Here is a 138229-nt window from a genome sequence, read left to right as displayed (position 1 = left end):
GTCCGACATGAGAGCAAAAAAAGTGGGGCAGCAGCAGAGCCTCCCCGGTGGACGCTGGACAGCAGCATGCGTGCACACAGGCGCAGATGGCCGGCGCCCTTTCCAGGGTTCAGTGAGCAAAGCCGCACAATGATAGCATTTATTTAGTGGAAATATTATTATTATTATTATCATTATTAATTATTAAAAAACTGAAGTTTATTATTATTATTAAACATTTGACATTACTCAGCTTATCTATTTTATTGTGTTCATTCAAAGAATTGATGAAGTGAATTGAGGAGCTTCACCACAGTCCAAAAAAAAAAAAAAGAACTTTGACAATTTCATGACCACCATTTTCCTCACAGTAACATGTAGATGTCAAATCCATTTTAAATTTCCTAAATGTCACAAGAGGTCAAATTCGACCTCCACTGCACGTAAGGGTTAAACCGTACACGGCCTGTAATTTGCAGGCATAACATTTCAGTAACGTTTGGGAGCATATGAAAGTCATGTAAACATATACGGTATGTGTGATGAGAACACGAGAAGCCTGTCATTAAAATGACGAAAGCTATATTTGAAATAAAAAGCAAGGGCTCTGTGCTGCAACATGCCGCCATCAATCATTCATCAGCCAATGTGGGCGATGAAACAGAGCTAAATTATTGATGAGAACATATTGCCTTCCATGAACCTTTTTTAACCTAATTTCAGCGAGGATTTCTGGCCGCGTGCGGAAAATACTTTTCTTCCCGCCCCGTCACACGTGCGCTCAGCTGCAGTACGGACACGAGAAGCGGCAAGACGCGATGGCGACGCCGTGTCAGGGAAGGCTCGCCGGCGGCCAGCCGGCCACGTGGTGCGGAGGGAGCATCTGCCAATGGCTTGGAGGGGCAAATCAGGAGCTCCCATGGCACCGTCGCTATGCCAGAAATCGGTGGCTTCGGTGCCAGCGGGTCAGGGGGACTTTGAACGTCATCAGATAAACGGGTCGGCGCTATCCAAACCTTCCTGAGAAGGAAGCGCATGGAAACATTTCACCATAGTTTTTGTTTTACTAAGCTATATAAAGCATTTGATATGGCCTAGCTAACAAAATATTAGTTGCTTGATGGATTAGTTTGAGGGAAAAGTGCGGGAAAGCCCTGTTTTGGATTTCGAGGTCATTTGGAGTAAGCGGCAACACGAATTCGAACACGGAACAAAGTAAAGTTTCTTCGGTTGACCTCGCCACAAAGTCGTGGTCAATTTTCGGCAATAAAAAGTCCTCTTGAAGCCACTCGACAGAAAATCCATTTAAGGGCAGAGTGCGACACCACGGTCACACTTATCCAAATTCCAGAGCAGCGCCTCCTCCCAGCTGGTTATCTACAGTGGGCTCACAGAAACCGGGAAGGGGCGGAGGGCTCCATTTGACCACAGGGGAGGCCTGTCAATGGCCCAGATAGTTCTGCTTATTTCTGCTGTGCTTTTCCATATTCAGCAGCAACTGCAGTATGGACCAGGGTTGGGGGGGGGGGGCATAGAGGCCTTCTTTGTTCTTCTTCACCGGGCCAGAGGTTCTCCCAGGGAGAGGCGCCTTGAAGTAGAGCGAGGCGTTAGGTATATTTGAAATGGGGCGTAAACAGGATTAGCCTTATCGGGCACACTTGAGAGGGAACGCGCCCGCAAACACAGTGTACGCTTTTGAAGACGCGGGATGCGCACGAGGAATCGCAAAATGAAACACAAAGAAGTCAAACAAATAGGGCGGCCGCGACGGCGGCCATATTGCAGCGCTCGGACTGCGCTGTTAATCAGCGTTTCTCTTCAAGGCGGTCGGAGGAGGGAGGTGATAAGGAGGGACGCGCTCCATGGCACTGAACACCGAGAGAGCGGGAGAGAGAGCGTGTGCTTCCCCCCGTGGCGCACTGAAGAATGACGGTGATTTTCTGAAAGTTGTTTCTCGCATGTTTCTGAATATCTGATATTGATTATTTTCAGAAGCCCAGCCCTCTTCAGCACCCCCACCCCACCCTCCTCGCAATACGGCGAATGGTGCTAATTTCAAAAAGCTCATCTCCTTCACATACAGTTCAGGAAGTTGATTTATAGACACCGCTCTCAGAGTTAATTGCAGTGCACGACTCAGTCGGGCAAGGGAGGGGAGGGGTGAGGGGGGGGGCTTGCTGAATTGACACCCGGCACAAACAAACAAACAAAAATATTCATACTTCCTGCATTTATTTATCAATGTTTTAGATTGCGCTCTGCCTCCTAAATTCAATAAGAAACAACGTCACTTTATTCCTAGGCTGCCAACAAATCGCGTCTTGGAGGAAATGGAAACGTATATATGCTGTAAGCGCCCATTATGCACACATTCGTCTTAATTATTTGGACATAAAACGCTTTGGTAATGATTTGCACAAGACGCTCGTCAAGTTTGTCAAAAAACACTCATACAGCCAGCGGCGGTGCTATCTGTGTGTGTGTGCGTGTGTGTGTCTGTGTGTTGATTGTCATGCATGCCACCATTTGCATTAGCAGCAGCTTAGTAACAATTTTTTTCTTTGTGTTGCTTACACTAACACTCGTCACCTGTCGGTAATTGTGGAGTTTGGTTGGTGCATAAGACGGATCAGAAGAACCATCACAAAATAAAGAAATAAAGAAATCGACCAGCGCCGCTGTACTCTCGCTGGGAGATAAAAAGCTCCTTTTTATTCGGGCATGAGATCATCAAAATCTTGTCTAAATGTGAGATTTTCTCAGCGGCGTGGAAACACAAGCGGTCAGATGTTTTAAAAGATTAAAACCATCAACAACAACGACAGCCATAAGCAATGACCTCAACCAGCCCCGCAGTCACAGGACACGTGGAAGTCATAAGTGGAGATTGATGACGACTTTGCCCATTTTTTTTCTCTTAATTGATACAGTTAAGAAATACTGTGAATTCCATCTGCTGTGTTGAAATTTGATTACAATTATTGTCACGGTAACGGATGATTTGCCTTTCAGCGGCCTTTTGTGCCATTTTAAAGGTTCAATTTCTGATAACATCGAAGACCAAAAAAAAAAAACAACTTAGTCGCACGTCATAGGGCGGCTGCGGCTAAGCCCGACTCGCGCCGCAGCGGGCGCCGCTCGGCCCAGCTTGCAGACGAGCTTTGAACGGGCGCAAACATGCAAGGAGTCTTGCTTTTGGCTGCCGTCCAAACTTCATCTTGCGTCTTCGGGGAGAACAAGAGGAGAAATGGAACAACTGGTTTTAATGAAACAATTACAAGACACTAATTATTATGTTAATGTTTTGCCGCTATCATCAGGCGCCGCTAACAGCCTCGTGCACCTCCAGCTTCACTGCCAACTGAGTGTGTGTATGTGTGTGTGTGTGTGTGTGCCGTCAGCAAGGTGGCGGCGATGGACGCCGCTACAGCAGGACTGCACATTGGGGGAAACGTGAAAAGAGCCACAAAGCGCTGAGTGTTGTCACAGAATGTCAGGTACATTAATTCCCATAATGCTCAGCACAAATAAATTAGCGGCGCATTGCCAGTGATTCAAAGCCGCCCGCGGCCTGTGTGCGCTCAAGCCTGCGGGCAAAAATGAACAAAGCCAAATCCGGATTCAAACAAACAACAGGTTTCAGGTGTGAAAGATTGTTTTTGTTTATCGCAGTCAAATTATGAAGCGTATAAAACGTTTGTGGTGATAATTCAGCCACGCTAATGGTTCATTTGTGACGTTTGGCAATGACGTGACATCATCTTGAGTAGATTTCCTCAAGAAATGATGAGCTCGAGGAGCGAGCTTCTCATTCCAAAGACGTTTCAACTTCCTTCTGCCTGGTTCCTCTGTCGAACTTCTCGTGTCCTCCGTGTAATTTCTGATGGAAGGTGTTAGCATGTAGCATGTTAGCAAGTAAACAGAAGAACGAGAACCCAGGAAGTTGCAAATAAAGATTTATTTCAGAGAACACTAATGTTTGTTTATTAGTTTCCAAACAACAACCTGGTCTAAAAATGTGAGGAAAATGATGACTGGGGTAAACAACCGAGTGCACGTTGAAGTCACACTTGGCTCGGCACTCAGCCATCAGGTCTCAGCCGCCAGGTTCCGACCGGCTCTCGGTGGGACTACCTGCCTGAATGACGGCTCAATGGCGGCGGGAACAAAGTGGCCGACTGGCGGCTCAAAGAGGTGATTCATAAACGCCGGTCACGAGGTCTTGGCTGGCACTCTTTGATTGAAACCTGTTTGGCGCTAACGGCTAATTTCGTGACATGGTGTCGGTGCACACTGAGCCACTCCCAAAGAAACGCTTTGAACTCTCGGGGGCCCCCAACAATGACACGAATCGGTCTCGGGGGTTGACGGGAGTATGAAGGCTTTGCAAGAGGCCAAAGGGGTTTTCATAACGCTGTCAAATATTTGGACGCATCCCACGGACGACGGGGCAGCTCCTTCCTGGGCCTTGTCGCCTTTCAACAAGGGAACAATTCACTTGAGCATCAAGTCGGCGGGCTCCCTGCAAAAGCTTTTATTAGGAGCCACGGCATGCTGTCACAGCTGTTCCGCTTGGGTTCTTCCCATGGACACCGGGGGATCGCAGGAAGCTCTTCTGAGTTATGTGCCGTCACAGGTTCTTCCGTTCTCTCTCCTCCCAAACTTGTCTCTGACTGAGCTGAGAATTCGTGATATGGAAATTTTGGGTTGATTCATTTTTTTGCAGCACACCGAACTTCTCACAATGTTTCCAATGAGTTGTCTGCGGTATGAATATTCATGCTAAATTAGCCTAGCACTTAGCAGCTAATAGCGGGTATGTCTTCAGCACGGTAATAAGCCTGAGAGGGGATGAAAGAACCCGTGAGCATTCCCTCGTCTGCGGCCTTCTCGGCAGACACAATAGACGACCAGCCGCTCAATTAGTCAGCCATCTTGGAGTGACTGTTGGACAGCTCGAGCTAATTGTTAATCCTGCTTATGAGCGCCGGTCGTGGCAATTCATCATGTAACAAAAGGGCTCTTGGTGAGGCAGCCCCTGCCACCACCGATGTGTACCGGTAACAAATATTTAATCTTCATTTGCGGCACCTTAGCGGCTGCCGCGGCTCTCCCGGATGTTAACTCGGGTGTGTGTGTGAGATCTGGCTAATGTAATGCGGCCCCGCTTGAGCGAGTTCCAGGGGTCAAGTGCCATTCATCACAAGACATGGTCATTTTCTCCTCGACATGCGCGGCAGCTGCCGAGGAGGACGGAGAAAAGGAGGTATTCTTTGAGACGGCCAGTACAATACCGGCTTCACACGGGAGGCGGCGGGGGTGGAAGAGGAACACAAGGTGCCACTGTGTCGGCATTCAAATTTCCAGGCCGAGCGCCGATGCCGTTCACCTCCGCAACCCCACCTCGAGTCATAAGACGAGCAACATTCCTGGGAACGGGAAGTGACACAAAGACCCACCGTGTTCCAGCGTTTTGTCACACTGACTCATTAGGCTACGACCCATAAGTGCTATTTTTTTTTTTTTTTCCCCCCTCGGTGTGTCCTAGCAATGATTAATATCTACGCTGGAGCTCCGTGGAGAATGACCGCGCAAGCAAACAAGCGCGTCTCTTGTTCACAGACAAGAGGAATTCAAAGCTCCCAGGCAATAGAAGCTCATAAAGGCCAAATTGGATAATTTGAGGAAAATGGACAAAGGTCACGTCTCATCTCCATCCATTTTTCGGCCTTAACGATGCTCGTGTAGGTCATTTGATTAGAAGAATGAAGAGTTGCTTCTGACTTGAGCTTCTGAAGTGATCTCCTATGTTCAGGTGTAAGTTACTTCAAGTCACTACCCTGCAGGTAGTTGAGGCAGGTTAGCAAAGGTCAACTGAGGATGGTCAACAACTCGTGTTTGAAACCAGGAGCTTGTTTCTTTGTGGATATTTGACTTTGCCTGGAGGTACTACGTGCCACTTGTGAGCAGCGGCAGACACTGGGGCCTTTTGTCTGGACAATGATGGCAACTATCGGAAATTTCCCCCATCACATGATTCAACGAGGCCTGTGTTTCAGTCCCGGGCCGGCGTTGTTCCGTTCCGCTCTATTCACAGCCTACAACAACGAAGGGGGAAACCCAGAGATGCAGGCCTGTTTTTACTCATGCGCCACGACAACAAACTCCGAAGGATTCATTTAACTCGTCATTACATGGCTTTTACTCGGACACAGCGCCGATTCAGTCTGCTCTCATATTTAAAAATTGGCCATGGTGATCCACTTAAAGTGATTTTTACGACTGTACCTCGGCAGAAGATTTCTTCCTGACAAATCTTATTACGCTCATAGCTGTCTGTGAGAGTCTTTTGTCTATTAAACTGGCTTAAGGTCAAATTGGGGGAACTCAAGAAAGAAGACCCTGAACATGAGGTCACAAGAGTTTGGAAGAAACAACAATGCAATGTGGGAATCAAAATTAAAATAAAATAGGGGAAGAAAAGAAACGTTGACATCGGACGAGTTGTACAAATGAACAAATGTTTTGTCCTCCTTAATTCATTCACTGCCAGCTCAGTTCAAATTGATCTTTGACGTCTATAGCCGTCACTACCAGGCCAGTTCAAATGGATTTTTGACGTCTATAGCCGCAAGTTAAAGGCCTCAACTCGACTTGTGACTGGGAAAATCCCAAGTCTTGTTTACAAGCACTTCTATTATGTTTCCTGTTCCAGATCACATTTTCAAATGAGTCTGATCACTTTAGAACAATTTGCATCAAATCATCAAATCTGGATTTGGTCAAGTAAGATAAAGTCCCTGTTACAAAATGATGAGTTTGCAAAGATTTCAATCTACCAGAAATTTCTTGCCATCTCAAGTATTGTTTTGTTTATAACTTTTCTCTCCGACAGAGTTCACGTCAGGCCAAACAACAACAAAAAACCCAATGTCAATTTAAACAGCAATTTCAGATTGAAAGTTTCTGTCTTTTCTGGTGTTATTTGCCCTGCTTGACTTCATGCAAATTTCCACAACTAATGTTTACAGCAAGGAAGCGCTGTCAGAGCGGATAAAGGAAGGTTACCTGGTGGCTGATAGCTTTCCACCAGCAGATTTATCCACACTGATGTTTTGATGTCACCACCGCATCCTCCGGGCGCTAGCTCCGCTCTCGTAACCAACTGCACCCCAATCAAATCTTTGAAGTAGTCATGTACGCATAAGCGCCGTCTACCTTAATGCTAATAATTAGCGAGTGAAGACGCAGCTCACTGGGATCGCTTCCTCGGGGCTAAACTTGCTTTTCCTGCTTTGATCATCACATTAATTAAAGCTGGCTGCCTTGACAGGGCGTGGCTGAAAAGCAGGTAGGTGTCAGAAGCACCTCGCCCGTCGCAGACACCGGCACCTGGTGCGTGAGCATGCCGGCTGTCAGCGGCCATGCCTTAAGAGTCAGACCACGCTGCTGCTAATTCAAACTGATGTCCCACAAGGGGAGGGGAACGACTCAATCCCAAGATACCCCGATTCGCTCTTCTGGAGGCGGGCGAGGCTTCGGCTTTGCAGCATCTTTGGCCAGAGGAGCAGAGAAGTCATGTTGTCAGACCTCAGTGGCAGCTCGCGTCATCACTCGCGCCTGGGGCAAAAATTAGAAGTGTGTTCTAAGAGATGTGTCAAAAGTGTTCTCGGTCCACATCACAGCAGGGGAAGCATGCGAGGAGGACCCCAACCAAAGTCAAATGCCACAGGGAGTCAGGGGAGAAGCTCACCTATCATTTATTTACATCAAAATGGCTGCCAAGGATGAATAATTACACAAGCGGGCATTCACGCGTCAGCCTGCCGTGTAATTATTCATGTCGGACTTGTTTCGGAGGTCAACACGAGATTGTCACGGCCTCAAAGGTAACCTTGGCCTTGGGTCAAGTCCGAGTAGAAATGGCGAACGTTAAACTCCATCTACCCCTTCGTCCGTCCGTCCATCCGTATGTCCTTCTATCCATCCATCCGTCCATCCATCCATCCATCTTTTACTGCTAATCTTGTGTAGTCTTTACAACTGCCGAAGTCGAAGCAGTTGGATTTACTTTCAGTTTTGACTGAAAGTAAATCCAACTTCGAGGGCACTTCCTGTTTCCGGGAAGGAAGCGGTAAGGTGACGTCATCCAACAGCGCGATAGTTAATGGCTGACCTAGGACGCGTCAAGTTAAAACTTAAAAAGTTAAAACAGTTTTAACAGTTACAGGCCAAAGTGGTATGTATGTTTTACTTTTGTATTTGATGTGTATGTTTTGTAAATCTAAGTTTATATACGTGTTGTCTCACCAGTTCTACGGTGTGGCTGTGATGTTAAAGAATTAAGATCAGTAAACTTCTGTAACAAAGAACTCTCGTCTCTTTAGTAAACAATCTGGCACAGTCTTGAATGAATTGGATATACCGTTTTTTTCCGTGTATAATACGCCCCCATGTATAATACGCACCCTAACAATGGCATGTTGATGCTGGAAAAAAGCCTGTACCCATGTATAATACGCACCCAATTTTTTTTTTTTTTTTTTAATTTTTTTTTTTTTTCTTTTTTTTTTAAGTCCCAATGATCGTCACACACGCAGGGAGGCAATGGGTCCCATTTTTATAGTCTTTGGTATGGTCTTAACTAGGCTGGATGTATTTTTTTTGTTGGCGTTGATTTCTCCGACTGCCCATAAAGGCACCACCGCGATCAGATGAAAAGAGAGGAAAGTGACGTGCGGACATGTGAAAAAGGCGGCTCTGTATGGGAGAGACGTTGAAGAGGAATAATAACACCCTTGGAAACCAAAACTTGCCCCTCGTCGTGACTCGGAGCCGCAACAAATGTTTCGGATTTGTGTAGGGTACATTGTGACAGCAAACGAGCAGGTGATCGAGCAAGCGTCTGATACGAGAGCATTGCGTTCGTATGGAGCGTGTTTGAAGTGAACAGCAGAGACGAAAGGAACAAGGCAAAGTGTTGTGAAATAAAATATTACCTGTAATACGCATTTTGTTATTTGCTGATTGTATTAAGCTATCACATTCATTGTCAGTCAAGAAGAGAAGAGGACTATTATCCCTTCTTTGACGAAATGACCAGAGCACAGTACAAACACACTATTGTTCTTTCGGTATTTATTCAACCCACATTCTTTCACAACATGACAAGAAGAGAACAATACATAAATCAATACTCGTACCAGTACCATGATTTTCTCAAAAAAAAAAAAAAAAAAAAAAAATTTTTTTTAAAAATTTAAAAAAAATTGTACCCATGTATAATGCGCACCCCAGATTTTAGGACAATAAATTAGTTAAATTTTGCGTATTATACACGGAAAAAAACGGTAATCCTAGCTGACTGAGAGAAACCAAATAACATTTTGTTTTATTTGCTTTTGTTTCGTTTCAATTCGTTTTGAGGAAGAAAATCAGACTACCCAGAAATTCAAATCTCAGAATTGTGACTGCGAGGTGCCACATGCTCCTGAATTCAACTTAACACTTACGAAATGACACCGTAATTATTCCAGCTCGAGGCGTCCGACAGATGTTGCGCAACTTCTTTGAATCCCCACTGGGCCTTTGAATCCTCCCTGTGGAATTTGATTCGGAAAATAAAGCAAACCATGTTCATTTCACATGAAACCTGGATTGTGTTTGTTGGACCCACTCGCATGGAAAAATGTGGCTCTGCTTCTATTTGATGAGCGTTTCCTCCACATCCTGGTCCAACACTTTGCACCGCACGGCATTCAGTAGCAATTAGCGTCTTCAATATGTTGAAATGAGCCTACATACCTGTTTAATCACACCCTCTCCGGGCATTCACTCACTCACTCACTCACTCACGCAATCGGAGTCTGAGAACACAAAAGTGTGCCGTCTCAGTAGCCGCTTTTGATCTACATCATTAACGTTTTGGAATCAGAAGTTGACACGCGGCCCGGTTTTGTTGCCGCGCTCCTGGATCCGTTTCTGTGTGGTGGAAGTTGAAGATGTTTGGAAAATTGCTCCGATTACAGCGTTCATGTGCCATTTGATAGCGAGTCCAAGAACAAGGCGCAGGCGCCAAAGCCGACTTGCATCGACAAGAGCTGGCGGAACGGGCGGTCCTTTCATGGACCACATGGTCTCTTTAGCAAGTGGACACATTTTATTGTCATGGTAATGGACTTTTTAATTTCACTCTAAACAGCCTTGCCCCACTAAGCACTTTCGGAAATACTTCAAGATTGTTTATTAGACGGAGCGCTAAGCTTGAGTCCGGTCTGGTTTTGTCTTTATCCGTCGGTTCAATAAATTCTTGGGGTAATGTGACTGGATACGTTTTAAGCTACATCGAGCACAGCGATGGGCACATTGATGACGGCGAGGGCCACAGACGTTTTATTACAAGTTCTGATTTTCTTAAATTGGATCTGAATCGTTTTCCACCTCTGATTCAGATTTTCCACCACTGACTCTGGCAGCCACCGTTCGAATCCCTCATGCCCACTGGCGGGGGAGATTCCAGATAGCGTCCCAAATGGTCTACTTTTTCTTCTTTTGTATTTATTAATTTTTTTTGGGGTCACACACATTCACACCGTCATATGCGGGAATCAAACTCACGGTGTCGGCACACAAGACAGGCAAGTGTACCCCTACACCATAGGTGTCAAAGTCAAGGCCCGGGGGCCAGATACGGGCCCGCCAAATCATTTTATGTGGCCCCTGAAGTCAAATTGTGCATCAACTTCATCTGTCAATACTAACGTTACAAATTGTCTTCACTTTAAAAAAAAATACACATTTTGCTTGCAATTTTTGTTACCGTTGATCTTTTAAAATTATTTGAACATTTTTACGAGTCTGCGGTTTCAAACTTAGTTATTCATCAGTTTGTTGACGGTCGTAATGGCCCTTCGAAGGAATCGTATGACTACGATGCGGCCCGCGACAAAAATGAGTTTGACGCCCCTACACCATCAGCGACTGCCACCAAATGGTCCACTTACTTACTCTATCAAGACCGCTCATCAAATGACACCGTACGTTTCCAAAACACGTCCTCCTTTTTAGCCCGCAGGCACCCCCAGCTGTGCCCACGGGCGGCATTTATGAAAAATCACAAGAAATCAATTTCCTCTCTGGATGGGAAGAACAAAGGCATTCCTTGTGGCAGGCCGCCCTTCCTGTCATCTGCACGCCACAAGTCTGCTAAGCTAATAATAGCAGCCTCTTCCGCCTTTTTACAACTTGATGCTCATCAGGTGACCTGCGAGCATGTCTGCGAGGACTTGAAAGAGAAAAGTCATTCCTGACCGCTCTTTGTGGGTGACGCAGATATGGCTTTTGCTCTTTGAAACTTTTGATTATAGATGTTTGGCTTGATTTTTGAGTCAAACACAAAGAGGTCATGCATGAGGTTACGTTTTTATTTTAAAACAGCCAAAATATACAGTATGGTTTTTTTTTTAATGTGGGGACGACTCAGAACCGAGGCAGATCTAACCAGCCTAAAATAGACTTTTTGCTAGCTTGCTGGGGTTTTTTTTAATCTAAATAAATCAATATAAACTCAATATGAAAATGATTACTTTGCATATCGTTACATAGTTGGAATCACGTCACATTCTCCTATTTTTCTCTCTTCAGCCCTCAGAAGAAAAAAATTAGGAAGGCCCCGGAGATGTTTTTGACCGCAGAGTCATTTGTGCGTCAAACGTTTCAAAAACAAACAGTTTCCACTTGTTCATTCTTACAGTGATAGGCGGGGGAAAAAAAAGTTCATAGAGTACAGTGGCAATATTTCCGTGTAATGGCAAACATACTGAGCCTTCCCGTGTAAACACACAACGCAGCCGTCACCCATCAGCGAGCAGGCCGTGCCATCGCGCGCTAATATCTCGGGGCATCAGCAGCAGAACTAACAAGTTAAGCCCAAACATTGGGTTTGTGCGCTGCTGCCGGCGTGGGGAGGTGAATGCGGGGGTGGGGTGAGGTGGGGGAGGGGGGGGGGGTGTCATGCATACATCAAACAGAGACCGCTGGTCAATATTGGAGTATGGAGAATCAAACATGTTTTTTTTTAAAGGGCGAGGCTTATGCACCAACATCACAGCGCCGGCCTCTGCGGTTCCTGGGGGCCGGATCGCCATTTCTTATTAGAGCCAAAGAAGGCACAAATGTAGATTTCCTGGTGTTGATGCAGTGTCTGCACACGCACAACTGCAAGTGACAACTTTTGAAGCTTGTCGTAAAACCGTAAGACAGAAGGAAGCAGTGCACGACGGGAAGGATCCTCAGTCACTAGTCAGGTTGAGAGAGGAAAACGTTCTCGTCATCTGACGGGCACACAGCAAAACAAACCATCGACAGCCCGTTTGGCTGCATCGTACTTTATTGATTACGCAATACACACTAGCAAGGCAATGTGTGCCTTATAGTCACCAAATTTCTATTCATAAAGCCCACAGAGATTGAAAAGAAAATAATAATCAAATAATGATAATATATATAAATTAGAATAATCAAATAAAATAATATAAAAAAATTAAAATAATAATCAAATAATAATAAAAACAACAAATAATAAAAATAAAAATAATTTTTAAAAAAATTAATCCATATAAAAAATTGTTAACAGGATGACAGGATGATACAGTTTTTGCCTTTGGCATAGTCTGCTCTTGTTTTGGTTTTGAATTTGGTACTGTGACTCAGTTGCTGCTTGCTAAAGGGTGGATCTGGAATTCCTGAAAAATATTGGACTTTTGCTTCATCACCTAGCTATTTAATATGAGAAACAACAACACGATGTAAAAGTAGATCTGGGTCATTGACCATGTCACCTGACATGGGTACAGGCAACATTGTGTGAATGACGACCACTCCCGGGTTTGGTCAGCCCTGATCCATCACGTTGGTCAGCTGTCAAATCTTAGCAATTGTGCTCATCAGCTGCAGGAGGAGACCCACACATAGCTCCCACTCGCGGACAAGGCGCATATCCTGTTACAATGTCAGATGACAGGAAATAGTCCACCGAAGGCGGAGATGAGGAGTATTTTTGGCGTAAGGTGTGATTTGAACCACCTCCTCTCAGTTTACCTTCTGGGAATCTCGTCTATGTCGGACATGTGAATCCCGAGCAACAAAGAACACGTCAAAGGTATCGGCTCATTTCTCCAACCCGGTTTTGAAGTCATACATAAATCATGAAGCCCATTCAGCAAAAAAGTACTTGAAAATGTGTTTCATGTTCAGTCCGTGTTAACATTCCCGCCCCGCCAGGTAAGCGAGACGAACTCTATCAAAGGCGGGTTGCTACGTTTGACACATCTGAAGCTCATACTCTGACTTTTGGTTATTTCCCCGATTTCCCGCACTTTTGTTCCGGTTTGCGAGGCATCAATGGAAGCCTTCGCCGCCTCCGCCGCCGCCGCCTCTCCTGTCACGCCAAATGGTGTTTTACAGCATCTGTTCATTATAGATGGCCAACATGATGGATATGGTCATAATATTAATGTAAGACTGACACGGCGGGGACATGAATCATGGCCGACTTTATTTCCAAGCCGGCCCCGCACTAAAAAGTGATCTATAAATGTCAGCATTATAAAGCACATTTGACAGTGCATTGGCTCTGTTATCAGCCAGCACTTATTTAGCCGTGCGTCTTGTTCCGGTGGCAGCTGGCAGCGACGCGGCCACCGGCGCTCTTCTTCAGGTACGGCGGGGCCTGTGGCAACCCAACACTTGGAAATGGAAAACCTTCCATCATGTTGAATGTTCATTTCCCCCCACACGCGCGTGATGTACGGCTTTGCGCCTTCCGCCAGGACATTTTGAAACGCATATTGGATTGCTGATCGTTTGACTTTGCGATCTGATACATTTGTTGGACGTAATAGGATGTAAACAGTTCGGGCCGTTGAATGTTTGTATTGTTATGACTGTATCATGTAGTATTACTTTCTCATTTATTTATTTATTCACTCACTTTATTGATTTGATTTTATTTTTATTACTTTTAGAATGTCTGTCTTGTCATGATTGTATCATGTAGTATTACGTTTTGCATATGAGGGAAAAATTACATTACACACAAATGAGAAATTGAGTTTATTACAAACACCAATAACTATTTTGACTACGGTTTCGAGCATTATTTTACTCCAATGTAAAAAAAATTCTGACCTTATGAGGACAGACTCATGAAGTACCACGGTGAGGAAGACGTGCACACCACTTGTGCATGGTGCTGTCATCGGTACCGATATTTTTGTTTTGCTTTAGTTTCCAGCGCTTTTGCTCGAATTTCTTTTTCTGTCCTTCGTTCCTCATTTCTTTTTTATACGTCTTTCCAATATTCTTTATTTATTTGACGGATTTGAAGTGGCCAATCACTGGCCAAGCCAGTTGATCGAAAGCCACCCGTATGGCGGTTCTTTTATTATTGTTAATTCAGAATACTCAAATATTATGAAATATAAAACCAAAAATTAAATAAAAGTAAAACCAAAATGAAATGGAGGAAGCAAAATAAACACATGGGGGGAAAAAAAGTTTTTAGTTTTCTCTATTGTGAGACAGAGACCCCCCACCCCACCCCAGGGAACTTGGGGCATAGATGGACATTGTGAACAAGTTATTATTTATGTATTTTAGGATTATTCTGCAACATAAAATTTGTGCACGTGTGATATTATTACATACCATTTGTACAGTATGCCTGGTTGCACGTATTTATGGATAATTTACAGTACGTAAGGTAATATTGAAGTTGTAGCATTTTCATTTCTTTCCTTTTGTACTGTTCAAAATAAAGTTCAATCAAATTTCAATCTTTTTTATTCTTTATGCAATCATTTTGTTGTGGCTTTTTGGTGTACGGATAGTCTCACTGGTAAGGAGCAAAACGTCTTGAGCTGGAACGCTTTTGGATTCATGCACTTATGAACCAATAATGTGTGTGTGTGTGTGTGTGTGTGTGTGTGTGTGTGTGTGTGTGTGTGTGTGTGTGTGTGTGGTGTGTTTGTGTGCGTGTGCGTGTGTGTAAAAGAGAGAGAGAGCGAGAGAGAGCGACCACTGGCCTGCAGCCGTGCTAAAACAATCATCCGATACTTTTGCAAGTGATGTAAATGACGAGTGTTTGCTGGTATGTAGTCTATAATTACACGTCACGTAACCCCCCCCCCCCCCCCAACAAGCATCCCTCCCTCCCTCCTCTCCCCTTCTCCCTCCCTCCTCCTCTTGACGGGGTGTTGCCATTCTGTTTCCAGCTCGGCCCGTTTGGAAGACGACTGCTGCTCCCTGCAGTTTGAACGCAGCCTCTCACTGCCGTGCTCACTTTTCAGCGAACAAACACAATTTATTTTTTATTTGCTCTAACAGTTTTTTTTTGTGGTTTTTTTAAATCTGTCAACAAATATGCCCTGTGACTATTCTGGCAAAATAGGAATACTGGAATCCAGCATTCATACAGTAGGTCACACTCGGCTGTAGATTTGCTTTTGTAAAATCTGAAAAAGAAAGAAATAATTAGTGTGTGCGTTCACGATCGGTATTTTCCCTTATTTGCTATTTCTAAGTTTGAAAACAAACAAACATGGCTTCGCAATACTGATAATGCAGCGTGGAACAAAATAAATACCGAATTGATTAAAGCATGAGTTGAATTTAATCAAATAAAAGTATTCCTCAGAATGGGAAGATGTTTCCTTCAAATTATTTTTGCTTCAGACTAACATTATACATTTTTTATTGAGCCTTTTATCATCTCTCCTCCACCTTTTAAAGGTGCTGTTGGCTTTTAGTGTATCAATCCAAGTGAGTATTTTTCATTTGTTGCTATTCTGCGAATGACTGGCCTTAGGCCGGTCCAGACCTGACCCCGCCTCTCACCTCAAGTCGGCTGGGATCGACTCCAATTATAGGCAACACAAATGAGAACGAGCGGTCTAGAAAATGGAAGGAAGCATTTGTTCGCATTATGTTAAATCGGAAAAAAAAAAATCTCATGTTTGTTTAGGGAGAGCACACATGAATATGAATGATTTCATCACAAGGCTGCGACATGAAAAGAAAGAGGTGGGATGATCAAAGTGTTACAGTTGATGAATTATTGCTAATTAAAGGCGGAAATTAGACACTATGGTCCTTTTGGGTCATAGTGACCTATGACCTTTGCACAAACAAGCTGTATTCTTTTATTCGAGTTTATGCAATTCGACATTTATATTAGTTTCATCGTAAATTTTACCAACTGCAATAATGACGTTTGTTCTATTTCTGTATTTAAAAAAAAAGACTTGATTCATATTTTTGCATACCTTAAATATTATAAGTCTGCTTGACTTTGTGATGCCTGCTGAGTTAATTATTCTGAAGAATTTGAATCCCGAACCATGAAATGCACCAATCTCATCTCTTGATTACCTTTTCAAGACATATTTTACGGAATTAATTAGCATTAGCATATGTCCTGAGTAAGCTAACGGCAGCGTGAGCCGGTTGACCTTTCTTCCCGTCGGGGCACCGTGCGGTCGATCCAGCTCAACTTTGTTTGCGCGATGAAAGTGAGCCACAGATGAATGTAGTACGTTGAATTCGACTTCCTCTTGCAGATGATTAGTGTTGCTGCAGGGGAGATGAGATGCTTTGACTTATCTCTGGCAGCCTGAAGTGAAGCGGCGCTCTCTAATCTGATTGGGCGCGTTCCCCCGAATCGAGGGCAATGGCAAAACAAAAGATCACCAATCAGATAGCGGGGCTCCCGCTGAAGTGGCTGGCACGCCATGAATGCTTTGCCCTGTCATGTGCGCTAGTATCTCGCAGCGAGATTCCCCGTGTCGCTTTTATGTGTTAATCGCCGGCGCTCAGTGCGGCCATTGTGTCGTCGTCATCGCCGGGGGAGCCAAAGTGCAAAAAAAAAAAAAAAAAAAAAGAAGAGTTGAATGCAAGGAGTGCCGGCACAGTTTCACACAAACCCGCCCTTCCAAGAGTGTAATGTGGAGAAGTGCTTGGAAATTTACATTGAGCACCTGTGTGACTTATGTAATAGACGAGTGAGCGGTGTCCAAACTAGGGCCCGGAAGCCATTTGCGGCCCTTTTGTTTGTAGAATCGTCGGATTTTTAAAATGCACAATTGACACTGCCTTTGTTGTTACAACGGTGTGTATTTTAGAATGGTCCTCCAAGACTGATAGGTTGGTTTCATGTTTTTAATGGATTAAAGGGGAAGAATATCAAAGTGGCCTTTAGCTCCTATCGTTTTTTTTGTATGCAGCCGCTGGATGAAAACGTTTGGAGTAAAAAGACCGTTACATAACGTTTGCAACAATAGGCGAGGGGAGGGCAAGGCAAGTTTATTTCTATCACACATTTCATACACAAGACACCTAAATGTGTCTCACACATACAAAACGACAAAAGAACAGAAAAAAAATTGAAATGCGGAGAACAAAAGTAGTTTATTAAAATGTTTTTTTTACTGTGCTTTCAAATGTCTTGAATTCAGTCCTTTTTTGGTTGTAGTTTGTTTGTTTGCTTTTAATTGTCTTCAAATGTTGTGTTTAAATGTATATGTGGCAAAGCACAATTAAATGTCTCTGAAATATAAATAAGTAAAGAAAGTCCAAATTTAACAAGGGACAATTTTGTTATTGTAATGTTAAACTTTTATTCTGGAATAGACTGCTTTATTCTATTCTACCATGAGATGGATCTTTTTTATCCCACCGTACTGGAGAAATAGATATGTAGATAACTCATTCCATGAGGGAAATTTAATTGTCCCAGCAGCAATATTCACACATACAGTATACACACGTATTACTAATATAGAAACAACCAACAAATTAAAAACAAATAGGAAACGCATTGCAAAGGACTTGGAATAAAAGATATTTAAACCTAATCAAAGAAAAAAAAAGAAGATTAAGCTGTTGCTTGTTGGAATGTGTTGAGCAATAAATGGAGTCTAATTATGCAAGAGCAATATTTGTACAATCAATGCAAAGTGGAAAGTATGCTACAAAGATGAATTATAATTTTGTACAGTATATGGATGTTGATACGCACAATTTGTTTATTGTACATAACATATAATAAGAATTATGAAGGATATAAACATGTACAGTAGCATGAGCAGTGTGTAGCATACATGCTCCTTCCATCTTATATTTCAGAACCTGGACAGCAGGTTTTATGATCTAGGCTTCATTGCCTTTTATTTTTCCAGAACATGTGCACTTGAGCTTCCGTTTTGGCAAGAAAGCAGAGACCTGGCGGAAGGACGGCGGCGTCCAGGCGTAAACAGCGGTGAGGAGAGAACATGTTGTCGCCCGTGTCTAACATCTGACCTGGCCGAAAACCCGCGGCGAGTAGCGCAGCTGAACAGGAGGCCGTCTGGGAGAGGGGGATGGCAGGCATGGCGGGCATGCCAGGCATGGCGGGCATGGCGGGCTTGGCTGCTCGCCGCGTCCCATTGGCCAGACGGCTGAACTATTGCAGTGGGAGGGAAGGGGGGGGGGGGGGGTAGAGCAGTTTGTGTGTGTCATACATGACACAATCATCAGGGGTACAGTTGACCGTTACTTAGAGTAGCCCCCTCTTTTGTCTCCTTGGCCCAGAAAACAGTTGGCAAAAAAAAAAAGTGAGATGGAACATGGGACTTATTACACTCCATATTAAGTAAATACAGTGACTCCTCATTTATTGCAAAGGATAAAACTGTTTTGATAATTTTACTCTCCCACCCGCTTTAAAAGCAGTTTAACTCATTAAAACACAGTTTTAAGTTATTCCTCAATCCTTCATTATGAAGAAATGCAAAATACATATTCAATTTAAATAAACAATTAAATTAATTTAATATCACTTTGGGGAAACAAAAAGAGCCAAATCATGCTTGTTTCAATTTATTATTTGTCACTTCTACTTTAAATTTGAGATACAGCATAAGACAAGAGATGTAAACATTGTGGCTATCTTAATGCTCACATATAATTCCAAACAAACAAAGTTTGGCTAATGACATAGTGCAAAAAAAGCCTTGAAAATGATTGCCTAAATATCCATAATGTGGTGGGGCTGCAAAAAGATGAAAATACATTCACCCCTACATGCTTTAACATGAAACTGAATTTCACGCTAGCTACAGATTTGCTGTGTTTGTGTGTCAGCAGTGGGCGGCCCCGCCCGTCCTGGTCCGGCTCCATCCAATCGGGCACTGATGTGCGGGGGCTGCCCTGACAGATGGCAGCCTGACCTGGGAGACAAGCCCCCCTGGTCAAGAAGCTTCAGCAGGCTGCAGATGACAGGTAGACGACAAAAACAAAGCCAAATGGGTTTGTTGTTTTTTTTTCTTATGACTCTTCCCAGGTGTGATTACGCTCCAGTTGAAAAAGCAAATAACTCAGACTGTCTCCAGGTGGGTTTGACAATATTTGCTTTCTTTTGATAGCAACAATATGGAATATGACATTTGTTTTTACAGGATTTGGTGCACCCATTTCATAACATGCCACTTTGTCATATTCCAGCCATGTAATCCCGCCGAGCGGGCTGGCCAAGCGTACGCGGCGCGCCGTTCAGATGTGTCCCGCCGCTCGGAGCCCAGTTGTAATCCCGCATTAAACCAGCGTGAGACCTAATTGAAATAATCCCCGCCGACCGGCGCCGGCTTCAGCCGTTGCCAGTTTGCGTGATGGGTCCAGTTTAACCCGCCGTGTGACTCTGACCTTTCCCTCACTGCTCGCTGGGACCATCTGAACTCAACCCAGCAAGGACATCTGGTCCGATAGCGGGGAGGTGGTTTGTTTCGCCCGGCTGGTCCCGGAGGTCCGCGAAAGACTGTCGCACTTGCTGGAAATGAGCAACGTTTATGTAGATGTTTTTACATATTCCTGCAAACATGTCAAACAGAAGAAGATCTCGGTGTTCTAGGGCAGAGGAGACAAAAACACTTCTTATAAAAAAACAATCCAAAAAAAAAAAAAGATGGGGCCAGTCCAGCCCGTTTACGGATGTAAATAATGGCCGCTCTTGTCTATTTCTCTATATAAACCAAACGTATTCTGCTCAAATACACAAAGTTGAGCTCGTAAACTTTCGGGCTAAAATGACTCCAATGTGTTATTTGGGCTTTTAAACACATTCAGCATGTTTATACAGCCTCACCTGAGTTATTGTCTCTCTGCATCTGCAAAGCATGCTAGCTAACGGTGCACGTGCGCGCGTTCGTTCGTTCGTTGGACTTGAGCGGTGTCCAACACGTGAGAGGTGGCGGTTACGTCAAAGCTGGAAAAAAAAGTCTTCTTCTCCTCTTCCTCTTCTCACCATTGCTTCGTGCAATTATTGATCTTATTCAAACACTTTTCAAGGTGTCTTAATTACTTGCAAAGAAGCGTCGCCTTGGCGTGCAGACAACACAAATAAGTTGATTTGCATTTCTGTGTTGTGAGTGTTTTGGCAGCGCGGCGCCGGTCCAGATTGTAACCCCCGTTTCTGCCTCCAAGAAGCTGCCTTGGAGGAGCGTCCACGGAGGGATTTGGGATTTAGTGGGAAGGTAAGTGTGACTACAAGCTTTGGCTCGCCATCTGCTCCCCAGCAGAGTGGAGGCCAACCTGTGCAGCCTGCAGCAAAGACCTGAGCGCCACGCTCGCCAACCTGGCGCCTGTGGCCGCAGTGTCCGACAGTCTGCTGATTAGCTGTAAGAAGCGCTCCATATGTAGCAAAGTTCTGCTGCTCGGTCTGCCGCTCTTCCTCTCTCACCTCCTCGCCGCATTAAATAAATATGGACGTATGGAAGTTTATCTGGAGCCCGGAGGGCATCTGGCAACATGGCGACCTGCCTGCAGCTCCTTCTCACCTCTGACTGGGTTCCCAGCCAGGCACGGAAGGCAAGATGAAGAAAGAACCCTGGCTCTTCCTCCTCTTCCTCCCTCCGATTGCCTGGCAGCGCGGCGAGACAGATGACGGGGGCTCGTGGCCGCCTGATCACCCCTGGGTGGCTCGCGTCTCATTCATCTGGTGGCAGCGGGAGGACAAGGAGGAGGAGGAAGGGGAGGCCCGTGTTCCCGAGGAGCGAGAGGAGTGTCAGAGGAGGGAAAACAAGAAACATGAAGCTTGTTATTAAAGCAGCAGCGACGTTTATTAATTATTCATGCTGAATGTGCAGCACTCAGGTGAGCGCTGACAGAGCGACTCATTTCACAGCTTAATGACGGCCAGGCGGCTTGAGCAGGCGATTAAAGCGCGGAATAAATCACTAATGGAGGCGGCGGCGGCGGCGGCGGCGGCGGCTTAAATCCGTCTTCCTTTGTGTTTACTTGTTTGCGTGTGTTTTATTGCGCTGCCTTGCTCGGAGGCAAACACCTCACCGTAACCTCGCCGCCGACGCCAAACCATCAACAGAGACTTGATCGGTGGATTCATCCCGATAATTTTCTTCAAGCGGAATCACGTCATCGCTCGGCCGCCGTCCGATTATCCCGCTCGGGCGCCGCGCGTCTATTTGTCTGCTCGCACACAAAAACACTTTGCCATAATAAGAATTGATGCACTCGCAGGAATTTGGAGAAGACCATAAACATGAAGTCAGCTCGGCGGGAAGCCGAAGGCCGCGCCGCGTTTATTTAATGCGCGCGCATAAATGTCTGTTCTCCCTTCGCCATCGCTCTCAGGCTGACAGCGCACGAGGAGCTTGTTCCTGCCCGCACATCCATATTCTCTCTGCGGGCGGCAAAAGCATGTTTGCTTGTTTCTCGTCACGCGTACGCAACCATCGATTACTTCCCGAATCGCGCACTCGACGTCCGGCCCGTTGTAACCAATCGAGAGTGATTGTTTGCCGCTAACGGCCTCTTTGAAGAAAATAATAGTAGCTGCTCCCCCAAAATTTTACAAACAATAAAAGGAACTCCTTTTCACCGCCTGTTTATCACGGAAGGAAAGTTTCCCTCTGTGGTCTTTTGTCGCCGAAGAAAGGTTTCGATGAGGTCGTCGGATATTCACACATTTGGCATGCTCTCTGGTCTCCCCGCAATTTGGGTTCTAACAAGTAAAGGTCAGCCACGTTAGCCGGCGTGCACTCCACCAATTCTAAAAAGGCTCGCCGGTCACGCCGAATGTATTCCCTGCAACATAATTAGGCCCATCAATTCCCTTTCCCACCAAGCTAGCGGGTGTCTCTAAAGCCCCACCCCTTCAACCCCCCACCACCCCCTCCCCCCGCTGCCCTCTCCGCTAAACTTCCCGCAGATGCATAAATTAGTCATCAACATTAGCATTAGCCGGTGTATGGCACCCGGTGCCAACTGCTCTCTGAACGGCCATAAAAGGTCATGTTTTGATGACTGAATGCCACGCAGGCACCTGGCTCCCCCGAGGAGAGTTCCCCAGGTGCACGTGAAAGGTTAAAAATTACCTAGCCGCCGTCGCCGCCGCCGCTTGTCTCTGGTGAAGGAAATAATTAGGGGGTTTTAGGGAAGCGCCAGAATGGCTGCCTGTTAGATGACAGCGTTACCTAATGGTCGTATCTGGGGAAGAGTCAAGCGGCCTGTCATTCTCTTGACAGGACAAATGAGCATAATGGTGGCAGGGAAATGGGCGCCTGTTTGCAGCCAGGGGGGGGAGGGGTGAAATGGCAACGCCTGAGCAGAATAACACTCGGATGTTAACCTTTTACATAAATCTCTGAACATGTGTAAGAGGGCTGTTTAAAGTGAGGCTCCACGCTCTCGAGTTCGTGATAGTCGGCGCTCGCTCGGTTTATTTACGATTTAAAGTCAATTTAAAGTCTCGTGCTAGTCGGACTTTAAGCTGCACCTGAACAATATTGTGAACATGTTTGTTATAATTGGAAAAGTATAAAACAACTACGGTCATTCTTTGTTAGCGTCATGTTAGCTTGCCATTAATTTGGATCATTTTTAGGTAAGCGTCCTGTCATATTAAAATAGGGTTGCCGACTCCAGGAAAAAAAATATCTCATCTGCAAGGAGGGCCGATTTGATTGCCTTCAACCTTCCTAAGTCTAAGTCAATAGAAGACAAAAAACTCAGACATGGGTAATCCAGGTCCAGAAAGTCAAATCCATGTCACAGTTTGGCTTTAGCTACAGGTGGGTCACATGATCAAGCTCCTTTACCTGCTTGAATAGAAACACCTGTGGCCAAAGGTCAAAGTGTCAATGTTTTTCTTTTCTGGACCTGGATTTCCCATCTCTGACATTCATCCTGTAACTTCATAACAGCTCAATGCCACATTCCCATTTTAACCTTAATGAAAATGCTAAAAAAATATATATAATTTCTGCTTCCCAATCCACTTGATATTTTTGCAACCATTTCTGCCCACCCCAAGTAGTGCTCCTGCCGGTTGCAATGCCCCTCAAAGGTAAGTCAGTTTCATCCATACCACTTTGTTGCTATCAACAGTACCTCGGCCAATCAGATGAGCCGATTCTGTATCTCAAACTTGTGTACGAATATGCTGTTAGCTCATTGGTAACAGAACAAGGGAGGATATTTTATTTTATGCAATATTTTTTACTCACATTTCAAAATACGGAACAATTCTGTTTTGCAAGGGACGGTTAGCAACCCCGTATTAAAATCACATTAGCAACATATTAGCTTCACGTTAGCCCGCTATAATTATTCCGGTTCGAAACACAACAGGGACGCTATAGTTCACAAAACTCTCCTGCTAACTTTGACTCGCTAGCGACGACTCACTTTTGTGTCCCCCAGACATAACTCTAGTGATGTAAATTGAATGTTCCTGGTATAAAGACTTGATGGGAGCTCAGGTGAATCCCAGCAGCTCTTCATAGCTCCGATTAGCCTCGGAGGGTTTCTCAATGGCTCCGAGGTGCCGTTTAACTCGACGAACCCCCCTACCCCGTCTTCTTCCTCCTCACATCCTGTTAATGACAGAGGGGTCATTAACACAACAAACTGAGCTGCCCTGTATAAATAATCCGCTCGTGCAAATGCAACGCGGCTCAGCTGACACCGTGTCTGTGGCACCTCCAACATCTGTTTATGAGCATTTTGCCTAATGATATCATCCGATATCATTAAAAGTGGCAGCGTGCGCCGCAGCAGCAGGTGCAGCTGTTTACGTCCCCCCACCCATCGCAACGCACACACTCAAAGACTTGCAATCTCTTGCTCGTTGTCCCTCCTCCCACCCCGCCACTCGCCAAACCACTAATTAGGACCATTTTGCCTTACAAAAAAAGGGTCCCCTATGATTTCAATCCGTATATCACCTGTAATTGTAGTTTTTAACCAGTGCCTGATTTCATACATTTTGCAGCCATGAAGCACACTAGCAGCTGCAGAGGTTTGTTTTCGGGGCCGGCCTTGGATGCGTCGCTTTGGCGGGTGGAGATTGGAGAACCACCGCTTTTCGTGTCTGTTTGAGTGCTGGAGAATGAGAGAAAATGATTGAAATGATGACTACTGCCAGCAATAATGGGTGCAGGTTCCATTTCTCGAACGCAAGGCTGTGCTCGTGGTCCTCCCAGGTTCTCTGGAGGCTGATTGGATGGTACGCTGCAGTAATTAGTCAGATGGTGGAATCCAGTGTTGTGCCACACAGACCGTCGTGTCGCATTAGCACCGTACCCAAAGCCCTTGCATTATTTATAGATTCAAAACAAACACCGCAAAGAAGGTGAAGCGGCCAAGTCCTGACTTTTTGTTCACGATTGATTGAGAATCTGAGAAATAGAGGCATAAAGAGTGAGTCACTTGTTGTTTACATGGTTGTTTCACACAGCAAGAGCCATTGCTACTCATTAATTGTGTGTTTGCCAAAAAAATATCTTACTAAAATTATTTATTTTATTTTATTTTATATATATATATATATATATATATATATTATTTTTTCTATTGATGACAGCAATGTGTCCAGGCCCTGAAGGAGCATAGCAACCCCAATCCACCATACCTATCAGTTTGTATGAGTTTTTGATAGTTTGCTGTGCTTCCCCCCTCCACATATAACATGGAAATGCAGACGCACACGTACAAGCCTCCTCCTTGAAGCTGTTTTTGTAATGTTGATTACACAAGACACAAACGGGGCGGGGCGGCGTGGTCGGATGAAAGCATCCTGCCTCCTACGCTATCATAGGCTGACCCGGGGTGCTCGATGACCGGCGGATCAATGGTTCAGGGTCCGGGGAGGGCTCCGGCCCCCGGGCCCTCTTGGCTCTTCTTTTCTACACGCATCTCGGCAAGTGGCGCATCGCAGGACGGCAGAGAGACAGCAGCCCAGGGACAAGTGGCGAACTTGCCGAGCGTAAATCAAAAATTAAAAGCGCCGCATGCTTGAGATGCTCGAGAGCTGCCGAGCGAAAGAAATGTAGACGGAAGCCCACTGGGCTGGGATGATCTTTATCTCATGCGATGTCTTGTTGAGAGGCGTTAAACTGCATCTCTCGTCCAGCAGCACAACAAAAGTATCCAAAAATTTGGAACTGAGTATTTCCCATGTGGACTCATCTGAGAAATCTGTCCCAGTTTTCAGATCCAAGAGGAACTTATATATACTGAGGCAAAAAAAAATAAAAGGTTCTGCCATTTCTATTACAGTCCACTTCAACTGTGAGACGGAATGTAAACCAAACCAAATGAGAAGTCTGATGTAAAAAACTCTTCTGACCTGATGTTTGAAGCAGATCTTGAGTCCCTGGTATCGGTCTTCTTTTATTAGTTGGATCCTGTTTCCAAAGATAATCGAGGTTAATTTTTCTTTTCTTTTTGCAAATTTTAAGCTTCAAAACTCAAAATCAGAGCTGTCAAACTGAAGGTCCACCATGTCATTCTATATGGCCTGTGAGATCAAATCATGTCAACTGCCATGATCTTTGCTAAAATCGGTACTATCATTTTTTTAATTTTATAATTTTATAATTATATATAATTTATATAATATTTTATAAATTAAAATTAGAATTTATAATTTTTTTAAATTTATAATTTTTCATCTGTAATAAAAATAATGTTGAGATTTTGTAATAATTATTTTGACCCTTTTTACAGTAAATTGAACAATAACTGAAAAAAATATTAGTTCTGATTTCAAAACTAGTAATCCATCTTTTTGTTGTGTATATGTATTCATACAAGACAGTTAAACATTTATTTATTTTATCTGAGGGAAGCCGTAACGTCAAAGTGGCCCTGCTCTAGATTGACTTTTGGTGATTGTGATTGTGAGATTATTGGTCTCGTCAACATCGATTGGTTGTGCGATGGGTGTTTCCTGCCACTTGCCCAAAATCAGTTGGGATAGGCTCCAGCCCACCCAATATTTGATATATTAATGATCCATCTAAACATTTTAGGCGGGTCAAGTCATCCCAACCCAATGAAGCCCTTTCAGCTATGTTGTTCTTCTTTCCCCGAGTAAATGACACGTTATGATTTGTATTAAAACACGCTGCACTTTTCCAATTGACTCACTCATTAGAGTGTAGCCTTGGGCCGCCTTTGCCATCCTAAGCCCGCTTTTTTTTTTTGTCCCCTCCTCTCGTTTTTTTCCTCAGCACAATTGTCGCTGTAATGTCAGAGCGCTTTGTTCAAAGCTGCAGCAATGATTCGGGCTCCCAGCAGGTGCCGCCCCGGCGTCTGTTCAATTATTAATGCGAGGGCCACATGGATGCATTACAGCCGCCGCAGCCATTAGATAAAAAGACGACGGCTTTTGACACGCTGCATATTTCCTCTCCGCCGTTCTCTTTTGTTTTATCCATTGCGGTACTCTGTTTTTTTTTTCTTTTGTTATGTATGAAGATATTAAAGAGCCATTTGCTCCCTCTCAATGTCACTGAGTAGTTTTGACTGGCTGTCATCAGACTTATAGGTCCGAGCCCTTCCACCACCGTCCATCCAGAAAAAAAAAAAAATGGGTTGAGAAATCAACAACAAAAGTCACATAAAATAAAGAATGGTTCCAGTTCGACGAAAAATTGTCCATCTTTAATGTTGCGCTTGTCAAACTCCGCCGCTTGACTCCTCCCCGAGTCATACATGTCATTCCTCTCATTCCAAGTGTAGTTAGTTTCAATCGAACACTAAAAGGCCACATCGGAGTGAGAGATTTGACACGAACAGCCGAACCCAAACGCTCGTCTTCCTCCTTTGATTCTCATCTGCGGTGCATGCCAACAAAACCTAATTGCGTCCTGCACACTCTCCTCCCCACTGACGCTGCTCGCTTTTGTGCCACCATTTTCTTTTTTTTTGTCTGCTAATTAGGCACGCAACCGCGGTGATTCGCTCCAGACAGGTGCTGCAGGGGTCACGCAAATGCACACGGTGAGAGACAAAGAGACGCTTGTGGCATTAAAAATAAATGGAGAGACGAGAGTAACGAGAAAGGGAAGGCACGTTAATTTTGCGCTTCCATCTGTTATTACATAAGCGCTGCCAACAACGACGTGGCTCTGGAAGGCGGGCAGAAAAAAAAAAAAAAAAAAAAGTGAAGTGCACGGATGAGAAATACCACAGGGAGACTGAGGAGGAGGAATCACACCGATGGAGTATATTACAAAAGGCATCAAAAGTTTTCTGAACATAACCTCTTTTATTTTCATCATTCACAAACTCTCAAAAAGTGGCTCTGAATCGTGACCCCCGCCGAGCTGGTCTGTTGCTTGGTGACTGCTATATGTGCAAAATATAATAAAAAACAAATTTAATCATCATAGTGACGTCATAGTGATGCAAAATCCAGACCATCAATTTCACACGACTGTTTGTATTGAAGCATTGGAAAGGATTTCCCAAATGAGACCCTTTCAAGTAAATGGCGTTCATAAAGCTTTCATACGAAACTGGCTTTTTCCTGGCTGTCTAATCGCGGGGATATTTGCTAATTATTTATCTTGAATGTTGCACCTGCACACGAATGGGTGAACTCCTGAGACCGAATTGCAATTAAGCAGCTCTGCCAATGCTCCAAAAAGCAGGACGGGAGCTCGGGTAAACACCTTTTTAACGCTCAAGGTAACTAGCGGACGGTGACAGTGAGAAACCTCGCAGGGAGCAATTTCCTATTTATTTGTCTTCTGATCTGACCTCTCTTGACAAGGGCTCATTACCGAGCAGGTCCTGCTTTGACAATCACGGCCCATTAAGGCGGGTTGGAGGCGTCGGATGTAGGTGAGGCAAAACGCAGGCGTCGTTTTAGTGCCAGCGGTGAGATTCTTGTGGTTTCGGGCCTTCAAGACAGCATCCTCCTGGACTTCACCACCTCGTCAGCTCTTTGGCTACGCCGTGACTCCGTCCGTTCTGTCGAAAGCTTTTTAATTCCTCTGCGGTCTTCCTGTACCGTGATTGGCTAGATTTTTAAGACAGTAACAGAGGCCGAGCTAACTTGGCTATCAATTGCGGAAAGTGAGAAGTGGAAATCCTTCAGCGTGCTTGATGTGTAGCACGAGCCATGTTTTGCAGCGTGTTGTGCTTGACGCTAGCTCACACACGCCGTGACGCCGGCGGTACACGTTGTCACGCTCACTGCCTCCCCATGCATTATTCACAACTGCATTCAAATACAGCAAAAGGCACAGTGGTATGTGAAGGTGCCGTCACAACAGTCCAAAGTGTCTCTCGCGGTGCTTTCCTATGGTTCCGCAGCAGTGCAGCTGCCTAAATGAGAAGGATTAAGCTCAGAGGCAGCCCGGATTAGGGCGGCGGGCATGGACACGGAGCGCATTCGAGCACGGCATCTTTTTAAGAAGAGCCACGCGGGCAGAGACAAGGCAGCGGAGCACGGAGAGTAGCTCCGAGAAACACGGGGACAAGTGGAGCCGCACCTCAAAGAGAGGAAACGACATTCACGATTGAAAATATTTGGGGGAAAAAAAAATCCAAAATATTTCTTTCACGATGCTAATCATGCTAATGTCTTCTCTGATTTTTTTTTCTGTCTGGAAGTGATGATGTTTCCAAACGATCACTTCATTGGAAATCACAATGTCCCATCATGAGCTATTTTTAGAATAGACTCAAGTGGTTTTTGGGGGCTGACATCACGTTGGTCACATTTTTCTTTAAGTAATGAGATTTGGTTCTCATGAGTCCTTCGATGACATCATTATCCTCCGATTGCTTGATCAGAGCAAAACTAGTGATTTATTTCATGTTTCTTTTGTTTTTTTTGCTGTTTTCTTACATAAATATTGATTGTGAAAGCTCCAGATGCTGTCCTGACACAGTTGTGAGCTGTTTGAATTGTACTGATGGTTTCTTTAATTGCGATGTGACAGTGCTGGTATTAAAAGATGGATTAAGTCAGCTAAGTCCTCACCCAAGTCCCACTTTCTTATAAACACGGTGGAGGGGAAAGATGTCAGCAGCTCAAGTGGACACACTGATAGTGAAAATGCGTCAATGTCAATGGATCAACCTGCGTGTTGCCGAAAATATGCCCCCCCCCACCCCTCGTGCCGCCAGAGGGCCCGCTCATGTCAGCTCGGCCACATGAGAGGAGCCGTGACACGGCTAGCCACCACCGGTGACTGACGCCTTTTTGCCCTCCTGGAGACGGAGCAGCCGCTCAATGGGCCTAATTGGACCGACAGGTGACACGCATGTGGAAAGCAAAAGATGATGGGGGAGACAAGTTGAATCATGTGACCTGTGGCTCACATTCACACCGCCTGCAGATTTCACCTTCAACAGTATTTGAATCATCAATCCCGCAAACGTTTGCCGCTTGTTTACATTATCGGATGAAGGATGCTTATACCATTCATTCTTCTCATTAGCATAAAATAACAATTCATTTTATTCATTTGTATTTCTCAAGTCTTCCTTCAAATTTATCTGCACAATGGACTATTGATAAACAACCACAAATTTTATTATATTTTCAGTGCGGAATATCCTTTTTTTTAAATTAGTATTTTTTTTTTTACTTCTCAAATGAAAACGTTCATGCTCAGCAGAGGATATCTCTAGTTTTTAAAATCAGAATTGTGTCATTCATTCACCTCTTGGGATGACAATAAGAGTGTCTGTTTTGGAAATCTAATATTATTTTGTGATACTCCTCCCTTGTCCAAAAATTAAAAAAATATGTGATCCAGTAGAAACATTATTTAAAAAAAATACTATTCTTAAGTGTTAGGTTTTGCATGAAACTATGACTCAATCACGGAAATATAAAATTATTTATATACTCTCCACGGGTTTGATTTGGTCAAATATGGCCACAATGCGATGATACAATTGGGGGGGGGAAGAAAAATCCTGACCCTTGAGAAAGATCATTTCATTTGCATAGATAATAAAATAACAAATATCAAATAAATAAATAAAAATAAATAAATCTAAATTAATAAATAAATAAATAAGAAAAGAAATAATTAAATGAAACTGTGACAGACACGAAGGGCCATTTATTTTTATTTTTTGCAGCAGTAAAAGTTCACCAGCCAATATTTGGCATGACAAACTTTTTTTCAAGCATTTGTCATCCAATCTTTTGCTAGGTGGCTCATTAGTGTAGTACACTCGCCGTCTGTCGGATCCCCTCGTCGTTTATTAGCGAGGGTCTCCTCCGAACAGAGCCGAACGGACCGGAGCCCGTGGGAGACGGGATACAGTTCTATTTGTCTTGTGTCTGATGTACTCGAGTGTTGCTTGTTTGTCTGGCGAGAAAAGCCACATAAGTAGTCGCCATGCTTTTTTCCCCTCGCTCCGCTTTTCTTTTCGCCTCGCTGCTGAATGTTGACAGGCCAGTCGACCTTGATGTCGGGCTGCCACGGCTTTCTAAGAGAGAAACCAAAGGGGTCTCTGGTGTAGCGGTTATCCGCGGAGGCCCGCTCTGCCGGCAGTTGATAGACCCCGTCGCCGCCCAACAACAAAATAGCGACTCTTCTCTTTGTAGCAGTAATGAGATGGTTGGCATCGTAGTTTTTTTCTAGACTGTGTTTGGATGCTGCACTTTGCTACATGCTAATGACGGCATAGGTTTGATTCCCCCATCTCTACAGACGGACTATTTTTTTATTTATTTTTTTAAAAGGGAAGGCAAGTGAAAGAAAGGCCCTGGGTCAACATGTGTGTGACCTCTTCTGGCAATTCAGAGCTCACCTCTTTTGATCAGCTCTTTCTTTGCTCGACACTTCCTACAGGAAGTGCAGGCGGCCCCGAGCCACCAAGGCCGTGACTAACAATTGAGGTACACTCCTGACTCGGGACAGGATCTTGTCGTCAGGATGGACGTGTATGGTCTTTCCGTGTCATGATCCTTCCGCGTCCTTCGGGTTATCGTCCTTCGTCTACAACAAAGAATTTAGCTAAAAAACTGCGTGACAAATCCTCCCTGATGTACGACACGAGAGTGAACATAAATGATAAACAAAGAAGCCACGTGAAAAACTGGAAGACAACGTGCTAATCTCAACGTTGACTAAAATGCTTTGAATGTATTTAGGAAAAAAAATTGCTATATTTGTAGATGACGTATGATGTTTGTTGATCCAATGAAGAAATGATAAAAGTCAATAAAATGACCGTTCGAAATTGCTTCTGTGAAAACAGACACACAAAAAAGAGCGTTTGTGAAAATTCTGGCGAGCTGCTAAATGTTTGTCCAATGTCCATTTGTTTAAAGTTAGTTTCAGTTTTAACCTGACTGCACTTTCATTGTTTGACAGTCTTTTCCTGCTTTTCTGCCGTGGCTGCAAAAGGTTTTTTTTTTGTTTTTTTTGAGGCATTAATACACTCTCCTGCCTACCCAGGTCACAACCTCATTACAGCTTCAAGGCAGAAAGAAAAAAAAAATCCACCGACTGGCAGCTTTTCTCCGGCTCAAATGCTCATCCAGCTGTCGTCAGGCTGTGTGGCCTTTCCGCTGATGAGCACTAGGGGGCAGCACTGTCTGTCTCAGTCTGCCCTTTCCATGTTGGTCTTTCTGTGCACGCACGCACGGTTTCTAGTATTTATCTATATTTGTAGCAGAAATGTCAATAAAAGTGTCAGATCCCTCGCATGCAGCCAACAAACAGCATTGATGAAATTCTGCAAAGATGATTTCGAGTGATGCTGAACATAAGCCTTCAAATATACACGCCGCATCTACTTGGCCAAAATATGAATTAATGGAGGAGCTAATGGACGGCGTGACAGCGTTTCAGTAAAGCTAATAAAAATTGATTTTTCCCCTCCTCAGACGTCGCCCGTGCTCCACATGTGTAATGAATCTGCCGAGCTCTCATCAAAAACAAAAATTGGAGGAGTAAATCTGCTTGTAGGTCTCGCCCTCATCTGCCTGGCTTTTGTCCTGCAGGCAGTGATCTGGCCACAGCTTGCTGCGAGATGTCTCTTCATCAACTGACCCCCACCCCCACCCCCCTCGGCTGCATTAATAAAAGTTTTGCCACAAATATTTAATCCTCAACGTGACTGACAATGTTGTCAGACCTCCGGACAGCTTTTACGCCATGATTACAAGCGCTCCTCCGTCCGTGCTACTTTGGATTATTCAAGATTATGTTGTAATCCTTTTAATCCTCACTGCATTAAGATTTCAGTCAAAATACGGAAACAGTAAAGAAGCACTCAAAAGCAATAAGGTCTTAAGCGAGCGGCGCCTTCATTTCCTCCCTGTTCCTTCTTATTTACTCGCCGCGCTGTCACTATGTCGAATAGCGGGCTCGCGCTGGGCCCGCTCACCTCTGGCACTTGCTAGAAATTAGCAACATTTTCATCTTTTGCATCTTTTGATGAAAGGTTGGCAAATGTGAAATAAATGTCCCTAAAGTTTTCACTACACGTCTTTTGAGGGCTTTCTCCCTTCAGTCTCTAAGTACAATGATAGCTAAAATGCTACACTGCTAAAATGCTGCCTTCGTGTGTTTAAGTATTGGTCGCTTGTTTCCATTAAAATAATTTTTTTTTCAATTGAAAATATCCTTTGTTGTTTACGCCAAGTGGAATATCTTAAATTGGCAAACTACTTGTGTTGGCTGTCGGGTTGCCATCGAGTGCAACAGCCGAGATTAGCGTGCGCGTCTTCGAAGAAACGAGACTAGCGCAAACAAACGATGACATTAGGGCCGCCGTGTTTCACAAACGAGCTTGTTTGGGCTGGTGAGGAATTTCCTTCTTTCTTTCTTTCTTTCTTTCTTTCTTTCTTTCTTTCTTTCTTTCTTTCTTTCTTTCTTTTCTTGATCATCTGCTTTCCCGTCACTTGTTAAAGGTTCAGTTTTGTATCAGCCGTCCAGAACATTTTATCTGAGGCTTGCCTCTGCACTTTTCCCCCCCTCATCTTATTGTTCTCGTTAAGTACTAGTTAGCGTCGTCCCTGACTTGTGTCGCTTCTGGACTTTGTTTTCAAATTGTCTTCCTCTCACTACCAGTCAGTCACTTTGCATCTTGCTCTCAAAATCTTTCTGTCCTCAGACAATCTGTTCCACTAGCAGTGGTTGATTCCGACCGGAGGGCATTTTAAATGGTTGTGCCAACGTGCTGAATGGCTCTAATTATTTCAGGGTTAGGGTTAATTATATTTATAATTATTTTTTATCATTATTATTATTTATTTTAGCGTGTGCCCGTGTCTCACTGCTGTATTTTGATGTTGGTCAAGATGGCGGTTCTTTGAGGGCCAAGTCTCGTTTTGGGCTCGTACTAGTTGCCGTTGTTTATCGGTCGTACTCGGTGTAAAGCGTTTAAGATCATGTCCGTGTTGACGGATCTCGTAGACGCTCAAGTTGACAGAGAGATTGTTATGCGGTCCTGCCTCCGTCTCCTCCTGTGATGGAGCTTTCTCAGCTTCTTAGCTGCTGAGGCAAATTTGCCTCTTTCATGTATTCTGACATGTTTTCACCGCTATGAAAGAGCTCGGAGGCTCACGAGCACAAGAACCAGATCAGGTCTGAGAGAGATTTTAACAGCATCATCTTTGATTTGCTGGCCGGCGATGTTGGGCTCCAAAGCAGGCGCAGACACGAACCGGCCGTGCCTCCTGGTGCTGCTCTGTTTTTCTGCTTGATACTTACGCGCTTTCCTTTGGGCGGCTGAAAATGCTGCGAGGTAAAAGGAGACGCGGCCGCTCGCCGTGCGGCTCAACTTCAAACCCGATAAGATCTCCAACACGCCTCAGAGTCAGACTCGAAACCAGCGGAGGGGTGATCCTGAGCTGAGAAGATTCAAAGTGCTACGGGCCGACCGGCGAGGTCGCTGGCGCTGACTACGCTTGCCTCCATTTTCAACGACATGGTCGACCGACCGGGAAGTTGCAGAATGAGCCACGGGGCACCAAGGCCAAGTTTGGATAAATTCCTCAGAAAAAAAAACACCAAAAAATCCAGACAAAACGGTTTCCCGCAAAATTGACTTTCAGAGGCGTCGACTATATAGCATTGTGATCTTCTGCAAAACTGTTATTGATGTCTACTCAATTTTTCCACTCCTCCCATTGGTTCTGGATTTGATTTGATATTTTCAGGAGACTTTAGGAGGCAGAACAAGTCCACACGGGCCGAGTTTTTGTCTGGATTTTCAATTCATGTCAGCATGTGTTTCGCCACTCTGCTGTGCCACTTGAAGTAGCTCGGTGCCTGATTGGACTTCCGAAAGACATTTCGCAACACGCCGATCAGGCTCCTGACCTCTGGAACTTGCGACTTGTTACTTGACGTCTGGAGGTTTGTCTTCTCTTGTGGCCTTTTTGCAGCATGGCAGGTTGTTTGCTTGTAAAAAGTAGGTCGCCGTTTGCTTTCAGGACATGGCGCTGGCCTCCCGACCCTGGCTCGGATCCCACCCGCGGACCCCTTTGGCGCCGACAAGCGCGTGTTCCTTCCTGCCGCCGGCGGGATGTCGCGGCCCCGCAGACACTTGCAAACAGTGACAAGTCAAAGCTCCTCCGCTCGCCGTGGCTGAGCGTGGCGTTCCCGCCGCCGCCGCTTTGCACACTTTGAGGCTGAGCAGGTCTGAGACGGTCACCGTCAAAAAAGTGACATCACTCAGGAAGAAACATGGGTGCCCCTGAAAAAGGACGTGATGTCACTGCAATATTTATTTTTGTGTTTTTTGACATTAGCGAGGCCTTTTTGGCTTCAGGCTATGACGTGTGTTTACTTGAAATGTGTGCTTTTATTTTTCAGTGTGTTTCAAACGTAGTTGGGTTTCATTTTTTTTCGTTTCTTTTAATACACGGTTGACCTGCTTTTTTTTTTGTGTCTTACGGCATCCAAGTTTGACGACTGTGTTGTGACCTCGCCTTGCTCTTTATGAAGCGCAAAAATAAAACAAAGCATTTTCATTATTATTTGTGAATCAAGCTTAGACTGACAAAGAAGCATTTTCTTTTTCACCCCAAAACTAAAGACGCCACTTGTCCGTACACTGACCTGTTGTGACGCCAAATATTTCAAGCGATTATTATTTAAAGGGGCACATTGGATCGAGATTTGTATTTGCGGGCCGCTCTGTGCGACAGATAGAAGATGGCTGAGTTGCTTCATGACTGGTAATTATTTTTTTGTTTTTCTGCTTGTTTCTTGTACACTAGTAATAATAAAAATGGAAAAATAAAAAAATGAGGCTCTTTTTTGCTAACGGAGGCGCGCAGTGCTAGAATTAGATTCTCCGAGACACAAAGTCACCATGATTGCACTGAAGAACATTAAGACTCTCTGTCCAGTTTCAATTAAACAAATTGAAATGAGAGAGCAATTTGAGAGCAAAGAGTCAATCCTGATTAATCTCTCAGGGAAAGAAAATCACTGATTGCGGTCAATGAGGTTTTAAGGCCGCAGGATGCCATCTTGAGTCAGAGATGGTCAGTGAGGGATTCTTGATGAAAACCAGATATTTCAAGCTAGAAGTAAAGCGACGCCCCAAAAAGTAACGGACATCTTCATCTTCCGTTGGTTTAAAGTGCACAAATTGAAGTTGCATATGCGTGGCATCGGCATCATCATCGTCGGCATCATCGTGGCAGCCACTCGGGGAGATTAACAACAGCACTGGCTTGCCGCTCGCCTGACAGCGCCGCAGATCCAAGCGTGATAATTGTAAATTGCCTCTTTTCATAGATCTTTAAGTCCAGACGAGGTTGTGGGGAGAGATCACGGTGGCGGCGGCAGCGGCGAGCCCTCGCGCTGAATTATTCTATCAATCAGCATCAACGCTCCCAAATAAGCAAAGATTCATTTTTAACTTGGAATTTGCTTTATAAATGTCAGAAATATGACGCTTCTATATTTGCACACGTCGGAAAGCGAGGAGTTTGGAGTTCCAGGAACAAGTCAGATTCATTCAAGACTTTTTCCTCTATACTGAAAAACATTTTATGTTGAATTGACTCCAAAACTACTTGAACGCCAGATTTTATTTTGAGTACGCATTTGATCAAATAAAATGGAATCGTTTCCAAATACTATTTGTTATGATTTGTTTTTCCACTAAGAAGTCACGTGAAAAATGGAAAAATACACATATAGGTTAACAAATTGAGAAAAAAAAATTCCTGAACGTGGCTCTTACATAAGTGCCTAAATTAAATATAATCTTTCTCTAGTTGTGTCGTCTTGGAGCATACGCACTCATTCCTGAAAAAAGCAAATGTGGAAATGTGCACTGTTAACTTAATAAAAAAAGACTAAGGTCATATTTCAAAAATTGATATAGAAGACAGAATTACCATATTTTCCGGACTATAAATCGCAGTTTTTTTTCATAGTTTGGCTGGGGCTGCGACTTATACTCTGGAGCGACTTCTGTGTGAAATTATTACCACATTATAACATCATTTCACATGTTATATTAACACTAAACCTCAAGAGGGCGCTCTAGGCCTGTGTTGATAATGTCAACATTGGCGGTAAAGAAAATCATATTTTGCAGATTACAAACTGCAAGTAGTAAAATATGCAGCCAAAAACGGTAATCGAGCAGCAGAAAGAAAGTTTGATAGATACTTGTTCAAGTTTGTTCTGCAAGTATGCGACAAGAATCGCGTGGAAATAAACTGCTGTTATGCAAGACATCTGGTAGCCTCAGCTGCTTACATGTGTCCAAAAAAAAAAAAAAGTCTCCTTGATTACAAAGGAGCGCAGCTGGAGTCGCATTCTGAAATATTCGCCACGACAGCAAGAAATATTTCCGAGAGATTTCAGCCGTGTAAACACAACGATGTGTAAACAGAGCAGAGTTGCGTCATCGGCCCGGTGTAAATAGACGCAAGGTAACAAGGATGACAATGTGGGATAGATGCTTTCAAATATTTACATTTCTTCTCGCTGGAACCAAAACACATTTCAAAGCTGGAGCAGCAAGCACTCGATAACACTGAGGGCAGGAAGGGCAGCGTGGAATCGCGTGACCTCCGGGAGGGAAATTAAATTATAGTCATGACAAACAGTGACAATCAGGGAGAATTTCAAAAAATAAAAATTTTATTTAAGAGGGAAAAAAAATGAAGGTTGAGACGTTGTTTGCAAAATGTGTTGATGAAGCAAACATCATGTTTGTTGTGATGAAGAGCACAAAATAAACACAGAACTGGTAAACAATGCGAGCGAGAACGAGCTAGGCATCTCATTGATAAACCAAACCTCCGATCATTTGTGTGATCCAGAATTGTTGTTTTTTATTTTGTTAGCAACATTAGCATTACATTACGACCACTTGATCCACTCAAATGGATGTTTGTTTTTCTTAAAAAAGCCAAATGAAAGTCAGCGTCCGTAAGATGTCCTTTTTTTTTTTTTTTTTTCTCTCTCTCTTAAGAAAGCTAAATAAAAGTCAGCGTCCGGAAGATGTCCTTTTTGTTTGTTTTTTTTGTTTTTTTAAAAGCTAAATGAAAATCAACGTTCGGAAGACCCTTTTTTTTCTTTTTTTTTTTTAAAAAAAAAAGACCTAAATGAAAGTCAACGTCCGGAAGAAGTCCTTTTTTTTTCTTTCTTTTTTTAAAAAAACTAAATGAAATTCAGCGTCCATAAGATGTCCTTTTTTTTTTTTTTTGGATCAGTTCTTGGTCCTTTCATGAGCTGCACGTTTTCAACTGGAAACGCAGCCCACGAGGAGGGTGGGGGGAAGGGGTGGGCACACGTGTGACAAACATGACCTCCCCTCGCCGGCGTGGAGGATTAGAGCCAACAAAAGTTGGTCCAATCGCCGCACCAGGGTTTAAGAGTATTGCGGTGACAGATTAGAACATCTCTCACCCTGGGGAGGAGATAAGAGAGCATCAGAGGAGCCGCCATCAGCCAACTTAGCCCTCCTCCACTTTCATACGTGTAATACTCCTGCTCTGGGTTATCAAAGGTTGTGAGAATCCTCGTGTTCTCGCCCAAACGTTCTACTCAGCTGTTTGCTTGCTTGCTTATCCTCATCATTGCAAATTGGTCAAACGTGTCACTCCATGGCGCCGGCCGGCCGGCTCTCGTGGCGTCTTGCTGGCCCCGTTGATCGCCCGCCCCTCAATTAGCTCTCGGTGCTTCAGGTTAATAGAACTTTTGATTTGAGCGGCATTGCTTTGCTATTTTCACGCATGCGGGTGCCGACCTCAAGCAAGCATGTGTTTTATTTGGGACTGAAAATGGAGATGTTTGAGTGTGTGGCAGACCAGAGATCAGTGAGTAACGTTCTTTCCATGATGGATGACCTTTGACATGTTGTCCATGACGCTCGCTTGCCCTACCCCTTGCCCCTGGCCCTGAACCCTAACCCTTGATAGTTGTTCACAGCTCGAGTGTGAAAATGTCTTTTGAAAACCCTAAACCTACTTTAAAAACTTAAATTAAAAACCTAAACCCATTTTGAAACCTAATTTTGAAACCTTAACAATGGTGTAAAATTTTACTCCGAAACCCTAACACTAGTCAAAATCCTAATTTGAAACCCTGAAACGAGTTTATTTGAAACCTGGTTGGAAATCCTAATCTGATACCCTAAAACCCCAATTTTAAAACCCTAATATAATTTTTTTTTTATCCAAGCTCGAGAAGCACTGTGACCAGGTCATGAAGTAAATGTGACTCACTCTCATGGCTGGTGCAAAAGGGCGCAAATTTGCTAGGTGGCTTATAACACAGTGCTGAGCTGCCCTCTACTGGCCAAATGCAAGATTTTCAGCAGCCAGGCACAAATACTGTCACGTGGGTCCGTGCCTGGTCGTGTGGTAGTGATGTGCATTCCAGTTCTTTTAAGTGAACTGAATCTTTGGAATCAGTTCACTCAAAAGATTTGTTCAAACGAATCGTTCCAACGAATCGCCCCCCCCCACACACACACACACTGATCCTTTTTTTTTTTTTTTTTAACTTTAATAACACACACAATTAAGCAATATACTAGACAAAAGACAATCAAGTTTAACACGGCAATGTCGACAACGGCAACGCACACATTTTTCTCGATATTACAACATCCCGTGGGAACAACATATACATCAAACAATACAACTACATTAAAAAATATATAATAATAATAATTGGCTCGGGTAATTCACATATTTTTTCTATAATACAACACCTACACGAGTGTTGGCTCGTGAGTGAACGATTTGTTCAAAAGAACGAATCGTTTCAGTGAACGAGACTTTCTAAAGTGATTCGTTCTTTTTTCAGTTCATATGACTTCAATCAGTAGGTGTCGGTAATGCCATTGAAGCTGGTGCCACCTAGCCGTAAAACAAAACGAAGAAGAAAATGACGTAACTTGCATTTCCCGTTCACCAACAAATGTGCTCTTCATTTTCACAGTCGCTGCAGTGTCCGTGGTCCTCTACGTCTTCTTTCCCCGGCAGCGGTGCTGTCTCATTCTCATCCGTGAGTGAACGAATGAGTGAGTGAGTGATTCTCATTTCCAGTTCATCGCGAGAACGGATCAGTGAGGGAACGAATCCTGACTTTCCCGTTCGCGAACGAGTCAATGGGTCAACTGCCTTCCTTCCCGTGCATCAACGGATCAGTCAGTGAACGTGTTGCGTCTCCCTCCTGGCGTGAACTATGTAAGCCAGAATGTAGATTTACGATTTGCCAAGAAAAGAAAGAACCACTCAGTGAAACACCACTTCTTTTATGCGCGTTTTCTCCAAGCTAACGACAAACTTTATTGCATGAAGGGATGCGCCGTTATGCAACAACGGGGAGATTATGCCTCTTTTTGGGTAATCTTGATTTTATAACACTTGTAGTAGTTTTTAAATAACGTGTATGCATATATACGCCTAAATATTGTTATCCAATATATCTACTGCAATTTCACATTGGATTGCTGGTTTGAAATTTACTTTTAATATTATTATTTTAATAAACATTTATGTCAAAACTTGTCTGGTGTTTTATTCCTTGTTTTTAAAAAACAGGTAAAAAAAAAAAGAATAAATAAATACGAAAGTGTAGCGAACGATTCGATGAACGATTCTTTTGAACAAACCTTTTGAGTGAACCGATTCTAAAGATTGTTCAACTGGAATGCACATCACTAGTACTAAAGAGTGCAGACGGCTGAGGGCTGCCAAGTCGAAATAGTCGACTGGTTAGTGACACGGGCTCTTAATTGGTGAGGAGTGGGTTCGAGCCCAGGTATGTGCAAAAGCATAAGTATGCGTCTAATATTATTATTTTAATAAACATTTATGTTAAAACTTGTCTGGTGTTTTATTCCTTGTTTTTAAAAATAATGGAAAAAAATTAAAAAAGAATAAATAAGAAAGTGTAGCGAACGATTCGATGAACGATTCTTTTGAACAAACCTTTTGAGTGAACCGATTCTAAAGATTCAGTTCACTTTAAACTGGAATGCACATCACTAGTACAAAAGAGTGCAGACGGCCATAGGCTGCCAGGTCGAAATAGCCGACTGGTTAGTGACACGGGCGCTTACTCGGTAAGAACTTGGTTCGATTCCAGGTGTGCGCATATACTGAACCTCGCTTAGTATGCGTTTTTTACGTTTAGCTCCTGCAGGACGTGAAAATGAACATGAAAATGAACTTTTCACACAGGTGTGTTTAACAAGGGAATCTTGGAACACATGTTGGAATGCGGCCCCGAGGACTAGAGCTTGACACCTGTGACCTTTGACCATGATATTTCCCTAATAAAGTGGCCTGTTATTAGGTACACTTGAAAATGGCGGTGTACCTAATGGAGTGTCCGTGTGATTCCCTCGTTAAGTGCACCTGCGTGAAAAGATTTTGGTCATTTTCATGTTCTGCAGGAGCTAAAACCTTTCACGCAGGTGCACTTAACGAGGGAATCACACGGACACTCCATTAGGTACACCGCCATTTTCAAGTGTACCTAATAACAGGCCACTTTATTAGGGAAATATCATGGTCAAAGGTCAAGGTGTCAAGCTCTAGTCCTCGGGGCCGCGTTCCAACATGTTTTCCAAGTGACCCTCGTTAAGCGCACCTGCGTGAAAAGTTTTAGCTCCTTTCACGTTCTGCAGGAGCTAAAACTTTTCACGCAGGTGCACTTAACGAGGGACGCACACGGACGCTCCATTAGGTACACCGCCATTTTCAAGTGTACCTAATAACAGGCCACTTTATTAGGGAAATATCATGGTCAAAGGTCACAGGTGTCAAGCTCTAGTCCTCGGGGCCGCGTTCCAACATGTTTTCCAAGTGACCCTCGTTAAGCGCACCTGCGTGAAAAGTTTTAGCTCCTTTCACGTTCTGCAGGAGCTAAAACTTTTCACGCAGGTGCACTTAACGAGGGAAGCACACGGACACTCCATTAGGTACACCGCCATTTTCAAGTGTACCTAATCACAGGCCACTTTATTAGGGAAATATCTTGGTCAAAGGTCACAGGTGTCAAGCTCCAGTCCTCGGGGCCGCGTTCCAACATGTTTTCCAAGTGACCCTCGTTAAGCGCACCTGCGTGAAAAGTTTTAGCTCTTTTCACGTTCTGCAGGAGCTAAAACTTTTCACGCAGGTGCACTTAACGAGGGAAGCACACGGACACTCCATTAGGTACACCGCCATTTTCAAGTGTACCTAATCACAGGCCACTTTATTAGGGAAATATCATGGTCAAAGGTCACAGGTGTCAAGCTCCAGTCCTCGGGGCCACGTTCCAATATGTTTTCCAAGTTACCCTCGTTAAACGCACCTGCGTGAAAAGTTTTAGCTTCTTTCACGTGCTGCAGGAGCTAAAACTTTTCACGCAGGTGCACTTAACGAGGGAAGCACACGGACACTCCATTAGGTACACCGCCATTTTCAAGTGTACCTAATCACAGGCCACTTTATTAGGGAAATATCATGGTCAAAGGTCAAGGTGTCAAGCTCTAGTCCTCGGGGCCGCGTTCCAACATGTTTTCCAAGTGACCCTCGTTAAGCGCACCTGCGTGAAAAGTTTTAGCTCCTTTCACGATCTGCAGGAGCTAAAACTTTTCACGCAGGTGCACTTAACGAGGGACGCACACGGACACTCCATTAGGTACACCGCCATTTTCAAGTGTACCTAATAACAGGCCACTTTATTAGGGAAATATCATGGTCAAAGGTCAAGGTGTCAAGCTCTAGTCCTCGGGGCCGCGTTCCAACATGTTTTCCAAGTGACCCTCGTTAAGCGCACCTGCGTGAAAAGTTTTAGCTCCTTTCACGTTCTGCAGGAGCTAAAACTTTTCACGCAGGTGCACTTAACGAGGGACGCACACGGACACTCCATTAGGTACACCGCCATTTTCAAGTGTACCTAATAACAGGCCACTTTATTAGGGAAATATCATGGTCAAAGGTCACAGGTGTCAAGCTCCAGTCCTCGGGGCCACGTTCCAATATGTTTTCCAAGTGACCCTCGTTAAGCGCACCTGCGTGAAAAGTTTTAGCTCCTTTCACGTTCTGCAGGAGCTAAAACTTTTCACGCAGGTGCACTTAACAAGGGACGCACACGGACACTCCATTAGGTACACCGCCATTTTCAAGTGTACCTAATAACAGGCCACTTTATTAGGGAAATATCATGGTCAAAGGTCACAGGTGTCAAGCTCTAGTCCTCGGGGCCGCGTTCCAACATGTTTTCCAAGTGACCCTCGTTAAGCGCACCTGCGTGAAAAGTTTTAGCTCCTTTCACGTTCTGCAGGAGCTAAAACTTTTCACGCAGGTGCACTTAACGAGGGAAGCACACGGACACTCCATTAGGTACACCGCCATTTTCAAGTGTACCTAATCACAGGCCACTTTATTAGGGAAATATCATGGTCAAAGGTCACAGGTGTCAAGCTCCAGTCCTCGGGGCCGCGTTCCAACATGTTTTCCAAGTGACCCTCGTTAAGCGCACCTGCGTGAAAAGTTTTAGCTCTTTTCACGTTCTGCAGGAGCTAAAACTTTTCACGCAGGTGCACTTAACGAGGGAAGCACACGGACACTCCATTAAGTACACCGCCATTTTCAAGTGTACCTAATCACAGGCCACTTTATTAGGGAAATATCATGGTCAAAGGTCAAGGTGTCAAGCTCTAGTCCTCGGGGCCGCGTTCCAACATGTTTTCCAAGTGACCCTCGTTAAACGCACCTGCGTGAAAAGTTTTAGCTTCTTTCACGTGCTGCAGGAGCTAAAACTTTTCACGCAGGTGCACTTAACGAGGGACGCACACGGACACTCCATTAGGTACACCGCCATTTTCAAGTGTACCTAATAACAGGCCACTTTATTAGGGAAATATCATGGTCAAAGGTCACAGGTGTCAAGCTCTAGTCCTCGGGGCCGCGTTCCAATATGTTTTCCAAGATACCCTCGTTAAGCACACCTGCGTGAAAAGTTCATTTTCACGTCCCGCAGAAGCTAAACGTAAAACACACATACTAAGTGAGGTTCCAAGTCTAAAAGCACATTTCAGTACATGTACACACCTGGAATTGAACCAAGGTCTTACCGAGTATGAGCCCGTGTCACTAACCAGTCGGCTATTTCAACCTGGGAGCCCATGGCCGTCTGTACTCGTGATGTGCATTCCAGTTTCAAGTGAACTGAGTTTAGAATCGGTTCACTCAAAAGGTTTGTTCAAAAGAATCGTTCACCGAATCGTTCGCTACACTTTATTTATTTATTCTTTTTTTATTTATTTCCATTTTTTTTAAAAACAAGGAATAAAACACCAGACAAGTTTTAACATAAATGGTTATTAAAATAATAATATTAAATGCACGCTTATGTATTTTTACATACCAGGGATCGAACCAAGTCCTCACCAAGTAAGAGCCCATGTCACTAACCAGTCGGCTATTTCGACCTGGCAACCCTCAGCCGTCTGCACTCTTTTGTACTAGTGATGTGCATTCCAGTTTAAAGTGAACTGAGTCTTTAGAATCGGTTCACTCAAAAGGTTTGTTCAAAAGAATCGTTCACCGAATCGTTCGCTACACTTATTTATTTATTCTTTTTTTTTCACCTTTTTTTTTAAAACAATGAATAAAACACCAGACAAGTTTTAACATAAATGTTTATTAAAATAATAATAATATTAAAAGTAAATTTCAAACCAGCAATCCACTGACTGTTCCGTTGATGCACGGGAAGGAAGGCAGTTCACCCATTGACTCGTTCGCGAACGGGAAAGTCAGGATTCGTTCCCTCACTGATCCGTTCTCGCGATGAACTGGAAATGCAAATCACTGACTCGTTCACTCACAGATCCGTTCCGTTGGGGAACGGGAGATGCAATACGATTCGTTCGTGATCAGGAAGGTACGTCATTTTCTTCTTCGTTTTGTTTTACGACGAGGTGGCACCAGCTTCAATGCGCATTACCGACACTTACTGGTTGAAGTCATTTGAACTGAAAAAAGAACGAATCACTTTAGGAAGTGATTCGTTCACTCTCGTTCACTCAAAAGATTCGTTCTCTTGAACGAATCAGTCACTCACGAGGTAACACTAACGTGTGGAGCTGGATATGGACCCAGAAGCAGACATGACAGGAAAGGACTAGGCACTCAGGAAAAGTCGACATTTTACCTGGAAGAAAGCTTGACGCATTGACAACCTCTCTGAGGAAGACATCCGGGGACAAAATAATTCCCATTTTAAAACTAGGGTCAGGGTTTGAAAGTAAGGTTTGAAACTAGGATTTGGGTTTCAAACTAGGGTTAGGGTTTCAAACTAGCGTTTAAAACTAGGGTTAGGGTTTTAAAACTAGGGTTAGGGTTTCAAACTAGGGTTTCAAACTAGGGTTAGGGTTTCAAACAAGGTTTTATAACTAGGGTTAGGGTTTCAAACTAGGGTTTCAAACTCGGGTTAGGGTTTCAAACTATGGTTAAAAACTAGGGTTAGGATTTCATACTAGGTTTTAAAACTAGAGTTAGGGTTTCCAACTAGGGTTTTAAACTAGGGTTAAGGTTTCAAACTAGGGTTTGAATTATTCTCGCTCACAGACACTGCCATGACAATTGAGGGCACCTTCCTGCAGCTCTTCATTTTAAATATGGACATCTATCAAGCAAAGTTTTTAAAATAAAGTATTAACAAGAAAACCAGTTTTTTTTTAGGGTTTTTATTTGACTTGCTGATCAAACAGGCTGCTTGTTGGCGGCTCACTGGCAGTTGGAGCCTACAGCCGCTGCTAAATTTTCGATGAAGCGATGGACGTCACTGAAGGAGTTGTAGAGTGGCACCGGGGCGATGCGCAACACACTTGGATGACGCATGTCACACTGGGGGAAGGAGGGGGGGGGGGGTGTCAGCCATTTGTGCGTTCAATAAAATACATTAAACAAATTAATTCAATCAAACGTGAAACGCTAAATGAATATACAAAAAAACTATATATTATATTAATTACATTATATTATATTATCCCCAATTGTTGGTGGGCGAGTGAAGACGACTTACAACCACGCCCCTCTTCTCCAGTTCCCGGAAGACTGTATCAATGGGCACAGAAAAGCAGAGAGACAGCTGGCAGCCTCTCTGCTGCGGGTCCGAAGGCGTGATGATGTGCACGTGAGGTCTGCCGGGGTCCTCGTTGTAGTAGTGGCCAATTAGGTACTCCAAGTAGCCTGTTAGTAGCATGGACTTCTTGCGCAGCATCTGCATGCTGGTCATGTTAAACACCTACAAGACAATGTGGTCACCATTAGTCTTGTTTGTGTTGTATCGTATACAACTTCCAATGAAAAATGTTTGATGAGAAAAAAAAATCCATCCGTGCATCCAGCCTTCATTTACAAGCTCAAAAAATAAAACTTTGTGCCCTCATCGCGGCAGTACCTCCAAACTGGCTTGCAGGGGGCACACGAGGAAAACAGATTGGTTGGATAGTCTGAAGCCTTTCACTCCAGGCTGCAGCTCCAACTCTGCACACACACACGCACACACACACACACACACACGCACACACACACACACACACACACAAACACACGCTCATACATGGTAAAATGGTGGGTGTACAATTTGTGGCGGGATTCTTCACCTTTAGTGGAGTTGTTAAAATATGTTTTTATGCGCATTTCACAATTGAAAAAAAGTCTAAGTTTTAATTTTTGGGGCATGTAGTTCCCATAGACACCACAAGGTGGCAGTATTGAGATCTGGGACGAAACGTTTACGAATTGATTTCATGACTTTTAAAACAAATACTCCTTGTCTTTTTTACGTGTAGTTTCCACGCTCACCACAAGGTGGCAGCATTGCAATTGGGGACAAACGTTTACCGTTGTTCATGTCGAAACGAGTTTTTAAGTCATGACCCCACCATCCCGTCAGCCTGCAAGCACAAAACAGATCATTCCACACCAGTCATCATCACTGTGTGGTTATCAGAAAATAATTTGTCTGGGGGTCGGGGGGGGGGGACATCCAAGTGGACTTACGTAGGTTTGATGGTGTGTTGATGTTTCTCATGGACGAACGCTCCAGCAATCCCACCGCAACCTGAATTCAAATACTGAACAAACACGGACACGAACATACAATCTAGTTTCTCGTCATACGCAGCTCGTGTGGATGTGCGGTGACCTTGTAAGAGCACCAACAAGCAAAGTCCACTCCCCAGTCGTGCAGCTTCAGCTCGGCGTTTCCTGCTGCGTGCGCTAGGTCGAAGCCCACCAAGCAGCCCTGGACAACAAACGTTTTGTTTATCTCCAGTGTGTGCACGTGAACCAAATGCAAATTATTCCAACTCACCTGCTTCTGGGCAGCCTTGGTGATGGCGGCCATGTTGAACAGCTGACCGGTGTAGTACTGAACCCCGCTGAGCATCACTAAAGCCACTGAGGAGCCCTCCTTCTCGATCAGGTCCAAGATGTCCTCCGTTCGGAGAGTCTCCTCGTCCTGGAAATCGAGATTTACCTCTATTTTCCACAAGTTCAGATTTAAATGCCAAGATGCCCCGCGCAAAGATTCTTTTCTTATGTTTGTCAACAACAGGTTCTGCTCTGTCTTCTCGTCAACGGGACATACCGGCCTGTGCTTCAGCAGCAACATGCTCTCCTCCGGGTCAAATCCTCGTAGTCGGATCTGAGACTCAACGGCGTACTGTCAAGAGACGGACGGCTTCGTGACATCACGTCAGGCTGGCGCGACTTGGACGTCGTTCTGAGCCAACGCGCAACCATAAAAGTCACTCAACGTGATCCGAAGGGAAGGCTTTATCTTCCAGGACGATCTTGTGCCGTGCGGCCGTTGGTCGGTAGAAGGAAAGCTGCCAAAGCAAAGTCAGTAAAGTCAGATGTTAGTGAAGAAAGCCTTCTCTATTTTTTTTTTTTTTACAACAACAAATTTGTTCGGTTTTGCACCATCAGCAAGTGTAAGTTGACCGTCAAGCCGTTCATCAGCGCCACCTCTTCGGGTCGGGCTCCTAAAAAAATAAATATATAATGGTGTAGCATAATTGTTGAAATGCAGCAAGCAGCCCTTAAACGCCTCTTTCAGAAAATCATAATTGTCTAAAAATAAAATAAAATAAAAACGAGCACCGCTCCTGCTTTACCAATCTCAATCACCACTTCAATGAAATTGCTCAGTGTTACCGACAACTCTTGCCATGAGCGCCTCCAGGTCGTTCTCAGCCCAGGCCCAAGGTCGCGACCCCTCCATATGGCCGTGCACGCCCCTGACAAACACACGCTTCATCAAATCAAGTTTGAATGTTTAACATCACAGTGGCAGAGATGAGTGGCCGCCCACATTTTGGCCCACTTGTCCAGCTCCTCGTCCAAGTACTTCTTGACCATTTTGGGCTGCAGGCCCAGCGAGTTGCCAACCAGGTAGATGCTGTCTTGGGTGCCGTCAACTAGCGACAGATCCGCTGCGGATCAAAGAAAGAACCACAGTTGCTGTCTTGTACTGCTTCCCTGTCTACTAGAATTCTTTTCATGTTGTCAATTTGTATTGGGTCTTTTTTTCGTACAATAAAAATAGAAAAACATTGTCCACTCACAGGTAGGTAAATCTGCAATTTTGGGCACAAAAAAGTTCTCCCTGAGGTGTCTTAACTCGTCGTGTTGGTCTAAGAACGCGGCCACCCGCTCCGAGGTGGGATGGCATCCCAGCAGAGCTGCCACGCGCTCCACAGTTTCTCTGGCGCTCAAGCCACTCAGCTGCTCCATCGCTGCTCTTCACTAAGCCTGAGATAAGAATCAGCTTGAAATAAGGGAATGTCATCTGACTCTCACCTTAAATAACCATTACAGAAACTGTGTGGGTGGATGGTTGAAATATACATTCATGTTCAATATTCGATATTTAAATGTTTCCTGTTTGCCGAAGAGCTGCTTTCATGTAAAACTTTTCTGTTTATATTTGCGGATCCCGTGATGGCATTTGCAACTCAGAATGATGTCATCATGATGGCAAACTGCTCAATGACCACACCCAGAAGTCAAACGAGACTGCCTGTCGCTTTTTAAAGAGTACTGTTACTTTAAAACAGTGCGTCTCAATTATTTTCTGTGATGCCCCACCTAGGGAGAAGAAAACATGTTGCGCCCCCATGTTTGTACCCCTAATAACATTAAAGAAAAACAAAAAAGAAATAAAAAAAGAAAGATCTGTACTGTGTGTGCATAGTATGTTCTATAGAGCAAATACTCCCTGCGCACTCTTACAATGATACCGCCACTGCCACCTACTGTCGTGGATGTCTAATTACCCTTTAAGTTGTACAGCCAAAAAAAGCATGTTCCCCGGGGTCATTTGAGAAGGACTGCTTTAGAGTAATATTACTCAAGAATAAGTACAAACTACTCCTTCTAATAATTACTTGATAGGTGTAGCTATGGTGCTGCTCCCTTTGAATGTTTACAAGTGCAGTGGCAGATAACGTAAACGGTGTCGGTTGCAAAGATAAGCTACACCCCTTTCCCATGACCCACATTCTGTTACCTACAAAGTAACCGAGCAATGACTAAAAACACGAGACAATTGGCGACCATAAAGTTGTAACTTACAGTTAAGTTGCAGGTGTTGCTGTACTGTCGGCAGCTAGTCATCCGAACCAAAGGCGCTCTTTCACCTTTGACTCTTTCCTTGCAGTTAATTATTGTCATGACCTCCAACATGCTTCTTGGTAACCTTACCTTGTTGACTGCAGTGCTTCTCGTCAATCAAGGTCTTCGCGGATATTTTAAACAAATCTATTCCAGTGATGACGAAAATACAAACGTCATATTCAAGTCAGCTACAATTAGCATGCTTATCCAAATAAGCAAAAACAAAATTCCTATATAGTCAAATCGGCGACCTCCTCTCTCCCGTGTAAGCAATTTTATCATTTAAGAATTCTCAAATGTCCACACGATGGCAGCAAAACATCTCATATAGTGACGCTTCAAGGTCACGTTCACAACCAAAGTGTTTAATTATACGTAGCTATTAATTTAACCCCTCAAGTAATAGTACAAGCTGAAATGTACTTAAATACAAAAATAAAACTTGTTTTTACTGTCAATTATAAACAATAGCTGTTTTTTTACGTTATACCTAACGCATTATTACGCTCAAAGGCGACATTTCTGTCCAAACGACATGTTTTGAAACAAGACCAGATGTCACCATAGCCGTGAAAAAATGTGAAAGTCTCACGTTTGCAGTTTGACTGGAGCCGGGGGAACACCTGCTTCTCTTCTCAGCTCTGTGATTTTTATTTTTTTTTCTTTCTCCGCGCGGCACCTAATGTTTAGCTCCGTATCAGCGGTGGGAAGTAACGATCCAGGAGCCAGAATAAACTTTTAAGCAAGTCGTCAAGTTTGACAGATTCCGAAGAAAGTTCCTATACTTTACTGAATGAAATATGTTGAGCGTTGTGCAAACTATGGTTGTCCCATTTCTTTGCACGAATCATCCAACCTTTCTCCTCGTTGAAGGATCTGCTGAAGACTGTTTTGTGACGGGGGTCCTCCTCCACGCTCCTGGTTGCCTCCTCCCCTCTCGCCCACTCCTCGCACATGAGGCAAAGCGCCGCAGTCTGCGAAAAATTCTGCGCAACCTTCTGGCTCCTGATCGCTTTGAGCAACTTTTGCGCAAAAACCTCCGATGGAACCGCGCGCCTGAATGACGCCTATTGTTTAATTTCCCCACGCACGCAGCCATGAAGAGTCCAGGAAACAGTTTGAGATGTCATTTGTTCATGCTGTTTCTTGCAGCGCAGGCATTTGCGGAACAAGGTGAGTGGATCCTCAATTCTATCACGGGTGACCTTTGATAAAAGACGGACTATGCTAACCTTCACACAAGTGAACCCACACTGTTTACACTGAGGTCAGGCGAGTGTAATCACTGTACCAATTTAGTTGTGTGACTCTTGTGCGTGGTTCACAAACTACAATCCGGGGACAACCTGGGGTTCCCTATGCCATAACTTGGAGGTGAGGTAAAATAATTTGCAATCAAATTTCTCGCATGTCAAATGAATTTTACTCAGTGGAATGACTTCATATATTGTACACTTTCTGTAAATCCTATAAACTTAATATCACTTCTCAAATTTATCACTGTATAGAGAACAATTATATTTATTATTATTATATTATAATTAATTATATTTGATTATATTATAATTATATATTTATTATATATTTATTATGAGAAGAATCCCTTAGCTCACTACTAACATTTTTAAGGTCCCATTTTGTTTTTGAAGTAGGGACATATCTTGCATGCTGTTTTTAGGGAATGGCATATATGCGGCAGGCAGCTAAAAAGCAGTTGGCAGGCCATAAACAACCTCCGGCCATATTTTGGACATCCCTTCTTTAGACGCACGAGAAACTGCATCATTCTTGTTTTCTTTTCTTCTTTTATCTGCTCTGTTGTTTATGACCACCATCGGGAGTCGCATAGCCAGCCATCTCGCTCATAGTCTTTTTCTCCTGTGAGACATCAAAGCTTGCAGTCGTAAAGTTTACCGTCAGTCAGGCCCTGTAAAGTTAGTTGAACGTTTCTAGACCATCTTAAACCGTCTAAGTGTTCCCGGCCCGTGTCTGAGTGCTGAGTGATGGCCCCTCTGGGAGGGAAAAACTACAATTGTGCTATGAGGCCACGCTCCCCCGATAATCTCCTTGTGGTCTAAGTAACGTAAAGAGCACATCTGGGCAGCCGGGCCCCCCAAACTCGCACTCCCTGCCCTCCTCTACTCCACAGGGTGCCCCCCCCGCCACTGAGACTCTGTAAACTCATTAAGCCCCCAATTGAAGCAGTTTAGTCGGGAGCCAAGTCTCAAGCATTGTCTCCCATTTGAGATGTCTGTTTGTATGACCTTTGACCTCCCAGCAAGTCAATGGTGAGGCAAACATCAGCTTTTAAGAGGCTGTTTAGGTTAGCAATAAATAACATAAATAGCCCCCAGTCAATCCCCTCAAATCCCCCAGTGCTTGTTTTGCTCCAACAGGGAAGGTAACGAGTTTTTTTTTCCCAAGACAGGGGAAAGAACATCCTGTTCTTTTTGTTTAGATTGCAAAGCCGACTGGCTTCTGACTCGCACAGGTGGTGGCGGACAGGAATGGAGCGTTCTACAAAAGACTCCCATGCAGAAAGATGAACACACAAAAAAAGTGTTCCCGCCTTCAACTGTCCATTTTTGTGAGAAAAAAAAATCTCAGTATCTCACCTATAATGTTTAGAGCTGAGAATTTTTCGTTTCTGACATCAGCACACTTTGAGGAATTAATAGTGAGCATCATGGTGACTTTTATGATCTGAGACTTTCTCACCTGTAGGAAAAGATCAGTGGCGGCAGTCAAATCAAGACAAAAATGAACTAAGAATAATTTCCTGTATATATCCTCAGCGCCTGAGTGTTTCTCAGGGGGCCATCGTACATTGCGGAACCCTTACCGGAGCGTCGACTTTGACTCCACCGAGATCCAGAACACGGCCATCCAGGACCTGGTCTGTGACCAATCGCTGGCACCGGGCTGGTACCGATTCAAGATCAACAACAAGCCGGCCGAGATGCCGACCAGCTGCGTGGAGGCATGTCTGAGTTGCTAAGTCTCCTGTTGAGTAAAAGACACAAGTCCCAACGCCATTGTTACTTTTTGCTCTTTTGTGCAGATGAATCATTGCGGGACGCAGGCGCCTGTGTGGCTGTCGCTGAAGGGCAAGTCCCTGCCGGCGCCCGACGAAGTCCTCCACTTGTCCGCCTGTGCCACCTGGCAGTTCTTCCGCGGTAGCACCAAGGACTGCTGCCTCTTCCGTATCCCCATTACCATCCGCAACTGTGGCGACTTCCTGCTCTACTACCTGCAGCCCACTCAAGGATGCATGGGGTACTGCGCCCAAGGTGTGGGCCTCTGCTTCGTAGTCCCGTCGGGGCACTTCGGCCACGCGTGCGTAACCCCAAACTCTCTGCTGTCCAGTCGCTTCTACTTTGGCGCCCGGATTCTGCCCGTCGGGTGAGGTGGAGGTCAACGGTCGGTGCAAAGGTGAGCTATGGTGACCCGTTGCGTTGTCAGACACACGTGCGGCCGCTCTAATCGTCGGCTTGCCGACAGCTGCATTGCCGACAGCTGCATTGCCGACAGCCACGTCACCGTCGTTGATGTCTCGGCCCCTCATCGACTCGGAGCTCATTGGCCACGGCGTCTACTTGAGGTGCTCCTTCGTCCCGCCGCCTTCCAGTCACTCGCTCGGCTTCCACGTGGTCTGGGCACGGCATATCGGCCACAGCATGAAGGCCGAAATCCACCGGGAGTCCACATTGAAGACCTTCTCGCTGGTGGAGATGGACGGTGCTCACTTCAGACTAGGAGAGACGGTAATACTTGCCAGATGTTGACGGATGACACTGACCCCTCACAGCCAGGGTTGAACCTTCGCACTAGGGAGGTTATAGCAGATGCTGCAGCTTAGCTATGCTCTCCTCACTCAATTTGAGTGCCACACAGGACAGCAAGTCACACCCAAAATCTGGACCAAAAAAGTAACGTATTTTCCGGACTATAAATCAATTGCGACTTATAGTCCGGAAAATACGGTAATTCTCAGAGAAGCTGTGATGGAGCCGTTTTTCAAGGTAACTACGGCCGATGTATAAATACTCGCTTGATAAATGAAGACTGTCAAGTGGGTTCCGCAGTAAACATTAAAGTATTGCCACACTTGCTACGCGCAAGGTGGTAATCTTCTTGTCAGTCTACGGAAAACGAGCAGCGACACGTTTTGCTGGTGTCACCGTTGCTTCCCTGGAGGAGCAGGAAACATCTCTTAGCATTACGCGCACTGTTGATAACCACATGATCATGTGTTTATCGCTTCATTTCCTGGAGCGATTACTCGTCACCAGCAAATATGAAGACGTGACACAGAAGTGAGTTCGTCCCCGCAGCTGTGGACCGCCGGCTCGCCATGTTTGGGCTCTGGGGTGGGTGGGATTAGTCGTGTCTGGAACATGCTCCGGTGGGCCTTGATTGGGGAACAGGGTCCAAGGTCAGTTTAATCTTGTTACTTGGCTGCAGGGAAACTGTCTTGATGAATGACAAACACATTGTCAGGTCCCAGGGAGGGAAAAAAGTGCATGCGAGACCTCACAAGTCTAAAATTGTTGACGTTTGTCTTGCAGTTCTTGTGCAGCGTGTCCACATTCCGAGTCAACGTCAACCACAGTCGATCCTCTCCCAGGGAGAGTGAGGCTTTCTACGCCGGGCTGAAGGTGATCAGGCCATCTGGTTAGAATTGACGGCAGAAAGGTAGCAAAGCTCAGTCCGCTTCTTCTCTCAAGTTTTCTGTGGAGTCGCTTCACATAGCGGAGAACGGCGAGGAGCACGAGGTCAGAGTCCACAGCACTGTGCCGCTCCCCTGTTACGACCTCGACCAGTGCGGAGTCCCCCTGATGCTGGGTGTGCACGACCCAGGTGAGATTACAGTCCTGGCTAAAAGTTGGAAAATGAAAATTTCGAACAGCCATTTAATTCCAGTATAGCAGCCAGACTGACGCAGTAACATTGAAGTTAAAAGGTAAATACAACTGAACTGAGTGATTCTTTCACAAACCAACAGCGGGAGCCCACATACCACATATTGAAGATTATTCATTTAGATCATAGGTGTCAAGGCCCGGGGGCCAGATACGGCCCGTCACATCATTTTATGTGGCCCGCGAAGACAAATTGTGCATCGACTTGTATCAATATTAAAATTGCAAATTGTCTGCAACTTTAAAAACTACAGAAATTGCCAGCAATTTTTATTACCATTCATCTTTTAACTCTGCATTCCGGATAAAACTGAAGTCACAGACGAGATTTTGGATACAGATTTATCGTTTCTTTTACTACACCAGTGTCAGAATTATGATGGAATAAAAGCAAGCTATTATAGAGACATCAGACTTGTATATCATGCTAATTATGTGCTAAAATGCTAAAAGTGACCCTCCCCCCTCATCCCCGGAACAACCTCACCCTCTTCGTGCTTGCGTCCGCAGATGGCCTCGGACACGAGGTGTCCAATGTGGCGCTGTCCGCCTGCCAGGTGCAGCTCCGGCCGACCGCCTGCAGGGAGGGAAGCTGCGGCCAGGCATCGTTCTTCATCACCGCCGTCACTGACTTCACGCGCGATGGAAACCGGATCAGTTTGATCAGCTCCCTGCCCCAAAACAGCACCTGGCCACTATGGAAGCGCTACATTCCAGCAGCGCTCAAAGTGAGTTATTATGCAAGTTTGGTACGTGAAATATTGAATTCTGGTCACCCTGGACAGGTGTGGAGACGCTTCAGGGTTTTTGAAGGGCCTCCAAAATACTTTTCAAAGTGAGGAGGTCCTTGAGAAATGCTTTGGGATCACTGAAGATCACAAAGGCGACTCAATTTCATGTGTAATTAGAGTCCAAGTAAATTAAACAGCAGTATTCTTTGTTTACATAGACACAAGCTATAAAGTGCTTCATGAGACTTTTCCAGAGCTAAAGTCTGGTACGATCTTCTTACATAATCATTAGGTTTGGATTTGGCATCCCGTTGCTCTTGAGACAACTTCTCCATCTGTCTTTCATAAAAAATAACATCAAAGCCAGGGGTCAAGATGTCATGGGGCAAACCCCCTCTGTCTTTGTTCTCCTTCTCCTGCTTCTCCAGGTCACAGTTCAGGATGTTCCCACCTCCATCTGCTACTCACTGACAGACCCACATGTCATCACGCTGGATGGCAGGTATTTGTAGGACACAGAGACGTTATCAAAAGATCCATTCAGCAGCTTTTTCTCACAGGCACTACGACAACCACCAGACCGGCACCTTTGTGCTGTACCGCAGCCTGGCCAGGGATTTTGAGGTCCACGCTCGGCAGTGGAATTGCGGGAGCCTGCATCATGCCGCGGCCTGTGGCTGTGGCGTGGCAGCACGGGAGGGGAATGACGTCGCCGTCGTTGACATGTGCAATGGCCAAAGACAGGAAACGAGGCCAAAGGTCACCGTGAAAGTCCCTGGTGGGGAGCGCAGCGATGGCCGCCGTGTCCGCGTGTTGGAATCTCATCAGGGGAAGAAAGTCACTGTAGGTATCTTTGGTTTCATGGTCTTAATTGAGGTCGTCACCCGCGTTGTCCTATAATGAGTCACGTTGGCTTCTCCCACTTCCGTTGCAGATTATCTTCCCCTCCGGAGCCTTTATTCGAGCCGACGTTGACGACTGGGGGATGAGCTTGTCCGTCCGGGCGCCGAGTGTTGACTACGGCAACACGCAAGGGCTCTGCGGCACCTTTGACGGCAATATCAACAATGACATCCATGATGACTTGCATTCGTTCATAGAGCACTGGAGGTGAGTCACATGATTATTTACCGTCGCTGTGTTTTGGGGGTTTGACTCACACGGGGTACATGTTTGGCTTAGGATAGCTCCCGGTGAGAGTTTATTTGACAAAACGCCCCCAGATTCGAGGCAAGAAGAAAGGAGACCTTTCTGTGGGTGCCAGAAAGAGTACCGCTCTGAAAAAAAGCATACATCTTCTCAAACCCCTCCGTCTGACTGTCACGCAGAGGACAATGTGGATTATACATCTGTGTTTCCCTCACTGGACACCACGATGGAATATGTCAAGCGTCTTGAAAGAGAGCAAATCAGCCCCAACGTCTCATTCGGTCATTCCTCGAAGGGGCGGGCCCATCATTTCAACGTCCGCAACGAGTTCAGAGATGACCGTTTGCTATCTAACGACAGCAGACAGACAATGTCGGCATCTCAAAGCATCAGCCAGGCTGACCTACAGCATCTCGCCTACTTTTTCCCAGAGGATCACCTTGTAAAAGCTCCGCTACAAGTCCAACTCAGGTGGCCTACGTCGAGCGGCCTGACCTCCAGCAAAGCACTGGAGCTGTGCCACGTAACTTTGTCCAACTCTTGGGTCGGCACCGTCTGCCGTGGGCTGCTGGGCCGTCGCCTTGAAGAAGCTGTGAATCTCTGCATCCTGGACCTACAATTAAAGGATAACCGAGGCTGGGACGAGGCAATGCTACCCTACCTGAGCAACGAGTGCGAGCGGCTGTTGCTGGAGAACCGGGCCCAGAGAGACAACGAGGCGCTGGGTCACCCAGATGAGATTCTGACAGCGCTGCGCTGCCCCAATTTCTGCTATGGCAACGGAGAGTGCACAGAATTTGGCTGCCAGTGTCACCCAAGCTTCAGTTCTTACGACTGCAGCAAAACCGTCGGTGAGTGTCTTCCATCACCATACTTGGAATTGAATGTCCTTTATTGACAGAAATTCCTGTCTCTGCTTCTCATTGGAGAAGAGCAGCCAGTAGAGCTACTTAACCTGGAAAACGGTGGCCTCTGCGACCTCAGAACATTTGACTGTCAGAAAGTACGGGTCTTTGGTCTGGGCTTTATCGAATCACCTAACCTGAGCTGCCACGCCACCAGATTGAAGGTGAGTGACCTTCAGGTTCCACAGCTTAATGGAGTTCACTGCTGCTACAGCTATCATCGTGAACTCAAATTGATGGAAACACATCGGATCAGGGTTTACTGTTCCGGGCTGCGGCACTGTCAAAACATGGAAATCATATTCATATCTTGTCTCTCCAGTATGTGACTGGCGCTTGGCTTCCAGGGGAAAAACAGAGAACGAAAGCCACTTTCCTTAGCTCCAAAGCTTTGGACTGTGGCATCCCCTCGTTGAGCAATGCAGACTTTATGATGGATGACAAATCGTACGCACGTTGGGAGATCAGGGTAAGACTGCTTTATATCCATAGTTTGTCCTCTATGCCGTGTTAACCGTTCCCCATCTCTTCTCCTCAGGTGACCAACGATGGCTCCCAATACAGCCTAGCCAAAGTGCTGACGATCTACGACGGGATCTGTCAGGTGTGCGCAGGATCTCGCTCTGGGATGTGTCGATTAAAGGTAATTTACATGAAGAATGGAAAGCCATATCTCTCAGTCTCGTGAATTGCCGTGGCGGACGATGACCAGGGGTCCACTGATACCAAAAAAGACATCGTTTGCCCTTTCCCAACACGTAGCAGCTCCCAGAGAGTGCAGGCCAGGCAGGCAGGCAAACGGGCAGTCATGGATTCATCCAGGTGCAGGCCAGGCAGGTAGTCATGGCTTCATCCAGGTGCAGGCCAGGCAGGCAGTCATGGCTTCATCCAGGCGCAGCCAAGGCAGACAGTCGTGGATTCATCCAGGCGCAGCTATGGCAGGCAGGCAGGTAGGCAGGCAGTAATGGCTTTAGTCAGGCGCAGACCAGGCCAGTGGTTCTTAAACTTGTTGGAGGTACCCAACCACAACAGTTTCATACGCACATTCACCGAACGCCTCTAGTGAATTTTTTTTTTTCAAATTCTAGACATGAATGATTTTTATTGGTGCACAGAATGAGCTGTGCATGAACATCATCTTGTTCAAAGATCAAAACTAACAAAATTATGTAGGTAGTTGTCCCTGGAGGTTTTACAGAACAAAAGGTCGCCCCTACCCAAGCTCGCCGCAAGCTGCAAAACAAAAATGTAGCTTTTGATGGACTTTTTTTATGTGAATGTCTTTGGCAGGAGCGGACGTGTAATATTGACGGAATGTGCTTTGCAGAAGGAGACTCCAATCCAGGAAGTCCGTGCCTTCTCTGTGACCCGGACACCTCAAAATTTACCTGGTCAATCAACCAAGGTACAGTGTTCAACAATTTAGACTGTTGGTATTTTAACAAGAAACATTGAATTGACACACAATGGTTTTGCGGGCCACGTACAATGATGCGGCGGGCCAGATCTGGCCCCCGGGCCTTGAGTTTGACACCTGTGTGCTAGAGTCACTCGCTGCTTCCGCTGCTTAAAGACAGACAACAGGAGATCTTACTGTGAGGTCAGCCCCACTGGGAGCCTCAATTAGAAGATGAAAGAGGCCCAGGTTTAGCTTTCCAGGCGTGCACCTGTTGTTTGACCACCACAGGACGTAAACGACATGCTTGATCATGCTAACACTTACCAACACTGACAGAGTCTGAAAAAAAAAAATGGATAGAACTCTTAGATATTCTTTTTTCCCAGTCAACCGGCCGCCCACCTTCCATCGACCTCAGGGTGAGCTACGTACATTCGCCGGAGAGAACTTTGTCTTCCAGTTGGCTGCATCAGACCCTGAAGGCTCAGCCCTGCTCTTTGAGCTGGTCAGCGGACCAAACGGTGCCATCCTCTCACCAGCTGGGCTCCTTATTTGGAGGGTCCCATCAACATTCAAAGAGGAGTTGACTCAGTCAACCTTTCACTTCACACTATCAGATGAGTGCAATGCCCAAAGCACCTTGGCGGTTCAGGTCCATGTGGTGCCGTGCGGATGTCAGAACGGAGGCACGTGTGCAACTGATTTCAGCTTCCCCGCTGGCAGTGGAAAGTATCTTTGCGTATGTCCTGATGGGAAACAGGGCGACCTCTGCCACGAAGATGTCGATAAATGTTTATCGGCACCTTGCGCCGAAGGAACGTGCACTGGCACCGATGGTGGCTACAAATGCAGTTGTCCCGAAGGGCTGACAGGTACCAGTTCCATTCTGGGGTCAGTGTGGTGTGGTTTACTTGAACTTGCATCTTTCTGCAGGTGAAACGTGCCGGGAAGATATCGACGAGTGTGAGCGGACGCCTTGTTTTCCTGGAGTCCACTGCCTTAACAGTTATGGTTCCTACAACTGTGGCCCTTGTCCCCAAGGCATGCAGGGAAATGGTACACAATGCACTGGTAAGAATGTTTAGAATCTCACAAGCTTTATACCCATAAGTTGTTCAAAACATAATCAGTTTCATTCATAAAGCAGACATGAGGCCACCCACCATCACGCCCACATTGGCGCCAAGAACTGTTATCCACGAGGTTAAAGAAGTCCTGATGCAGAAGCTAACTTCACCTCGCCCGAGCGTCCTGTTTGCCAAGATGGTGCCGCGAGCAGAAGCTTTTGGGCTGCCACAGGCTCAACCCACAACCCGGAGGAGACCTTCGGGAATCAGCCCAAATTCTGGCTTGGAAATTGATACAGCCGGTGGGGGAATCGCACGTGACCCTGTCGAGGTTGGGCCGCCGAAGAAAAGCAGTTTGATGCATAACTCGGGAAAGCTAGCTTCAGGTGAGGAACAAGGGGTTTGATTTGCTGGCCTCTGGTAAAGGTTTTAACGCATGTGTGTCAAACAGAAGGCCCGGGGGCTCTTAAGGGAGCTTTGGTCTCTCGCTCTTTTGTTTTCTCTACCCGTCACAGCAACGTGCAGCAGCAGGCCTTGCTTCCCCGGGGTCCAATGCATCAATCGACGACCACCGCACGTCGGCTACGTTTGTGGCCGATGCCCGCCCGGCCTTCACGGCAACGGACGAATCTGCATGAAGAGCGCCGAGGCGGGTAAGGAAGAAGAACACAGTTGGATCCCGGAGGACTCAATGCTATCATCTGTGCTTCCTCAGCGTTCAATCACCTTTCACATCAGCAGCAGACAGCAGGCCAAAGAACCCGATCCAGCCTCCACTTAAGCGCCTTGCCTTCCAGAGATAGCCTCAAACGCTTGTCTGTCGCTAGCGATGCCAAACTACGTCAGGCTTTGCTTGTAGGAAGAGAAGGTGGTACCGGAAGGAGGGAGGTGGACACTGTCGACGTCAGAGCAACAAGTGCTTTTTCTAACGCTGCCACCCACAGAAGCAACGTCACACCCTCCAAGGGCTTTGGGGTCACAGGCCCAAAAGTGAGTCTCATCTGGATGAAAGCTTCACATTATTCCTCCACTCAACTATCTTCTGTTTCTGCTCATGTCGTAGCTGTCCCAACAAGCAACTCCACCATCTCCTCGCCAAATCACTCAGTCTGGCCTGGCGACAAAACCCAGACAGACAGCGTCTACCCGGACCAAGCCCTGGACGAGACCTGCGTGGCCTCTCAAGACAACACTTGGATCGTTGCCTGAGTTCATGGCACCGTGCCCTGAGCAGCCATGTTTTCCCGGTGTCCGCTGCAGTACAACATCGGACGGCGGTTCCCGCTGTGGCCGCTGTCCCGTCGGTTTCACCGGGGATGGCAAGATGTGTCGAGGTGGCTTTGAGCTTATTAATTATTATTGAATTGATTAGCCCTTCTGTTTCAATTGTCCTCTGCTCATGTGTTCCAAGCTGTTTGCAAGCACACGTGCGGACGGAACATGGAGTGCGCGGCTCCCGACACATGTCGCTGCAAGGCTGGTTACGCTGGTTCGGACTGTCAAACCGGTAAATGACTAGTTGCCTTTGAATATTCCTTATATTCAAATTGTCACATTTGAGGCAACCAAACCAAAGCACGTGTTCAGCAAATTGAAACTCACTCACAGCAGAAAAATGAAATGTTCTGTAATATTGGTGAACCAAAAGATTAATATTTAAAACTGATTTTTTTTCTTAGCAATTTGTGAACCACAGTGCACGAATGGAGGGACATGCGTGGCTCCGGGGGTTTGTCAGTGTCCCGACGGCTTTCATGGAGAGACTTGTCAAGAAGGTAAAGATTGATTTCATCATCTGGGCCCCACAGAACCTCCTGACTCATGAATGTGCGTAGCTGTGTGCAGGCTACCATGTGAAAACGGAGGCACGTGCACAGGATTGCAGACGTGCTCGTGTCCGTACGGTTTTGTTGGCCCGCGATGTGAGACCCGTGAGTTTGCGGCCAATGGAGCTTCTCTTCGTTACTTGGATGGATGTTGCGAGCGGTATAGTGGTAACTTGACTTATGAGTGCTGAAATTTAAAGGTATTTTGAGATAAGAGTGGCCTTTGGATAAATATTTTATGTTGTGGTGGGCTGTAACCGATTGATGGCGTTTGAATTCATTTCTGTGGGAAATATTAATTTGGTATATGAGTAAATTGAGTTCCGTTTTGAACAAATTAAACTTTCAAGCCAAGGTACCACTGTGCTATGCGTCTGATAAAACTGACTCCGCCATTTTCTAATGTTTGTGCTGTCGGTCGCAGTGGTTTGCAGCCGCCACTGTCACAACGGCGGCCGCTGTGTCTCTCCAGACAAGTGCAGCTGTCAGCCTGGTTGGAGCGGACCTTCCTGTGAGACTGGTGAGCTTGAAAATTTCCTTACCTTGCTGTACTAGACTGGGTGCAAAACGGTTGGGAATTTCAACGTTGCCGAAACATGTATGGCGAGGCACCACATGATGTGGCTCAAGCCTTTTTATTTGGCACAATTGAAAATTTTACCGTCCAATGTCCCCATGCTGATGTCGGCTTTCTTTAGCTCTTTGCGGTCCGGTCTGCCTGAACGGCGGTTTGTGCATCCGACCCGACAGCTGCGAGTGTCCTGGCGGTTTCTACGGTACCCGGTGTCAAAACGGTACGTGGTATCGGGACGACGCGTGTTCCTCTGCTTTGGCTGCACTGATGCCATCCCACTTTCTGTTTGCAGCCATTTGCACACCGCCCTGCAAGAATGGCGGTCTGTGCATGAGGAACAACGTCTGTTGGTGCCTGCAGGGCTACACCGGGAGACGCTGTGAACAAAGTAAGTGACTGAAATGATTCACCAAAAAAAACATCTTACTTGTGTTATTTTCTTTTTTAAGTACAGAAACAAGGAATTTGTACCTGCTTGCTTCCCAAAATCGTCTCTCTCCGTTTCCTCAGGCATATGCGAGCACATGTGCATAAATGGCGGCCGTTGCGTTGGTCCCGATGTTTGTGACTGTCCATCAGGTTGGCAAGGAAAGAGATGTGACAAACGTAAGAAGTGATGTGTGTGCGTGCGTGATTCGTACCATTTGTACATGCACGGTGAATTTATCAGTGTTTGTTTTTTTTTTTGTCCTCACAGCCCGTTGCGAGCAGAAGTGTCTAAACGGGGGCGAGTGCGTGGGGCCAAACACCTGCCACTGCCCACCGGGCTGGCATGGAATGTTATGCCATGTTCGTGAGTATCACTAACAATAAGCACTTTAATTGTTTTTTTTAATACAATTTTAAATACGGGTCATTAATGAACGGCACAAAATTGCTGAACAACAAATCATCATTAAGTGCAGGAAAACATTTTCATCTTCATGAACCAGCGGTTGCATTTTCTGACTCCTCTACATGGCACTGACAGTTTAAAGAAAGGGATCTATGAAATGATGCCATCCAGAGGCCTCAATAGACATTACAACTAATTCACGAATCATTTTGAAGCTTCGTTATTCATTAGCTCAGAAATAGCAATCACAAAACCCATTTTTTGATAAAAACAGTTCATTCAAAATGTTAATATTTTTATTATTGAGGTACTATAATATTTGTGCACGTGTGTGCCATCCCTCAGCTCATTGTCAACAAAAATGTTTGTACGGCAGCCGCTGTGTGAGGCCCAATGGGTGCGCATGTCGCAGCGGATTATCTGGCGCTCTTTGCTCAAGGAAGGTAAGAGAAATTTAGACGTTCTAATTTCTTGGGCCTTGTTAAAATGGCTAACTTCATATAGCCACACTGATGAAATGATTGCCTAACTGACCTGAACTGACACCATGATGAAAAACAAAAGGTTTGCATTTTATAAAGAAAGAAATTAAGAAGCATTTTCAGTGTTTTCCGATAAAATATGTCATGAAATATCTACCAAAGTGTGAAGGATGTATAGAGAGTATATATTTTTTTCTTTTCCAGCTTTCCATCTAGATTGTGGTGAATATGCGGTGTCAGCAAATCTTTATCCTGGGCTATTTCCAAGTGACAATCTGAAGAGCACAACTTGGGCTCCTCATAGAATAGAGGCTTCCCTCCATTGCTTGCTCAAAAAGGCTGGAATGACGTTGGATTCTGCCCACCCAAAAGGAAAATACAATTCCTGACAACATCACCTTTTTTAATAATATTTAATTTAAAAGGGTCAGTATACATTTCATTGTGAAACTCTGTTTTCCATTTATTTATTTGTTGTTGGCATCACAGTTGTGTATATATCTTAATCCAGTGGAAAGTATGATAGCTTTGTGTAAAATCAAAATTAAGAATAACAAATAAATGCTCTAAATGTCAATATTTGGATGTGGAATTTGGGAGTTGTTAGTAGTGTATAGAATGAAACAAAATTTTAATGAAATACATACCGACAAATGAAAAATGTGAGAAATAAATATTTTTGCTGTGCTTTCAATTTTCTGTACTATTTTTTGTTTAATTCCTGTAATGCACTTGGTGTTAACATGCGATTAGCATAAATCAAATTTTGCTGCATTTCATGTATTTGCTATTTCAAGGAGGACCTAAAACGTTATAAAGTGTATAGAATGAAACAAAATTTTACTGAAATACATAACGACAAATATAAAAATGTGAGAGATAAATATTCTTGCTGTGGTCTTTCAATTTCCTGTACTATTTTTTTGTTTAATTGCTGTGATGCACTTGGAGTTAACATGCTATTGGCATAAATGTCATTTAGCTGCATTTCATGTATTTGCTAATTCAAGGAGGACCTAAAAAAAAGTTGTGCTCTTTGTGATTATTACGGCGTGCCGACTCTGCAGTGCAGCAGCAGCAAAGAAAGCATTTGACTTTGCTGGTCAGGTTCGAGGCCAGCAGGTCTCAAGGAAATAAGGATTAAAAGCTTAATGAGGCCACATTAGCTCTGCACCACTTCCACGGTGATGTCCAGTCAAGGATGAAGGCTAAGGACATTACTCGTTCCTTTCAAGAATAATCCTGCCGTATGAGTACACTTGTTGCGTCACTTGCCTTTTTATTGGCAACGGCATTTTAGGCCGAAGGTCTCATTCTATCTGCCCCTGCCACCTGGTGGCGAGAAGATGTTCAACAACAACCGCCGGGCATTTTTAAAGAAATTTGATATTTTCAAGACACACGGGATATTGTGGTCAATAAATAAAATAATAGACTCCCTACTTAATGTAGGGCCTACATTAAGTGGAAAATAATATTTATTTCAGCCTTTTTCTGTTCATATATTGCCAGCTATAAAAAATATTAATTTTATTGCCATATATTGTCGAAAGAAGGTAGGTTGCACAAAATGCCGCCAATTCAAATTCCAGGCCCGCCTCCATTATTGCTAATTGATGTGACTATTTCTGTTAATTTGTGCATTGTGTGTGTGCGTGTGTGTGTGTATATGTTCAACTCTGCCCTCTAGTGGTTTTTGCTGGCGTTGCAATGATTCTGTTTCAGTTTTTTTTAAATAACTCTCACACGTCACATCTGTCATCAACGGCTTTTGTTTTCCTTGTCACCTGTTAGTACACACCCAATTGTTCTGTTGGCTGTGTGCAATATGCAGATTAAATTAAAATCTCATCTAGATTGTGAATCACATCCACAAGTGAATTAGCTGGATATAAAAGACTACATTTAGATCTTTTGATCTCAGTCTTGAATGCGCGGCAGTCTTCAGTAAAAATAAAAGAATATCAAATAAAGGCCTTTTTCTTGTGCCTTTTGTGCAATTTTGCAACTCAGTTTTCAGCACCACTGAGCGGTTTATTTCCCCTTATCCTGCAGATTTGACTCAAATCAGCTAAAAGGTAGCAGGACTCATCCATGGATATTTTTATCCTCTCCAAAGATGGCACGACGCAAGGTGGCGAAGGGGAGGGCTGTGGCCATGCTTCACAGTGGCCACTGACAAGCCAAGTCCAACTGGACTGCTCACTCAGAAGAAGGCCCGCAGCTTGATACATAAGCTTGAAGGCCGTGGAAGACTGACACACTTGTTGACTGAAGCAAACAAGTCAATCCGTTTCAAAATCGGTAAAAAATTGGACGAGTTACAAAGAATTTATCGGAGCCATACAGAGTTCCCTAAGTACAAGTGAAAGCAACGTACCTCTACTGACAAAGATGGTTGTGTTGAATGCAGCCGACATCCTCCAACCAGCTGGACACAAGTTCTTGACAGCATCAAAGTCCTCCCAAAAAGAGCAACTCCTTTTTACGATCACGTATGTTGTGATAGCTCACTTTGAGAACAACTGGCTTTATTTTTGACCAGTCTGGTTTGGAAAGTTTATACTTTCTCTCCAACCAACCAAATTTTTTTTAACATACCTGGTATGAACAGGTGTTCTACTAAGGACCCTTTGCACAAAACTAGAAGTAAGCAGACTGATGATTAATAATGATAACAATGGATAAGTCTTCTCTGGTGTTTTCCTTTTGTGTGCATTTCCTTAAAAATGGCAGCTGGAAACTGAGCATTGTGGGTAAATCGGGCAAATCGAGCTAAAAAAAAAAACTCACTCCATGTAAGGTAGCAGCATGTACCGCTCTACTACCGGTGGCCGCCCATTTTGACACAATAAGTAGAAAGCAGGTTCAAATAAAAATGTCATCTGAAAAGTACCTGCAACCAGTCTCTGTAAGCCAACGTTTATTTCTCACATCTTACAGCAAAACAGGTGTGTGTCAACACACCCACGCGCGCGCGCGCACACAAGCACACGCACCTGTCTTCCCTTCTCCGCCGCGAGCTGGCGACCCAGAAAACAGCCGTCATTGAGTCGAAATGCTATGCTGATCCGGAGCGGACCCTCGCTCGGTCACCGGATCAGGAGCAGCTGCTCGGCCACTCGGTTCTATTTTCACCCTGAGGATAAAGTGATGTGCACGCTGCGTTCACACGTCAGGCTGCCAGGATGAAGTCCACGAACAGCGAACCCACCGAAGGCTTCGCTTCCGACCCAGACGAGTGGGACAGCGAGAGCGATGGCTCGGACAGCAAGTCTACCGGTGCCTGCAGCCCACGCCGCGGAGAGGAGCCGGAACGGGCCACGCGGAGGAAAAGGCGGAGACGCGGCAGAGAGGCGCCGCGTCTGCCTGGTGTGAGTAAACAGAGGCAGGCGGCCAATGCGCGTGAGCGCGACAGGACGCACAGCGTCAACACGGCCTTCAGCACCCTGCGCACGCTCATCCCCACCGAGCCTGCCGACAGGAAGCTCTCCAAGGTGGAGACGCTGCGTCTGGCGTGCAGCTACATCTCACACCTCGCTAACGTGCTAATGCTGGGGGAGGAAAGCCGCGACGGGCAACCGTGCCTTCGCCACCAGGACGTCGCGCACGGCCCCGTGCAGTGGAGCGCGCCGCCGCTGCGGGCAATCTGCACCTTTTGTCTCAGCAACCAGAGGAAGCAGGTCAGTCATGGTGGGACGACCCACCTCGGAAGACGCTCGAACTAAAGAAAGTGCTTTTTTTTTTTAAAGGGAGGGGGGGCGCACTACTTACACGCAGTACTTGACGCTTATTACCAGGAAAATTGGTTGGAAGTATAAAGTGCACAAGAATCAAATGTCAGTAGCCGACCCGTTTTGATAAGTTGCCACAACGGAAAGTTTTTTTAACCCAAGATTACACCGGCCCGCAAATATATTTTTAAAAAAACCACACACACACATATTGTAAGATATTAATTTTTTAATACCATAACATTACAAGAAAAACCACGGTTGGCATCCCCTCTCAAATAAAATATAAACTAACCTGGACTTAACAAAAAGCTGTACATAAAAAATGCATGAGCGTAAGTAACAATACAATAAGAAAAAAACCGAATAACATACAGCAGAATGTTGTAATTAAAATCTATTAGCTCCATTCACATTGGCAATTAGCAAACAGGAAATAGTTTTGTTCCTTCAAGCGGTTAGTAGAGTCAAATTGTCTCCAATGGTGCCAGAATTATAATTCCAAACACAAAATGGTGGATCTTAAATTGGCAATAAACACACGCGTTAAGTATTCACGTTGACAGTCAAAATAATTCCTTTCAAGGGAATATTTTGCATCTCAAGTTGTGTCATGTCTGTGCAAGTGCATTCATGTCGCTGCTGTCCCTTTTTCCTAAGACCCAAGAATGTTCGCTGTCATCTTTTCAACATTTGATTGAAGTAAGTTCTTCTGTTTTTTTTACATAATTACAAATTACTTTTATTTTTTTGTCTCAGCAGCTGAGAGACAGTGGGAAGCGTTCAACTAAAGTGTAAAGCCTCTGACCCACATGGAGCAGTCGCACAAGTTTACATTTGTACATAACTATATTTATTAACTACATTTAGAAATGTGAGGAAAAAAGAAAATCAACACTGGAAAGCACTTTGTGTTGCCATCATTTGTGCCTGTCAAGCAACCTGTGTTTTGGTTGAACTGCAACATGAGCCCGTGTGTAAGGTTGCACTATTTTGGTCCCAGCAAACCCCCGAAGCAGCTACGGCTGCAACGAGTACAATTTGATCAAATCCCCGTAATGTTGACTTTTGCACAAAACCTTACTTTGACTGGCACGCATATTTCAAACAGATGTGTAACCCTCCTACAAAATGTTGCACTACCTCAAACTTGTTTACCTCAACATCAAATGTGTAACATTAATGTATTGTGTCACACAGCAACTATTTTTCTGCAAAATAAATATTTTTGTACCATAAACAAGTGTCATCATTCAGCTGGCATGTTGCATGAGTTGGGAGAAAACTTTGAATTTCCTCACATTGCGTATGTTGCTCATCTCCATCAGAATGTTCCTTTGGTCGACTCAAAACACACGGCATCGTTTCATAAGCTTTATTTCATAAAAAAGTCAATTGGTTTACATCAGATTAACGAAAGTAGAAACCAATAATCTGATTGCTGGCGAGGCAATATATAGGGCGTGTCTTTCAATGGACTAACCAGTGTGGCCACAACACACGGGACAGGTAAAAAAAAAAAAAGGCGGCGTTTGAGTGAGTATGAGCCAAAATGTCATGTTTAAACTGGAAGGGGCAGAAAAGAAATATCAAGACAAGAAAAAAAGAACTTTGGCAAAAATTTGTCAGTTGGCCTCACAGTCTTGTGGTAAAGTGATGTGAACTCCGAGTAAAGGCCGGAGCGAGCAGAGGCCACAAGATGACACGGAATGTTTGCTGTCCAAATTAGAGGGCACTACAAGAGCGACAACTGAGGCGGACAATCCACCAACAGTTACAAAGAAGGACCGAGCCCTAGGGGAAAAAAAAGGTTTGAAAATAACGTGTGCGACTTGTGAGGGAACTATACCAGGAGGTAGAAAAGTCAGAAGGGCATCGACATTCTACCAATCCCATTTCTACTCGTTTGAAAATAAAAAAATAAAGGTGCGGGTACGCAAAGGGGGCGAGGGGGGAAACTCATCTGGCAACTGAAAATTTCAGTCTGCTTCCTCTTCATCCGATTCAGACTCTGCAGGAAGAAAACATAAAAGTCAAACTTTGGGTAACTTGATCGCAGCGTTGAGCAAATTCCAACCTCTGGCCCGCCCAATATGGATTTTTTTTTTCTTCAGGTTAATGCTGATATTTGAAAACGTCAAGGTTCGATACAATTCCCACATTCAACTGATGCAGCGATTGAAGGAAGTTACGATTACGCTGCGTGGATCCGATTGTTTCCGTACAAATGATTGTATTCCGAGCATTTTGGAGAAATTAAATGTGAACAAAAACGTAAATTTTGCACCATCGGCTACGTGAATGACTTCACGAGTGTCGCTTTGTTTTCTCACCTTCTTCTGCATTCTTCAACCACTCCACAAACTTCTTCATCTGCTCGAGGAAGACGCTTTTCCCCTTGGCGAGGTGGGCTTCGGAGTACCACTTAAGGATGGCCTCTTCGCTCAGGACATCCGCTGAGGAAGAGGGAAAAGGCGGAAAAATCACACACATGCTGATGCTGGCAACAAGAGACCTTGACAGAAAAAACGGAGTAAAGAAGTGTATGGATATGAGAGGCTGTTGACGGCCCCATTCATCGGCTGCACTAGCACATTACACCGGCAGACTCTCCACGCTTCACTTTTACGCCACAAATACATCTAGTATTTCGTCACAAGCACCGCACGTGATCAAATTATCAATCAATAAGTGCTATAAATAGCGCGACTTCGACTGCCTGAAATTTCATAACGCCGCAGCAGACTAACACCATTGTGTGTGATAAGTTTGAGTGTTTTTTTTTTTTTTTTTTTTAGACTAGCAAAAGTAGGTTAGATACATTTGAGGAGGCATGTTTTGTCAAAAATCGATTACTGTAATGCTTTGCCGCAGGAGGAAGCCCATCAGCCACGGAGCTTTGCATGCATTAATGTATGCCGAGTCAGCTTATCATTTTTGCATTGCAACACAAACTTTTCCCATCAGCTATGAAAAGCTTCAGGAAGCCTCAGACTGATACATTGGCACGCCGTGACGAGTGCCATATTTACAAGCAATTTCAAATCACAGCAAATCCTGCATGCAGACCTTTATAGAGGAGCACCACGATCTTCTGGAAGGCCTTCATGAAGTGGATGTTATCGTAGCAGTACTCCTGGATCTTCAGCAGCAGGCTGAGCTCAGAGAGACCCTGGGAGGTGAAGGACTTCAGCAGAGGGCTGTATTGCTGCGGAGAAGAGAGCGTCATGTTGATGCTGAACAAGCGCAAACCCCAAAAAAAAAACAAAAAAAAAACAAGACAATCGGGTGCAGGTAACAAACCTTCAAATGTTTGATGGCTTGTTCGGTCACCAGCTCTTCCTTTTTATTCCACTCCACAGAGCTCATCACACAAGTCCAAATGATGCTGATCATGGCTTGCTCAGAGAGGTTGGCCTTTTTCATCTCCTCCTTGGTGAAGGCAATGATCTGCGGTGGGGCAAGAGACGGCCGTGTTAGCGCCAAGCGCGGGCAACCAGCAGGGAGTCGGCTCGCCTCGCCTCTTTGAGTGGGTCTCCGCGGGACATCTGCTCCTGGAGCTCCTTCTGCAGCTCTTTGCGGGCGCCGATGGATTGCTGGTTCCGGGCAAAGTCGGACAGCTCCTTCAGCCCGGCGTCAGTGAAGTACTTGGAAAAATGCTCGCAGCTCCGCTTGTTGGCGGGGAAAAGTTCCTTCCGGGGGAAAAAGGCAGCGGCGTCAGAAAACACGAGCGCGGAATCTTTTGGCTTTCGGCTAAAACGTTTACCATCAGTCTGTTGTCCATGCCCACTTTGCGGAGACTGCCGGCGACAGAGTTGATGTCCTTCTCATTGATCCAAGACTTGAACAACTTGACAGCAAAAGCTGCGGACACTCCTGCACACAAGAGCGCACCGCTTACGACGACAGTCCCGCCCGCCGGCGGTCGGCGCGCCACGGCGGCCCCTTACCCTCTTTCACGAGGTTTTCGTTAAAGAGGCTGCTGAGGATGGAGGCCGATATGTTGCCGTTGGCCAACAGAATGCCAGTCAGCATGGCCAGCTTGTTGCGCTCGGACTCAGTGAACCCTTTCAGGAACAGCAGCAACTGGGCACAACAAAACGATGCTCTTACACAATTATACGATTGCAGAGAAATGCCATTTGCAGGCAACATTGAACATCGCAACATCTCTCACGGCGTGCGCCTTTCTCAACAGTCAACACCAACTTAGCTTTTCAAAATTAAAAAAAAGGTGCTTACCTTCTTGATTTCCTCCTCAAATCCCTTTTCCAGGTATTTGTAGCGCCTGATCAGCTTGTTAAAAACCTGAGGGGGAACATTTGGAGTAAGCGCTCATAAGGATGAAAATATGCAAGAATTTTACAAACTGGAATCTTTTTCTAACAATTTACAGTACTAACCCATTCTAAAAATTGATGCTTGGTGCCAAACAAGCAACCTAAATTTAGTCGGAAAATGTATTTCAGTATAACCCTAAATTAATTATCTAGTTACGAACCGTTGATTGGTCAATTTTTTTTTGTTTAGTGTTGCAAGCAAAAAGTGCACGCAAATTTCAGATGAAAGTAAGATTTAAAGAAGAGCACTTAAGGTACTGGAACGTCCTCATATGGGCGGCTGTATTTATGTTTTGAATACCACAATACCTTTATAATATTCTTTTTCTCTTCACTAGACAGGCAGTTAGCATGGCGGATAATTGTTCACGAGCTGTGACTGGCAACAAAAGCAACCCTATTGTGATCACCTCCAAAAGAGAAGTGCCCGTCAGAGGTTAAATGGGACATTCCACAGTACATTTTATAATGAAACAGCCTTTTGGATGAAAGGTGGACCATCTTTGACAAACAAGTCCAGTTACAATGATTCAAACCTTATGAATCTAATTTTGGAATATTTGTAGAAATCCCCACGTTAACTTCTGAATTGCAATTATTTCATCTTAAATAGACCGGGATGTTTAATGAGACGAAATGAACATTTTCCAGCTTCTCAAGGTAATGCCTACCTGAGCATATGCTTGCATCGTCTCCAGGTCTTCTTGTGCCGTAAAGAGGCAAAACTCTGTGCGGGTCATGTCGTCAGACAGAGTCCCTCCTGGGGCTGCAGGAGAACGCAAAGATGATTCAGAAACAAACATCAGCTCGACGCGAGGATTGTTGTGAGCGCGTCCACATGACGTACCCAGCATTCCACCAGCCACCAGGATGTCAAAGAGTGTCTCGGCATAGCGGCGGTAGTCAAGCTTGGCGCCGGAGGCATCAAGGAACTTCGCAACCGCCTCCAAGTCAGTGCCAGTTTGATTCAAGCCTTGTACGATACTTTCTTGAAACTGAGTAGGATCAAACCTCTCCTTTTCATCTGAAGAGGGAAAGAGAGCACATGTTAGGAAGCGGGGCACACCCAAACGAAGCATAAACCAAAGTTTGACCAACCTCTTTTCCTCGTTTTGAAACGCTGGCCTGTTAGCGTTGGCTTTTGCTGCTTTTGATTATTCATAAAAGACACCTTGAAAAAGATGAGACTGGGTTTAAAGAGGCTGAAACGTGAGGGGAACCAAATTGTTTCCAGGTGCGTACCCGACTACTTGCAACGTGAAAAAACACAAAATTAAATGTTAACAACTGTCAAAAAGCAAGACATTGTACGGTGTTACAATGAAGCAATGTCACGAATATAGCAAAAGGAAGCGAAAGTTTCCTTCATACACGGTTGAACTGGATTATACCTGTCTTTAGCGGACTATATATGGCTTTAGCTGTTAGCTTTAGCTCCCCGAGGGGCCTTACCATGCGCTGAGCTAGCACAGGTTAGCTGGGGCCTCGAACCAGCTCGTTAATCTCAGCAACAAAACTGACAGCGGACTGATTTCGTGAAGCGACAATTTTCTTTAACGTGCCTTTTCACTAGGAAAATGTAGGTCAAGTGTCACCTAGCATTCTGTAAGACGTACCAGGCAAGTGAGAAAAATCCCTAAATTGGGCTAATTTAGCGTAACCAGCCTTCGAACGTCGCCCATGACGGCAACACGAATGTGAGACTACGATTTATTTTGACGCCATCGGATCACATGCCTTGTCGTCTTTAACTACGTGATGACGCGTGACACCAAACAAAGTCAACACACACGCGAATACTCACCGAAATGAATGCAGATAAAAAACGGTTATGAACCAGAGACTCGAACGGAGCGTCGCGAATGTGAGAGAGCCCCAAACAAAAAGACCTTCCCGTTAGTGTTGGCAAGTGAGTGAACGATTCGTTCAGAAAGAACGAATCATTTCAGTGAACGTGAGTGAACGAATCACTTCCTAAAGTGATTCGTTCTTTTTTTTTTTTTTTTTTTTTTTTTTTTATTGAACGTTTTACCAGGTAAGCCAATTGAGAACACTTTCTCATTTACAATGGCGACCTGGAGGCAAGGTGTGTGAAGTGTCTTGCACACAACGACATGTGACCGTGACAGAGCTGGGATCGAACTGCCAACCCTCCGGTTACTAAACGACCCACTCTACTGCCTGAGCCACAGCCGCCATATAACTTCAACCAGTAGGTGTCGGTAATGCCCATTGAAGCTGGTGCCACCTCGCCGTAAAACAAAACGAAGAAGAAAATGACGTAACTTCCCGTTCACGAACGAGTCGTGAATTGCATTTCCCGTTCACCAACGAACGAATCTGTGAGTGAACGAATCACTCACTGAGTGAATCACTCACTGAGTGAATCACTCACTAAGTGAATCACTCACTGAGTGAATCACTCACTGAGTGTTTATTGTTTGATGTGTACGGGTTATTTCCACTGGATGTTATTAAAAAAATAAAATAAAATAAAATAAAAAGTCGTATCATTGTGTGTGTGGGGGGGAGGGGAGGGGGATTCATTGAACGATTCGTTTGAACGAATCTTTTGAGTGAACAGATTCTAAGGATTCAGTTCACCTAAAAGAACTGGAATGCACATCACTACTTTCCGTCAGGACTTCCGCAGGCTCTGCCCGCTGCGCATGCGTCTTTCACTGTCACTTCCGCTTCGGAGGCAAAAAATTGAAAAAATATTATTATTATCCATCCATCCATTTTTTTTTTATACCGCTTATTATTATTATTATTGTTGTTGTTATTATTATTATTATTATTATTATTATTTATTATGTTCTGAGGGATGCTCAACATGTCCCGCTTCATACATAGAATAAGTCATTAAAGGTTTGGTAGAGGAATAAAAGGTTTGACATTGAACTCGAGTTAAAATCCAACAACGTATTTTTTTTCTTTACTATGTATTCCCCAAGCCTCTCAGGTCATTTATACAAATTTTCAGCAACTGAAGATCAAAATGAAACACCATTTCACACCAAACATCAAGATTGTGCGAAACAAGAGTGTTTTTTGTAGCGGCAAAGTTAAGAAGAGGTGTGAAAAAAAACTCCAACCATTCTAAGTGGGTGGGTGTTAGATTGAGTTTTTTTTTTTAGCATCAAATAACAAATCAGTCGCAGAGCATTTTTATCTCCAAAATACTTGTTTAATGGATTTTGCCATCTGCCAACACATTTGGTTTCACTGACAACTGTTTCCAAAGTGTAACATACTGCAGATCAACTTTGCTACAACGTGAAAATCATCAGACTGCATTTTTATTGACTGTTTGGCTGCATCACCTTGTAACATTCAAGTGCGAGTTCAACCCCAAGTTACACTGTTCTTTCAAAATCTATGTGTCCCAAATAAATAAGTACAATTAAGCACAACAATTCTCCTGCCTACATGATGGGTTAAGAACTGAACAGGAAGTCATTTGAGTCCTTTTGGGCCCTATTTCTGTACCTAGCGTCACCTGCAAATGTTCAAAGCACTTACTTGAGGGCCATAATTTCACATGTGCTCAAATCAGACCTTGACAAAGAGTAGATAGTGAAGGAAAACCTTTTTGACTTTATTCCCCATTGTAAGGAGAAATGCCTTGGTCAAGACTTTGCTCGAGCTGCAGTGATGAACAGACGACATGAAATGATTCGGCATAACATCATCAGCCATCGTGCATCTTTAGCTTGCATGCGGCATCTTCTGCTACCAGGTGGTTACATTTGGAAGAGATGAGCTGCTGGGAGTCAATCACCGTTCCTCCAGGAAAGGTATAAAGGTCTCACTCTTTGAAAGTATGACACTTGAAATCCAGCTTTCGCCGGATGCTACCGTAACAGTCGTTCCGCCACCAATCAAAGCAGTTTAGGCCTCCTTGCATTCATTAATGATTTTTTTTCCCTTCCTATTAAGGCTTCATGACCTTGACATCATTTTGTCTTCTTGGACTGCAGGTGCAGGGATGGTCTTTTGTGGGTCCCCATAATAATCTTGTGGGACTGAGATGCTGACCGATGCCACGGGGCCAGAAGCTTGTCGTCACCGTTCATCTCGACGATTTACGATCGCTCATGCGTATGCGTGTCATTTGCATGGGAGATTGTGAAATGTGCTCCCTGAAAATAAATCGATTTGCAACGCTTATAAAATGTAATAGATCACCGCCTCATCTGCTCTTGATAGTGCTACAATTAAATATCGGTTGAAAATAAAAATCTTTATCGTGGACTCAATACCGGGTTTTTTTTTATCTGCAGCTGTTTTATATGGGGCTACAGAAAAAAAATCACACCTGACTTTATTGCTCAAAAATCTTATTATATATAATACCGTATTTTATATTATTTTATTTCAATCTGCCGTGTGCTGCTATAACACCACGTTCAAGGATTAACATGATGTCTTATCTATGCTTAATTGATTTGTGACCGCTCCCCCCAAAAATGGCTATGAAAGCTGAATTAGAAAGAAATTCCTCCCCCTTGTGAATCGGAAGAAATCACAGCAATTGAAAGAGTGGTGGTCACCCCCCCTAGAAATATTGCAAGTTTGCATGGAGATTGTTTTGGCACGATGGAACATCTAAAAGGCTTGCAATGTGCCACATGCTTGTTTTAAATGCAAAAATATGCTACACGTTAATTTCCTGTTTTACAAAAAGCACGTAGCTAGTCGTTATTATTTCTTGTCAAATGATGGGGGTAGGGGTTGTCGGATTGTTATGTTTAATTGAATCATGACAGGTGGTCCACTAAATGTGTTAAGTACCGAATATCCCCGCTGGAAATAATTACTTGCATTTAAGCGTAGGTTTATTTTGGCGTCTCTAAATATTCTAAATGATCATACGCGGGGAGGGGTGGGGGGGACTTGCAAGGTGTCCCCCGCATGCTGTCACGTAAGATGCAGACCTATCATTGCCTCTTCTTCTTCTGCTTGAGCGCTTTCCTCCTCTTGACGATCATCTCGTGCAACTTGTCCATGCCCTCGTGGAGACCCTCGCCGATAATGGCGCAGGCGGGCTGGACGTGGTACGGCGTGGACGGGCTCAGTTCGGACAGGGCCAGCTGCCGCTCGATGTCGGCCACGTCCAGGGCCCGCGGCAAGTCCTGTTTGTTGGCGATGACCAGCAGCGGGGTCCCGTGGTTCTCGGAGAAGCGGGTGATCTTGTGCAGCTCGGTCCGGGCTTCCTCCAGCCGCTCGGCGTCCACCGAGTCCACCACGTAGACGATGCCGTCAGTGCAGCGGCTGTAGGGCTTCCACAGGGGCCGCAGCTTCTCTTGGCCGCCGACGTCCCAGAAGTGGCAGCTGATGCCCCTGGATGTCCCCGCGCCGCCCAGCCGGATCCTCTCCGTGTTGAAGCCGATGGTAGGCACCGTGTTGACGAACTCGTTGAACCGGAGCCGGTAGAGCACGGTGGTTTTGCCCGCGGAGTCCAAGCCGAGCATGACGATGTGCAGGGACTGGAAGGCTGCCAGGTTGGAGAAACTAGTCCCCATCCTGCAGGCGCGGCATCAAGTCGGGGATGGGAGGATGCTTAATCGAAAGGGACCCCGGGCCGCCTGAGCAGCGGCTCGGGAGGGTGGCGCAGAGCCTCAATCTTAATCTCCTCAACCTCCTTAACCTCCGCATCCCTGCATATCCGCGGCGTGGCTTCGCTCCTCGAGCACTCGTAACACAGCGTGGAAATGTCACATTATGTCCCCTCGTGCGTCTGCAACGTCGCGTCGCGGTGCTGAGTTTGCTAAGCCACACGAGTGCGTGACGCGTGGACAAAAAAAACAAGCCATGTAGCGATCAGAATGCTTGCAGCAGGATGGCTGAGAACTAATATCCGGTTTTGGGAGGAGGAAAAAACAAAGGAAAGAAAAGACAGGTTCACGATTATGCTGGCTGCTTGACAATGAAAAGTCGAATGCTTTTATTCTGAAACTTTGCGTGTACTATTTCCTCTGCGTACAAAACCGTAAAGGTCACAGCTGCATGCTTGCACTGCGGGAAAGCTTTATTATTATTATTTAACCATTATCCAAACCGCATTATTATTATTACTCTTATTATTATTAATAGTATTATTATTATTGTTATTATTACTTCAGTAGGCAACTATGGCAAACGTTTCATTTGTCTGCGGAGGGTTATTCATTATTTTTTTCGTTATTTACATTGACGATGACATTAACGTTTATTTTAATACGCGTGGTCTTGTTATATTCTTGTTGCCACTAAATGGCAGCAGAGTTTCGTCACACTCACGGATCGCAATCAAACCAAGGTCGGACGTGCCCGTAAATTGCTGTGCAGTCTTTCGAGCTGCATTCATAATGTCTGGTTCACTATTTATCAAAACAAAATTCTTTGGTGGAATTTAAAACACCAAGGTTTTTTTTTTCCTTTCTATTTTTTGACAAAGCGGGCATGTTTACAAATTTATTTCTTGCATCAAGTCTAGTTGTAAGTACATGCAAATGCCACCCTCCCTCCCAACTTGTGCATTAAGTGAAAACAAATTAACCCCCTCCCATACACACACTGAAAAACACACTGGAGCTGACCTTATATTGTCTTTAAAATATATTATAAGCAAAAAAAAAATACAGCAACAAAAACAGTGAAATGGCCAGAGAACAAAATAATAAAAAAAATCTTTCATTGCATAAAAGAAAACAAAAGGTAGAGAAGGAAACCCTATCACATTAATTTTAACTTTGTTCATCAGCGTGATTGTCCGCTGGCTTTCTTTCACGCAAAATCATCCTTGAATGATTTGGTTGTGCTGAGTCCCCGTTAATCGTTTCTAGGATATGATTGAACTCCACAAGGGGGCGCAAATAATAAAAAGCACTGGTCAAGAGGCAGCAACAAAAAACAAATGCAGTTACAAATCCAGCACAGAAGGTTGGATTTTTCGCAGTACACAATAAAAAGCCGAGTTTAAGTTTGGAACTCAGAATCTGCCTGCTCAATCATTCATTCATTCATTTTACAAACCGCTTTTCCTCACGAGGCGCAAACGCTTAACCGGCAACTATGGCAGATCAGACGGCAAAGTCGCCATAGCCGGTGGGACAGAAGGCGGCACTTCGGAGGATGTCGAGGCAGTTGACGAGGATGAGGGTGCCGGTCAGGTGCTTCCACCTCTTGGTGATGGGGTTCCTCATCTTGTCCAGACCAACGTGAAGCTCCTGGATGACATCCCGATAGCTGTCCCCTACGTGCGCCGCCCACGTCAGCAGGAAGTCATATGCTGGTTTCCACATGGACTGATGGGATGGAGATCAAGGTTGAGTGGCAAGGCCAAATTTTGGAAGAGAAACCTTGGTCAATCTTCAGAAACCGCTTGCTTCAGTTCTCGTGTGCACATTCTTAATCATTTCTTAAATGGTGCGTCATTTAAATTGGCAAAACCTTTGATGTCTCATCTACAAACCCTAAATGACAATTATGATTGGCGTGTTCTCACCTCATTGTCCAGCACGCCGCTTTTATCCCGGTGCGGTGCCTCGTAAGCCTCCATCTGCTGCTTGGACACCCTGGCCAGTTTTTCTGCAAGTTCCCTCCAGCGGGATGCCACCTCCACCGCCGTGGTTAGCAGGACAAAGTCCAGAACCAATCTGGCAACAAGACCCTGGCAGTCCATCTTGAGCAAGCCCTGACGGTGGTGGCAGGAAGGTCATTTCATGATTCCCAAATTGGGATGCAACATTCATGTAACAACCCCGGCCGACATGCACTTCTTCGGACCGCCTGGCTGAGCCAAGCGGGCGGCGTTCTAACACGCGTTCCCATTTAAGCCGCATGAAGGCTCGGATCTAAAAATAGCACCCCAAACACCTACGGTACACAGTAGGCTTCTTGGGCACAATGGCCTTACGTGCGATGAAGCAGCTTTGTGTCATTTAAGCCGGAAAGGATTGACGTGCAAGATGTCCCATGAAACACAAAACAGTTTCAAAACACAGCTCAGGAATCCAGAAGATGCGGAACCTGAATCTGTTGCGGCGTTGACACTCGTGATGGGGAAATGAGGCTTCAGATTTGCTTCATGAACCAGTTGTATTTTATTTACTCCTCTAGATGGCACTGTTGGTGTGAATAAAGCAGTTTTAGAAATGGCAAGTCAGTATACTTTTAACACACTGTTGAACAGAGAGTTGAATTACAACTGCTTCATGAAGCTTCATTTGCCAACTTGACACTTCATCTTGAGTCTAAGGCTGATTCTGAATGGTTGAGCATCGGATGGTGGTGCTAAATTGCACCTTTTAAATGTGATGATTGAGTGAACACACTCTAGTCAGGTGTAACCCAATCCGGCGCTTGAAGAGACCGGCCCAGCCAGTGTCGGATGCCTCTCCAGCCAGGCCTCCTGCTCACATTTCACACTTGTGAAGAAGGAAGATGGTTTCATGTTTTGCAGCTGTAAGCGAGTGCAAAAGTGGACCAAATTGTTGTCTTCCTAAGTGATAACCCATGATGTTGGGGGTGCGTCCACTCTCTTTGTTTTCTTGCGGTATCAGTTATCACTTCCCACAGCTTTTCATCCCAGTACGGCAAGCGAGTTCTGGCCCAAAGCCGCTGACAAATTTCAATCCGGCTTCACTTTGAGCCTCGAGAAAGAATGAAAGGCTTGTTTACTCAGTAAGGATGAAATGTTTGATTGAGCAATAGTTATGTAAGACGATTCCAGGCTTTGAAAGGCATGGCCCGCCAAAATGAACGGGAAACGCCAGACCCAAAGTGATTAGCTGCAAATACACTCTTTGGTTATGCTAATGTTCCGCTTTGAGGAATTTTATCAGAATTTTGTCAGAATTTTCTGAGAATTCTTTTGAGAATTTTCTGAGAATTTTTCTGAGAATTTTCTCAGAATTTTCTCAGAATTTTGTCCGTCACCTGCATTTCAGGAAGTCATTTCGCAATCGAGCCACTCACCACAACTTTTACTCACCATCATGAGCTCCCTCTGAAAGGACTTCCTCCCCTTGCTCTCCGCATTGGTGCACTCCTCTTTGAGTTTCTCCAGAACACACGCTACCTTCTCTGGCTCGCTGTCCAGCTCGGTCCGACAGAAGTAATCCAGCGGCAAGTTCCCGTAGCCCAGCGCGTCGGCAAACGCTCCCCAGTTTGACACGTTCTCCATCAGAAGGGTCCTCACGGTGGCATAAATGTATGTCAGAAATGTGCACGGTTTGAGGATCTGCTCCAGCAGCGTCGTGGTCGTTAAATCCGGCCCACACCAATGAATGGGCTTGACTTTTCCCAAAAGCAAAACGTTCTTGGCGTGGACCAGCCCCGTCTTGCCTTGATAGAATGCGATGTACCATTCTTTAGTGCGCAGCTGCCCTCTGAGCTTGATCTTCTCCTCACTGAGCAGGGCGATGACATCACCTTTCTTGTACTCCAGCAGGTAGTTGCTCTTGTGCTGCCGTATTACCGTTTTAATCAGCTTGCCGAATTTTAGGCTGGTTATAAGGCGCTCCTGAAATTTGGGGTATTTGGAGGTGACAGCCAGCGGCGACAGGGTAATCTTACCCACCTCGTTTTTTTTCAAGAATCTCCTCTGGCCCGTCGTCCTCCCTTCGGACTTTGGCGCCGGTGGCGGCGTTTGGATGCAGAACTGGGTAAGGGTGCAGTCCAGCGTGTCCTTGACTTGGACCCTGAGAGTAAAGTCTGAGACGACATTGGGGTCGCGCGAAGACATCACGTAAACCAGTCGGCCGACCTTGCCCAGTTTCAGTTGAAATCCCCGGACGAGGCCGGTGCCGTCGCAAGCTTTTACCTGATAGTGGGCTACGTTGGGGTACAGCCCTACCTGGAGATCCTGTGGGGACCTCAGGCTAAAAAGCTGCTTCCCCCACAACTGGAGGCTGACTGCAGGGGTGGAGCAAGCTAAGCGACCCACCTGACTCAGCAGTAAGGTCTTCGGGGCGCAGTCATGGCCAAACACGGCCACGACGGTCTTAAAAGTAGGGTGGATGTGCTTGGGTCCGTAAACCCCGAGCGTGACCTTTCTCTGCATGTGGTCCCACACGCTCACGCCGTGACTGATGTTCAGTGACCGAACCACAACCGCCACGTACATGCACGACTCAAGACTGTCCAGGCGCACTTGGACCATATCCTTATAAATGTAACAAGTCGGAATGGGCGCGTAGGGTCCATCTTTGCTGTCGCTCCGAACACAAAGTATCTCGGCGGAGTGGTCGCTCTCCGTTTTTACAGCGACTGACACTTGAATCTCCAAAGTGACAAAAGACTTGGTCTCCATGTTGCTCAGCTTGATCTCCACCACCGGGCTGACAGTGGAGCAGCTGTCGTTGTTGAGCTCCAAGGGAAGATCCAGTAAGGCTCTCATGGAGATCTGCTGATGGTCGCCGTGGCAAACGTGCCCTTCAGGAACGTGCAGGGTGATGTTGGTGTCCGGCAGCTGAACCACACCTCCTCCGCTATCCAAGCCACACATAATGCTGGTCTCGACGGGTTGGGTCTGACCCCACCCCAGACTCTGGCCTAAGGATTCCAGGTCATGGCAAGACCTGGCCAGTTTTCGGTGGTTGAGCCAAGCCGTTCGGAAGTCCTCGCGGCTCTGAAACTGCTCCGGCGAAGGCGCCTTCAGGCCCGTGAAGAAACAAGAGGAAGGAATGCTCGGATTTGATTGAGCTTGTAGAAGCCAGAGTTGGGAAAGACTCTGGGAACGTTTACTCCTTAAAAGAGGATTATCCCTGTGGAGGTGTTGCTCCGCTCGGTCGGGACAACCGAGGCCGCTAAAATTAATATTCTTGGTGTCACTGTTGGAGTGGCTTGGATTTGCAAATGTATCAAAAACAATCAAATCAGCAGAGTTTGTCACACGTTGGCGGTTTTGGTCTAAGGGATGCGCAGAGGGGTTTTCGCAAAACGGATAGTCGTTAGCTCTCCACTCTCCTAAGCCTTCAAAGTCCTTCGGCAGCTCCTCTTCCTCTCCAAGACTGTCGATCACTCCGCTATCACTAAGCGAACAATTCCTGATGTTGAGCAGTTTGACACAAGCAGCGGGGATGTAGCCCATCTCCCTGTTATTGTGTGCGTACCACCACTCGCCGCCCGACGTGTCCAGAACAAAAAGTCGATCGCCTTTGGAGAATTTCAGGCTGACTAAACTGGTGGGCAAATAATCCTTGATGGCCACCACTTCCTGTGCGGCTCCATATGAGGTAGACGTGTCCAGTCTTAAGGCACTGGGAGAAGGCACTGAAATCAAAAGAGATTAATACAACTTAAATCAACTATATGGACTCAGCTCATGGTACAAATCAATAAACGATTGGACCGTGATTGCTTTTTAGAAACTGAACGTCTTAGTTCAGGGGTGTCAAACTCATTTTTATCAAATATTTTATAAAGATGAATGGGAGTAGATATTTGAGAAAAGACAATTTGTAATTTTAGTCGTGACACATGAAGTTGATGCACAATTTGTCTTTGCGGGCCACATAAAATGATGTGGCGGGCCGTATCTGGCCCCCGGTCTTTGTGTTTGACACCTATGTCTCTTTAGAAATGGACCGAAATATTACAGACAGAGTATTTTCACTCCCACACGGCCTGCTTTCGTCCAGTTGTCATTTGCATTGAAAACGAAAGCGTGCCATGCAATGTAAACACATTTCTTCTGAAGTTGTTATTCATTTCATAATCAAACGACTTTAATAATTCAGTGCATAATCTACTATTTTTAGATGAGATCATTAGTGCAGATGAAGCATTTTTAAAAAGCAGACATGCAGGATGTCATTAGAGGGTAAATGAAATGAATCATACCTAAAGAGAACATTTCATCATGACCTTTGACTTGCGAGAGGCTGGCTAGACAGCCCTGGCCCAGGTCCTTGAGCATCCCTTCAGACTTGCAGCGAGGGAGGAGGTGATCGCCGCTCGTCATGCTGACCATTGGATGGGCAGCCGTGGTGGCCCGAGCCTCTTTCAAATGCTTTTCATCTGGAAAGCAATGACTGATTCCTTCAAACATTTACAAAAGAATACGACAGAACTCAAAAAGTGGTGTGTGAAAAATGACCAGAGTGGACAATTGGAAAGACAAAATAGAACGGCGCCTGCGTCTGTGCGTGTCTCAGATGAAGGATTTTCAGATTAGCAGGTGACCTCATTGGCAGGGTGAAGACACACTCGCTAATTTGCGGCAACGTGAATACGATATTCGATATATTTTGATGGATAGGTGCAGAAATGACAAGAATCATCTTTATCATTACACTTTTGAAATCAATAACATATATTACCACTACTTTTGAGCATTTTATATTCATAAAATTGAAAGCAAAAACAAACAATTATATTATTATAAGCGTGAGAGAAAATAATCTTTCAGATATGTGTGATCCTGCAAACTGACCACTTGCTGCTTCTTAAGCCGCTCCTCTGTGGCAAAATAATAATCCGCAAGAATGCAGAATAATTGCCACGGCTCACCTTAGGTTCTGGTTTCTTCATTTTTCAGATTCTAGTAAAAAACGTGATCAAATTAAATCTCTTGTCCCAGTCCTGAAGTTTAAGTCCACCGGAGTGTTCTGCACAAGGAGGCTGCGTCTGTCCGTGCCGTGGGAGATGTGTGTGTATGTGTGTGTGTGTAGAGGGGGTGTGACGTCAGAACAGGGGTGGAGCTACCGACACACTCGGGTTTCAGCAAAATTGAACCTTGAACCGAATGGATTGATAGCATAGGTTGAAGGGAGTACATTTTCAAAATCAAAGCTTTTTTAGTAATGAAGCACATCCTGCATACTACGGAAGCCTATGCTGCCAAACTAAAAAGAAATAGACTCAATATTTTATTATTGGGCAGCACTGTGATTTGTCGTGTAATTCTTTCATCTGAAACATTTTATTTTTTAATTTAAAAATAATTGTATACCCCCTCTCAAACTGTGTTGTTATTTTGAATAAAAGCTTCACACCCAAATGGGTGTTTTTTTTTTTTTTGCCATGCTAAAAGAATTGAAATGACGAAAAATATATATTTTTTTTTAAATCCCTCTAAATCTTCTAACAATCAAATTTTCCAACATTCTCCTCTTTGGGGGTTTGTGTGTGGTGTACTAGTAGGCTGTCATAGCGCACACCATGTTACCTTACCGTACTTTTTGTACTTCAGAGTCGGCATTTTTTTTTCTCAGTGATCAAATCAGCATGTTTTTTTAAACAAGTATTTGTCTACTAAATAAAGTACAAAGTGAAAGTACTTTTGCTACCTCTGCTGACATCTCGGATCGAAGAAGCTCATGAGCAACAATAAAATCACTTTTCTTTTCATTGTTGAGTCACCATTCAAACGCATGTTGCGGTTTCATCTCATTTCACCGGAAGGATTTCAAAGTGGGACCTGCTTGAAAGGAACGAATTCACTGGTGGCCCATTCTCATCATCATAATGAGACGCTCTTTTTGGTTTCCACGTCAGAAGTGCCCTTTGAGGTGCTGCACGGACACAGGAATCACTTTAATAATTGTGTTTGTATTGGCCACCAGGTGGCAGTATAATACACACACACAAATGACTAACCGCTGTTCAGTAAAGTGCAGTAATATTTTGCTGAGACAAATGGAGGGGCATATCCCTGTCTGTCTACATGTGTTGCTGCACTTCTGTTGTGGTGGGCCTGTTATTCACGACTGTATTCATCAGAGTCTCTCAGCATGAGAAATTATGGTGCAAGAGACATATGCATTTGAAAGAAGTGACACGGCAAAGAAGATCAAGAGCAGGCTGCTCTTAGAAGACCTTCCAGTTTCCATCTGTCCAACTAGTTCAACCTGGAAAGTAGAATTAAAATGTGGGCCATCAGGTGCGAGTGCGTGGAGGTTAGACACACTGATCCAGGAGCGTCTAATCCGATCGGGGGTAGGGGGGGTGAGAGTGGTGGCCCTAAAAGATTATGGGATTAGGGAGGGGGATATCTCACAGGAGACAACCAGATCTTCCATTGCCACGGTGACAAAAATCTTTGCAGTACAGTTCATTAAGACTCAACAATCTCACTGCCCCTTGATATTTTGAGATGGGATATTTGACAATCACTCGAAACAACTTGAAAAGCCTTTAATACCGTATTTTACAAACTATAAATTGCTCCGGAGTATAAATCGCACCAGCCATAAAATCCATAATAAAGGAGAAAAAGACATATGTCACACCAGAGTATAAATCGGATTTTTGGGGGAAATGTATTTGATAAAACCTAACACCAAGAACAGACATGTCATCTTGAAAGGCAATTTAAAATAAAAGTAGAATAGGCAACAGCAGGCTTAACAATACGGTATGCTAACGTTACATAAACAAAGTACTGAAAACTTGCCTGACGTAACATATTAAGAGTTATTTAAATAACTATAGCATAAATAACATGCAAACAAGTCTATCGAACCATCCGCGTCACTCCAAATCATTAAATCCAAAAATATCTTCATCCTCGGTGTCACTTATAAACAATGTTTATATGTTTGAGAATATTTGCCATTTTTCACATGTCCCGAGTCACTTAAATGTTGAACAGAGGCTGTGATTTACCGAAGTCAAATTCCTTGTCTGGCACGCTCAAACATGGCGAATGAAGACTCTTGAATCTTGAACTCCGCTAACCACGGAAGCAGAAGATGCGATGCTTTCTCTTCTACGTAGTTTACGTCAGACTCATCGTCAGTTGCAGTTCCTATTATTCCACAGGCCTAGAGCGCCCTCTTACGGTTTAATGTGAACATAACATGTGAAATGATATAATGTGTTAATAATTTCACACATACACTACCGTTCAAAAGTTTGGGGTCACAAAATTGTTTGGGTGACCCCAAACCTTTGAACGGTAGTGTAAATATTATTATAATAAAATATTATGAATTAAATATTATAAATTATATCTTATATTTGTATGAGATTATATATAATCTATGAATATAAGTATACATATATATTATAAGATTTTTTACACAGAAGATTATATATATAATCTATAAATAATTATCTAAATAAATATATACACTACCGTTCAAAAGTTTGGGGTCACCCAAACAATTTTGTGACCCCAAACTTTTGAACGGTAGTGTAAATCGCTCGTCAAACTATGAAAAAAACTGCGAGGTATTGTCCGGAAAATACGGTAGTTCATTTAAAATTTAAGTAGGTCAAAATCCAAACCGCGATTAAAAAACATCTTTTACAAGCAGGGCTAGGCTAAGAAAGCAACATGGACATTAAGTAAAAGAAGACACGGCACCTTCACACACTACATTGCATCTGATCTAATTACTGAAGAACTTTACCGGTGGTGTTGGCTTTGGGTTAAGGATAGCGTCAGGGTTGTATGTTGTTCTTCTTTCAGAATAACCAGCATTTGTTTTTGAACAACAAGCTTGCGCTCCAACTTTATTTTTTACACTCTACTATCCACCTGGAAGTCTCTTTCTCCGTTCTCTTTTTTGCTGACTTAAACATCGCTGACAATCATGGAAACCTCTGCTGGTCACATTGAGTATTACAGTTTACCAAATATCTCAACAGGTTGGAATTAGATTCAGGGTTGGTTGGTTGGTTGGTTGGTTGGTTGGTTGGTTGGTTGGTTGGTTGGTTGGTTGGTCGGTTGGTTGGTTGGTCGGTTGGTTGGTTGGTCGGTTGGTTGGTTGGTCGGTTGGTTAGAGCCAAGCCCATGATATTTTAATGTGTAGTCTCTACGCTGATGTCTCTTCACCAATGGAGGGAGGAGCCACAGGTCCAGATCCACCACACCCATCTCTATGTGCATGCGTGTGTGTTTCTAAACACTAGAATTTGCTGCAGTCAGACTCTCTTGAGCTGGTGAGTTTTGGTCATATTACACATATTTTTCACATATTGTCATCATCAAGACTTAAACCGCTGCGTAGCCTTTAAAATGTGAGGAAAGTAATTATTGCCGTTTAACAAAAGGCGTGCAAGGAATAATAAATATTGATCTATCAAAATAGCAAAGAGGAACAAAATGTGAATTTGTGAATTTTTATTTGGTGTCCAGGTTGTTGTAGCCATGGGAGATTCCGTGACTCCTCCCCCCTTGGAGTCAACAACCAAAACTGTGTCTGGTATGTGCATCAAAGTTCCCGAACGAAGACTTCTTGTCAGAGAGCAACACGCTCTTAGTTCAATATTGTAAAAGTCAACAAAGAGGCGAAGGAGATAGGCCGCTCTGTGAAACCACAAATATTTGCTTTTGTGACTGCCACATGAATACCTTCATTCCTCCTGCACTTCTGCTCCACCCTTTCCTCACCTGGTATGCTTTTAGATTTCACTAAATTCAAAATTTACCATCAGGTCACATGTACAAAAAGAAATGATGTCACGACTAAGGCTGAATGAGGAGGAGGGCGTGTCTTATCAGTATTACATCAGAGTAGAGTCACTGAAGGAGCAACTCCCATGGGCAACGTCTGTTGCCGTGGAGATAAGAGCAACCAGGAGCTCGTGCCCTCCAATCTTGGCTTGGGCCAAGGGACCACTGTACTCGTAGCGGTGCATAGTGACCTTTTGTGACATTTGTGTTTTGTGATATTTGGTTTAGTGTGTTTGGTTTGCCATGCAATTTTTGACTGCTCGGGAAAAAGCACTTTCTTCTTTCATGAGAAGAACTTAGAGTCAGATGAGGAATGTGAATATATTCCAACTTGTGTTTTCTTTTTGATTTTTTTTAAAGACCTTGACGTGGATGGCAGTATCATCGGAGCCTTGATTGGAGGTGAGAGCAAAATATTTAATTTTTGTAGACAGCGTTATTTTTGCTTTTGTGCATGTAACTTAAAAAGTATGACATGCACTTTTCCTTTTGTAGGTGTCATAGGTGCCACACTAATCTTCATCTGCGTGATAGCATTGTTGCTGTGGTTCCGCTCCAGAGAGAAGGGCTCTTATGTCACCCATGAGATGGACACCCAGGATGATGAGATGGGCGACTTGGATGAAGATGATTGTGACGACAGCGATAATGATGATGACAATGACTTTATTTGTTCTGACGCAGAACCCCAACACATAGAGCTTTTTGAGATTAGTGAGGAAGCCTAGAGCAAGAAGGTGTACATATTTGACTGGAAGATCATGAAAGAGTCTCTAAATTTCTTATTTAATATTAGATGCACACTTGTGCAACTCCATCTAAAATATTTTTTGCATCTCCTCCCCAATTTTTTTGCAATTAATAAGTTAATACATATGAGAATTAATCAGGTGCCATAGCCACCAACTTTAAGAGATATCATTTTGTAATTTTGAACTTGTCAAGGTTTTATTTTCATGTGATTAAAATTAACTTGTGAACAGCACCATCTTGTGGCTAAAATGTATCACTACATCAACATGTTAGACTGAAAATACTCTCAAGGAAGGAACCCCATGAGATAAATACCTTTCCCGATTTTTTCTAACTGAAGTAATTACAAATAGTCTCAATGACCAAATTTTTTTGTGAGAGCTGGGGCTGGCTTAATGTTTTTATTTTTTTATTCCATATTTCACAATCATACACACTTTAACGTCACCTACAAATTATCCGGCCAATTTATTCGTTTAAAAACAACTGTCTTGTGTTTGATAGTATTCAATTACGATAAATTTAAATCACAAGTCACATTTAAGGTGGTTAAGCAACGTCCCTCTATTCAGGCGCCTGTGTAATCTACCTTAAATACTGTTGAGTGCAATAAATGTTTTTGTCAGCCCAGTAAGAATGGAAATTAGAATTATTTCCACCACCGCCAACAGTGCGGGAGACAGGCAGGCGCGTTTTAAGCCACCGTCACTTGAACAAAAGCGCCTGGAGTGGAACTTTAGTGGGCGGTGACGTTGTGAGTTTATCAAGTTCTGCTGTGACTGTGGCAGTCTGTTGACTTCTAACCAAAAAGCAGCGATTTACATTGGAAACCTAAAAGACATGATTGTGTTGCTTTCTCCGGGGATGTGATTCTTTTTGGTGCGTCCGGACCGATATTGTGCTGTTAAGAATTGGAATTCAAGCACGTTTGTGACTTTGTGGCTTCGGATCTCACTATGTTGGCGAGTTCCGTCATTTACGCTGCCAAGAAACGAAAGAAGCCGCTTCAAAAAGTGTAAGTTTAAAAAAGACATTTTTGTGTTCATACATAATCTCTTCACCTCGTCTGCTGTTTTGTTATCGCTCTTCTTCTCCTTCTATTTTTCCTCCAGCATTGTTGCAAAATGAATTTATATGATTTATACACACCAAAGGTAGTTAAAGTACAGTAATCCCTCGCTACATCGCTGTTCGATTATCGCGGCTAAACATATTTACAGTATTGTACCTTGTTATAAGACATTTGTTATAATAATAATAATGAGAGTTCTAAAACATATTTACAGTATGTACACTTGTACCTTGTTATAAAAAAGTTATAAAAAAAGTTGTTATAATAAAAGAGTTCTAAAACCATATTTACAGTATGTATACTTTAGCTACATACACACACACACACACGTATCATATTTATATTTATATTATTTATACATTATTTTCTGTATGTCATTTATACTTCGTATTAATATAGTATTTACATGTTTGAAACTATTATTTAATGTTCTAATGATAACATATGCACTTATATGGTTTAATATACACTTATTGATACACAAAAAATGTATGTATGTTAAAAATGAGACGGTGACACTACTTCGGGGATTTTCACATATCGCAGGTGGTCTTGGAACCAATTACCCGCGATAAACGAGGGATTATTGTATATGTGGTCACTCAAATCCAAGTACTGATCTTCATTTGCGTGAAAAGAGGGAGGAACATCCGCGATTGCGCAACCAGCTTTTAATTTCTATGGGAACTTTGGGTGCGTGTCCACCTTCTATGAGTGTTACAGGCTAACACTGTGGAAACACCAATATTTTGCCATTTTTCAGAGAAAACATTTCAATCTCGCTTCCTGCTAGTCTAGCGGGGTTAGAGGATGACAAAAAAGCGGCCGGCGACAAGTTACAGTCACGTCTAACAACATTCCGAACTCTTGTCACTTCCGAGGTGATGAATCTGAAAAGCTCCGAGGGGTGTCAATACCGACACAATCATAAAGTTATGTTCAGAGGGTGGACACAGTCTGATTTAGCTTCAAGCAGACGTATCTGTTTGCAGCCAAAGCACTTCCCACTGCATGCTAACCACATGACCTTCATGTAAACAAATGGAATTGCCCCCCGCAGGATGAAAGTCTAGCTCCACCACTGACTAGAGTGAGAGAAAGAGACAGAGAGAGAGAGAGTGCAAACAAAGGGTCGATCAACCGGGTGAGGCATGAGTGAACAAAGGGCAAACAAACAGCCCTGTCAACAACACTAATAGTCCCACGCCACCGGCAAAAACAAGCAAATGAAAATGCATTCACGCAGCGTTTGATGTGTGCTGACATCAGAGTCACGTCAGCAATTGGAGGCAGTGAGTCTTAGCTGGCAAACTTTACATTCTGGTAGCTGCTGGCCTCAGTCGCCTGCACCTATGTTGATCCCTCGGATTCATTGTCATAAGCCGTTTTTTTATTTCACCTTACGCACAAGACGGCGAGCCTGTAAAAAGGGGAAAAACGTTGGCCAAGCTGATCAGTGGCCAATGTCAGAATATTGGTAACAATTTGTTTGTGCTTCTCAAAGTGTATATTAAGAATGGCTATAATCAGCCATTAGTTGATTAGATAATGAATTAAATATTAATTAATGAATGAATAATTTTATATTTTTTAAATAATTTTATAATTAATCAAATTAATAATATAATAATTTTATAATACTTATATAATTTTATAATTAATAAAATTAATAATATAATACTTTTATAATAATTATTAATAATAAAAGTGAAGAGCTCGGTTGGTTGTGTTGTCTTAACGGTTTATTTGGACTTTTCTGTATAAAGTTTAATTGTTTGCCTCGCACTTGTGTGAAGTTCCTGCAGGCTCACATTCGGAAAAAAAAACGACGTATTTTCTAAAATGTGGGTTTATTTGCCCAGCGTAGTTATCACAGCCTTTTCCATTATTTTTGCTTCGAGCGTGGATCAATTTGTCATCTAAAATGCAAAGAAAACATTTTGAAGCATTTTTTGTTGGTTGTTGTCCAACAGCGACTTGCTTTTACCTGCGTCAGACCTGCGCTCTGAATATGCAGTTGACTTTCTCTTGTTCTGTCTGTTCCGCCCCAGACAAAAGCACCTTTGTGTGGTTGCAGGAGTGTCACTCGATCCCGTATTGCGGCGACAGACACTCCCCTTCATATGGCCGATGTGCCGGATAGCGCCAGAGGCAGAAAAACTAGCCGCTTATTATTCTCGTCCTGCCGTCAGGAATGCGACGATCGCTATCTCGCCCTTCATTTCAGATCCAGCGTTTTCTGGACGATTATTGTAAGCAGATGGTCATTTGTTGTAAAAATGTACGGATTGAATTATTCAGGACTCAACATGCACAAACTTAATTTGACCTTTTGAATGCGCATCTTATTGTTAGACATTTCCGTACTTTTTGCGCAACTTGATGGCCTCGAAATAAAAACAGCCCTGCTTCTCATAATGTTGTCTTTGACTTGCGATCATGCAGCCCAGTTTGCATTTTCTCATATTCTCCTCGCATGCATCTTACTCATTCTTCTAAACGGTTTTCATTTTGCAGACCCAAACTGCCACCTCCCGAAGGGGCTAAATCAAACCCGTCCAAACGGCATCGCGACCGACTGAACACCCAACTGGAAAAACTGACCAGCCTGCTACCCTTCACCGAAGAGGTCCGCGCTCGTCTGGATAAATTGTCGGTGCTGCGGCTCGGTGTGGGTTACCTGAAGGTTAAGAGCTTCTTTAACGGTGAGTCTCGGCAGCAGAATTTAGAGCTGCAGAGTTGTGCTGATCTCGTACCACTTGGTTATATATAATTGACCAAATAAGGTGTAAGGTTACAAGTAAGAACTTTGTGAACACTGAGGACTTCCTCACCACCCAATGGCCAATCCTCATCCTTCAATCAATGTCTTCAGTTCATCTTGAATTCTTTGGCCCTTCTCCCAACAAGCTCCGCCCCTAGCGGACCTCCACTCGCTTCCTCCTCGACAAAGCCTGTTAGATTCCAGGTTGTTGTTGGAATGGCTTGAAGCCATTTGCCTTTCGCTAGCTGGAACAACTCAGCGCTTTATGCATTCATGGGGCTTGACACACCCACCACACTAGAAAGCTCCATCGGGAAGCTCAAAGGCTCCTTCAATGTGGACCTGCATCAGAAATGCATTGATGCCTGTTATTATGCCACTTTCTGGCTTTTGCTATTAAAAACTATTCATTACTGTTTCTTTGTAGATGATATTTTTATGATATAATAAGATGTTGCGTCATTCAGTGGTCCTGTCATGGGCCTTCATCACTGATTATGATTTGTACTCTTTTAACAGAGAATGCTGGATGTGGCCGCTTTATTCAGGTCTTTTTCTGTCTCATGAGAGGGAAGAGCATTGGAAACTTCACATAGTCGGCTCTCTTTGGCATGATCCTTGCCTTGCTCTCTATCCTTTCAAATTGTCCGGACTGTCTGATGGGAAATGTCCAAGGATCAAGTCCCATCCGAGAACATCGGCAATGTTTGGCGGTTTCTCGTCGACGTGGTTGGCTGCAGTTGTAATCGATGTCGCTTTCACTTATCCCAAAAATGTCTTTAAAGGAAGTATCGTAAATAATGGTTAAAAATATCACGATGGGAAGTTGCCACATGCCTCAAAAGTTGACTGAAGCTATTGCGGAGGAGTTGCCTGGCTGTTGACAGAAGTTATTTGTGGTCTTAGAATAGATGGTGCAAAACTGGTCCTAAGGAACTACGCACTCTTTTGAAGTCACTGTTCTTTGTCTTTTACTGAACATTAAGACTTTACTCGTGTCAACAAACACAAGGCCTTCCGCTAATGGATGGACTTTCCAGATGTGTTTCTCAGCAGATCTCAGCCTGCTGGAGGTCCTACTTAACCCTTAGACAATAAGAAGTCAGGAAGCTAGCAATGAAAGGGGAGCAATTGTGTCAAACTGAAACATAACTTATTAGAGGCTTACCTCTAACACGTTGTGCTACTGATCCACTTTTTGGAAGTACACAAAGGCCATGTGTAACTGTCACCTGGAATCAGAGGGAACAGAAATTGAATTTGCCAATCAGTTGCTGGCTGATTTAACTTCTGTCTCGGACACAGTCAAGCTCAAAAGAAAGTTTGGACTTGGGATAGTGTAGCAGAAGTTGCGGGCAGTCTCCTGGATGCAAGCGTGATAGCATCAGATTTGCAGAGCTTCATGGAGGATTGCAGTCTAAACAAAGCAGCCGAACTCTCGTGTTAAAACCTGCCCAAGCATCTTCGAAACCGCGTGTGTGTGTGGCGTGTGTGTGCGTGCATGCGTGTGTGTGTGTGTGTGTGTTGTGTGTTTCACTGCACATCTACTTCAGGATTTAAAGTAAGAGCCCGATGCTGTAGAGCCAAAATTAGAAGAAAAAAAAAAAAATTCATTAAAATAAAAATATAATAAAATTTATTAAAATTAATTAATTAAAATTACACCGCATGAGACCCAGAACTGTCTGTGATTTGTCGTGCCCAGGTGGAAATGTTTTATTTAAAATTAAAAACTAAAATAAAATGAATTAAGATTAATTAATTAAAATTAGATCGGGTGAGACCCAGAACTGTCAAAACTCTCTGATTTGTCGTGCCCAGGTGGAATCCAAATACATAAAAACACAGGGATGGCACATATCCCCAAACTTTGGAGTCCCCTTATTTGCTGCTCTTTTTTTTGTACAGCTCGTTTAGGAGTTGAGGATTGTTTCTCAAATAATATCCATATGATGTGACGTCAGAGATTTTAGAGCCATAGGCACAGCCGCCTCAAAAAAAAGTTTGCAGGAATAACTGCACACTACATATGCTACAAAATACTTGAAAAAATACAGCCCATTGATTGCTCTATTTATAAATGTATTTTAAGGATTTCCTGTGTTTGTTTTTCATACGAAATTCTACATATGTCTTGGTCAATGTGCGCACACAATAATATAATTTTATCACAAACAAATGCAGCACACACAGGATGATGCCGTCCCATGACTGACTGCTTCATTAGAACCCGTCTCCTCCCGGCTGATAGGTGCCAGATGTGTTGTCATGAGAGCATCCATCCCATTGGCCCAGGGGCGACACTCGCTGCCGAGAGGTTTCGCAGCTCTCGCTCAGCTGGCAAACTATGAAACGATCGTGTCTCTCATCTGCTCGCTCACCGCCAGTGACTCAGCGCTCACTCAAAGCCCGGCGCCACATACGTAGTGCGCGTAGAATGGTCTGAGTGGGCTTGACCAGATCCGTTTGCATTCCAGCCTCGCTCAGAGGTTATTACAGATTCCATGGGGAGGAAATAGAAAAACAATGGACAGCCGGCACTTTGAAAACTAACGGTGTCTCACAGAAACAGTCAATTGTAGCTTTGGTCGAAAAAAGGTGTCCGTGAATCGATTGGCCAATTTCATCTTATGGCTGGCCAGAAATGATTTAAATAAGAGGAAGGTGTAGCACGAAAATTTGCCTGTGATGGAAAAAGTTGTCGACTTAGTTTGTTAGAACTCGGAGCAAAAGAAAATGTAAAAACAAATATTTTCAAAATTATTACGTTTCCTTTGCAGCTGCTTTTACCTCACATATTGAATAATAATAGTAATAATAATAATTAATAATAATAATTCATTTTATTTATGGGTGCCTTTCTCAGCACTCTATAATAATAATAATAATAATAACTCATTTTATTTATGGGCACCTTTCAAGGTCACCTCACAACTGATAAAAAAAATCAATAATTCACATATTTTGCTTCGTTTCTCGCTGTCGTTCGTCGTATAGTTCCGATGAAGCCTTTGTTGCGTTCACTTAAAACCACATGGAGTCACGTGAGCGCCGCTGTCACATGCCGAGATCTAAAATCGGGTTTCCTTGTCTCCTGCTGAGATGAAGATTCCTCAGTGCTGTATGTCTTGTTTACATTCTTTGGAGCAGGCAGATGAAAGAGAAGCTGGCGCATCCTTTCAGCTGGTTCAGGCATGTCTTCCGTGTCAACACACACACACACACACACACACACACACACTCACACAAACACACAACAATGACTATTGCCTTCGTCATGACTCAGTGTAGCAAAGACAATACATATGACTGACACTGTTTATTTAACTACGGAATACCTCATCAGTAGTAATGTTATGGATGATAAATCAATCTCAAATCAATTTAACTTAGTATTTTTTGGGGGTACTGGTGATGACCTCATAGATTCCAGTGTCAGGACTAAGGAGTTTGTGTCCTATCGTGTTCAGGGTCAATAGTTTAAAGTTCACACACACTCATGTTTGTTTCTTGCTTGTGACTCATGTAAGAATCCAATGAAGCTCTTGAAGGCATTAGTAACCATATGTGCTACATTCCTGTGCCCGATTATTTTTAGACACAGTATTTATTTTGAGAACAGCAATAAATGCTAGCCTCTTGGCTCACACGCCGGGTGAGCACACAAGTCAAAGTCAACACGGCAAGATCAATGATGATCTCGAATGTGCTGTGGATTGAAACTCACAATAACAAAAATAAGGCTAGTGCTTCGGTGACGTAACGATGGAAATGATCGGAAATAAAGGCAGATTACCTGATATACAGATCATCGGTATCGGACGAAAAATTCATTGTCAAGCCAAGAATAAAATATTTTAGGTGTTTACTTGATTTGAACTACTGGTGATTTATAGCCATATAAAAAAAATATCGATCACACATAAAGTATCTGACCATACTCAAATGTGATTGGTCCGGTGAGGGACAACAAGCTTCCTCTTTTTCAATATGTGTGTTTCTGAGCTTATGGGGGGCAGTTCTTCCTTCAGTCTCTTCTTCGGGAGGGTCTATTGCATCTAAGCCAGTGGTTCTTAACGTTGCTGGAGGTACCAAACCGCACCAGTTTCATATGCACATTCACTGAACTCATCTTTAGTAAAAAACAAAATTTTTTTTTTTTTTCAAATTCAAGACAGAGCGATCAGTTATTGGAGCTGGTTAAAAAGCATGCGTGCGCACTACTAAATGTTTTCCATCTTTTTTTCCGTCTTTTCCTCAACCAGCCTCCTTCCTCTCCTCTCTCCGCTCAGGATGCTGGAGGTTGAAAGTTTGCACGCAAGGCTTTGTTGTATGTGTGCTTGTGTGCAAGATCATCTGCGTGCGTGCGTGCCTTTGCGTGTGTTTAGGGAAGAGAAGACGTAAACAACTACCAGTGCAAATTGACCACATTTCCATTAGTTGTTTTAAAACAATTAAACCTTGCTTTTTTCTTTTTTGTCATTTTCTGACCCTTTCTTTTCAACTTATTAAGAATGCATATTGTTGCCCTCCGGTGAAACTACTCGACGTCGACTTTTCTTTGCTATTCATACACTGCTCATTAACTCCTCAACTCGTCCCGTTTTTTTTCGAATAAATACTTGTGAAATAGTTCATCAAGAAACACGATTCCAAGTGACTTGTTGAAGTGGGTAGAACTTTCGAGCGCTCTGATTCCAGACCTGACAAGAATTTTCTCTTTTCACCTTTCGTGCCCAAACCTGCCCGTTGAGAATCAGACAGAACAAGCGTTGCCAAGAGTGAAAGGTAGTGATGGTGATGTTGATCTCCAAGTCACCCCCCCCCCCCCCCAAAAAAAGAGACACCCAAATAAAAAGCCCGCACATAGCGCTCCTCCCGCAAACCCAAAGGTGGAACAATAGCACGATTCAGCTCTTGGAGTTTAAAGTGAAGAGAATTGTTGGCAAATAGTGAGAGCCAACGGTATTGTGTGTGTGTTTGTTTGATTTTTTGTACATACACAATTCATATTTTCCTTCATATTTCAGGCTTGAAGCTAGCATTCAAGCATTTTCTACTTGACACGAGCTACAAAATGAAAGCATCCAACTCTGCTTATGATCTAGTTCAGGTGCACAGCTAGGTCATTCCAGTTCAAATATGTTTGTCTTGCGCCTTCACCAAAATAGTTGCGGTCACCAGGTCATAATTATGGTGGCGGTTGTTCTCATGATCTGCATGTGAATCAGAGTTACAAGGAGTCAACTTCTCTTCTGTTTTTTTTTTTTTATTTCAAAATCAACACAGTGACTCATGTTTGTTCTTGTCTGTCACTAATTTTAAACCTTTGAAAATCACCTGCTTCCTCTGCAAGAGGATATTTTTAGGTGCCCGGTCTTGTTTCCTGGCAGTGATTAGCGCTGCTTGATAAACTCGAGAGGCGGATGAGAGCGACTTGTTGAGTGACAATGTTGTAAGATAACAGGAAACACTTGCCGGCTCCACCCTGCTAAAACCTGACACATTTCTGCTCTCCTTATTGCACAAGACACTCAAGGCTGGATGACTGAATCGGTTTATATTTCTGACCCAGAAAACACCGCGTTGTTAAAAAACAACCAGAATAAAGTTCCACTGTGATTCTATGTTAGTCTTCTTTTTTTTTTCTTTTTAAATCAAACTTGGGTAGAACATTCACGGTAACTTCACTTAAGTTCTCACACCAAGTTAAAAGTGCACGAAACATTGAAGATTGGCACATATATGAAAAAAAAAAAGCTCAAAGCTAACTTCTTCAAGGCTAAAAGCTAATTTCATTTAGCTTTTAGCTAAAGCTAATTTTTGTAGCTAAAACTAATTTTAAACCTTCGAAAATCACTTGCTAAAGCTAAAAGCTAACTTCTTCTTCAATAGCTACCCTCAGGAATGGTCAGAATGGCTCCTGCATGACAAGTCAAAAGCTGTGGGGAGATGTCCACAATGCACTCTTGTCCTCCACCGGGACCTCCCAAGTGTCCTCCTTGGATGGAGTCAGCTTCTCAGAGGGAGACCTGCTCCTCCAGGTCAGGTCCGATTGATCTTTGAACCAAGAATGTCAAGTTATTTTGTCAACTTGAGTGTTTTTTATTTCTACAGGCATTGAATGGCTTTGTGTTAGTGGTGACCACCGAAGGTTATGTCTTCTATGCCTCGCCCACCATACAGGACTTCCTGGGCTTCCACCAGGTGAGAACAAGCTGACCTTATCCCAGCTGACTTCAGTCAACAGTCACTCAGTCACCGTTTGGATTCATTTCTTCCCGTGCGTTGAGATTCGGTGTCTTAATTCACGTCTCTCCGTTGCAGTCCGATGTCATCCACCAGAGCATCTTTGAGTTGATCCACACCAACGATCGAGCTCTTTTCAGACGCCAGCTTCACTTTGCTTTCGATCCGCATTCCAGCCAGCGGGACGGCCTCGCAGAGGGCGGCGGTAAGTCATCCTTGCGTCATCCAAAGACGAGTGTAAACGTTGACATGCTTTGCGCGTATTTCCACGTAGATGAGCAAAGCAGCAGTGAAGTCAGCACCAACCTGAGAACCTACAACCCGCAAGTCATACCTCCAGAAAACTCTTCTTTCCTGGAGAGGAATTTCTGCTGCCGGTTCCGATGTTTGCTTGACCACTCATCTGGCTTTGTGGTAGAGAAAAATAGGTCCAACGTTGGATTTGAACTTGTTCTGACGTGGTTCTGTTTTTTTTGCCTCCAGGCAATCAACTTCTGCGGACGCCTGAAGTTTCTCCACGGTCAGAACCGGGTGTCGGAGCTTGGCGAGCGGGTTCCCCCACAGCTGGCTCTGTTTGCCATTGCCATACCCGTGCAGCCGCCGTCCATCTTGGAGATCCGCACCAAGACGGTCATGTTCCAGACCAAGCACAAGCTGGACTTTACGCCGATGGCCATTGACAGCCGGTAGACTGCCGTAGTTGTGATTTGCCACCAGATCGGACGGTGATGGGACTTTGCGTTTCCTCCTCAGGGGGAAGGTGTTTCTGGGTTACAGCGAAGCAGAACTCTGCATGAAGGGTTCCGGTTATAACTTCATCCACGCTGCGGACATGATGTACTGCGCTGACAACCACGTCAGGAGTGAGTCACACTGTTCTTACGTAGGTTGAAGTACATTTAAGGTATGTCCTGAGCTGAATTCTCTTTGTTTGTGTAGTGATCAAAACAGGAGAAAGTGGTTTTACCGTCTTCAGACTGCTGACTAAAAATGGAACGTGGCTCTGGGTCCAGGCCAACGCCAGGTTCATCTTAAAAGAAGGAAAGCCAGATTTCATCGTGGCCCGCCAGAGAGTTTTGACGTAAGTTACCAGAGATGCCGTAGTTCTATATCAGTCCATCCTGGGTGGAGGAGGGTGGAGCCTTTGTCGAGCCAACTTGTCTTTGGACAGGACAAGATACATTTTTTTATGACACCGGGGTGATTGGCAAGCGTCTCGTTACGGGACCTAATGATTTTGGGGCGTGTTGACGGATTCCTTACAAGATGCGTCTTTTGTCATTTACCGTCTTTCCGGATCATTAAATACAGTTACAAGTCATTACCACAGCGTCTAATGGTAAATATGCTAACAAGTAATTAGCACTAAGCCTGATGAGAGGTTTTGGTACCTGTTAGTCCTGTTTTTGTCATTGTTGTTTGTTAATCTCCCTGATTGTTCTAAACAAGTTCTTGAGGTCATGGCTGGATTGATCCTTTTCTGGGTTGCAGAAATGAAGAAGGAGAGGAACACGTTCGTCTACATCGGCTGCAGCAGTCGTTTAGCCTCACCACCGGAGAGGCGCTGTTGTACGATAAGGCACCGACCGTCGACATGCCCGACACCTGCTCGCCCGCAAAGCAGAGGAAGCTCGATGAGTACTCGGTCAGACCCAACTCGCTCCAGAGCTGCATTGTGAACCAGGGTCAAACTGTCTACTGCCAGCACAAGAGCGCCAACACGCTTAACGACGACGCCTTTAAGGACACGCACGCCACAATCGGCGTTCGCGGAGATTTCTGGCAGCACCCGTCGCCCAAAGCTGCTGTCGAGAGCATGATCAAGTCTGAGGACGCCATCCAGGACATGATGGAGACTCTGCAGCAGATCCTGGGGGACGGCAACCTCGCAGAGACAGTGGATGTGAGCGCCGATGAGCTCAAGAGCTGGGAAAGCACTCTTCTGAAGGTAAGAAACAACAGCTGCGACCTGGCCGACGACTTGAACGACGTTATCGTGGATGACGTCCTGTTGTACGTGGAGGAGCAGCTTCAAAAAGAGGCTGCGCTAAAGTTACCTGAGCGGCTGGATACCCGCGTGCCAACTTTGAACTTCCAGAGCCAGGCTTCTGCTTGTCAAGGGTCGGTACAAAACTTGAGCTGGGCTCAAGACCCTCTGGACCAGTTATTAGCCAGCAGTGGGCAGATGTCTGAGGAACCACATGTGGGGATGGTGGAACGGACCCTAATAGATCTTCCTCAGATGAATTCTTCTGGTTTAAACCTTCCAGTGGCAGAGCCCATCTTTGACCCCCGTTTCGTGGACTCCTGTGCCGAGACACAAAACCTGAGCAGTGTTCAGGTGAGTTTCATGGACAATAACCAAGGAGTTTTCTGGCATAAGCAATCATGTCAGATTTATCCCAATCAAATGGTTCAACCAAACGGCCACCTGTCAACGGAGCACCGTACACAAAGACAGCCTGCATTTAGCTTACAGTATGGTCAGAGGAACTCAAACCACGTCAACACCCAAAATGTTCCCAATGGCTCGGTGATCGCGGCAGATCCGGCGGCGTCCAGTTGCATGGACAGCCGCTTCGTGCTTCCCGGTCAAGAACCGCAGAACCTGAGACAGTCTTGGCAGCTCGAGCAGCCACCGCGGCCGCAGCTCATTTCAGACGGACTGACGGGCATCACCCGATTGGCAGATTTTCAGCCTAATCCGGCCGTTGCGTACAGTTCAATGACTTCATTTCCCGTTGAGCAAGGCATCATGGGGGCGCCTGTCACGACATCAAGCGTATTCAGAATCAACCCCCCCTTTGTGCCTCCCAACGTAAGACAGATTCCGCAAAGATTGAAACACAGCAGCGGTCACATTTCCGGTCCCTCCTGCTTTAACCAGGACGGCGGCAACGAGTCTTTGTTCAACTTAGATATGGCGCCGCTTTCCCACCAAATGGCTCCAAATAGTGTGAACCCGGGCAACCTGCAGATGCAGCAGCAGCCATGCTTCAACCTCGGCAACCAGGTAAAAAAAACATCACTGAAAACCAGCTTGACTGTTTTGATTTGCAATTGAGCTTCCAATTACTTTTCTTTCACAGCTCATCAGCCACTCGGTTATCGCAAATGGCGGCATGGCATTTCCTCATTGCGCAACGGGAACTTCTGCTCCTCACAGAGCAAACGGGAACATCAACTGAAAGACAACGGATCCCCGGAAATGTGCTTAAGAGAAAGACAAATAGCTCTGGATAACGAAATAAGCCAAGAAAGATCATCTGGAGTTTAATTTGTGTTTTGAAACATGGATCATCACCAAAGAGTGGAAGTTTAGCACTAAGCTGCTCCCAAAAAGTTTCAATTTGAGGCTCCTTCCTGGGTAGAAACCACATTCTGAATTGTCACAACCTGTATATAAAAAAATCAAAATGGCTGTTTTTTTTTATAATTAGAATCTCGAAATTTCAAATGTTTAAAAAAAATATATATTCACTTGAACTTTGTGGTCTTCTGTATCACTCACTCTCACTCGACCTCCTTGAATCACACAGAACCGCAGGATCCTCACTGCAGTATGCATTTAGTGGTGTGTGTTTGTTTTGCGTGTTCAGTTTTTAAATACGTACTGTCGCAAATTGTGTACAGCAACACATATCTATGTCAGAATGTGTATCTTTTTTTGTCAATGAAATGAAAAATTAATCTTCTGTTCACGATGGCCACAATAAATAATGCTCTGATGGCACAGTGACGCTGAGAAAAGCAGCTTAAATTTGTTTTCGTTCATTTCTTTTTATTACGTTTTTACGTAGGTAATACATTTGTTAAATTTAGTAACGCAACTAATTGTGAATTTGATCGGGAAATGGTAACGCTTGTTTTAGTGATGGCAGTGCTCAATAGCGTCCACTCGGTGTCAGTATAACGACGTGCAAAAGTTGACTTTGTTAACCTGCACACAGCTGGCACGACTATTTGTCGACTTTACCTCCCAGCGAGAAGACACCGTTGTGAAAGCACCGATTGTGTTTTATTTTCAGCTCCTCTTCCGAAAGCCACTGAAAGGAAGGAGATGCTGGGATGATGCCGGGATGAGGTGGTGAGGGGATGGAGGTTGGACAGGATGATGTGGTGAGAGAATGATGGTGAGAAGATGAGGAGGGGGAGACAGGATGAGGTGGTGAGGGGATTGCCCCCCCCTAATCGCCCCCTCCCAACCTACTCACCCCTCCCTCCCTCCCCGCCGCGTCAACTGAGTCCACCGCAACCACCGTCTCGGGATTTTGGATAAGGAGGTGGGCGGCGGTGGAAAGGGGAGAAGAGGACCACAAACGATGTTTTAGCTATTTGACACAATATTGTGATACTGAAGTCTACCTGAGACACGAGGAACATTGTCATTGTCAAATGACGTCGGTTGTTGTTTGCTTCTTAACATCGATCGTGTGCTTGTAGTCCTTTCAGCGGAACCGCTTTCGGATGTTGGGACACTTTTGCACCTCCGGCTGGCTAGAATTCCGCTTGGTGGATGAGCCGCTCGATTGGGACTAACTTGGAGCCAACATGTACGCTGGACGCAAGAGAAGAAAACCGCTTCAAAAGGGGTAATGTGTGTCATTTGGGCAAAAAAATACAAATAAAAAGCTGTGCATCATTACATTTTTTGATTGGTCAAGGCACGTGTTTTTTACCTTCGAAATATAATGTGATAAAATGCTACAAAAAGTGGATACACATGTTGATTACGGTGTTTTAACTTCTGCAAATTGTTCCACTGGCGGTGATTGTTTGACTCAGTATAATTAACTGGACACAGCTTTAACTTGAGTTAAAGTTGATTTGCACATCATTTGCAGTTGCAGTTAAATAAGAATAAATAAGAGATACAAACAGTTTGAATTTGGAATGGGAATGCTGAAGAACTTTTGAATTCTTGCACCGAATGCCTACCAAGTCTTGAATTTTGCAGATCTTTTGAATGCTTTGAATCAGATCAGAAAAGTTGGAATAGTAGAAAAGAATTTCACTGTATTCACACAATGTATCAGGATCCGTCTCAGTCACGCTCTTGATGTCCTCCCACTCACAACCAGAACCAAAGTTACCCCGATCGACGGGGACAAGTCCAACCCGTCTAAACGGCATCGGGACCGTCTGAACTTGGAGCTGGACCGACTGGCCGGCTTGCTGCCCTTCCCTGAGGATGTCATCTCCAGTCTGGACAAACTGTCCATCCTGAGGCTGTGTGTCAGTTACATTCGGGCCAAGAGATTCTTTTCAGGTATGAAATATCAAAAAGGTTTCAAGACTACAAGGATTTTGAGTTGATCTGAAAGCGTTTAAACTAGGGGTTCAATTTTTCTGACCGATCACCCATCCTTAAAAAGCCTGCCTTGACATGCAGCATCAAACTGCACGTTTCAATCTTTTTTTTAATCTTCAAGCATCCAACAATAACTGTGAAACAATACAAACGATTTTAACGGCTCAAAGTCATTCTCTCAAATAAAAACCAAAAGCGTTTTTCAGACCTCTCTAGTGGAAGATAAGATCGACAGACAAAATTATCAATACCCCGAGATTAAGGACGTCGATGAATCGGCTAACCCGATTGGCCGGGTCCTTATTTCTGGCTTCCTCCACATCGAGTGTGTCGACTCGTCACCCCTGGATAACCCCGAGCTCATGGCGGTGTCTGAATGCGCTCTTTAATGGATTGTAGGTCAGCCTGTGGCCATTCGATGACCTCCCTCTCTCTCCCTCCCTAAAGTCGCAGACACACAGTAATGTAGGTCTGAGGAGGTGGGAGGAGGAGATGAAAGCTTTGGGGAGTACAAACACAGCAAGATAATCCACTCACACCACTTTACAGACTTTGTGCAAAAGGGCGGGGGGGCTCGAGGACCCATTTTTCAACTTTTGACTTGGGTAGCTTACACTCTTTTGTTATGGCAGCTGAACTGGTCTGCACATATCAGGTGTTTCCAATCTCAGCCCGGCCCACCCTTTTCTAGCCGCCCGGGACATTTAATTAAAATATCATTTGGTGAGCTGCAAAAGGTTATCTAAAAATAACAAAAATGGAGGGGGCAGCAAAAACATTTGACGCCTCTGATCTATCTCTGTCTGTCTGTCTGTCTGTCCGTCTGTCTGTCTGTCCGTCTGTCTGTCTGACAGCTTGCTAGCTGTCAAGCTAGCTGTCAAGCTAGCTGTCAAGCTAGCTGTCAAGCTAGCTGTCAAGCTAGCTGTCAAGCTAGCTGTCAAGGCTAGCTGTCAAGGCTAGCTGTCAAGGCTAGCTGTCTAGGCTAGCTGTCTAGGCTAACCGTCTAGCTAGCCGTCTAGCTAGCCGTCTAGCTAACCGTCTAGCTACCCGTTTAGCTAGTTGTCTATCTGTCTATCCATTTCCCTGGACTCAATCCAATTGCAACCTCACAATCTGCTGATCCAAATGACGAATTGGTCCTCAACCCTCCTTTTTTGTTTGCTTCTCTCAAGTGGCGTTGAAAAAACATCTCTCCAATGGCACGAGCAAAAGTACTGAGCACCTCGACGGCCGGGTGCCGGAACAGACCGAGCCAGAAGGGGAGCTTCTGCTTCAGGTAAATGTATTTCAATAAACAGTCGCACCTTGATTTACAAGTTTTGGTCTTTTTTTTGTGTGTGTGCTGTGTGTTGCTTGTCTAATATCGCCAATCTACCAGGTGAGACGAAACGACACCATCTTTAATCGTCTCGAGTGTTGTTGTCTCTGCAGGCTCTGCCTGGATTTGTTTTGGTGATCACAGCGGAGGGAATCATTTTTTATTGCTCTCACACCATTCGGGATTACCTCGGCTTCCATCAGGTACACGATCAGCAAGGAAACGGGAAAAACACCTGGCAAAAAGCAGCACACACACACTTACGATCATCAAAGATATTAACCATACGTTAAAATTTTGGGAGGCACGTACGTTTAAAATTCAAAGTCCTCGTTTGCCGTGTTTTTCCCGTCAGACGGACGTGATGCATCACAGCGTGTTGGAGCTGATTCACGCCGAAGACCAGCAAGAGTTCAAGAGGAACCTGCACTGGGCCCTCAACCCACCCGTTGGATCCCACTTGGACACTGCAGCAGGTCTGGCACCTTGACTTTGATTTTACAATGATCTCTTTGATTTCACATTCTAATGGTATGAGGACAATCGATGTTGTGGTGCACAAGTAGACGGCGAGCCAGCTTCCCCCTACCTGCTGAGGTACAACCCGGATGAGCTTCCTACAGAAAACTCCTCCTTCTTGGAGAGAAGCTTTGTTTGCCGCTTCCGCTGCCTACTGGACAATTCTTCTGGCTTCTTGGTGAGATCAAATAAAGAAATGTTGCTTTGAATACTTTAATACTTGCTTTTAGAGACTTTTAATACTGTTTGCATCAACAAATATACCAGCGATTGTCAACCGGTGGTCCGTGTCCCTCTAGTGGCCCATGGCGGTATTGCAAGTGTTCAGTGAAATCGGAAATGGAAAATAATTGGAACATTTTAAAGCATAAAATAGAATCATGATTGAGACTTAATTTATTTTCCAGCTAATTTTGTGAATCGTTTACCCATCCAAATGAGATGCAAATAAATAGCCTGTGTAGGTCTATCCTCCTTCGGTGCAAATTAAAATAATATTGTGGTCCCCGAGTTGCTTCTCGGTTATAATGGTGGTCCCTTGGACAAAACCAGCTGAAAACCCCTGAAATATATGATAAATTTAAATTTTTAAACAACACTAGCAAATACCTGAACTTGGTTAGCTAATTTAGCTGGCACAACTAGCTAGCTAGCCACTCTCTTTCTCTGATTCTATCTTCATTGACAGAACGTAGTGAGAAAATACTTCCCAGTTAGATGAGTCAGAAAAATGACGCCAAACAGCGGGAAAAGAAGACGAGGCATTAAAGGAGTTGTCTCGCCGTCTTTCAGGCCTTGAGCATTCAGGGTCGCATGAAATTCCTCCACGGTCAAAGTGGATCTCAGTGCACTGACGGGGAAGGTGGCCCGCTTCAGTTGGCCTTATTTGCCATCGCCACTCCGCTACAGTCACCAGCTATCTTGGAGATCAGAACAAAGAACATGATCTTCAGAACCAAGCACAAACTTGACTTCACGCCCATGGCCTGCGATGCAAAGTAAGCGCTTTTCGTGCCGATCTGTTCCGCTTTCACGTCAGCGTACGCCGAGCGTGTCACGTTTGTGTTTTTTAGGGGTAAAATCGTGCTGGGTTACACCGAGGCCGAGCTGCGTGTCCGGGGTTCGGGATACCAGTTCATCCACGCTGCCGACATGCTGCACTGTGCGGAGAATCACGTCAGAAGTAAGTTAAAAGTTGTTCCCCAGAGATTTTCGATTTCATTCAAATGCCGCTCTACCATCCTTTTTGTTTTATTTGATTGTAGTGATAAAGACCGGCGAGAGCGGCCTCACCGTCTTCCGCTTGCTCACCAAGGACAACCGATGGAAATGGGTCCAAGCCAACGCCCGCCTCGTCTACAAAAACGGCAAACCGGACTACATCATCGCCACGCAGAGGCCGCTGGTGTACGTGGAGGACGTCAACTGGAGGTTACGCTCGTCCAGATCTTTGATCATCGTTTCCTCTTCCAACAGAGACGAGGAAGGAGGAGAACACCTGAAAAAACGCTCCATGCAAGTCCCTTTCACCTTCGCCACCGGCGAGGCGATGCTCTATCAAACGGGTAACCCGCTTCGGGGCTTTCCGGAAACTCTCAAGGGCAAAGGCAAATGCAAGAAGGGGAAAATAGAGAAGATCTCAGAGAACACGCATCCAAAGTCCTTACTGGAAGCGCTGATGAGCCAAGATCAGTCAGTTTACGTCTGCCAAGCAGATTCAGAGGCTCGCAGTCCTCTCGGCAACCGGCAACGGGAGACGGAGGGATTTGTTGACAGCTGGCAGATGACGGCGAGATGTAGCAGCGACGTGTCCGTGTGTGCTCCGCTTCTAGCCACCTTGGACTCTCTTTCTCTGGATGCGGACGAAAGTTGCTCCAACAGTGAACTCCTCAGTGCTTTGGAGAACCTGGGCTTGAATGCTGAAGATCTGGAACTGTTGCTCTTGGATGAGAAGATGATCCAGGTCCAGATGGATGACTCCGCACTCAGTGAGCTCACCAACAATGACATCACGCCTTACGTTCACGAGTCGCCGGAGACGGCGTGGAATCGAGAAGAACACGACAACATTGTTGGATTTGGACTCGGTGACTTTTTTCGAGACTCTGCCCAAAGTTCTGCCCAACGGCGCGTGGCCGCTACCGCCGCCTCACTGGAGCAGCTGCCCATCGGGGCCGTCGGGCTTCGCTTTGCATCCGGAAGTGTCGACGCCAGCGCGCTGTCAGGCGAGAGCTGCTGGACAAATGAGGAAGCCCGTCGCCGTGACAACCACGCTCCTCACCCAAGTCTTGTTAACGACATCTCAAGTCACCATTGGCAACAGGGGAACAACCTGACTTGGTCACCCGACCCCCAGATCCTGTCCGGAACCCTTCGGCCCGGCAGACAGACGGCTTTTCTTCCCGACGTGCTGCCGGACCCTGTCGTCTCAAACGCGCCGCAGTCGGCACCGAATGTTTGTCACTACGGACATATGACGGACACTGCGCAGCCACGCCCAGCGCAGGTTCCGCAATCTTACAAGCAGCAGAGTCCAGCTCAGTGTCCTCCACAGAGTGCACCTGTGGAGCTGGAGCAGTTTTTGGCTCTGACGCAGCCTTCGGTCCAGGCCTACAGTCTGTTCGACACCACACAGGGAGACCACGACCAGGTAAGACTCCGACAAATGTTATTTTAAGCCAAACTATATAGCGAAGCTTTTCTCTATGCATTTCTACCCCGAACTGAAAATTCAGTCGGTGCGTTCCCCGTGGCTCAGTCGGAGACATTTGACGAGGGCTGACGCGTTGCCCTTACAGAACATTTGAAGTAGTGAAGCTACTTGAGCTCTCGAGCTGTCATGGAAAGTCAGCGCTTCACTCAGTAGAAGCTTCAGGCATGAAGCTCAGTGTAAACTGTGCTGATGTGAGCAGACATGCTATGTCAACACGAAAAGGCTCCTGTTCTGCTGCCGGCCATCTCACGTACACACTTTTTTGACAATTGTGAGATCTGTGATCGCACCATCCGAAAGGATAGACGTGGACTTTTTTTAGTTTTGCAGAGCTGCCACGCAATGTGACAGAAATGGATGAAGTGAAAGGAGAAAAATCCATCCATCCATCCATCCATCCATCCATCCATCCATCCATCATTGTCATGTCATAGTGACCAATTGTGTGTGATTTTCAGCTGGAGAACGCTTGCCTCCTCAACGTGGCCAACGCCACCTTCATCCGCACTTGTCTCGTGTCCAACGGGAACAGAGAAGTGGCAGCCAACGTCCCAATCTCCTGCCCCGATGGAGTCCCAGACACTCAGAAGTCAGAATTTATCCTCTGACAAGAAGGTACCAAATAAAAAAAAAATAAAAAAGAAGCATATTGCTGCCACCGACTCACTCCCGGCGTAATCCGAGCGTCTCGGTTATGTCACAAGAAGAAGCATTTGAGTTTCCCGAAGGAGACGTTACTGCCTCGTTGTTGCCGATTCACACTTGGTGCAGATGGCGAAACCCGGAGCGACAAAGAGACATGGCGCTCGCAGTCCTCAACAAACTCCACTTGATGGATCTCATCACTCAACTTTCCATTTTCTGTTTGAGCTAGCCAACCACAAAGGACACGGAACCCAAATGTTAATGCTACACTTTTGTTTTCGCTTACATTTTTATGAACTACAGTCAAAGTTCATGTTCACGTCTTTTCCATGATGCAATATTTCCACTCATGTTTTTGTTTTTCCATCATCCACATTGAAATGACCACACAGTGAATCAGCAACATTTAGCATTTAGCACAAATTCCAAAGCAAATGTGAAACACGTCAGCAGCGGCTCCGTGTTGAATGTCACAAAATGCATTTATATCAATTGTTCTCATTTTCTGTAAATTGACATTCTTTTTTTATATATATATACGAAACCAGTCGTGACGTGTTATTGTGTAAAACCAGACAATCACTTCTCAAAGGCTTTAAAAAAAAAAAAAGTGCTCTGCATGTAAATGTATGTTTTACAAACACTTGTTAAAATCACTCAAGTCGTGTGATAGAAAAAGCTGCAAGTTTGCTTTTTTACCGTGGTAACAAATAATGATGGGGAAATGAAGCTTCAAATTTGCTTCATGAACCAGTTGTATTTTATTTACTCCTCTAGATGGCACTGTTGCTCGTTTTTTAGAAATGGCAAGTCAGTATACTTTTAACCCAATGAGTGCCCTCCAGAGGAGTGAAAAAATTACAACTGCTTCATTTCCCATCACTAGTAACAAGCAAGTACCAGATGAGCGACTTTGGAAAGTTACTGTTTAAAGGATCACCACCTATCACCTGCACGTTACTTTTGTCTCCGTAGATGGACGCTAACTACTCCGTATCGTCTTTCAGCTGCGTGCAAATAAAAAGCCGGGTGCCATCACAACCAAACGCCTCCGCTGTCATCTTTGAACTTGCTCTTGGGCCCATCCCAAAAAATCGGTCCGACCCGAGGTTCAACACCTCCTCCGTGATCACATTTCCGCTTGACTTCTCAAGTGCTGCACGCCACAAACAACCTTTGGATGCTTTTAGCGAGTAACACCACCAACCCCCTAGCGCTAACTTTTTACACCAGCACCAGTGTGAATTCACAACCATCCCCAAAACAAACAAACAAACAAACAAACAAACGTAGGCAAAGCAGAGGCATCGGAATTTTGCCACGGTTTCATTTCCCCATGCTAAATTCTAAGAGACAACTTTCAGGAGCGAGACAGCAGCTGGGGCGACCTTCTGAGTGCACAACGTCGCTGACGTTACATCTTTCATGACCCGCCCGGAATCATTTATGAGAGTTTTCTTTCTCCCGCAGTCTTCAGACGGTTAACTTTGCTCGCTTGTGACACGATCAACCATCCAAGGAAGATATTGTGCCGCGTCCCACTTTAGCTTTGTTCTGTCGACGACGTCTCCTGCAGTCGAAACCCTCCGGGAGAGCCTGAGAGCAAATGCGGGAGAGATGAGATCATTTACCTCATTACCATGGCTACCAACAAAATTGGGACCTTTTTTATCGGTTCCTTAGTCGTGTTGCATCTCTGCTTGTGGATCCATGGGAATCCACACGGTGAATTTTAATTCATTCACTGCCAACCCAGTAAATATCTTTGACGTATAACCGTCAATGGCACTGAACAAGTTGGCCAGGATTCTGTCAATGTGTTCTTTGCCGCTTAAGTGAAATATCAAATCACCTTCTGGAACCACACATATTTATAGAGAACTTTATGGAATCTAGAGCCAGTGAATATTGTCCCGCAAAATGATAGTCCGATTTATTTGATTCGAATCATTAGTCCTGAATCAGCCATCATTTATCCAAATGTGCATAAGAAACAACGTGAAGTAAATCTAATACAATTGATTGCTGCTCGATGTGCATCCGTAAGGCGTCCTGTCCTCCATCGTGCATATCGACTGCACACACCCGTCGGCATGCCAGTGCTCATTACGTCCGAGCCAGCGAGCAAGCACACCCTCCCCGTGCTTCCACCTCAGCTTCCTGTCCATGTGCAGCCCGCTAGGGACAGGAGAAGCGTGCGCCATTTGGACTTGACGTCACCTTGCAAAGTGTTCAACAACATCAAATCCAAATTGGGGCGCCTGCTTCCTTCTCATTTGTCGCCATGGCTGCTCGCTACCGGGAGCAGATGAGTGAGTCGCAAAGGTCGAGACAGTGGCGCGCCCAACTGTGTGCGCTGTCATAAAGCTTTAAAGACAGCACTAATGGCCAGCATGAATAAGCTGGCAGGCTTTTAGGGCAGAAGCACCCCCCCACACACACACACCACCGCCCCTCGCTGTAACCCACATAGCCTACTAGATGAGCTTTGACCTCCTGCTAGTTGTACAGGCTACTCTACTCTTGTAATCCCAGCAGAGTGCTGCTTCACTATTTACAAATTCACAAGGTTTGGTTTTTTTTTTCAGTGGAACTGATCACCATCTATTCAACGGGGAGGGTGCTTTACTGAAAGGCCCTAAACTGCCACAAGAGGCCGCCAAAGCCCACTGGTCAACAAATCTGTACAACCATTTTGAAAGAAATTTGCAAATATATATTTTTTTATATTTTGTTTTTGCACTGACCCTTTTCGCCATGTGTAGCTTGAAAGTTTCGGCTCTTGCGTCACTTGATTAGAGTTGTACATTTCGATACAAAAATTCAATTAATCCTTTTGGACTGCATGAATTGAAATTGTGATGATCAAGCATCTATGAGTGTTGCTGTATTGTTTCTCGAAGTTAAGTTCTTACAGAATGTAGAGTCAATCTGGAAAAACATATTTCCGCCAAGATTCTGTTTGACAGGAAAGCATCTTTCTGTGTTTTCTCTAACCGTGATGCTTCACTGAGCACCTTCTCCCACATGGGTTGACCTTTAACCCCTCCCGCATCCACTCGCCTGCAGGTCGTACGCAATGTTGCGGCTGCCTTTACCTGCTCCCCTGTGTCGACGTGCCAAAACAGTTTGGATCAGAGCGGTTGTGTTGAGGCGGGTGGTGAGGTCGTCGCGTGCAAAAGCGGACAAAAGGGCAAACGGTCAAATTGCCATCATCAGAATCAGAATCACCTTTATTGCCACTGTACATAAGTAGTAATAATGGCGTTGCCAGGTCTGCTTTTCTTTTTTGATTATCGATAATCCAAATTATTGCTCTCTCATTGTGTTATACTAGTTCTGGTTTTCTGGTCTACTCCTAGTTGTGTTTTGGGCCTTTTTGTGTTGTTACTTCTTCCTTGTTTTTTAAAAAAAAAAAAAACGTTTTAAACTTTCAAAAGTAAAGAAATAAAAAGGTTACTGAAAGATCGTCTTTTGAAATTGAGTTTAAAACCTTTTTTAAAAGAGCTAACATTTTAAACCTAAATGTTTTTTGCATGGATGTTCACATTTGAAAACTCTCTTTTATACTTTAATATAAAATGAATTACACTCTTGAGTTAAAATTCCCTGTAATTCCCATTGAAAGTTTGCAATTTCCCCAAATGTCTTCTTCTTCAATGGACCAACAGATCAAGATGAAAATGTACAATTCCGTGCTTGTCTCTTTACCACTTTTGAAAGATCTTCATTGTTCTGTCAACTTTAGTGCAAAGTCACTAAATAATGCAACATATTTCCTTTTTTCTGTCTTCTGTAGCACCTGTTCCGTTCTCTACGAAGCTGCCGAAGCACTCGCATCCATCCCCGACTAAAAGCTCTGACATCTCACAGGGCGATCACACACTGAGCTGACAGAAATACTGCTCGTGTGTGTGTGTGTGTGTGTGTGTGTGTGTGTGTGTGTGTGTGTGTGTGTGTGTGTGTGTGTGTGTGTGTGTGTGTGTGTGTGTGTGTGTGTGTGTGTGCATGCCTGTAACACAACCTTGACCTACATGCTGAACAAACATGCAAAGGTGTGGGGGAGGAAAAGGTAGCGACCTTATTGTTATTGTCGCAGTATTTATTCATTTTACTATCTCATCTTTACCATCTATCTATGATTTGTCTGGGGTAGTCATGATCATTTCAAGAAACAAGTTCACACTTGTGTAAATTGTGTTCCTGGACCACAAATTTGGCAGTCACCTCTTAACAAATGTCCTCTTGGATGTACAAGTTTTTTTTTAACCCACTGCGGTGGTCACCCATGCCACTGCAGCGCTACTCCCTGTCACCGAGTCGGAGATGCCAGTTTGGATCAGAGGAGAGGCGTCAAGATGCTGTGCCGCTTGTCCGTTTTGTTATCACCTCTGACTGTCACATGCACAGACACCTGCGGGGTACACGCTCCATCCACCCAAATACTTTCCAGACCCTGGAAGGTGAATTTAGAGATTTGGATCTTTTAATCGGCTACATTAATTATTTTTGAAGATTATTGTGGAAAAAAGTGCCAAGTTTGAGACCCAATTGTGGAGCTATAGTACTAAAATTCTGTTACCGTTTCACCAAAAAAGAGTATTTCCTAATTATGAATTTTTCCTTTTTAATCATCTTAATAATTAATATTCATTTATTAATTATTTTACCTGCCATGAATGTTTTGGGAATGTGGATGAGAGCCAGTGTATGTATATTTGTTGTTTTATGCAATCTGTACTTGTTTTTAATTTTTTTATTTTTGTCGGTGTGATTTCTTCAGTGTCGTCTACGTGTTGAAAGTATGAAAATAATTTAAAAATGTGAGGGTTGTTCTCCTAGGATACCTTTGGTAAATGTTTTTTATTTATTTATTTTTAACCTTAAAAGGTTCTCTGAGTGCAATTCAATCTCGTTCTGATCAACTCGTACCGCTTCTCCAGGTTTTAAAACAGGTTCTATGCGCCCCCTTCTGGCCACTAGTACTCATCGCAGTGAAACAAACATTGACGCTGTTAGTCATTTCAAACTGTAGGCCTAGCAGACTGCAGGTCATACTTTACAATAATGTGAAACCGCGTGCCGCAACACTTTCTCTACTTGCGACTTGTTAGCATTCCCGCTGTTAACATGTTAGCATTGTATCCACTCAGCCACAGGGAGAAATAGCAAATCCTCATCATTGTGCCTTGGTGCATCTCAACTCGGGTTTTCTTTGCCAATATTTGTTTTCATGAAAAATATGTAAGAAATAATTTAGATACTAGTTTAGTTCTTTTTTTTTTTTTTTACTAAACAGTTAAAAGTGGCTTGCTGGTTTCACAAATCCATCAGTGGGCGGAAGTGAAATTGAATATGCCACCCAGCTGGGATGTGAAAGTGATATAGATTAAGATATGTAGAGTAGAATGTTCCAATGCAGAAGAACACACATCTAATCCTTCTATGCGTGGATTAACATCTTCATTTGGGTTTTCCTTTAATCCCGCTGCTCGCTGGAAATGTGAGGCAAGATGAACTCGCCATTCAAATACTTTAATCATTGTCTCGCTCCTATTTTTGGTTCCATTCGCGTCATTTAGCCCATTGAACAACAGCCACGGATTTTGAATGACCCAAATGCAGCGGCACAGAAGAATGAGTTATTTTGTTGTGGGTCACCAGAAATCTGTCATTGAGTGGCCGGTAACTGAAGGAGTGGCATTGTGCTCATTGTTTTGCCAGCTGACTCGGTGAAACTGGAACCCTGCAGACACCCGATAGCTGCTGGTACGGGAAACCTACTTCCCTCCCTTCAATACAAACAGAACGCCAGCAAAAAATACTCTTGGTTCTGTTTGGGAAGTAATGAGAATATGAGAATCAAATATGTGCTAATTAATTATCAATTGCTGAAGCAAAACACTGTGTAAGTCTTTAAATTGCTGACATATCAAATGTGACAAGTGGAGTTGGAATGGTGCAAAGGGGTCAAAGTGAACGTGTTGAAGTACGACGTGACTCTCCACATGGACGCGGAGCACTCTGGATTTGCACGGTATTAATGTAATCTTTCGCTCAGGTCGGCTTGCAATTTATCAGACGCATCCTGCCTCATTTTAGAGATGAGTATACAATCTGACATCTGGACTTGCAGCCAGCAGGGGGAGAAATTTGAATATTTATTTATTTATTTGTTTGTTTATTTATTGATTGATTCATTTATTTATATGTATGTATTAATTGATTTTTATTTATTTATGTTTATATTTATTTATGTTTGTATTTATTTATGTTTGTATTTATTTATGTTTATTTATTTATTTATTTATTTATTTATGTTTGTATTTATTTATTTGCATGTATTTATTGATTTATTGATTTATTGATTTATTTTGCAAACTTCACATTTCTGCACATACTACACCCCGTGAAGTCGTTGGGATTAAGAGCTTCTTTTGCAATCAGTTGATAATGGCCTTCTAATTCTGCTCGGTGGCCCACTTTGTCTTCGATTGCTTAACCCCAAGCTTGGCCCGCCCTCCCGTGGCCTGCTAAATAATTGACAAGCTCTCCTCCCCTGGCTGGTGTGTGCCTCTCCATCTTTCCATCCTCTTTGTAGTGTCTCTCATTAGGTTTTCCATCCTCGCCGGCCTCCCTCACTCTCAGCATGTCGTGTTTCCATCCGCTGCCAGACAATCATCAAAAGTCTGTTGTGTACTTTATTATTTTTTTTCCCAAGTTCGAGTGTGCAGAGCCATGAAGGGGTTCCTCTTCCTCTTCCTGGCCGTGCCAGCCGTGTGCTCCCGCTCTCACAGCAACTGGTGTGAGCCGGGTTGCGAGTGTCGCAGGGACGTCAGATTGACCATCTGTTCAGCAGCCTTCTTCACCGAGCTCCCGGCCAGAGTCCCGTCCAACACGGAACTACTGGAGCTGTCCCACAACCGCATCGTCGTCATCCCCGAGTGCTCGTTCAACAAGAACCGCAAGCTGCGTGTGCTCCTGTTGCAGAACAACAACATCAGCGTGGTGCAGGACGGCGCCTTCTCACTACTGGAGTTCCTGCAGAAGCTGGACCTAAGCTGGAACCTGATCTCCTCCCTGGGCAAGGGTTTCTCACTGGGTTTGGCCTTCCTGCGGGAACTGAGCTTGGCTCACAACTCACTGAGCAGCCTGGACAGCAGTAGCTTCATGCACCTGGACAATCTGCAGAAGTTGAACCTGAGCTACAACAGCATCCTCACCATCCAGGTCAGATCTTTTGCTTCGATGAGCAGCTTGCGACATCTGCACCTAGAGGGCAACCGGCTGACTTCTCTGAAAAGCGGCATCTTCTCCATGCTGCGCTCACTGGAGCTCCTCAATTTGGCCGACAACTTCATAAATGAGACGCAGGTGGGCATCTTCAAACCGCTCGCCAGCGTGACCCTGCTCAACCTGGCTAACAACCATTTGACCACCGTCCACTTCAAGACCTTCCTGAGCCTCCACACCTACAGCACCCACATCCTGCTAGAGGGAAACCCCTGGAATTGCGACTGTGACCTACAAAGAGTTTTCCGGAAGCTGAGGAGCATCCAGAGACTCTTCCTGGACGATTACTACAACCTGACGTGCGCTGAGCCCGAGGTGCTGCGTGACTATCGGTTGAGCCTGGTGGACACAGAACTGTGCATTGCCGAAACTGTCACCGTGCTCATCATCACCGTCACTGTGGTCATAACGGTGCTGGCAGCCATGCTGATGGGGGAGAGGAAGAGGAAAAGAAAGAAGAGAAGGAAGCACTGGACGCAGCAGGGACAACTATCGGACGAGTCAGACTACTGACCTTAAACCTTTCCATTTTTCGTGATAGTGACTGATGAGAGAGGTTTTCCAAGTACGAGGTGTCAATTGATTGATTTGTTTTGCAAACCAAAATTTGAGACACAAGCAAGTTTCATTTTCGAGGAGCTCGCAGTTAAAATCGTTAAAATCGTAGAGGAGTGATCCAAGAAGAAGTTCATTCTTGACTGATAACTGGAAACCACATCGTAGGACCACAAAATAACTGCACTTTTTAAATTCCAGCTCATGGCTACATTTTATTGGAATGTATTGAACCTGTTTTGGTGTCACCATCTTGTTTGCTTTACCTGCTTATTTGTAAATAAATAATATATAAATAAATAATATTTATATTTAATATGTGAATATAAATGAGTATGTAGTACGTATATATGTGTGTGTGTACACACACACACACACACACACGCACATATTTGTGTCACAAATACTTAAAGTTCTTTGTTTGTTTGTTTGTTTGTTTGTTTGTTTGTTTGTTTGTTTGTTTGTTTGTTTGTTTTCCAGTGTGGGACAAAAACATACAAATAATTGTGACATAAGAGATCTACGTTAGCTTCATATTTGCTTTCTAGGAAAAACAGTCCAAATGACGTCACATCCACGATCAAAACAGTCTATACCGCCCCCTGCAGGTAACAGGATTCAATGTAATGTACTGTATTACATTATTGATTCTTTTGTACTTATAACTGTTTGCTCTCGGGTTTTGTTTTCGATTATTTCATTTAAAGTATTGTTATTAAACTGTACACGGTTAACTCGGTTTCAGCTTGGAGGCGGTGTCCGCATTTAATTAGACGTTCATGTTTGTTGTTTTCAATATTTTAATTTTGCAATCACGATGAACAGAATAAAACAAATCTGATACAGATTGCTTTGGGCGTCATATGGTCGAGACAGCTTCACCGGTCTCGGCCGACACTGCTAATTTATTAATAAAATTGGGAGGATCCCTTCCACTTGCCGGAGGAGGAAGTTCATCGAATTTGACCCGTATGCAAATCGGATGTAGACAAAAATTAAAGACTATTACGTTCATCAGCTGTAGTTATTGTTCAATATAAATAGTTAGATATGCAAAAAAATCACATAAATATGTAAACATACGCTATACAAATTTAAAAGTGGTATGATACCACCTTATTCTTTATTAATGTGAAGATAGTAAAAACGCAATGTAACATTCTTTCTTATTTTGAAAGCAAATTACGGAAGTATATTTTATCTATTGCGGTTGACTTAACGCTGATGTCGGTGCGGGACAGGTGGGAACTCCGGTCCGACGAGCTAACCCGATAAAGACAAACGAGCCGATGACAAACCGATACCCGTAAGAAATTTGCACAGTCCGACGACTTGTATCGGATTCAAGCGATAAACCGAGAACATATATCGTAATTCGTTGGTGAAATGCCGTACCAGAGAGCAACATCCTCAAAGAGAAAGTGTGAAATAAGAGTTTGATGTGAATGGGATCGTTGACATAAGCAGGTAAGCTGTTGACATTTATTTATCACCTTATTTGCATTTTATCTGATAGGAAATTTGCCTAGCTCACGTAATATTATTCGCTCTTCAAACCATTTTTTTTTTTGGTGTTTTAAATTTGGCACAGTTTTCAAATATAGCTTTCTATTGTCTTGGTTTTTTTTTTAAACGCGCTTTGCTTTGAAGTGACGCACACTCGTTTCTTCGACGGTTTAAGAAAGAAAGAAAGGAAGCACTTCCGCAACGGCGCAAGTGGCGGCCGGGTTTCCAAACTGCGGCGCTGGGGCCACTCGATGCCTTTTAAGGACGACCCCCGGCTTGCTTTGTTTTCATGGCTTGTGTTGAAAATCATTCCTGGTCACTGTTACATAACGCACTATAAACTCCATGTCAGTAAGCTTTAGTGTGGCACGCACGACGTTTTGCTCTTAAAATTTAAAATATTGAAGCTGGTCGTTTTAATATTTGCAGCGGGTGTTGGAAGCAGAGATGTTCCCAGTCGTACGACTATGTATCTTATTTACATGAAGCGTCCCGCTCGTGTGGTTAGCATGCGGTGGGAAGTAAAAATAGATACGTCTGCTTGAAGCTACTAAGTACGACCAACTTTATGACTGTGTCAGTATTGATACCTCTCGGAGCTTTTCAAATTCATCACGTTCAGAATGTAGCTAACTTGTTGCTGGCCACGAGATTGGCAGGAAACAAGATTGAAATGAGTCCTGTTGTTTTCATTTCATATTTCTCCAGATATGCCAGCTGATGATAAGGTTGCCATCCTGACGGACGATGAAGATGAGCCACAGAACAAATCGGTGCCGGAGGGCGCGTTCAACAAGCTGTCATTGCAGCAGAGTGGTCTTCCCGCGCCGGCTCCTCTTTCCATGGACTCTGAAGCGCCGGGGGTCTCGCAGTCCAGGCCGTCCGGGTCCTCCAACTGCTGTCAGAGGATGTTCCACCGCATCAACACTCAGCTGCTCGTCTCCAAAGTCTTCTACTTCTTCTTCTACGCCGCCTACGGCTCATTGCACCCGCTGCTTGCGGTCTACTATAAGCAGCTGGGCATGTCCGCCAGTCGCAGCGGCCTGCTGGTGGGCATCCGTTACTTCATCGAGTTCTGCAGCGCACCATTCTGGGGCCTCGTAGCCGACCGCTTCAAGAAGGGGAAGGCCGTGCTGCTGTTCTCTGTCTTCTGCTGGTTGGTGTTCAACTGCAGCATCGTCTTTGTCAAGCCGGCCGACATGAAATGCGTGGAGAAGGGTGACGGCGTGACCGTCGAGCCCCCGGTCACCGGCACGCTCCCACCTGGGAATGTCACGCAGGAGAGCAACTCCAGCGAGCGCGTACGCCGCGGCCTCCTTGACCACTGGTTCCCAGTGCCCAGAAGCAAACGAAGCGTCAATGATACCCCCCCGGATATCAACACCACCACCACCGCCGCCACAACTATCAGTCCCACTCCAACCAGCAGTCAAAAGGAGTACCAAATCGTCTACGACGAAACCCAAGTGGAGAACATCTTCCTCATCATTTTGCTGCTCATCATCGTGGGCGAGTTCTTCGGCGCGCCAGCCATCACCATCGTGGACACGGTCACGTTGCAGTACCTGGGCAAGGCCCGCGATCGCTACGGCCTGCAGAGAATGTGGGGCTCTCTGGGCTGGGGGCTGGCCATGCTGCTGGTGGGCATCTGGATCGACCACACCCACATCAGCGTCACCGTCGACGGCCTCGGCTGCATCCTGCCCGACGTCCGCCTGCGCAACTATCAGAGCGCCTTCATCGTCTTCGGGGTGCTGATGGGTGTGGCCTTTGTTGTCGCCACTCAGTTCTACTTTGAGAAGGGCGGTGAATATCGGCAGGAGGTCCCGGAGGGTGTCACCGAAGAGACGGAAAGCCCGCCGGCGCCATCCAACTCGGACCCGACCGGCAGCGGCGGCGTTGTTCTCGATGAGGAATTTCACTACATTGACCTTCTGAAGCTGCTGTGCAGCGTGCGCTACAGCTCGGTTCTCTTCGTGGCTTGGTTCATGGGCTTCGGCTACGGCTTTGTCTTCAGCTTCCTCTACTGGCACCTGGAAGACCTGCACGGCACCTACACGCTCTTCGGCGTCTGCTCTGTCTTGAGTCACGTCTCGGAGCTCGGCGCCTACTTCACCAGCCACAAGTTCATCGAGCTGGTGGGACACATCAGGTGAGATCTTGAAGGTGTTTATGTGAATGACATGGACGGATCCCAGTTGTCTTGTTCAATTCTCGCGAGAAGTTGAACCCCTGCTGCTTTGGAGGTTCCGTTTCGTGCTCAAGGGCACCTTGACGAGCATCCTGGTTATTGATGTGGCCCTCAGCTGCAACATTTTTCAGCGTACCTTCCATGGCCTTCAGTCAGGCGTTCTGTAGATGCCATTCGAGGCAGATGACGTCGGCATATTCTCTGCATGATCGGTCGCCTTGAAAGCTAGGCTCCACGGTGACGCACTGTCTGCCATCACTCTGAAAAAAGGTGGCACCTCGCTGTCGTGCATGAGGAAGTACGTGTCTGCAAACATGTTGTGTGTGCTGAGCAAACGCAATAACACCTCGCCTTGTGGAGATGAATTTGTGGTCTAAGGGTGGGAAGTGTTTGGATTGCGTCGTTCGTGTTGGACAACGTTTTCAATGTCGGGACGTCGTCACCTGAACGTTTGATGTTGTTTTGGCCCTCAGGGTGCTCTACATCGGCCTGGCCTGCAACACGGCGCGCTACCTCTACATCTCCTACCTGAAGAATGCCTGGACTGTGCTGCCAGTGGAGATCCTCCAAGGTAACGTGCACGCTGGTTTCCAATTTAAAGCTCGGGGGCTACACCTGGCCCATCGCATCATTTTGCAAATCACGTCCACTTTGTGTTTTTAAGCTCAGATCTGTGCCAAATCCCAATCGTTGTTTGTTTGACTGGGGAAGTGAATGTTCCAGGAATGTCATGTGACCTGTGGTTATGTTGCAGGTGTGACCCACGCCTCTGTTTGGGCCGCTTGTATTTCTTTCTTGAGCGCCGCTGTCCCGCCAGCTCTCAGGACATCAGCCCAGGGCATCCTGCAGGGTCTTCACCTCGGGCTGGGCCGTGGCTGCGGGGCCATGGTGGGGGGGCTGCTGGTCGGTTACTTTGGTAGGATGCCCTAATTCATTCGGCCACATGGTCACCATCCTACATGATGTCCAGTGCCATGTTTGACAATATGACTTGACCAAAGAACGGTGTCACCGTTTTTGCAGGCGCTGCAGTGTCGTTCCGGGGCATTGGCATGGCTTCCCTCGTCATACTCCTCATTTTCGTCCTCATCCAGTGCTTAGCAGGCAAACCAGAGGGAGATGGTGAGTTTGTGTGTGTAAGATTTTTTGAAAAAAGTACAAAATATAGTGCAGACAAAAGTAGACAAAATATTTCTTTTTAAAAAACAACCATCCGCAAATAAAATACAGGTACAGGTAGGTAAAAGGACCACATTTTCCCAAACAACTGCTCGACCTTCCTGTGCTCCTACCAACATAAATACATTTAAAATCAACCCCTCTTGTATTAAATTCATTGATAAAGATGAAAACTGAACAGGTTTTTTTTTTTCTGTTATATCACTCGAGGGTAGAGGAGACTCATCCAACCTATTCTTGACATTTTCTTTCTCTTTTCTTTTTTTTTTTTTTTACCAGAGAACAGAATGCTGGCCGAGAACATTCCAGTCCCCTCCAGCCCTGTTCCCATTGCCACCATTGACTTGATAGAGAACCAAAGCAGGGACCAGCAGCAAGTGGCCCAGCTTCCTGTGAAGAAGACCAAGTACCAAGAAGAGCAGGAGGACATCGCCCAACCGGCCTGGGTGCTCTCGGGTTCCCCCTGGGTCACACTCGCCTTCGCTATTGTCCAGATCAGAGAGATGGTGAACATGGCCAAGAGTGGACTGCTGCCAAGAGGGACTCAGCCCCTACAGGTGAACCACATCACCTGCACAAATCGTATTTGTTCTTATGAAGTCTCTCTAGTGTCTGAGGAGAAAATGTTTCACTTTATTATGTTGTGTTTGTTTTTTTAGACTCATACTTGCGGGTAGGTCCAGCTGAAAAACCAGTTTTTTTTTTAACCTTTTTAAAATAATAATAATAATTATAATAACTGCAGGCAGCTATAAAGAACCCTCGCAGCCCTGGCCTTTAAAAACACATACACGCCCATTCTTTCTGGCATTGTAGCGGTCCCAGTAACCAGGTGTGTTTGTACCAAGCAGTTTTTGACTTCCATTAAAGTGAGCAAGCCTGCTTGAATGAGGTGAGAGCACAAAAGGGAGTTGGGTCACACCTACAGGATCTGAATTACTAACATGTGAATTTTCGATCCGGTCTATCCGGAGTTCTGTCTCCCTTTGAAGTAATTTACCTCACGTAGCTAGTGTGTTTTGGACTTAAAATTTGTATATTAAATGATGTTGGAGGACAAAAAGGCCCAAATCAATATTGAACCATTTGGTGTGTTTTCGTAGAGACGTATGACATGTTTGTTGATTAGTGGTGCCATCAGATGGTTCTTTTTGCGAAACCGTGTCATCTCGAAATGGTCTATATTACGTCTCTGGTAGAGGGGCATCCTTTTTGCTCACAAGTTCACTTTCATCTGCATACCAGTGGGAGGAAATGCTATGAATGCTATATTAAGATGGAACCAGGAGAAGCAGATACAGTGAAAACAGCAGGGGACCCAAAATTGAACCCTGTGGAACACCATATCACAGTGGGGCAGAGCGGGACCAAGAGCAACCAAGGCTAACACAAAACTTTCTGTCTGCAAAACAGAATCAAAATCACTGCGTTGTTAGCAACAGAACATTGTGTGCATTTTAGTCATATGTATGGGAGTGCTTCAGCAGTTCTGTATGGATGTGTGTCAGCCGTTTCTTGTCTTCACGACCAGGTTCCTAATGAGGGAGCGGAGGTGGCGGCGGCGGCGCAGCGAGCTGCTGGTGATTGCGACACGGCACCCACAGCCGGACCGAGCCCCGACCCCACAGCACTCACAGACTGTAACAAAGAGCAGCAGACGCCGGATGGAAGAAACAAATCAAAAATTTCATAGTTGAACTCGCTGTCACTTTAAGACTGTAAGCCACTGATGACAAAGTGCCTCTTTCGTATGTTGTACCATATGATGGTGATTTAATTTAAACTTGAGGAGTTGAGTCTTTTTCAGGCTTTTCTGCGCTGGAGGTCTTTGTTTTATGTTAAACCTGTTTTTACGTCAACATTCCTGTTTGGCTGGCAAGGCGATTTTAGTTGCCTTATCTTCCACATTCCCGGCAAAGCACTGTAACACTCAAAACAATATTTAAATCCATTCTGTTATCGCAGCTATTTCGGAGCGTTTGGAGCTATCGTGAAGAAGAAATGTGCTGACTGCAGTTTGGGAAAACAATCGTGCCGTTAAACTCTTAGCTCACTTAAAGTGACCATTTGAAATAAAAGGTCAAAGGATTCCATCATGTATCGCTGAAGGCCTGTTTCATTATCTGTCTGATCTTAATCTGGCACTGACGTAAAAAACACTTCCTTCCCTGTAGAATATTGTTGCAGTTCTGTCGTTGACCACTTGATGGCAGTAGCGCACTGGAGTGATCGCTCTTTTCAAAAACCTCCGTGGCTGCGTGTGGAGGGTTACTGAGGTCGTGATGCGCCTACAAATGATTGGCGTGTGTGTGGGAGGACAGTATTAAGCTTCCTCAAAATGTAGACTGTTGTAAAAAAAAAAAATGGCTAAGGGAGTTTGTTGGTGTGATGTGTCTTGCCCTCCTGCTGGGCAGCCGCAATTTAAGCCCCCTCCTCCCCTTAAACAAAATATAGATTTTTAACAAATACTGCTTAAAATGTCTGCAGTGTCTAAGGGGGGGTTTCCAGTTGTGTCGTTACAGCCAGCGGGGGAATTCCAACTCATGTGCTTCATCCAGACTCAAAGGCCAGCACCGTGGTTTCCAAATTCTAGCAAAAACAATTAGCAGGCCTTTCAAGGCTCCTCCCCACGTAAACTCCACCGACCACATAAACCGTCACCGATTTGGACAGATGATTGAGTCGTGCCAGGAGTGACGTCATGCAATAAAAGAAAAGCGTCTGTTATGACCTCTCTAGCTACAAGGTCAGCATCTGAAGCCCCAATTGTATTGTGGACATTTGCCATTTTGTTCATAAGAATTTCATGCGGTGGGTGAAGTACCAGGGCAAGCCCCATAAGCTCCCTCTTCAGATACTAATCGATACAACTTCTTGATTTTTTTAAATTTTATTTTAATTGATAATTACATTGCGGGCCTTTGTGTGTGCCGACTTACCCCGTGACTGATTAGTGGCGCTTTTGGCATTTCTCAGCACGTTCCATGTTATTTTTTATCTTAAATCTTAAGCATGTTACAAGCATCTTTATAGTCTTTCTGTTAACATAATCACATTTGGAAATTAGATGCATGAAACATGATCACAAGAGAAAATTCAATACTGTTCATTGACCAGCTGCAATGCTGTGTGGCTTTGTCCCAGAATGTTCAAATTCAAATTTTTTTTGTTACCTTCACAGTACTCAAAGATTTCAAGACTACACAGCATTTTTTTAGTGTGAGTCTTGGGTAGATAGGTATATATAGATCATTCATCATGAGGCAAAATAATATCTTGGCACAACAAAAGGTTATTGTTGTCGTTTTAACCTAGCATTGATTCAGATGTTTATGCTATCAAAATGTGTTGCGAAAGAGTTGCAATGAGAACTGCGTTGTGGCCAAATAGCTACTCTTGCCAACAAAGGCGTTCAAGGTCTTCCATAGTTGCTGAGGGTGTAAAGGAACAATCACAAAACAGTCAATTGAAACACAAATGAGTTGCGGCACAGTAAGTCAGTCAAAAGTCAAAGAACAAAACCTTGAAAGCCCCCACAACGGGGTTCCCTCTTGCTACATCTTTTTACTTTGTGCCATAATCCATGGAGTATGAAAAAAATATTAGCAACAGAGCACAGTAAACAAAACAACTTTGTCCACATCTTCCTCAGCCACAACAGGGAACCTTATTGTCGCAGCTGGATCAATTATGCTATAGACGACGCCCACTTCACCAAGCTGTTTGTAGGCAGCCACTTGGGCCCCGCCTGGCATGGTGTCCGCCCCTCCGGGCCCCCACGGACCCCCACGGACCCCTACGACCTGCTGGGTCAGCACAGTAAGAGCGCTGACGTTGAAATCAAGTAACTCCAAAGCTTTTGTTCACAAAAAATGTCTCATATGCGTGGTCTTCTGATGGATGTCACATTTATGGCTTGTAAATCCACTTGTATTTATCCATCTGGAGGAGCGGCCATTTTGCCTTGTATTGCCACTTGGGGCCATTGGGGGCTTTCTGGCTTTGGTCATGTTAGCTCACAGGTGTCAAACTCAAGGCCCGGGGGCCAGATACGGCCTGCCACATCATTTTATGTGGCCCGCAAAGACAAATTGTGCATCAAATTTGTGTGTCATTACTAGAATTGCAAATTGTCTTCACTTTCAATAAAAAAATGAGTTTGACTGAGCTAACAGTTAGCTGAACCCTTCGGCACTGTAATGTCATTTTCAGTCGTCAGCGGGCATGTGAAATGTTTTAATTGTGCTTCCTCTGTTACCACCTTTTTTTTTTTTTTTTTTAGTTTTGAGTCGTGCAAGTTCTTCTGCCACCTCTGTCTGAATTGAGCTCAAATGTTGAAGTATTGTTGAGGAACATTCCTCACATAGTATTTGTGTGTTTGCATCATGCCAAAGTGCAGCGCTCCTCTTGAGACGTGATCTGTAATTAAAGGTGTTTGTGCTCGAATTGCTCGTCTTTGGTTGAATGACACCGACTGTGCTCTCATTGTGCTGGCGCTGATGTGGGCGGAGCCGCGTGTGGGTACTTATAGTTGTGTGCCAGGAAGTTGCAGAGGTTTGTTTCTAATTGAGTCAGGGACTTGTGCTGGCGAGGTGGGCGTACGCGTGGGCGGAGGCGGCGGCGGCTCTAATCTCAGGATGCTGCCGTTGCTGCTGCTGCTGATGTTTGCTGTTGTTGCTGCCTGCTGGTTGCACATCCAGAAAAGTTCACAGCAGCAGCCATGCGAATCATGCCAGTGCCCACTCGTGTTTTGTCACTGTCCTCATCTTAGTCTGAGTGTGTTGTGGTGAAAGAAATGTGGCAAAAGTGAGGAAAAAAAAAATTCTGGTCAAAGAAGATAAATAATGTGTACTTTTTGTCTGGGTAGATTCAATATTGTCACTGAACACACTTTGTCTGTGGGTCTTGGCAAATCATCAAAATGAGTTTTTCCGTTTTGATGAATTGATGATCTATTTAAATAAATTTGACTTGACTTGCACTGCAACCGTCGTGACGTTGCGAGGCGAGTGTCAGCCTGGCCAGCCCTTCATTTGATGGCCCCAGGCCATCGATTGGCTGGCTTGCGACGTCTCTGGGCGTGACGCATGTTCACCACGGTCATTTGCACTTTCCGCTTTGACTCAAGGCCCATTTTCGCACTGCAGACGCCTATTGAAAGTCACACGCACACACATACGGCTGTCTCAGTCTGTATGTCATATAACCTCCGCCTGCCCTGCACATGCTACGCCCACACACATCCTTGCCCGAAATGCCCGCGCAACGGCGTCAGTGTCCTCAAATTCACGCACACACACATACGTCTACATCACTCCTATGCACACACTTCCCGCCCACGCAATCACACACGTGTTCAATCAGACATAAGCCGCTCATACATCCCACACTCAACAGACACAAAGTAGGAGCCTGACATACACGCACGCACACGCACACAAGAACTGTGCTTAATCAAAAAGCTGCTACTTTAAGACGCAATTCCTTTGCATTTTCCCAGCGGCGTCCACGCCCGTCGACAAACTTGAGGAACCGTGTTGGCTCCAAATAAGGAAGGACATTTGTGCCTCTTGGTTGTTGTCCCCCCTCCCCTTCTAAGGGGGAAGTTGGATTAAAAAAGAGCCGCTGAAGTGCTGAGGATGTGGGCTGTCTGGGAGCGGAGATGGGGAGCGGCGTGGGTGCTCTGACAGGGCGAGGGGCTGACAGGCCCAGGCGTGGGCGTGTCATTGAAATGGCTTTCTCCTCCAGGGGGGCAAACACAGAAAGAAGACAGAGAAGAAAAAGGAGGGAGCGGCGAGCCGCCGCACAAACGAAAAGTGAGATATGACGAGGCTGCCTGCCAAATGAGGCACATGCACTATCAGCAGGTGGGAGGGCGGACGCCAACAGACACAAATAAATTAAAAGTCACACCTACGCCCGGAAAATGATTGACAGGACTTCGGTAGTGTGAATCCTCCTCCTTCCACGCTTTAGAAATTCCCACTAAATTCAACCTCCCTCCGTTGGACTAGTTGGATTCACACAAAAGGCAAACTTGCAGCACTAGCGATACAAGCTAGCATTAGCACTGTAAACAAGTCAAGGTTAGCCACGACTGCTGTGTTGGTAGCGGGACTTGTTTGTAATGGAGGGTCACTATGACACAAAATGTTATGCGTTCAAAATTCCTTTTTTAGACAATAAAAAAAATCTAGCACAAAGCTAGCATTAGCACTGTAAACACGCCAATGTTAGCCACGACTGCTATGTTGGTAGCGGGACTTTTAGAAAGTACAATCAATTAACAAAAAGACGTGATGAATTCACAAGTCCAGCAGAAATTTTGCTAATACTACATCAGTTCTGAACCGTCTTGGCTGTTAGATGGCTTAAAAAAAACACCAGCTTTTATTGAATCTAACAGAAGAAACAAATAAGGTTCAGTTTTGAGTCGAAGCCATGGGAACACGTTTGGAAACCATAGACAGGACTTGCAAAGTGCAAAACCTTAGAAGCTGCCTCTTCACGCTCTTCACATTGCTACTCCATTCAAATTCCCTCCATTTGAAATATTTCAGTGGAATAATCACATCCGCACCAAAAGTCACGGCAAGCCACCAAGGTTGATATCCGCCAGACAGTTGATTCAATCCCAAGAAGCTCTGTGCAAAGCAAGGGGATGTTTGGGAAACGAGGACTTGTGGGAACAAGCAGGCCCAACGTTGACCCACCTTGCTGCGTGGGTGTGGGGGCGGACATCTTATTTGCTGCTGGCGCTTTAATTTGTTTGCTCCTAATTCTGCACTCTGCTGTGCATGCGTGCATGCACGCCTATGTGTGAAGTGGGTGAGGAAGGAGGTCAAAACAAAATGACGCTCCTGTACGACTGGATTGGATCGTGTCCTCCTCACTCGTCTCCAGCAACACTATGTGGGAAGGGCATACCAGCATAACACACGTCCCGCTTCATGTGTGTATTTCGAAAATATATTGCTAAAATTGTTTAAGTATTTGGACAGACAAACAGATGGATTAGGATGGATGGGACATTGTACTTACACAGGATCATATACTGTACTACAATGTGAGTAAGCCAAATCATTTTTGCGGATTTGCAATATACAAGACAATAAGAAAATGCACAAAATGAGCCACAAAAAGCACATATTTTGTCCATATTTAATTTAGCATTTCGCCATGTGTCCAAGTGGGCCCCCGATTGGTGCCAATGAAAAATCGTGCCAAGCCCCCCCCTCTCTCTATTTAAGTTGACAGCCGGCCTATATTTGTCTATGACCGCCTCAACCCACCATAACAGCCTTCTTTTTTTTTTTTTTTTTTTAACCTTTAGATCTCGTGTGCGCTATTACAATGAAAATGGGCCATGTGTGCAAAGTGTACGCATAATAGAGGCCGTCGTGAAAACATGTTGTTGAGACTAACTTTGAGCGTGTCTGCTTGCCAAAGTGCTTTAATATCTGTGGGCGTGTAACCTGCTCGTGTTTGGTATTCGGTGCAGAAAGCCTCCCACGCCCGGTGTGTCCACCCACGCGCGGATTTGCGTCACACGGGGAGCAGCGTGGGCGCGAGGCTCACAGAAGACTTGAAGGCGTGGAGACGAGAGAGAAAGGCAGCGGAATATCCCCACAAGTCAAGTTACGGGTGTGCAGCAAAACTCAACAGGAAATGATGAGAGCAAATAAAAGCTCAGGCAGACATAGTGAAAATGCTCTGTTTACATTCGAGAGGATTCACTGACCTCGGTCGGAAAGTTGAAGCGGCAGTCAAACAGGTCAACTGTAGTTCAACTAAATGCAAGAGTATATAAATACGTTTTGGTTTAGAATATTTGGAGCAGCTTTAATATTTGTGGGCAGGGCATTGATGCCCAATAGAAAACACTCTAAAACCCCTTTTTTTCTTCTTCTTTTTTTTTGCTCTTGAGGTCACTAAAAGACCGGCATTATGTAAACAAAAGCTTCGGAATGGAACATACAGCACCACTTGGAAGATTTTGTTATAAATAAACAAATAAATAAATAAATAAATAAATAACCTTGAAATGACATCTGCAATGCAAGTTGTACCGGGCTAATACAGTATGATCAAACATCCTTGTCAGTCCAGCTGGAGTGTTTTATATTAACTTGTTTTATTGTGTGTGATCGGGTGTTTACTAGCTCAACAGGATAGGCGTTCTGTATTTATAGCTGAACCCAAAGCTTTTATTTGCAGAGACAGGCGGAAGTGCTTGGTTCTGAGTGAGTGCGATTTTTGTGCGTTCAAACTGCTGGGAGTGAAGAGGAGAGACCCGATAGGAGTCAAACACTTCCACGCGCAAAACACTCTGAGGAAAAAGACGCGCGTGCGGAAGATTTTTTTTCTGATTTTCATACACCTTTTGGCTTCTCCGAACGACGGTAAAAAGTTTGCAGTGGAGGCTCCAATAGAAGAGCCAACAGATAAATTATCTTAAAATTGTTGACATTGTTGCCCGTGGCTTTTCCGGGCAAGTCAACGTTGCGGAGCTGCTTGTTTGCGGGTTTTCCTTTTGCAGACTGGCAACCTGCTTTCGTGTTAAGGGAGAAGATTGGACCGTCACGTGAACGCACCAAAGGGGCTCAAAACACAGCAGGTACGTGCAAGTCCACAATCGCACGAGATCGCGTGCTGAGTTTGTAGCCCACTCCGTCGATGTGCACCGCAGGTTGTGCAAAACGCGCAACGGAATGGACAATTGCACCGAAACTGAGGGCATGTCAGATGTCAGACTTTGAAGGAATGAATATTGGCTTTTGCAACCTTTTAATGAGCTGACTGTAGGGAGAAAAAATCAACGCACAACACTTCACAACAAAAGTAATCATGGTCAAATTTCTCACAAATACTCAGTGTGAAATGTGGAGCATGTTTAGTTGAACACAAAGCTATTATTGTGTAGTAAGAGTTGATATATAAACAGGTTATTTTGACCTTCTGCCATCCGGTGGAAGGGCAATTTAATTGTTCTGCCTGAAACTAGACGTCGCTGACATCGAAGCCATACATGATTAGTACATAGATAAAACTTTTCATAGATTACATGGCTCATTTCCCGCAGCACAATTGATGTTAACACCAAAGAATGACTGCACTGAATGGCGACAATGGCAGCAAGACAGAGTCGTCTACTTCATGTGCATCTCGTCGTGCAAGAATGCTATGGTACAAATTTGACAAAATGTTGGTGGAAGTTAAAATCTTGGCTGTGGCTCAGTGTTAGCAGTTGCCATGGTGATGTGGTTCCCTGGTGCGTGATGGGAATTTCTCATGAATCGGTTGATTCAAAGTGTGTGTGTGAGCAATGAAAATAACAGCGGGAATTTGTGAATCAGGAGGACACACATACTGAGGTAGGCATTCTGTTATAAGGAGCGTGATGACTTTTGTATGTAAGACAGTATTATTGTCGCAATGTAGATATTATTTTTCCGCTCTTTGTTTTGGTTGTGTGTTTATTTTATGGCTTGTTGCCTGATTGGTCAAAATCAAGCAAAGTTGAAATTGCATTTTGTGTCTCGTACCACACAAGTTTTATGACCTAGCGGCGGTTAGCTTTGAGCGGCAGTTGGGCCGGGTCGGATGAAGCGCATACATGCTGCTGTCTAATTTCAGACAGCTTTTGTGCGTTTCCCAGCCAGGGCCCCTGCTCGGGCCTATTCTAGGCGAGGCGAGCCCGCCACCTACACATCCTGCAGGGGTGGAGAGAGGCATGTGGTCCTCCCAGCAACTGTGCCGAGCGGTCATCGCTCCGGTTCCAAAGTGACAATAAGACTCTCTCAGGATTTGACTCTTGCTCGGTCAGGGTCTCTCGAACATCTCGGGGTCACTTCTTTGCATGCCTCAAATGAACGAATCATTTCCTTTGAACGGCTCGTGCTGTAGGAGACCACTCGGGGGACTTATCTTCTGTGTGCTACTTTTACACACCCCAGAGCTCCTCATGTGCAGTCACATTTATTAACATTGCTCGTTTGCATAGCACGAGCGAATATAAGCTTGTTTTGCACAAAATAACACATGGCAAAAGCACTGTATAAACTAATTTACATTCCCCGATAATGAACATTTTATTAAAAAATAAATAAATAAATAAATAATGTGTACCTCTGTATTTGGATTTTAATACTGTACAGTACTTCAAACGGAAACAGAAACTCAAATGATGTTTTCCAGAATGCATATAAAGAAAACAATTTCCCTAAAAAAAGGAAGAGGCAAAAAACAAGTGTCTCATTTGTGAGCAGTTGCTTTAACGGTGTTACCTGTCCCCTCGCCAGTCATGGCGGCGGTGTTGCCCAGGACGCTGGGTGAGCTGCAGCTCTACCGAATCCTCCAGCGAGCCAACCTGCTCTACTACTACGAGGCCTTCATCCAGCAGGGCGGCGACGACGTGCAGCAGCTGTGCGAGGCCGGCGAGGAGGAGTTCCTGGAGATCATGGCGCTGGTCGGAATGGCCAGCAAGCCGCTTCACGTACGCCGACTGCAGAAGGCGCTGCGCGATTGGGTCACCAACCCGGCCATCTTCAACCAGCCGCTCACCTCGCTGCCCGTCTGCAGCATTCCTGTCTACAAACTGCCCGAAGGCTCGCCCACGCTGCTGGCCGCCCAGGACCGGGCCAACACGTCCAGCATCAAGATGCCTAAAGCGGTGGCCACCTGCTCGGACACGGCCAAGCCGGATGGGACTCGGGACAAGGTGTCGGCGGGCTCGCCCTTGGCGGGCAACGCCGAGGCTCGCTTCTGGTCGGGACACAGCAACGATAGCGAGCACAGCCTGTCGCCCTCGGACCTCGGTTCCCCGTCTTCCCCCAGAGACGTGCTGGAGTCCCTGGACGTGGCTGCCGTGCAGTCGGTCCTGGAGTGTGTGGACAGGATGGCGCCGGGGCTCGCCAAGGCGGACCTTGCCGAGGTCAAAGAGCAGCTGAAGAGCAACAAGAAGCTAGCAAAGATGATCGGACACATCTTTGAGCTTAGCGACGACGACCCGAGGCGGGAGGAGGAGATTCGCAAGTACAGCGCCATATACGGACGCTTCGATTCCAAAAGGAGGGATGGCAAACATTTGACGCTCCACGAGGTGGGAGCGGGAAGAATTCCACCAACCGTGCCGATCTGCTTCGTTTTCTTGATCGATGTAATCATTTTTGCCTCGCGCAGTTGACGGTGAACGAGGCAGCGGCGCAGCTCTGCATGAGAGACATGGCCCTGCTCACTCGCAGAGACGAGCTGTTCGGACTGGCCCGGCAGATCTCCAGAGAGGTCACGTACAAATATACCTACCGCACCAGCAAGTAAGAGCGGCCGCTCTGCTCGACAGACTCATTTCTTTGCCGTCACGACCTCACTTGCTAAGTTTGACCTTTGTCCTCAGGTCTCGCTGCGGGGATCGAGATGAGCCTTCGCCCAAAAGGATTAAAACTGAAGTGAGTTTTCTGTTTGCGGTCCACAGCTCGTTAAACACGTTTCCGTTATGAAAAAAAACAACTTGTCAAGACCTTGAAGAAACGTGACTATGCGGGAGAGACAAAACCAGCTTTGAAATGACGGCAACGAAGCAAACAAAACCGCAACCACAATCAAACCCGCCTTTGGCTTGATTTGACACGAGTGGGTGTGGCACTAAGCGATGACTCATGACACATTTAAAACTAGCGCTCAACAAGTCATCAAATTCAAACTGACAATTTGAAATAGATAAAACTATTGAAGTAGATAAAAATATTTTAATTTGTAGGTCATTTGTATTTATTTATTTGAATATTTATTTATTTGAATATTTATTTAAATATTTATTTATAGTAAATCTATCATGTAAATTAATTTAATTTGTAGTTCATTTTTATTTATTTATTTCAATATTATTTATAGGAAGTCTGTTATTGTTTATTGTAATACAGATGAATTTGAGTGAAAAAAATAACATGGTGAGACAACCTTGACCAGAAAAATAATCAGTTATTAAATCTCCATCACAATATTGAGGCAAAATACTCGCAGTTGGATTATTTTTCAAGCCTGTTGAGTTTCGTCAGGGATGATAAGGCATGACACCTTCTTGTGCCCGATCAGCTTTAGGAGGATTCAGAAGCTCTAAAATGTCCTCCACCTGGCCTTAATCAGTCAATCGTTTTGAAATTGGATCCGATAAAAAAGAGCTGCGGTGAATCAATCCGTCTGTTGTTCTTCTTCAGGAGAACTTCTTTGACATCCAGGAGGCCCTGCAGGCCATCCACATGAGGCAGGAAATGCTCAGGGAGCAGCTGGCCTGCGCCAAGTCCAAAGGAGACGAAAGCATCGGACGGAGTCTGCAGGTACAATCGCCAAGGTCAAACAAATTGATCCGAGTGGACGTTTTGTGTCGGCACTCGCGTCGCTTCTCGATGAGCTCGTTCCTCGTCACAGCGCCAACGAAAGAGACCCGTTCGTTGCCGTGTGGAAAGACGCTTCTTTAGGCGTGCCACTTCCTATGTCAGTGTATCGGTCGGGCGCAAATGTGATTTTTCAAAAGGTTATTCAGAGAGGAAAGAGATTTCATGGCTCATTCACAGCGGAGGACGCTCTAATTTAAAGCGACAGCGCCCTGATGATGGTTTCACTTCCAGCCAGACGTTTGTCTTGACGCTCACGGAGATTCTATTTTTTTTTTTATTGCGGTTTAGAATCATCCAGCAAAATAATTCCCCATCCATGACCTCATTTAAGAGAATTATAATTATGGAATATTTTGCACTCTGCCACGAGGTCTGCCATTCAAAAATTCTTAGTTTAATCTTAAAGACCCTGTCAAGCGAATTCAGAGATTTGGGAGCTTTGGGGAAAGAAATCGAACATGACAGCCAGCATGTGGACTGATTGGCAGCCTTAGAGCGCCCCGTTGCTTGCCTTAAGTGTATGCGCAGAACAAAGAGAAAAAATTTCCAGTCACCGAAGACTTTAAGTGGATATATTTTCACGGCTTAAAGGCGTAGTGGTGCGTAGGCGTAAGATTGATGCTGGAGGAAGTGGAGGAAGTCCATTTTTCCAGGACAAGTAATGCTGTTTGATTGACAGTTGACAGTTGAGCGGGGCCGTGAACGGAGACAACGGCTTAATTTTGAAACCTCACTTTGTAGCCTTAGCAGGGCAGCTTAGTTTTGTTTTTTTCCCCAGTTATAATTTTTCAATCATTCTGTGATTTTTAATGTGTTCATTCTATTTTGACACAAAGATTCCCAAATTATATACCATATCCAGCATATGAGCAGGGGTGTGTAGACTTTTTATATCCACTGTAACTGCAGCGTGTGGCAACTAGTGATGAGTCGGAAGTCACAGCGTTTTTTTTTTTGTCCTTAGCTGCAGCTTGAGCGTCTGCTGGCCAGACAGATGGAAATCCTGCAGGACGCCGCAGTCCAGGAGCGACTGCAGGCTCTGGACTGGAGGATCCCCCCTGCCGCCTTGAAGTACCTCGCCAGCGCCCACAGCACCAACGGAGCCGCCAGTGACTCCAGCAAGGAGAATCAAGGTAAACATTTGCTTCATTGGCTTTGATAGAAAAACTCTGCTTGAGCATCACAACTGCTTGCTCTGAATTTGTTCCTTCTACTGTGGAGAAAAAAAAAAAAAAAAGTGTGAGTATTCAAGTTTTGTCTTCAGGGCTCATCTCCTCTTCCTACATCACCCACTCCGACAACTTCTTCTCTCGCTCTTCCCACAAGTCCCACAATGCACCTGTAATTAAGCCGCCTACATGTTTACCTCCAGCCAGTTGCCCGGAGGGAGGGGTGCGTTTCTCTCTTTCTCTTTCTCTTTGTCTTTGTCTTTCTCTTTCTCTTTCTCTTTCTCTTTCTCTTTGTCTTTGTCTTTGTCTTTGTCTTTCTCTTTCTCTTTCTCTTTCTCTTTCTCTTTCTCTCTCTCGCTCTCGCTCTCTCTCACAACCAAAACATCTATCAAAAATGCTTCAAAGATGTTCACCAAAGGAATAAAGGGGGGGGTGAGCATCGTTTTTAATCTGGATTAAAAAGCATTGATACTTGGGGCAGACTTCACTTCTGATGCCAAACTTCTTTCATTTGCCTGCAGCATAGCAAGTAAATGCTGCTTCACCATGTTTGCTTTGAACTCCGGGCTCCACAAATCGACCCGCGTTTGCGGACCCTACTGCGTTTATATTCAATTAACATTTTCTTAATGTATTCAGGACCCAAACCATGTTGTGATTTAAATAGCAGTTGCGGAATTTTGAAATTAATCCTTCTAGTAGGAGCCAATGTTGTGATCAAAACCAGGTTTAGCGTTACAGCCGGAACGAGCCTGGCCTCATCCTTCCCCGTCCGTCTGTTCTGCAGATGAGCGACCCATCAACTTGCGGGTGGTTAGCCAAACCATGCAGGAAGGTGAGCTCCCTTTAGGCAAGCAGCTGGCCAATGAGTTGAAGCGTCACCACAACCACAACCACAACCACAACAGCGTCACGGATGAGGCCAAGATACCAGCGACGGGTCAGCGACGAGCCTCCGTTTTTGTTTGTGTTCTTGCGCTTCCTTTGTTGACATCGAAATGTTTGCCTTTTTAGAAAACGGGATGTCGCAGCGGGCGGCCGGCAACACGGAAAAAAAGACCATCAAGTCAGAACCCGAGGACTCCACATAGTGCCTCCTTCCCTCCCCCCCGCTCGGTCTCGTGCTCGTACGCAGATGTCAGCCGTCACTAGAAACTAAGCAAGCACAGCCACAGTAGAGCCTTAACAAACCAACGTTGCCTCACCGAGAGCATTTATTTTCCTTGAGTTTGTCTTTGTGTCAGCGCCAAAGTATCAAGAGAGCCTGCCGACATGCCCCCGCCGAGCTTGGCGGGGTCTTCTCTCCACCACAAATACATTTGCAGTTGTCCTTCATGCTGGGCCTGAATCTGAACCCCCGCCTCCGTCCTTCTCCCAAATCATTGAATGTTGGGGTCAAACGGGTCTGCGAGGTTCTGTCAGGAGACTGAGTTTGAGTCCAGACCCAGTATCGGGCTCCTTGTCTTTATTTTAGGGATGACTCCGCCTCTCCTCTCGCTTGTCTCGTGTATATTTGTGGGAGAGGAAGCATTTCTGAGCTACGAGCCGTGTTGTCTCAGGCTTGCATGGTGTCACGCCTGCCGGTGAAATCCAGAAGCACACATCTGCTGACAGAAGATTCCAGGACCGAAGATGCAGCATTGCATCACACCTTTAGGTGTGCGTCCTTGCGGACTGTAAATAATTCAGTGTTAACAAATTGTGTTAGCTAATCTCAACCAGGGTTCTGTTATGTCAAGTGTAACTTTACTGTGGATGTTTGTGTCAATAGTGTTCATGTGCATTAACAAAAAAATCAGCGTCAAAAAAAAAAAAATCAAGTGTGAAACCTGCTTTCCACGACGACTATGATATTGATGTCTCGCTATCTCTCCATGCGTATTTCACGTGTGTTGCTCTTTAGCCGTAGAAACATTTCAAGAGTTCTGTGCGTCCTGACAAGTTGGTCTGACCCCCCCCCCCTCCCAAAACCCCTCGCAGTGGCAGAGCAATGCAATATCTATGTGACTAACATCTATGGATTGTTCAGTGACTGTATGTTTGTCGTCCAAAGATGCTCATGTTGTCTTCACGTGCGGCACACTGTTTTTGAAAACTAGTGAGGACTCGCGATGATGTGGTGATGTTTTCAGTGAAAGCCTTATCGGCCTCTCCTCACAAACTAGATTAGGCTCCACCTAGTTATGCACCTCTTTTTTTTTTTTTTTAAACACTAATATATTTTATTGTTATACAGTACATAACATTAAACTTTATTTTTGGAACCCAATTGTGATGAATGCTCTCTGCTCTATGGATGCTTCCGCCATCTGATTGTTCTCTTGCGTGACTACACAGTTCAAGCTGTAAACAAGAATGAGTTTGACACCTGTTTTCCACTATGAACGTGCACAAGTGCAGCCAGGTCACAAGAGCACCTCGACCCGACTCAAAGTTGCTTGTGGTTGAATGCCCGCCTCGATTATTTGCATCCACGTCACGTCAAGACATTGTGAAAGTAGCTGATGACTCACTCTGACGCAGGTTCTGCTCACATAGTTGCCATCTTTTTCTCTCTCTCTCTCACGCGCGCGCGTGCGCACGCACGCAGACTTTCTCTGGAGAATCGCTCAGCTCATGAACGCCCACGCCCGCTGCTGTTCAGTGGCAGCCCTGTTCTGCGCGGCAGCCCCTCCCCTCACTGTCCTCCTCCCTGTCCTCCTCCGGCGCAACTCACTGAGGATGATGATGATGGGTTGCCGTGGCAATGGTTGCAAGTGGGCGGCTCTACGGTGCTGGTGGTGGGCGGCAGCCAGCCACTGAGCAACGTGGGAGGGATCTGCCGAGCGCACC

General features: G+C 44.8%; 11 protein-coding genes and 3 long non-coding RNA genes across 19 annotated transcripts; 8 read left to right on the top strand and 6 right to left on the bottom strand.

Annotated features, from left to right (window-relative positions):
• The first annotated feature begins 15302 nt into the window (after positions 1–15302).
• Positions 15303–31778, top strand: LOC119132600. The gene is made up of 4 exons (XR_005099915.1): positions 15303–15453; positions 18213–18292; positions 19159–20540; positions 31746–31778. It is a non-coding gene; the product is annotated as an uncharacterized LOC119132600 (long non-coding RNA).
• Positions 31779–45458: 13680 nt separating this feature from the next.
• On the bottom strand, positions 45459–49665 carry kynu (kynureninase). 2 transcript variants are annotated; one of them, XM_037267542.1, is made up of 14 exons: positions 49367–49665; positions 48358–48544; positions 48105–48225; positions 47948–48030; positions 47714–47775; positions 47548–47619; positions 47379–47453; positions 47103–47249; positions 46935–47033; positions 46790–46863; positions 46631–46683; positions 46185–46270; positions 45807–46028; positions 45459–45628 (listed from the first exon to the last, which is right to left on the bottom strand). In XM_037267542.1, exons 2-14 carry the CDS (start codon positions 48524–48526, stop codon positions 45509–45511), a joined length of 1383 nt encoding a protein of 460 aa, XP_037123437.1. In that variant the 5' UTR covers positions 48527–48544; positions 49367–49665; the 3' UTR covers positions 45459–45508. The 2 variants fall into 2 exon arrangements, with proteins under 2 accessions (XP_037123437.1, XP_037123445.1); XM_037267550.1 differs by lacking the exon at positions 49367–49665 and adding an exon at positions 49069–49212.
• A 729-nt stretch (positions 49666–50394) lies between these two features.
• si:ch211-246m6.5 (von Willebrand factor D and EGF domain-containing protein) lies at positions 50395–64189 on the top strand. 3 transcript variants are annotated; one of them, XM_037266529.1, is made up of 32 exons: positions 50395–50581; positions 52204–52388; positions 52470–52698; positions 52775–52840; positions 52925–53172; positions 53977–54066; positions 54136–54268; positions 54841–55058; positions 55490–55563; positions 55622–55904; positions 55996–56171; positions 56244–57061; positions 57143–57279; positions 57438–57584; positions 57654–57758; positions 58406–58520; positions 58901–59386; positions 59448–59585; positions 59659–59967; positions 60097–60234; positions 60297–60571; positions 60645–60915; positions 60993–61088; positions 61261–61356; positions 61417–61512; positions 61832–61927; positions 62106–62201; positions 62274–62369; positions 62492–62587; positions 62679–62774; positions 63162–63259; positions 63503–64189. In XM_037266529.1, the coding sequence occupies exons 1-32, from the start codon at positions 50506–50508 to the stop codon at positions 63512–63514; spliced, it is 5595 nt and encodes a 1864-aa protein (XP_037122424.1). In that variant the 5' UTR covers positions 50395–50505; the 3' UTR covers positions 63515–64189. The 3 variants fall into 3 exon arrangements, with proteins under 3 accessions (XP_037122424.1, XP_037122433.1, XP_037122414.1); XM_037266538.1 differs by having other exon boundaries at positions 57140–57279; positions 59662–59967; XM_037266519.1 differs by having other exon boundaries at positions 57140–57279.
• On the bottom strand, positions 61819–66651 carry LOC119132587. Of its 2 annotated transcripts, XR_005099912.1 has the most exons (4): positions 66513–66651; positions 66298–66437; positions 62453–62549; positions 61819–62358 (listed from the first exon to the last, which is right to left on the bottom strand). It is a non-coding gene; the product is annotated as an uncharacterized LOC119132587 (long non-coding RNA). The 2 variants fall into 2 exon arrangements; XR_005099910.1 differs by lacking the exons at positions 61819–62358; positions 62453–62549 and having other exon boundaries at positions 65908–66437.
• Positions 66433–68543, top strand: si:ch211-246m6.4 (transcription factor 15). Of its 2 annotated transcripts, none has more exons than XM_037267918.1 (2): positions 66433–66981; positions 67795–68543. In XM_037267918.1, exons 1-2 carry the CDS (start codon positions 66487–66489, stop codon positions 67828–67830), a joined length of 531 nt encoding a protein of 176 aa, XP_037123813.1. In that variant the 5' UTR covers positions 66433–66486; the 3' UTR covers positions 67831–68543. The 2 variants fall into 2 exon arrangements, with proteins under 2 accessions (XP_037123813.1, XP_037123804.1); XM_037267909.1 differs by having other exon boundaries at positions 67792–68543.
• bzw1a (basic leucine zipper and W2 domains 1a) lies at positions 68397–73286 on the bottom strand. The gene is made up of 12 exons (XM_037267850.1): positions 73177–73286; positions 72471–72543; positions 72220–72396; positions 72044–72138; positions 71275–71340; positions 70983–71118; positions 70799–70908; positions 70554–70724; positions 70336–70482; positions 70102–70240; positions 69366–69488; positions 68397–69043 (listed from the first exon to the last, which is right to left on the bottom strand). Exons 2-12 carry the CDS (start codon positions 72532–72534, stop codon positions 69012–69014), a joined length of 1260 nt encoding a protein of 419 aa, XP_037123745.1. The 5' UTR covers positions 72535–72543; positions 73177–73286; the 3' UTR covers positions 68397–69011.
• A 1252-nt stretch (positions 73287–74538) lies between these two features.
• On the bottom strand, positions 74539–77287 carry LOC119132532 (ADP-ribosylation factor-like protein 4C). The gene has a single exon (XM_037267899.1). It carries the CDS (start codon positions 76898–76900, stop codon positions 76316–76318), a length of 585 nt encoding a protein of 194 aa, XP_037123794.1. The 5' UTR covers positions 76901–77287; the 3' UTR covers positions 74539–76315.
• Positions 77288–78317: 1030 nt separating this feature from the next.
• LOC119132062 (SH3 domain-binding protein 4-A-like) lies at positions 78318–84119 on the bottom strand. The gene is made up of 5 exons (XM_037266952.1): positions 83874–84119; positions 83205–83381; positions 80353–82634; positions 78865–79053; positions 78318–78664 (listed from the first exon to the last, which is right to left on the bottom strand). The coding sequence occupies exons 2-5, from the start codon at positions 83332–83334 to the stop codon at positions 78440–78442; spliced, it is 2826 nt and encodes a 941-aa protein (XP_037122847.1). The 5' UTR covers positions 83335–83381; positions 83874–84119; the 3' UTR covers positions 78318–78439.
• A 539-nt stretch (positions 84120–84658) lies between these two features.
• LOC119132606 lies at positions 84659–86976 on the bottom strand. Its single transcript, XR_005099918.1, has 3 exons — positions 86720–86976; positions 84963–85213; positions 84659–84877 (listed from the first exon to the last, which is right to left on the bottom strand). It is a non-coding gene; the product is annotated as an uncharacterized LOC119132606 (long non-coding RNA).
• Positions 86977–89267: 2291 nt separating this feature from the next.
• On the top strand, positions 89268–102154 carry LOC119132053 (aryl hydrocarbon receptor-like). Its single transcript, XM_037266945.1, has 11 exons — positions 89268–89533; positions 92108–92295; positions 98250–98398; positions 98472–98561; positions 98682–98808; positions 98878–99017; positions 99087–99289; positions 99357–99466; positions 99543–99684; positions 100095–101616; positions 101693–102154. Exons 1-11 carry the CDS (start codon positions 89475–89477, stop codon positions 101789–101791), a joined length of 2829 nt encoding a protein of 942 aa, XP_037122840.1. The 5' UTR covers positions 89268–89474; the 3' UTR covers positions 101792–102154.
• Positions 102155–102161: 7 nt separating this feature from the next.
• Positions 102162–110150, top strand: LOC119132086 (aryl hydrocarbon receptor-like). Its single transcript, XM_037266999.1, has 11 exons — positions 102162–103195; positions 103685–103872; positions 105087–105190; positions 105346–105435; positions 105588–105708; positions 105799–105929; positions 106544–106749; positions 106825–106934; positions 107017–107158; positions 107228–108401; positions 108923–110150. Exons 1-11 carry the CDS (start codon positions 103155–103157, stop codon positions 109070–109072), a joined length of 2457 nt encoding a protein of 818 aa, XP_037122894.1. The 5' UTR covers positions 102162–103154; the 3' UTR covers positions 109073–110150.
• A 5348-nt stretch (positions 110151–115498) lies between these two features.
• Positions 115499–117267, top strand: LOC119132450 (leucine-rich repeat-containing protein 15). The gene has a single exon (XM_037267737.1). The coding sequence runs from the start codon at positions 115848–115850 to the stop codon at positions 116913–116915; it is 1068 nt and encodes a 355-aa protein (XP_037123632.1). The 5' UTR covers positions 115499–115847; the 3' UTR covers positions 116916–117267.
• Positions 117268–118177: 910 nt separating this feature from the next.
• LOC119132122 (major facilitator superfamily domain-containing protein 6-like) lies at positions 118178–123955 on the top strand. Its single transcript, XM_037267093.1, has 7 exons — positions 118178–118424; positions 119172–120615; positions 121128–121225; positions 121409–121570; positions 121678–121776; positions 122113–122390; positions 123365–123955. Exons 2-7 carry the CDS (start codon positions 119174–119176, stop codon positions 123524–123526), a joined length of 2241 nt encoding a protein of 746 aa, XP_037122988.1. The 5' UTR covers positions 118178–118424; positions 119172–119173; the 3' UTR covers positions 123527–123955.
• Positions 123956–130099: 6144 nt separating this feature from the next.
• LOC119132318 (NGFI-A-binding protein 1-like) lies at positions 130100–137362 on the top strand. The gene is made up of 8 exons (XM_037267477.1): positions 130100–130450; positions 132135–132934; positions 133015–133148; positions 133229–133280; positions 134049–134168; positions 135193–135361; positions 136185–136337; positions 136412–137362. Exons 2-8 carry the CDS (start codon positions 132137–132139, stop codon positions 136486–136488), a joined length of 1503 nt encoding a protein of 500 aa, XP_037123372.1. The 5' UTR covers positions 130100–130450; positions 132135–132136; the 3' UTR covers positions 136489–137362.
• The last annotated feature ends 867 nt before the right edge of the window (positions 137363–138229 follow it).

The sequence above is a fragment of the Syngnathus acus genome, chromosome 2 (genome assembly GCF_901709675.1).
Source record: "Syngnathus acus chromosome 2, fSynAcu1.2, whole genome shotgun sequence".
NCBI classification, from domain to species: Eukaryota; Metazoa; Chordata; class Actinopteri; order Syngnathiformes; family Syngnathidae; genus Syngnathus; species Syngnathus acus.
Note: the sequence above shows the minus strand (reverse complement) of the source record. Positions and strands in the feature narration are given on the sequence as shown.

What these genes read in the sequence shown, in the direction of transcription:
- kynu (XM_037267542.1), bottom strand. Translation starts at nt 48,526, where the DNA reads ATGGAGCAGCTGAGTGGCTTGAGCGCCAGAGAAACTGTGGAGCGCGTG. An exon ending in GCTCATGGCAAGAGTTGTCG is followed by an intron (nt 47,776 to 47,947) that starts GTAACACTGAGC and finishes TTATTTTTTTAG; the next exon opens with GAGCCCGACCCGAAGAGGTG. An exon ending in TCGTTTCGACATGAACAACG is followed by an intron (nt 46,271 to 46,630) that starts GTAAACGTTTGT and finishes GTGTGTGTGCAG; the next exon opens with AGTTGGAGCTGCAGCCTGGA.
- si:ch211-246m6.5 (XM_037266519.1), top strand. Translation starts at nt 50,506, where the DNA reads ATGAAGAGTCCAGGAAACAGTTTGAGATGTCATTTGTTCATGCTGTTT. An exon ending in CATGAAGAGCGCCGAGGCGG is followed by an intron (nt 60,235 to 60,296) that starts GTAAGGAAGAAG and finishes GTGCTTCCTCAG; the next exon opens with CGTTCAATCACCTTTCACAT. An exon ending in GGATGGCAAGATGTGTCGAG is followed by an intron (nt 60,916 to 60,992) that starts GTGGCTTTGAGC and finishes ATGTGTTCCAAG; the next exon opens with CTGTTTGCAAGCACACGTGC.
- si:ch211-246m6.4 (XM_037267909.1), top strand. Translation starts at nt 66,487, where the DNA reads ATGAAGTCCACGAACAGCGAACCCACCGAAGGCTTCGCTTCCGACCCA. An exon ending in TCAGCAACCAGAGGAAGCAG is followed by an intron (nt 66,982 to 67,791) that starts GTCAGTCATGGT and finishes TTTTTGTCTCAG; the next exon opens with CAGCTGAGAGACAGTGGGAA.
- bzw1a (XM_037267850.1), bottom strand. Translation starts at nt 72,534, where the DNA reads ATGAATAATCAAAAGCAGCAAAAGCCAACGCTAACAGGCCAGCGTTTC. An exon ending in TTTCAAAACGAGGAAAAGAG is followed by an intron (nt 72,397 to 72,470) that starts GTTGGTCAAACT and finishes TTCCCTCTTCAG; the next exon opens with ATGAAAAGGAGAGGTTTGAT. An exon ending in GTTGAAGAATGCAGAAGAAG is followed by an intron (nt 69,044 to 69,365) that starts GTGAGAAAACAA and finishes TTCTTCCTGCAG; the next exon opens with AGTCTGAATCGGATGAAGAG.
- LOC119132532 (XM_037267899.1), bottom strand. Translation starts at nt 76,900, where the DNA reads ATGGGGACTAGTTTCTCCAACCTGGCAGCCTTCCAGTCCCTGCACATC.
- LOC119132062 (XM_037266952.1), bottom strand. Translation starts at nt 83,334, where the DNA reads ATGGTCAGCATGACGAGCGGCGATCACCTCCTCCCTCGCTGCAAGTCT. An exon ending in TGATGAAATGTTCTCTTTAG is followed by an intron (nt 82,635 to 83,204) that starts GTATGATTCATT and finishes TTTTGATTTCAG; the next exon opens with TGCCTTCTCCCAGTGCCTTA. An exon ending in GCGGCGTGCTGGACAATGAG is followed by an intron (nt 78,665 to 78,864) that starts GTGAGAACACGC and finishes CCATCCCATCAG; the next exon opens with TCCATGTGGAAACCAGCATA.
- LOC119132053 (XM_037266945.1), top strand. Translation starts at nt 89,475, where the DNA reads ATGTTGGCGAGTTCCGTCATTTACGCTGCCAAGAAACGAAAGAAGCCG. An exon ending in AAGAAGCCGCTTCAAAAAGT is followed by an intron (nt 89,534 to 92,107) that starts GTAAGTTTAAAA and finishes TTCATTTTGCAG; the next exon opens with ACCCAAACTGCCACCTCCCG. An exon ending in ACCACTCATCTGGCTTTGTG is followed by an intron (nt 99,018 to 99,086) that starts GTAGAGAAAAAT and finishes TTTTGCCTCCAG; the next exon opens with GCAATCAACTTCTGCGGACG.
- LOC119132086 (XM_037266999.1), top strand. Translation starts at nt 103,155, where the DNA reads ATGTACGCTGGACGCAAGAGAAGAAAACCGCTTCAAAAGGG. An exon ending in ATTACCTCGGCTTCCATCAG is followed by an intron (nt 105,436 to 105,587) that starts GTACACGATCAG and finishes TTTTCCCGTCAG; the next exon opens with ACGGACGTGATGCATCACAG. An exon ending in CACAGGGAGACCACGACCAG is followed by an intron (nt 108,402 to 108,922) that starts GTAAGACTCCGA and finishes TGTGATTTTCAG; the next exon opens with CTGGAGAACGCTTGCCTCCT.
- LOC119132450 (XM_037267737.1), top strand. Translation starts at nt 115,848, where the DNA reads ATGAAGGGGTTCCTCTTCCTCTTCCTGGCCGTGCCAGCCGTGTGCTCC.
- LOC119132122 (XM_037267093.1), top strand. Translation starts at nt 119,174, where the DNA reads ATGCCAGCTGATGATAAGGTTGCCATCCTGACGGACGATGAAGATGAG. An exon ending in GAGCTGGTGGGACACATCAG is followed by an intron (nt 120,616 to 121,127) that starts GTGAGATCTTGA and finishes TTTGGCCCTCAG; the next exon opens with GGTGCTCTACATCGGCCTGG. An exon ending in GCCAGTGGAGATCCTCCAAG is followed by an intron (nt 121,226 to 121,408) that starts GTAACGTGCACG and finishes GTTATGTTGCAG; the next exon opens with GTGTGACCCACGCCTCTGTT.
- LOC119132318 (XM_037267477.1), top strand. Translation starts at nt 132,137, where the DNA reads ATGGCGGCGGTGTTGCCCAGGACGCTGGGTGAGCTGCAGCTCTACCGA. An exon ending in AACATTTGACGCTCCACGAG is followed by an intron (nt 132,935 to 133,014) that starts GTGGGAGCGGGA and finishes TGCCTCGCGCAG; the next exon opens with TTGACGGTGAACGAGGCAGC. An exon ending in CTCCAGCAAGGAGAATCAAG is followed by an intron (nt 135,362 to 136,184) that starts GTAAACATTTGC and finishes TCTGTTCTGCAG; the next exon opens with ATGAGCGACCCATCAACTTG.